General features: G+C 45.8%; 3 protein-coding genes and 1 long non-coding RNA gene across 4 annotated transcripts in view; 2 read left to right on the forward strand and 2 right to left on the reverse strand.

The window, feature by feature from the left end:
• Positions 1 to 42559: 42559 nt before the first annotated feature.
• Positions 42560 to 68983, reverse strand: LOC137094880 (carcinoembryonic antigen-related cell adhesion molecule 6-like). Its single transcript, XM_067460803.1, has 8 exons — positions 68953 to 68983; positions 59962 to 60330; positions 57402 to 57677; positions 54676 to 54942; positions 54075 to 54182; positions 50914 to 51011; positions 47592 to 47636; positions 42560 to 42670 (listed from the first exon to the last, which is right to left on the reverse strand). The coding sequence occupies exons 1-8, from the start codon at positions 68981 to 68983 to the stop codon at positions 42617 to 42619; spliced, it is 1248 nt and encodes a 415-aa protein (XP_067316904.1). The 3' UTR covers positions 42560 to 42616.
• Positions 68984 to 83018: 14035 nt separating this feature from the next.
• On the reverse strand, positions 83019 to 101018 carry LOC137094881 (carcinoembryonic antigen-related cell adhesion molecule 6-like). Its single transcript, XM_067460804.1, has 6 exons — positions 100906 to 101018; positions 98546 to 98908; positions 91722 to 91997; positions 87872 to 88138; positions 85762 to 85869; positions 83019 to 83149 (listed from the first exon to the last, which is right to left on the reverse strand). Exons 1-6 carry the CDS (start codon positions 100964 to 100966, stop codon positions 83019 to 83021), a joined length of 1206 nt encoding a protein of 401 aa, XP_067316905.1. The 5' UTR covers positions 100967 to 101018.
• Positions 101019 to 116445: 15427 nt separating this feature from the next.
• LOC137097987 (uncharacterized) lies at positions 116446 to 124339 on the forward strand. Its single transcript, XR_010910528.1, has 3 exons — positions 116446 to 116536; positions 117241 to 117285; positions 124276 to 124339. It is a non-coding gene; the product is annotated as an uncharacterized lncRNA (long non-coding RNA).
• Positions 124340 to 126758: 2419 nt separating this feature from the next.
• Positions 126759 to 144179, forward strand: part of LOC137094882 (guanylate-binding protein 1-like) — a 44400-nt gene continuing 26979 nt past the window's right edge. Inside the window, exons 1-3 of the mRNA XM_067460805.1 lie at positions 126759 to 126805; positions 133404 to 133627; positions 138231 to 138358. Of these exons, the coding sequence (XP_067316906.1) occupies positions 126759 to 126805; positions 133404 to 133627; positions 138231 to 138358 (399 nt within the window). The remainder of the gene's footprint in view (positions 126806 to 133403; positions 133628 to 138230; positions 138359 to 144179) is intronic.

Raw genomic sequence — 144179 nt, forward strand, 5'->3', positions numbered from 1 at the left:
GGCTTTAAAGGTCAATGCCAGCACTTTGAATTGAGCCCGGTAGCAAATCGGCAGCCAGTGGAGTTGGCGCAACAGGGGGGTTGTATGCGCCCTGCGTTCCGCTCCTGTTAGAATCATGGCTGCCGAGCGTTGGACTAGTTGAAGCTTCCGAGCCGTCTTCAAAGGCAACCCCACATAGAGAGCGTTGCAGTAGTCTATACGGGATGTAACCAGAGTGTGGACTACCGTGGCCAAGTCAGACTTCCCAAGGTACGGGCGCAGCTGGCGCACAAGCTTTAGCTGTGCAAATGCTCCCCTGATCACCGCCGTTCACTCCCATGCGGTGCTCCAAATTCAGGTGTTCAGCCAAACAGAAAATATTCACCTTCTCACAGACCACTACTGGAGATGATAGGCCATGCAATCTAGCTCCTTCCGCAACGACATCATGTTTGGCTGGATACTGGGCCCATAACCCTTGTCACAGGATGTGCTTGTATGTGAAGTGGTTTATAGTTTTCAAATCACAACTTCGCTGAACTTTTGGATAGTGTTGCACTCCAGAACAGAAACAATACCCTCTGACTTTGAAACATACTACACATTGAGTGAAAAACCAATCCTTTTTATTGAAGCTGAGTAAAATAGCCAGTAGAAAGAAATGCTTGTAAAAATAGGAAAATTTCAAAATGTAAAAGATCAGCAAAATGCAGTAATTCGAAGCAATGTCCACAAAATATATTAAAAACAATCCAAGGTAATATTTATCCAGACAGGAATCAAGAGGTTGCAAAGATAATCCAGAAGGTGCTAGACCACTGCAAAATGCTAAAAATCCCTATAAGAACAAGACCCCTTGAAAAGGATTTCCAAGGAACACGAACATGATTTCCAAATGATGCCTAATCTAACAGGCTTTCCCTTGAAGCAAACCTTATACCCCCAAGCCCAAAAATTGGTTTCGTTTCCCCCCGCTCTTGCCTCTTATCTGATGAAGCCTTTCGGAGTGACATAAACATTGAGTTTGTTGTCAATCCTGGCTGGACTCTAGCTGCCTTTTTTTTTTTTAGCGTCAGCAGAAGTTTTTGTGCAAGCTTGGAAGAAAACATGGACTCTGAAGTCATCTGGTTACAAAGCAGGTTCAATTTTACTTAAGAGCAATTCCAAACACATCCATTACAGTAAGCGAGCAGACATGAAGTACACAGTATGCAGGACAAAGGAAGTTGAAGTGTAAACAATACTGCAGCTGGTTCACTCCGACCTGGGCTGGCTTCAAACTCATGACCTTTCAGTTAGTAGTGATCACGCAGCTTGGGAGTGATCCTGGACTCATCGCTGAGCCTGGAACCCCAGGTATCAGCGGTGGCCGGGAGAGCTTTTGCGCAATTAAAACTTGTGCACCAGTTGCGCCCGTACCTCGGGAAGTCTGATCTGGCCACGGTGGTCCACGCTCTTGTCACATCCCGAATAGACTACTGCAACGCGCTCTACGTGGGGTTGCCCTTGAAGACTGTTCGGAACCTTCAACTAGTCCAACGAGCGGCAGCCAGATTGCTCACCGGAGCGTCATACAGGGAGCATACCACCCCCCTGTTATGCCAGCTCCACTGGCTGCCGATTCAGTTTCGAGCACAATTCAAGGTGCTGGTTTTGACCTATAAAACCCTGTACGGTTCCGGTCCAGCGTATCTGTCCGAACGTATCTCTCTCTACGTCCCACCCCGGACCTTGAGATCATCTGGGGGGGCCCTGCTCTCGACCCCACCACTCTCAGAAGTGAGGCTGGTGGGGATGAGGAGCAGGGCTTTCTCAGTGGTGGCTCCTCACCTGTGGAACTCACTCCCCGGGGAAATCAGGGCAGCATCATCCCTCCTCGCCTTTAGGAGGAGGGTGAAGACGTGGTTGTGGGACCAGGCCTTTGGGCACTCCAGCAATTAAAGCAGACATTCAGGCGAGTAAGACCAGCAGGACTGATGAAGTGGAACAGGAAACTAGAACTACGAATGAGCAAACGCTGACCATGTAAAAGGAGAAATTGGGTTTGTATGGGGTTTTTATTGATTTTATTGGTTTTATGGGAATAATGTATGAATTTATGTATGAATTGTTGTTAATTGATTTGATGTAATTTTGTGTACACTTGTTTTATGATGCAGGCATCAAATTGTGCCTTGCTACTGTAAGCCGCCCTGAGTCCCCTTTGGGGTGAGAAGGGTGGGGTAGAAGAACCCCAAATAAATAAATAATAAATAGTGATCTTAATGCAGCTGCGCCACAGTACAATCAGGATACACAAATCCACTTTCCTTGTACTTGGAAGCAATCAGAGCCATCATACAACATAGGCAGATACTCCCATTGAGTCACACAGGAGAGAGAAAGATGGATTCTTTCTTCCTCTTCATATAGCAACCTGCTGATAGGTTATCAGTAAGGGATACTAGCTGACGCAACCCCTTTGCAATGACATATAAACGTAATACATCTTTCCAGTCCAGTACTTACTTGGGTGTATGTATGGGTCAAAGGCTGTAGATGTTGTTTAGTCTCTGCTGGCTCCCAGGTCTAAAGGAAGAGATTGCAGAGTGATTCATAGGGCCAAACCTGTTCCTCTCCCTCCCACGCCATCCTCCCCTCCATCACTTCAGTCAGAATCTGTTACTATGGCAACAGAAAATCCACTTTTATTTTGCCCTGATCCCTGAGGTTCTCCCCTACATTCCTCTTTCCTTCCTTCCCCCTTTTCCTTTTCCTTCTTTCTTTCTCTCCTTTCTTCCTCCTCTACCTCTTTCCTTCCTTCCTTCCTTCCTTCCTTCTTTCCCTTTGTGCTTCCATCTTTCCCTCTTTCCTACTTTCCTTCCCTCCCTCTTTCTCTCCTTCTTTCCTTCCTTTCTTCGCTCTTTCCTTCCCTCCCTTTTTTCTTTCCTTCCCCCCTTTCCTCTCTACCTCTTTCTTTCCTTCCCTCTTTTTCTTTTCCTTCTTTCTTACTTTCCTTTCTTTTTTCCCTACCTCTTTCCTTCCTTTCTTCAATTTGTGCTTCTATCCTTCCTTCCCTCTTTCCTTCTTTCCCTCCCTCCCTCTTTCTCTCCTTCTTTCCCTCCTTCCTTTGCTCCCGCTTTCCTCCCCTCCTTTTTTTCTTTCCTTCTCTCCTTTCCTTCTCTACCTCTTTCTTTCCGTCTCCCTTTTCCTATTCCTTCTTTCTTTCTCTCCTTTCTTCCTTCTCTACTTCCTTCCTTCCTTCCTTCTCTCTTTGCTTCTATGCTTCCTTCTCCCTTTCCTCCCTTCTTTCTTTCCCTCCCTCTTTCTCTTCTTTCTTTTCTTTCTTTCTTTCTTTCTTTCTTTCTCCCCTTCCTTTCCTTTTTTTCTGTATCGTCATGTAGCTTTTTTGGGTTTTTAAGTCCTTTCCGCTGGTTTTTTTTTTTTTGGGGGGGGGAGGGTGTTATGAGTGATGGTCACCCGTTAGCCTGTTAGGGGTATAGTGTCGAAATTTCCATATTATACATTGCTTTTGCCTTCTCCTGCATTACTTCTGCCTTCAGTATCTTGGGGTCTCTGACATTCCCTCTCTCATTTTCCCCCAGTGAGCCCAGTATCCCAAAGTAAAGTCTAGTTTTCCCTAAGGGCAATGCCCACACTCTTATTGCTACCGACCGGTTTGGTACTTACTTGGATGCCAAATGGGGGCTTCTCCCTCCTCCAGACCCCAAGCTATTCAAAGGAAAGAAAGAAAGGAATTAAGAAATGAGCCCACCTTAACCATATCCCAATGGAATGCCTAGTTTTCTCTAAGGGCCATGCCCACATTCCTTTGCTATCAACTGGTTTGGTACTTACTTGGATGCCATATGAGGGCTTCTACTTTCTCCAGAAGCAAAGCTATTCCCAAGGAAGGAAAGAAAGGAATTAAGAGATGAGTCCACATTAACCATACTAGGAAGAAAACTTCATTTAACCAAACTAAAAGTAGATGTGTGTGTGTGTGTGTGTGTGTGTGTTGCATATAGATACCAGTGGAGGTACCCAGCATTGCCTGGGTTTGCATTGTGTAATGTTATTTATTAGTAAAATAATGGTTAGGGTTTTGATTGTAGGGATGGTTCTCACATCAGACTGAAACGCAAAGCAGTACTTTCTCTGTCCCTCAGGAATGGAGAACATTTCCCTGATTTAGCTCTCCTTGGAAACCCTCTAGTGACCTCTTGTGGTAACAGATATATATGGTTCATTATAGTGCACACTTTGTTATTGTAATAGCTATGATGGTGATACCCAAATATTGCTAAATAAATAAATATAAATATATGGAGATATTGTTAAAGATATAGAATACTCTGTGTTATTGTAATGCCAATTGTGTGTGTGTGTAGTATTATAATACACTCTATTATATAAATTCCAATGATCAATGGTAGATTAGAATCTATGTTTAATGATTAAATGTCTAATATTCGCATACACCATGTACTGTATTGTCGAAGGCTTACATGGCCGGAATCACTGGGTTGTTGTAGGTTTTTACGGGCTATATGGCCATGTTCTAGAGGCATTCTCTCCTGACGTTTCACCTCCATCTATGGCAAGCATCCTCAGAGGTAGTGAGGTCTGTTGGAACTAGGAAAAAGGGTTTATATATCTGTGGAATAATGACCAGGGTGGGACAAAGAACTCTTGTCTGTTGGAGCTAGGTGTGAATGTTTCAACTGACCACCTTGATTAGCATTTGATAGCCTGGAAGTGCCTGGAGCAATCTTTTGTTGAGAGGTGATTAGATGGCCTTGATTGTTTTCCCTGTGCTGTTTTGCTGTTGTAATTTTAGAGTTTTTTTAAATACTGGTAGCCAGATTTTGTTCATTTTCATGGTTTCCTCCTTTTCTGTTGAGATTGTCCACGTGCTTGTGGATTTCAGTGGCTTCTCTGTCTAGCCTGACACTGTGGTTGTGTGAGTGGTCCAGCATTTCTGTGTTCTCCAATAACATGCTGTGTCCAGGCTGGTTCCTCAGGTGCTCTGCTATGGCTGACTTCTCTGGTTGAAGGAGTCTGCAGGGCCTTTCATGTTCCTGGATTCGTGTTTGGGCAATGCTGCTGCGAATGGGGGTCTCTCTGGAGACTTGTCCACAACTGCATGGTATACGGTAGACTCCTGAAGAGGTGAGAGGATCCCTCTTTGCTGAACGTAGCATTTGTTGGATTTTCTTGGTTGGTCTGTATAGAATCATAGAATCAAAGAATCAAAGAGTTGGAAGAGACCTCATGGGCCATCCAGTCCAACCCCATTCTGCCAAGAAGCAGGAATATTGCATTCAAATCACCCCTGACAGATGGCCATCTAGCCTCTGTTTAAAAGCTTCCAAAGAAGGAGCCTCCACCACACTCCGGGGCAGAGAGTTCCACTGCTGAACGGCTCTCACAGTCAGGAAGTTCTTCCTCATGTTCAGATGGAATCTTCTCTCTTGTAGTTTGAAGCCGTTGTTCCGCGTCCTAGTCTCCAGGGAAGCAGAAAGGCAAAGAAGGTATTTAGTAGTTCTGCCTTTTCCCTATCCCCTGTCAGCATTGCCCCATCTTCTCCTCGAAGAGGCCCTATCACCTCCCTGTTTTTCCTTTTTCTACTGACATAAGAAAAGAATCCCTTTTTATTGTTTTTAATGTCCCTGGCGAGCCTGAGCTCGTTTTGTGCTTTAGCCTTGCGGACCTTTTCCCTACAGCTGTTGGCTATTTGTTTGAATTCTTCTTTGGTGATTTCTCCCTTTTTCCAGTTCTTGTGCATGTCTCTTTTGTATCTCAGCACAGTTAGAAGTTCTTTGGACATCCATTCTGGCTTCTTTGCACGTGTCCTATTTTTTCTTTTTGTTGGCACGGTTTGCAACTGCGCCTTAAGTATTTCACTCTTGAGAAACTCCCATCCATCCGTAACTCCCTTGTCTTTTAGTATCTGTGTCCACGGAATGCTGCTCAGTGTTTCCTGTAGATAGTTGGTATGTTTTGTTTCCTCATCAGCTTCCCTCTGTGGTCAGTGGTTCCCTTGATGTCTGGCAAGAACACTCTTCCTCTCGGTGGTCTTGCAGCTCTTCTGATGTCTGAGGTGGAGTATCCATTGGCCTGGAGAGCCCAGTTGAGGGGGTTCAGTCCATCTTGGAGGAGGTGGGCTTCGCAGATTCTTTTTGCACGGTCTGCCAAGGCTTTAATGGGGCTTCTTTGTTGACTTGGGTGATGGTTGGAGTATTTATGTAGATATCTATCTGTGTGTGTGGGTTTTCTGTAAACGGCGTGATGTCCCAATCAGGGACATCTAATCACCTCTCAACAAAAGATTGCTCCAGGCACTTCCAGGCTATCAAGGTGGTCAGTTGAAACATTCACACCTAGCTCCAGCAGACAAGAGTCCTTTGTCCAACCCTGGTCTTTCCACAGATATATAAACCCTTTTTCCTAGTTCCAACAGACCTCACTACCTCTGAGGATGCTTGCCATAGATGCAGGCGAAACATCAGGAGAGAATGCCTCTAGAACATGGCCATATAGCCCCAAAAAAAACCTAGAACAACACTAATATGTATGTGTTGAGTTATTATGTGGTGCCTCTTCTCTTTTTTTGTCATTGAAAGCATACACATTTTAATGTTCAACCGTGAATTTTAAATGTAATAATAAACGATAAACTTTGTTTATATTCCACCCTCTCTCCAACAAAAATAGCAAACATTCAATGCCAAACACATTCATAAAATATTTAAAAAATACAAAAACAAATCTCCAAAAGTCTGGCCAAAGTTTGGAACCTCAAACAATGGCTGAGACCAGATGAGAGAAGGATTAGCTTTTCCCTCTTGAGTTCCTCTCCCAAAAGATGCCGGATCCATTGGAAATAAAGAGCAAAAGGTTAAATTAATATTACCCTTCCGGTTGTTTGTTTGTCCGGTACGTAATGAGGCCGACGATTAAGACGGACCCGACGAGGCAGCCGATGAGGATGCCTGCCATGGTGCCCATGGTGATGACCTTCACCTCTGGTTGGGCCGGATCTGGAACTGGAGAAGTAGTGACCGCTGGGAACACAAGGAAACGCCATTAGGACTGCCTTAGGATGCTGGGACGTGTTGTCCACCCCTATTTCTTTCCTCAAGAACTCTGAGAACTTCTGGATACTCATCCGGGATGCCTTGCTGCCATAAGTCTCGGAAACTGAATGACTACAACTCCCATCATCCCCTTTCTAGATGTCAGACACAGAGGTCTGCGACCCAGAAGGGGTTTCTCTGATTGGCTGGACTTCACTTTGACCTTCTTCTTCTTCTTTACAATGTCTACATTAGGGCTGTGTGATGGATCGAAAAATATTTCATAGAATCCTAGAATCAAAGAGTTGGAAGAGACCTCATGGGCCATCCAGTCCAACCCCATTCTGCCAAGAAGCAGGAATATTGCATTCAAAGCACCCCTGACAGATGGCCATCCAGCCTCTGTTCAAAAGCTTCCAAAGAAGGAGCCTCCACCACACTCCGGGGAAGAGAGTTCCACTGCTGAACGGCTCTCACAGTCAGGAAGTTCTTCCTCATGTTCAGGTGGAATCTCCTCTCTTGTAGTTTGAAGCCATGGTTCCATAGAATCATAGAATCCTAGAGTTCAAAGAGACCTCATGGACTATCATCCAGTCCGATCCCATTCTGCCAAGAAGCAGGAACATTGCATTCAAAGCACCCCCGACAGATGGCCATCCAGCCTCTGTTTCAAAGCTTCCAAAGAAGGAGCTTCCACCACACTCCAGGGCAGAGAGTTCCACTGCTGAACGGCTCTCACAGTCAGGAAGTTCTTCCTCATGTTCAGACTGTGAGAGCCGTTCAGCAGTGGAATTCTCTGCCCCAGAGTGTTCAAAACGCATTACAAAGTTAGGGGGTATTTCTGCTGTTTTGGTATCTTTTCTGTGGCCCTGGAGATTAGGGTGCAATGGAGCAAAGGCTTTGAATTATAGGAAACAAAGGACATTTGACCTGAATCATAGAATCCTCGAATCCTAGAGTTGGAAGAGACCTCCTGGGCCATCCAGTCCAACCCCATTTGGCCAAGAAGCAGGAAAATCGCATTCAAAGCACCCCTGACAGATGGCCATCCAGCCTCTGCTTAAAAGCTTCCAAAGAAGGAGCCTCCACCACACTCCAGGGCAGAGAGTTCCACTGCTGAACGGCTCTCACAGTCAGGAAGTTCCTCCTCGTGTTATTATTATTATTTTTAGCCCACTTTCATAGAATCAAAGCGTTGGAAGAGACCTCCTGGGCCATCCAGTCCAACCCCATTCTGCCAAGAAGCAGGAATATTGCATTCAAAGCACCCCTGACAGATGGCCATCCAACCTCTGGTTAAAAGCTTCCAAAGAAGGAACCTCCACCACACTCTGGGGCAGAGAGTTCCACTGCTGAATGGCTCTCACAGTCAGGAAGTTCTTCCGCATGTTCAGATGGAATCTCCTCTCTTGTAGTTTGAAGCCATTCCTCCATTGCGTCCTAGTCTCCAGGGAAGCAGAAAACAAGCTTGCTCCCTCCTCCTCCCTGTGGCTTCCTCTCACATATTTATACATGGCTATAATATATACTCTCAGCCTCCTCTTCTTCAGGCTAAACATGCCCAGCTCCTTAAGCTGCTCCTCATAGGGCTTGTTCTCCAGACCCTTGATCATTTTAGTCGCCCTCCTCTGGACATGTTGCAGCTTGTCAATATCTCTCTTGAATTGTGGTGCCCAGAACTGGACACAATATTCCAGGTGTTGTCTATCCGAAGCAGAATAGAGGGGTAGCATGACTTCCTTAGATCTAGACACTATGCTCCTATTGATGCAGGCCAACATCCCATTGGCTTTTTTTGCTGCCACAGGACATTCCTGGCTCCTGTTTAACTTGTTGTCCACGAGGACTCCAAGATCTTTTTCACACGTACTGCTCTCGAGCCAGGCCTCATTGTCCCCCATTCTGTATCTTTGCGTTTCATTTTTTCTGCCTAAGTGGAGTATCTTGCATTTGTCCCTGTTGAACTTCATTTTGTTAGTTTTGGCCCATCATCTGTCTCATCTGTCAAGATCCCTTTGAATCCTGCTCCTGTCCTCTGGAGTCTTGGCTCTCCCTCCCAATCTGATGTCGTCTGCAAACTTGATGATCCTGCCTTGTGACCCTTCATCTAAGTCATTAATAAAGATGCTGAACAGGACCGGGCCCAGGACTGAAGAACCCTGCGGCACTCCGCTCGTCACTTCTTTCCAAGATGAAGAGGAAGCATTAATGAGCACCCTCTGGGTTCGTTCATTTAACCAATTCCAGATCCACCTCATCGAAGTTTTGCCTCGCCCACATTGGACTAGTTTCCTTGCCAGAAGTTCGTGGGGGACCTTGTCGAAGAAGGCCTTCCTGAAATCCAGGTACGCCACATCCACGGCATTCCCCGCATCTACCCAGCTTGTAACTCTATCGAAAAAAGAGATCAGCTGAGTCTGGAGTGAGAAGACGTCCTACGGAGGAAGGAACAAGCTTCCTTTCTGCTTCCCTGGAGACTAGGACGCAATGGAGCCATGGCTTCAAACTACAAGAGAGGAGATTCCATCTGAACACGAGGAAGAACATCAAGGGAACCACTGACCGCAGAGGGAAGCTGATGAGGAAACACAACATACAAACTATGTCCAGACCCACCAAGAAAATCCAACAAATGCTACGTTCAGCAAAGGACAAGAGGGATCCTCTCACTTCTGAAGGAGTCTAGAGGAGGGCGACTAAAATGATCAAGGGTCTGGAGAACAAGCCCTATGAGGAGCGGCTTAAGGAACTGGGCATGTTTAGTCTGAAGAAGAGAAGGCTGAGAGGAGATATGATGAGAGCCATGTATAAATATGTGAGAGGAAGCCACAGGGAGGAGGAGGGAGCAAGCTTGTTTTCTGCTTCCCTGGAGACTAGGACGCAAGGGAACAATGGCTTCAAACTACAAGAGAGGAGATTCCATCTGAACATGAGGAAGAACTTCCTGACTGTAAGAGCCGTTCAGCAGTGGAACTCTCTGCCCCAGAGTGTGGTGGAGGCTCCTTCTTTGGAAGCTTTTAAGCAGAGGCTGGATGGCCATCTGTCAGGGGTGATTTGAATGCAATATTCCTGCTTCTTGGCAGAATGGGGTTGGACTGGATGATGGCCCAGGAGGTCTCTTCCAACTCTTGGATTCTATGATTCTGTGATTCTAAGAAGAAGTCCCTCAGTTTAGCCATGTAGATGCCCCCCAAAACCCCAAACCTTTACTGTCTAACAGGATCCGCAGGAAGGTTTCTCCGATCTCTGTTTCCCCGGTGGTGTTCTTGATGATCCCGTAAATTCCCATGTCCTCGATGTCCAGCTCGGTGATACGCAAGGAGCAGTTCTCCCTGAGAAGCTGCCTCGTGTTATAGCTGTCTCCCGTTGTGATCTTATTGTCGGGCTTGATCTTGTGCAAGAAGATCGAAGTGGGTTCTCCACGGAAGCTCTTGAACCACAGGCAGGAGGTCACGTCCCGCCCAGTCATCTTCGGGACCATTGTAACGGACTCTCCAATCCTTGGGTACTCCGGGAGCAATTCAATGCCGATGGTGACATTTTTGGTGGCTTGTGAGTGAGTCACGAAGAAGCATGAACTCAAGACCTGGGCTGGTTGGAGAAACCAATGTTCAGTGTTATCCTTCTAGCACACTCATATCCCATTATCCACTCACACATACACACTAGGCTTGGGCGATCAAGAAAAAAATTGGTTCTAAACTCGTTTCGTTTCTAGGTTGCGCTAGCGTTTCGAAATTCTGAGGACTTCCGAAATTTAAGATTTTAAAATTTCGAAATTTCCGAAATTTCGTAAATTACGAATTGATTCGTTAATGGCAGACGTGATTGTGCAATATGCTAAAAAATCCTCCAAATGGGACAGGGGGAACCCCTGAAGCTTCCCTCTCCCTCTGTTGTTGACTGTTGGTGTGATAAAACACACAACAACTATATTATATTATATTATATTATATTATATTATATTATATTATATTATATTATTATTATATTATTATATTACATTTTTGTATATTATTTTATAATACTATTATATTATTGTATATTATATATTATTATTATTATTATATTATATTATATTATATTATTATATTGTATATTATATTATTATAATATATTATATTATATATATAATATATATTATATTATATTATACAATTATAATATAATATAATAATATAATATAATATATACAATACTATAATATAATAGTATTATAATAATATAATATATAATATATTATTATATTATTATAATATATTATTGTATATTATATATTATTATTATATTATATTATATTATATTATATTATTATTATATTATTATATTATATTGTTGTATATTATATTATATTATATTATACAATTATAATATAATATAATAATATAATATAATACATACAATACTATAATATAATAGTATTATAATAATATAATATATAATATATTATTATATTATTATAATATATTATTGTATATTATATATTATTATTATATTATATTATATTATATTATTATTATATTATTATAATACTATTATATTATAGTATTGTATATTATACAATTATAATATAATATAATAATATAATATATACAATACTATAATATAATAGTATTATAATAATATAATATAATATATATTATTATATTATTATAATATATTATTGTATATTATATATTATTATTATATTATATTATATTATATTATGGTATATTATATTATATTATATTATTATTATTATATTATATTATATTGTTGTATATTATATTATATTATATTATATTATATATATAATATATAATATAGTAATAAAATATATAATATAATAATATAATATAATATATATTATTATATTATTATAATATTATATATTATATTATATATGATATTATAGTATTGTATATTAGAGTGAGGCAAGAAGAAGCATGAGGAAAGAGGAATATTGTGTCTGGAATATTGTGTCCAATTCTGGGCACCACAATTCAAGAGAGATATTGACAAGCTGGAATGTGTCCAGAGGAGGGCGACTAAAATGATAAAAGGTCTGGGGAACAAGCCCTATGAGGAGCGGCTTAACGAGCTGGGCATGTTTAACATGAAGAAGAGAAGGCTGAGAGGAGATATGATGATAGCCATGTCTAAATATGTGAGAGGAAGCCACAGGGAGGAGGAGGGAGCAAGCTTGTGTTCTGCTTCCCTGGAGACTAGGACGCAATGGAACAATGGCTTCAAACTACAAGAGAGGAGATTCCATCTGAACACGAGGAAGAACTTCCTGACTGTGAGAGCCGCTCAGCAGTGGAACTCTCTGCCCCGGAGTGTGGTGGAGGCTCCTTCTTTGGAAGCTTTGAAACAGAGGCTGGATGGCCATCTGTCAGGGGTGATTTGAATGCAATATTCCTGCTTCTTGGCAGAATGGGGTTGGACTGGATGGCCCGTGAGGTCTCTTCCAACTCTTTGATTCTATGATTCTATGATTCTAGGAGGGAAGCAGCAGAGCAAAGGGACCGGAAGTGGGGTAAATGCGAGATTGTAAAACTTGCACCAGACATACGAAAATAATTACGAAATAATTACGAAATAATTACGAAATAATTACGAAATATTTACGAAATAATTACGAAATAATTACGAAATAATTACGAAATAATTACGAAATAATTACGAAAATTGGAAAAATTGTTTCGATTCTTAATTACTCCTCACACTATTCCTGCATGGTTCGATATGGGATCCGCCCCAGGAGGCTTATGGATCCGAATGGATTCCTGACGGCTCTTGGGGATTTTCCCGCCACCTCGGTAAGTGACCATGTCGAGGCCTTGGTCGCTCTCTGGAACGGGGAGATGACCAGGGCTATTGACATGATCGCTCCGGAACGTCCCCTCTCAAGTAGCCGAGCTAAACCAGCTCCTTGGTTTACTGAGGAGCTGGCAGTGATGAAGCGAAGGAAGAGGGAACTAGAGAGCGTGTGGCGTTCGGATCCGAGCGAGCCAAATCGAGCACGGTTTGTGTCCTTTCTAAGGGCATATGCCGCGGCAATAAAAGCCGCAAAGAAAACTTTCTTTGCGGCCACTATTGCGTCTGCAAAGAACCGTCCGGCGGAGTTGTTTCGGATTGTCAGAGGTCTTTTAACTCCCACCACTGCAGGTGGGAGCCCTGACAATTCGGTCACGCGCTGCGAAGCATTTGCTCGGTTCTTTGCAGACAAAGTCGCCTTGATCCGTTCTGGGCTGGACACCATGTTAAATGCAGTCTCTGAGGATGTGACACGAGCACCTGCTTGTCCTATTTTGATGGATTCTTTTCAGTTTGTGAAGCCCGAGAATGTGGACAAGATACTTGGAGGAATGAGGCCCACCACGTCCATCCTAGACCCCTGCCCATCCTGGCTTCTGAAGGAGGCCAGAGGGGGATTGGCTGAGTGGGTAACGGTGGTGGTTAATGCCTCCCTTCGGGAAGGCAAGATTCCAGCGAGCCTAAAACAGGCTATTATAAAACCGCTGTTGAAGAAACCATCACTGGACCCCACTAAATTGGACAACTTTCGGCCTGTTTCCAATCTCCCCTTTTTGGGCAAAGTCATGGAAAGCGTGGTGGCCTCACAACTCCAGGTATTCTTGAGAGACACGGATTATCTGGATTCGGCACAGTCTGGTTTCAGACCGGGACATGGAACCGAGACGGTCTTGGTCGCCTTAGTGGATGATCTGCGCCGGGAGCTAGACAGGGGGAGTGTGTCCCTGTTGGTGCTCCTGGACCTCTCAGCGGCCTTCGATACCGTCAACCACGGTATCCTTCTGGGGCGCCTTGCGGAAATGGGCCTCGGGGGCACTGTTCTGCAGTGGCTCCGGTCATTTCTGGAGGGCCGCACCCAGAAGGTGTTATTGGGGGACACCTGTTCAACACCACAGCCTTTGACCTGTCCCCCATGCTGTTTAACATCTACATGAAGCCGCTGGGTGAGATCATCCGGAGTTTCGGGGTGCGGTGTCATCTGTACGCAGATGATGTCCAACTCTGTCACTCCTTCCCACCTGCTACTAAGGAGGCCGTCGAGGTCCTGAACCGGTGCCTGGCCGCTGTAATGGTCTGGATGAGGGCGAACAAACTGAAATTAAATCCAGACAAGACAGAGGTACTCCTGGTCAGTCGCAAGGCCGAGCAGGGTATAGGGTTACAGCCTGTGCTGGATGGGGTCGCACTCCCCTTGAAGGCGCAGGTTCGCAGCTTGGGTGTGATCCTGGATTCATCGTTGAGCCTGGACCCCCAGGTTTCAGCGGTGACCAGGGGAGCATTTGCACAGCTTCGGCTCGTGCGCCAGCTGCGCCCGTACCTCGGGAAGTCTGACTTGGCCACGGTGGTACACGCTCTGGTCACATCCCGCCTTGACTACTGCAACGCTCTCTACGTGGGGCTGCCCTTGAAGACGGCCTGGAAGCTCCAGCTAGTCCAGCGCGCGGCAGCCATGTTACTAACAGGAGCGGGACGCAGGGAGCATACCACGCCCTTGTTGTTCCAGCTCCACTGGCTGCCGATCTGCTACCGGGCCCAATTCAAGGTGCTGGTGTTGGCCTACAAAGCCCTAAACGGTTCCGGCCCAAAATACCTTTCGGACCGCATCTCGGCCTACGAGCCCACGAGGGCCTTGAGATCGTCTGGGGAGGCCCTTCTCTCGATCCCGCCTGCCTCACAGGCACGCCTGGCGGGGACGAGAGAGAGGGCCTTCTCGGTGGTGGCCCCCCGGCTGTGGAACACCCTCCCGGTTGACATCAGACAGGCGCCCTCCCTTATGTCTTTCCGTAAGGGCCTAAAGACGTGGCTATTTGAGAAGGCATTTAACTGAGTGCTACATTAAGTGGTAATGACAACTGGAACGGAATATGGACTACGAGATGGGTTATGATTCTACGATGAGACGAAGCGGATTATTTAGTGTAATTATATTAGTGTGGTATTATTGATATGTTGATATTTCGTTATGGCTTATTGTAAATTGTCTTTTATATGTTGTACACCGCCGTGAGTCGCCCTAGGGCTGAGAACGGCGGTCAACAAATGCAGCAAATAAATAAATAAATAAATAAATCGTAAGCTAATTTAAATACGAATTAATAACGAATTACGAAATTAACTAACTGGATCACCCAAGCCTAATACACACATGCCATTTGCATTCCAAGTTGTAAAAGGGGTAGAACACGTACCCATATTTCATCACATAATAGTCACCCTTTTCATTAAAATAGAGTGCGACTATTATGCAAGGAGAAATGCACCCCATTGAACCCCATTGAACCCAATCTCTCACCTGCTAGGAAAAGGCTCAGCCAAGATGTCCCACAGACACTGCTCAGTGCCCACATGATGTCCCTAACAATGTGGGTGATGGGTCAAGCCTTGGGCATCTTGGGAGGGGTCTTCTCTGCCCGACTTGATGCCCGTGGGGACCCCTTGTTGGGTCAGGCAGGCCCGCCTTGCCCTCGCCAGCCTAGGATCCCACACTGACGGCCTCCCACCCTTCACAAGCCTTTATAGGAAGACATTGCAGAGCAAAGGACTCGGCCATTGTGAGGCGGGAAGATTCCTCTGAGGTGGGCATTCTCTCCATGGGGCTGGGTCTGCAGCCATGATGCGGGGTGGGGAGTGGTGGTCCCGGGTACCTCCTGTGTGCCCATTGCAGGAGAGGTCAGCTCCGGCTTTGGGTCTGGACTTCATAAGAGCTGTCCAGAGAAGGAAGGGAAGAAGGGAAGAAGGAGGAAAACAGGAAAGGAAATAAATAATACAGAATTGTTGTTGTGGTGGTCTTGTCTATAAAGCTATTGCCCTCCCAACCCTGCTCTATGCCTGCAAAACGTGGACTGTCTACAGGCATCACATGAAACTCCTGGAACGATTCCGTCAGCGCTGCCTCTGGAAAATCCTGCAAATCTCCTGGGAAGACAAGCGGACAAACATCAGCGTGCTGGAAGAAGCAAAGACCACCAGCATTGAAGTGATGGTCCTCTGCCACTTTCCGGAATGAAGCAGAGAGTGTTTGAGGACCGGGACATCTGTAGGGAGACCAAGGTGCTTGTTTATAAAGCTATTGTCCTCCCAACCCTGCTATATGCCTGTGAGACATGGACTGTCTACAGACGTCAACATTGACAGTGAAATATAACACCGCTTGAGCTCTGCAAGTGCAGCATTGTTCTGAATGAAGCAGAGAGCTTTTGAGGACCGGGACATCTGTAGGGAGACCAAGGTGCTTGTTTATAAAGCTATTGTCCTCCCAACCCTGCTCTATGCCTGCGAAACGTGGACTGTCTACAGACATCAACATTGACAGTGAAATATAACACCACTTGAGCTCTGCAAGTGCAGCATTTTTCTGAATGAAGCAGAGAGCTTTTGAGGACCGGGACATCCGTAGGGAGACCAAGGTGCTTGTTTATAAAGCTATTGTCCTCCCAACTCTGCTATATGCCTGTGAGACGTGGACTGTCTACAGACGTCAACATTGACAGTGAAATATAACACCGCTTGAGCTCTGCAAGTGCAGCATTTTTCTGAATGAAGCAGAGAGCTTTTGAGGACTGGGACATCCGTAGGGAGACCAAGGTGTTTGTTTATATTGTCCTCCCAACTCTGCTATATGCCTGTGAGACGTGGACTGTCTACAGACGTCAACATTGACAGTGAAATATAACACCGCTTGAGCTCTGCAAGTGCAGCATTGTTCTGAATGAAACAGAGAGCTTTTGAGGACCGGGACATCCGGAGGGAGACCAAGGGGCTTGTCTAGAAAGGTATTGTCCTCCCAACCCTGCTCTATGCCTGCGAAACGTGGACTGTCTACAGACGTCACATGCAACTCCTGGAACGATTCCATCAGCGCTGCCTCTGGAAAATCCTGACAATCTCTTGGGAAGACAAGCAGACAAACATCAGCATGCTGGAAGAAGCAAAGACCACCAGCATCGAAGCGATGGTCCTCCGCCATCAACTCCGCTGGACCGGCCATGTTGTCCGGATGCCTGACCACCGTCTCCCAAAGTAGCTGTTCTACTCCGAACTCAAGAATGGAAAACGAAATGTTGGTGGACAGGAAAAGAGATTGAAAGATGGGCTCAAAGTCAATCTTAAAACCTCTGGCATAGACACTGAGAACTGGGAAGCCCTGGCCCTTGACCGCTCCAGCTGGAGGTCAGCTGTGACCACCAGTGCTGCAGAATGGAGGGTGAAAGAGAGAAACGTGCCAAGAGGAAGGCGCGCCAAGCCAACCCCAACCAAGACCGCCTCCCACCTGGAAACCGATGTCCTCACTGTGGGAGAAGATGCAGGTCAAAAAGAGGGCTCCATAGTCACCTACGGACCCACCCCCAGGACACCGAACTTGGAGGACCATCATCCTCGGACTACGAGGGATCGCCTAAGTAAGTAAGTAAGGTCTTGGAAGCAGCTCAAGGCTTGGATGGGGATGGTACAAACCACAGGGCACTGATGCCCATTAAGGCAGCTTTTGCTGGCATTTGTTGCCCAGCCGCCGCATGCTGAAGCCAGCTCCAAACTGCATGGAAGGGTCAGTCTAGATGGGTCCGAAGTCCAACTCTTCAACCTCAAGTGTGGTGGGGCATCTCCCTTCCGGCCTCGCAGGTGTGGCTTTCCTCCCATCCACGTGAAGGCAATGGGCCTGGCTCTCGAAGGCTCCACCTTGCCCAGTTTGGAGGCAAAAGGAGCCGGACAAAAGACCCTCCACTCAAGACCAGTATGGAAACTGGGAGGGAAGGGGGTCTCGGACGCATGTGGGGGTCTCCTCAAAGATGGAAGGGCTGCTGGCAAGGATTCCTCCTCGCAGGTAAGAGGGATCAGAGCTGGAGAAGGGAGGAAGAGGGTCAAGGGAAGTCACCACGTGTTATTCTCAACCCTGCATTTTTGGGGATTGCAACTCCCATCATCCCCTACTTGGCCATGTTGCCTATGGATGCTGGGAACTGTAGTCCTATTTTTAAATGGCTGCATAACTGGAACTTGGGACCCAGGAAAGTCATTACTGAGCAACATATAGAGCAGAGCAACATATAGAGCAGACCTCACAACCTCTGAGGATGCTTGCCATAGATGAAGGTGAAACATCAGGAGAGAATGCCTCTAGACCAGTGTTTCTCAACCTGGGGGTCGGGACCCCTGTGGGGGTCACGAGGGGGTGTCAGAGGGGTCTCCAAAGACCATCAGAAAATATAGTATTTTCTGTTGGTCATGGGGGTTTCGTGTGGAAAGTTTGGTCCAATTCTATCGTTGGTGGGGTTCAGAATGCTATTTCATTGTGGGTGAACTATAAATCCCAACAACTACAGCTCCCAAATGGCAAGGTCTTATTTTCTCCAAACTCTACCAGTGTTCCCATTTGGGCATATTGACTATTTGTGCCAAGTTTGATCCAGATCCATCATTGCTTGAGTCCACAGTGTTCTCTGGATGTAGGTGAACTACAACTCCAAAATTCCAAGGTCAATTTGGCTCCACCACTTGAGGTTCTCCATCTTTGTTCTCCAGCCTTGTGGCTCATTTCAGGAGAGGGATTATTTCATTTTAGCAGGATGGAATATATATGAATTCCTGCATCAATAGAGAAGGTGAAAGACTTCATGTCATGGGTTTGGTGTCCACCAGACCTTCGCAGTGTTTTCTCTTGGTCATGGGAATTCTGTGTGCCATGTTTGATTCAATTCCATCATTGATGGAGTTCAGAAGGCTCTTTGATTTAAGCTGAACTATAAATCCCAGCAACTCCAGCATTACCAAATGACAAAATCAATCCCCCCCAACCCCACCAGTATTCAAATTTGGGGCGTATCGGGTATATTTGTGCCAAATTTGGTCCAGTGACTGGAAATACATCCTGCATATCAGATGTTTACATAACAATTCATAATAGTAGCAAAACTACAGTTATGAAGTAGCAACGAAAATAACGTTATGGTTGTGGGTCACCACGGCCTGAGGACTTGTACTAAGGGGTCGCGGGATTAGGAAGGTTGAGAACCACTGATATAGAGTAAGTAAAACTTTATTTATATCCTGCCCCAACTTTATTTATATTCTGCGGGGACTCACAACATGTCGCACAAATACAACAATAAAGAATACATTGTAGAAGGCTTTCATAGCCAGAATCACTGGGTTGTTGTTGTGAGTTTTCGGGGCTGTCCAGACATGTTCCAGCATCACTCTCTCCTGACGTTTCTCCTGCATCTCTGGCAGGTATCCTCAGGGAATGAGGGGAATGTTGGAAACTAGGAAAATGGGGTTTATATATCTGTGGAATAATATCCAGGGTGGGAGAAAGAACTCTTGTCTGTTGGAGGCAGGTGTGAATGTTGCAATTGGCCACCTTGAGTAGCATTTAATGGCCTAGAAGTTTCAACCACCATGTCAGACTACATGGAGAAGCCATTGAAACCCACAAGTATGTGGACAATTTCAATGGAAAAGAAGTAACAATGAAAATGAACACAATCTGGTTACCCATATTAAAATAAAATTGCAACTGCACAACAACAGAGAGGAAACAAACAAGGGCATCTAACCACCTCTCAACAAAAGATTGCTCCAGGCACTGCCAGGCAATCAAATGCTAATCAAGGTTGTCAACTGAAACATTCCCACCTAACTCCAGCAGACAAGAGTCCTTTGTCCCACCCTGGTCATTCCACAGATATAGTTCCAACAGACCTCACTACCTCTGAGGATGCTTGCCATAGATGAGGATGTTTGCCATCTAATCATCTCTCTACAAAAGTTTGCTCCAGGCACTACCAGGCAATCAAATTCTAATCAAGGTGGTAAGTTGAAACATTCACATCTAGCTCCAGCAGACAAGAGTCCTTTGTCCCACCCTGGTCATTATTCCACAGATATATAAACCCTTTTTGCTAGTTCCATCAGACCTCACTCCCTCTGAGGATGCTTGCCACAGATGCAGGCGAAACGTCAGGAGAGAATGCCTCTAGAACATGGCCATATAGCCCGAAAAAACCTACAACAACCCAGGGTTTGTATTTCTATGTGGAAAGATGACTGCAGACGCAGACTGCAGCCATGAAATCAGGAGACGCTTCCATCTTGGGAGGAGAGCAAGGACCCATCTCGCTAAAATAGTGAAGAGTAGAGACATCAGACTGTCAACCAAGATCCATTGCCTAGTCCAAGCCATGGTCTTCCCTGTAGTCACCTACGGATGTGAGAGATGGACCTCAGGGAAGGCTGAGCCAAGGAAGATCGATGCTTTTGAGCTGTGGTGTTGGAGGAAAGTTCTGAGAGGGCCTTGGACTGCGAGAAGATCCAACCAGTCCATCCTCCAGGAAAGAAAGCCCGACTGCTCACTGGAGGGAAGGAGACGAGAGGGAAAGCTGAAGTCCTTTGGCCACATCATGAGGAGACAGCAAAGCCTAGAGAAGGGAATGATGCTGGGGAAAGTGGAAGGGAAAAGGAAGAGGGGCCGATCAAGGACAAGGCGGATGGATGGCATCCTTGAAGTGACTGGACTGACCTTGAGGGAGCTGGGGGTGGTGATGACCAACAGGGAACTCTGGCCTAGGCTGGTCCAGGAGGTCACCAAGAGTTGGAAGCAACTGAATGTCCTTTGGCCACATCATGACAAGACAACAAAGCTTGGAGAAGACAATGATGGTGGGGAAAAAGGAAGGAAAAAGGAAGAGGGGCCGACCAAGGGCAAGATGGATGGATGGCATCCTTGAAGGGACTGGACTGACCTTGAGGGAGCTGGGGGTGGTGACGGCCGACAGGGAGCTCTGGCGTGGACTGGTCCATGAAGTCACAAAGAGTCGGAAATGACTGAACGAATGAACAACAAAGATGATGATGATTATGATTATGATTATTATTTTGCTTGCAGCATTGCCATCCCAGAAGAACATTCTAAAGGTCCACCTACTCTAGACTTACTCCATGAATAGTTTTGCAAATCCCTTAGCCATTTCTGCCAAAGAGTGATGTTACTTCACCAAACTACAACTCCCCGTAGCATTGAAGTATGGCAATTCAACTGCATTCATTCTTAGGCAGAAAAAAGGAAATGCAAAGAGACAGAATGGGGGACGATGAGGCTTGGCTCGAGAGCAGTATGTGTGGAAAAGATCTCGGAGTCTTTGTGGACAGGAAGTTAAACATGTGCCAGGAATGTGATGTGGCGGCAAAAAAAGCCAATGGGATTTTGGCCTGCATCAATAGGAGCCTAGTGTCTAGATCTAGGGAAGTCATGCTCCCCATGCTCTCTTCCGCCTTGGTTAGACCACACCTGGAATATTGTGTCCAATTCTGGGCACCACAATTGAAGAGAGATCTTGACAAGCTGGAATGTGTCCAGAGGAGGGCGACTAAAATGATCAAGGGTCTGGAGAACAAGTCCTATGAGGAGCGGCTTAAGGAGCTGGGCATGTTTAGCCTGAAGAAGAGAAGGCTGAGAGGAGACATGATAAGGGCCATGTATAAATATGTGAGAGGAAGCCACAGGGAGGAGGAGGGAGCAAGCTTCCTTTCTGCTTCCTTGGAGACTAGGACGCAATGGAACAATGGCTTCAAACTACAAGAGAGGAGATTCCATCTGAACATGAGGAAGAACTTCCTGACTGTGAGAGCCGTTCAGCAGTGGAACTCTCTGCCCCGGAGTGTGGTGGAGGCTCTTTCTTTGGAAGCTTTGAAGCAGAGGCTGGATGGCCATCTGTCAGGGGTGATTTGAATGCAATATTCCTGCTTCTTGGCAGAATGGGGTGGGACTGGATGGCCCAGGAGGTCTCTTCCAACTCTAGGATTCTAGGATTCTATGGATCTGTAATCTTTAAAAGGGGGATTTTTCTCAAACTGTTAAAAGGTTGGCCTTAGGCCTGGTTTGTAATTTTATTGAAGCTCCTCTTGCTTCTGTTTTTACGATGTTAGATGATTTTTATGGGATGGAGAGAAGGTAGGGCTGTGTGTACACACCGGTAGGAGTTACTCACCACCCGTGGCCTTCACAAAATTGCGGAGCGGAGCCGGAATGGAGGCAACGAGCCAAAATGGCCATTGAAGGCCATCTCCCCATCTGAGTGATATAACACAGAGTATAATGGGGGGTATAGATGGGATTGTACTTGCAAAACAAGAGGGGATTGCAACCATATCCCTCACTGTTTTCCAAGCCACACCATAGTCATATCCCATTATATTCCCCTGTAGAATCGTAAAATATATAGGTTATTGTAGGTTTATTCGGGCTATATGGCCATGTTCTAGAAGCACTCTCTCCTGACATTTCACCTGCATCTATGGCAAGCATCCTCAGAGGTAGTGAGGCCTGTTGGAACTAGGAAATGGGTTTATATATCTGTGGAATGACCAGGGTGGGCAAAGAACTCTTGTCTGTTGGAGCTAGGCACTAACAAGCCACACCAAATAACTGCCAGGCCATCAAAAGCTAATCAAGGTGGTCAGTTGAGAAATTCACACCTAGCTCCAGCAGACAAGAGTCCTTTGTCTAACCCTGGTCATTCCACAGATATATAAACCAATTTTCCTAGTTCCAACAGACCTCACTACCTCTGAGGATGCTTGCCATAGATGCAGGCAAAGTATCAGGAGAGAATGCCTCGAGAACATGGCCATATAGCCCAAAAAAACCCTACAACAACCCAGTGATTCTGGCCATAAAAGCCTTCGACAATACGTAAAATATATAATACTAGCCGTCCCCTGCTACGTGTTGCTGTGGCCCACATGGGGATTCTGTGTGGGAGGTTTGGCCCAATTCTATCATTGGTGGGGTTCAGAATGCTCTTTGATTGTAGGTGAACTATAAATCCCATCAACTACAACTCCCAAATGTCAAGATTCTATTTTCCCCAAACTCCACCAGTGTTCACATTTGGGCATATTGAGTATTCGTGTAGAGTTTGGTCCAGATCCATCATTGTTTGAGTTCACAGTGATCTCTGGATGTAGGTGAACTACAACTCCAAAACCAAAGGACACTGTCCACAAAACTCTTCCAGTATTTTCTGTTGGTTGTGTGCCAAGTTTGGTTCAATTCCATCATTGCTGGGGTTCAGAATGCTCTTTGATTGTAGGTGAACTATAAATCCCAGCAACTACAACTCCAAATGGCAAAATTCTATTTTCCCCAAACTCCACCAGTGTTCACATTTGGGCATATTGACTATTCCTGTAGAGTTTGGTCCAGATCCATCATTGTTTGAGTCCATAGTGATCTCTAGATGTAGGTGAAGTACAATTCCAAAATCAAAGAACACTGTCCACAAAACTCTTCCAGTATTTTCTGTTGGTTGTGGGAGAAGTGTGTGCCAAGTTTGGTTCAATTCCATCGTTGGTGGCGTTCAGAATACTCTTTGGTTTTAGGTGAACTATAAATCCCAGCAACTACAACTCCCAAATGACAAAATCATTTTTTTAGTGAAGGACATACATTGGGTTGTTAGGTGTATTGTGTCCAAATTTGGTGTCAATTCGTCCAGAGGTTTTTGAGTTCCCACAAACGAACATTTTATTTTTACTGGGTTGTTGTAATATTTTTCCGGGCTATATGGCCATGTTCTGGAGGCATTTTTTCTCCTGACGTTTCGCCTGCATCTATGGCAAGCATCCTCAGAGGTAATGAGGTCTGTTGGAAGTAGGAAAATGGGTTTATATATCTGTGGAATGACCAGGGTGAGTCAAAGAACTCTTGTCTGTTGGAGTCAGGTGTGAATGTTTCAGCTGATCACCTTGATTAGCATTCAATGGCTTGGAAGTGCCTGGGGAGAATCTATTGTTGAGAGTGATTTTATGTGCCTATTTGTTTCCCCTCTGTTGTTTTGCTGTTGTAATTTTTGAGTTTTTTAATACTGGGACCTTAGGGAAGGCTGAGCGAAGGAAGAGAGAGGCTTTTGAGCTGTGGTGCTGGAGGAAAGTGCTGAGAGTGCCTTGGACTGCGAGAAGATCCAACCAGTCCATCCTCCAGGAAAGAAAGCCCAACTGCTCACTGGAGGGAAAGATACAAGAGACAAAGTTGAAGTACTTTGGTCACATCATGAGGAGACAGGAAAGCCTAGAGAAGACAATGATGCTGGGGAAAGTGGAAGGCAAAAGGAAGAGGGGCCGACCAAGGGCAAGATGGATGGATGGCATCCTTGAAGTGACTGGACTGACCTTGAGGGAGCTGGGGGTGGTAACGGCCGACAGGGAGCTCTGGCGTGGGCTGGTCCATGAGGTCACGAAGAGTCGGAGATGACTGAACGAATGAACAACAACAAGCCAGAGTTTGTTCATTTTGTTCATTGTTCATTACATTTTTATTTATATAGACTAGCTTGGGGACCCGGCGTTGCCCGGGTTATTAGAGAAAGTGGGTAATGGCGGTTTTGTATGCCAAGTTTGGTCTTTATTGGTCTTTGGATAATGGCAGCATTATTTTCAGGAAGCGAGTGAAGGTACTTGAAGTCCCATCATCCATGGGCCATCCTCCTACAAACAGCAGCAGGATATAGAGTGGGTCATGGGGGCTCTGTGTGCCAAGTTTGGTCTTTATCAGTCATTAGATGAGGGTCGCAGTGGTGTCAGTAAGTGAGTGAAGTGCAAGTCCCATCATCCAAAGTCCATCCCCTTTCAAACTGCAGCAGGATGTAGAGTGGATCATGGGGGCTCTCTGTGCCAAGTGTGGTCTTGATTGGTCATTAGAAGAGGGTTGGAGCAATCTTTGGAAGGGAGTGGAGGTACTTGAAGTCCCATCATCCATGGTCTGTCGTCCTCCAAACTGCAGCAGTATGTAGAGTGGGTCATTGGAGCTCCATGTGGCAAGTTTAGTCTTGATTTGTCATTGGCGAGGGTCTCAGTGGTCTCAGGAAGTGAGCAAAGGTACTGTAAGTCCCATCATCCATCTCCAAATTTTTCCAAACAACACCAGGACGTAAAGTGGGTCATGAGAGGTCTATGTGCCAAGTTTGGTCTTGATCCATCATTGGATGAGGTTTGCAGATAGATAGATAGATAGCGTGTGCTGCTTTGACGTCCAGCAGATGGCGCTGTTTTGGGGAAAAGGCATATTTTTACCTGTCACAGGTGTGACATCTATAAAATAGTAGATATGTGAAAACATAAAAATGTGTGCCTATTTGAATGCTACGTTGTGTCAAAATTTCAAAGCAGTTGGTGAAGTATTTTGGGAGATTTAAGGTTTTGAACAAATGAAAAATTTATTCATATAGATTGTATTCCAAGTTATAGCCCAGTCATATCCCATGGGATTCCCCTTTATTCCCGTGTCGTATTCCAAGTTGACATTAATATGTACTTCCGTTCCCCTCCTTCTTTTGCAGCTTCCATCCCAATGATTTGTGGCCAGGACTTGCCCATCACGGTGCATCCCTCGAACCCGATCCCCATGGGCCAGGATGTCAAACTGTACTTCCAAATCTTTCCCAACATCTACCAAAAATGCCAGTGGTACCGAGGGACGAAGGTGATCCTGACCCAGGAGGGAATGCCGCCTTTCCTTTCCAAGTACGGAGAGGCCTACGACGGAAGGGAGGACGTGGGGATAGACTGCTCCCTCTCCATCCAAAGGGTCCGGAAAGGAGACGCTGGAAACTATACGGTGCTTATAGACCGAGGCGGGGTCTCACCTGAGAGTAGATATGTCATCCTCGTGGTCTCAGGTGAGCTTGGCTTTGGCTCAAGGGGTCATGACTGAAGGGACCCCAAAGGTCGTCTAGTCTAGCACCCTTCCATCAGGCAGGACACAACCAAATCCGTCCTGAATGATGCCCCTACCCGACCTCTATTGAAAAACTTCCAAAGGAGAGTCCCATCACCCTCCAAGGCAGTCCATAATCTACTAAAGGACTTCCAATAGATGTCCACCCAACCTCTGCCTAAAGATCTCCAAAGGAGAGTCCCATCACCCTCCAAGGCAGTCCATAATCTACTAAAGGACTTCCAATAGATGTCCACCCAACCTCTGCCTAAAGATCTCCAAAGGAGAGCCCCATCACCCTCCAAGGCAGTCCATAATCTACTCCAATTGAAAGGGACTCCAAGGCTGTGTGTTCCATTAGAGTTGGAAGGAACCTCAAAGGTCATGTAGTCCTATCCCCTTCCATCAGGCAGGAAGACACAACCAAAGTTCTCCTGAAAGCTAGCCATCCAACCTCTGCTGAATGACCTCCAAAGGAGAGTCCCATCACCCTCCAAGGCAGTCCATAATCTACTAAAGGACTTCCAATAGATGTCCACCCAACCTCTGCCTAAAGATCTCCAAAGGAGAGTCCCATCACCCTCCAAGGCAGTCCATAATCCACTACAAGTGAAAGGAACCCCTAAGGTCATCGAGTCCAACCCCTTTTCACCACTCCAGAAGACACAACCAAAGCACTCCCAACAGATGTCCACCCAACCTCTGCCTAAAGATCTCCAAAGGAGAGTCCCATCACCCTCCAAGGCAGTCCATAATCTACTTACGGACTTCCAATAGATGTCCACCCAACCTCTGCCTAAAGATCTCCAAAGGAGAATCCCATCACCCTCCAAGGCAGTCCATAATCTACTTCAATTGAAAGGGACCCCAAGGCTATGTGTTCCATTAGAGTTGGAAGGAATCTCAAACGTTATGTAGTCCTACCCCCTTCCATTAGGGAGGAAGACACAACCAAAGTTCTCCTGAAAGCTAGCCATCCAACCTCTGCTTAAAGACTTCCAAAGGAAAGTCCCATCACCCTCCAAGGCAGCCCATAAACCACTACAATTGAAAGGGACCCCAAGGCTATGTGTTCCATTAGAGTTGGAAGGAATCTCAAAGGTTATGTAGTCCTACCCTTTTCCATCAGGGAGGAAGACACAACCAAAGTTCTCCTGAAAGCCAGACATCCAACCTCTGCTTAAAGACCTCCAAAGGACAGTCCCATCACCCTCCAAGGCAGTCCATAATCTACTAAAGGACTTCCAATAGATGTCCACCCAACCTCTGCCTAAAGATCTCCAAAGGAGAGTCCCATCACCCTCCAAGGCAGTCCATAATCCACTATAAGTGAAAGGAACCCCTAAGGTCATCGAGTCCAACCCCTTTTCACCACTCCAGAAGACACAACCAAAGCACTCCCAACAGATGTCCACCCAACCTCTGCCTAAAGATCTCCAAAGGAGAGTCCCATCACCTTCCAAGGCAGTCCATAATCTACTAAAGGACTTCCAATAGATGTCCACCCAACCTCTGCCTAAAGATCTCCAAAGGAGAATCCCATCACCCTCCAAGGCAGTCCATAATCTACTAAAGGACTTCCAATAGATGTCCACCCAACCTCTGCCTAAAGATCTCCAAAGGAGAGTCCCATCACCCTCCAAGGCAGTCCATAATCTACTAAAGGACTTCCAATAGATGTCCACCCAATCTCTGCCTAAAGATCTCCAAAGGAGAGTCCCATCACCTTCCAAGGCAGTCCATAATCTACTAAAGGACTTCCAATAGATGTCCACCCAACCTCTGCCTAAAGATCTCCAAAGGAGAGTCCCATCACCTTCCAAGGCAGTCCATAATCTACTAAAGGACTTCCAATAGATGTCCACCCAACCTCTGCCTAAAGATCTCCAAAGGAGAGTCCCATCACCTTCCAAGGCAGTCCATAATCTACTAAAGGACTTCCAATAGATGTCCACCCAACCTCTGCCTAAAGATCTCCAAAGGAGAGTCCCATCACCTTCCAAGGCAGTCCATAATCTACTAAAGGACTTCCAATAGATGTCCACCCAATCTCTGCCTAAAGATCTCCAAAGGAGAGTCCCATCACCTTCCAAGGCAGTCCATAATCTACTAAAGGACTTCCAATAGATGTCCACCCAACCTCTGCCTAAAGATCTCCAAAGGAGAGTCCCATCACCTTCCAAGGCAGTCCATAATCTACTAAAGGACTTCCAATAGATGTCCACCCAATCTCTGCCTAAAGATCTCCAAAGGAGAGTCCCATCACCTTCCAAGGCAGTCCATAATCTACTAAAGGACTTCCAATAGATGTCCACCCAACCTCTGCCTAAAGATCTCCAAAGGAGAGTCCCATCACCTTCCAAGGCAGTCCATAATCTACTAAAGGACTTCCAATAGATGTCCACCCAATCTCTGCCTAAAGATCTCCAAAGGAGAGTCCCATCACCTTCCAAGGCAGTCCATAATCTACTAAAGGACTTCCAATAGATGTCCACCCAATCTCTGCCTAAAGATCTCCAAAGGAGAGTCCCATCACCCTCCAAGGCAGTCCATAATCCACTAATATTGAAAGGGACCCCAAAGATCATCTAGTCCAACCACTTTTTGCCACTCAGGAAGACACAACCAAAGCACTCCTAATAAATGTCCACCTAACATCTGCCTAAAGATCTCCAAAGGAGAGTCCCATCACCCTCCACGGCAGTCCATAATCTACTTCAATTGAAAGGGACCCCAAGGCTATGTGTTCCATTAGAGTTGGAAGGAATCTCAAACGTTATGTAGTCCTACCCCCTTCCATTAGGGAGGAAGACACAACCAAAGTTCTCCTGAAAGCTAGCCATCCAACCTCTGCTTAAAGACTTCCAAAGGAAAGTCCCATCACCCTCCAAGGCAGCCCATAAACCACTACAATTGAAAGGGACCCCAAGGTCATCTAGTCCAACCCCTTTACGCCACTCCGGAAGACACAACCAAAGCAACTCCTAACAGATGTCCACCCAATTCAGGAAACACAACCAAAGGTCTCCTGAACGCTAGCCATCCAACCTCTGCTTAAAGACCTCCAAAAGAGAGTCCCATCACCCTCCAAGGCAGTCCATAATCCACTACAAGTGAAAGGGATTCCAAAGGTCATCTAGTCCAACCCTTTTTGTCACCCAGGAAGACACAATCAAAGCACTCCTAAGAGATGTCTGCGCACCCTCTGCCTAAAGATCTCCAAAGGAGAGTCCCATCACCCTCCAAGGCAGTCCATAATCCACTACAATTGGAAGGGACCCCAAAGGTAATCTAGTCTAACCCCATTCCGCCACTCAGGAAGACACAACCAACGGATTCCCAGCAGATGTCCACCCAACCTCTGCCTAAATACTTCCAAAGAAGGAGAGTCCATCACTCTCCAAGGCTTTCTGCACCATTAGAGTTGGAAGGGACCTCAAAGGTCATCTAGTCCAACCCCCTTCATCACACAGGAAGATACAAAACTCTTCTGAAAAATGTCCACCCAACCTCTGCTTAAAGACTTCCAAAGCAGAGTCCCATCACCCTTCAAGGCAGTCCATTATCAACTACAATTGGAAGGGCCCCCAAAGGTCATCTAGTCCAACCCTCTTCCATCAGGCAGGAAGATACAACCAAAGCTCTCCTGAAAAAGGTCCATCCAATCCTCTGCTAAAGACTTCAGAGGAGACTCTAATCAATCATCAAGGTAGTCTATATTCCACTACAATTGGAAGGGACCTCAAGGGTCATCTGTCCAACCCTCTTCCACCATTCGAGAAACACAATCAAAGCATTCCCAACAGATGTTCACCCAAACTCTGTTTCCAGACCTCCAAAGAGGGAAGCACAGCCCTCCCCAATGGTAGCCTTTCCTTATGTTTTCCTTAGGACTTGGAATCCCTTGGTCCGTGGCCTACGCTGTCATTCCACAGATATATAAACCCATTTTCCTAGTTCCAACAGACCTCACAACCTCTGAGGATGCTTGCCATAGATGCAGGCGAAACGTCAGGAGAGAATGCCTCTAGACCAGTGTTTCTCAACCTGGGGGTCGGGACCCCTGGAGGGGTCACGAGGGGGTGTCAGAGGGGTCGCCAAAGACAATTAGAAAACACAGTATTTTCTGTCAGTCGTGGGGATTTTGTGTGGGAAGTTTGGCCCAATTCTATCATTGGTGGAGTTCAGAATGCTCTTTGATTATAGGTGAACTATAAATCCTAGCAACTAGAACTCCCAAATGTCAAGGTCTATCTTCCCCAAACCCCACTAGTGTCCACATTTGGGCATATTGAGTGTTCGTACCAAGTTTCGTCCAGATGCATCAGTGCTCTCTGGATGTGGGTAAACTACAACTCCAAAACCCAAGGTCAATGCCCACCAAACCCTTCTGGTATTTTCTGTTGGTCATGGGAGCTCTGTGTCCCAAGTTTGGTTCAATTCCATCATTGGTGGAGTTCAGGACGCCCTTTGATGCTGTAGGTGAACTATAAATCCGAGCAACTACAACTCCCAAATGATAAAATCAATCCTCAAGTTTGGTTCAATTCCATCATTGGTGGAGTTCAGAAAGCCCTTTGATACTGTAGGTGAACTATAAATCCGAGCAACTACAACTCCCAAAGGACAAAATCAATCCTCCCCTCAATCCCACCAGTATTCAAATTTGGGCGTATCAGGTATTTGTGCATACTTGGTCCTAACTTTCCCCGTTTCCTCTCTAGATCCAGAGACTCCTCCCTGGAATGAGGCTGCAAGCAATTTTAACAAAATAGTGATTATTGTGGTGGTCAGTTTCCTGTTTTTTCTGCTCATCGGAGTCGGGCTTCTGATTTTCTTCTGTGTCCGTGAGTACGCAAGGGACCCAGGAGGGTCACGTTCAGTGCAAGGCAGTCAATGGGAGTTGTAGCTTGGCAAGGCAGAGAAGGCTCATTACCTTTTTATTTTTATTTTCAATTTACATATTCATTAAAGGCGTCCGGCAAGGCTGCATCCTCTCACCCAACCTTTGTAACTTGTATGCAGAACACATCATGCGAGGATGTGCGGGGATTGATGAATGCAAGGCTGGGGTGGAAATGGCTGGAAGAAACATGAACAACCTCAGATATGCAGATGACACCGCTCTGATGGCCGAAAGCGAGGAGGAGCTGAGGAGCCTTCTAATCAACGTGAAAGAAGAAAGCGCAAAAGCCGGATTGCAGCTAAACGTCAAAAAAACCAAGATTATGGCAACAAGAATGATTGACAACTGGAAAATAGAGGGAGAAACCGTGGAGGCCGTGACAGACTTTGTATTTCTAGGTGCAAAGATGACTGCAGATGCAGACTGTGGCCAGGAAATCAGGAGATGCTTCCTTCTTGAGAGGAGAGCAAGGTCCAGTCTCGATAAAATAGTCAAGAGCAGAGACATCAGACTGGCAACCAAGATCCATTGCCTAGTCAAAGCCATGGTCTTCCCTGTAGTCACCTACGGATGTGAGAGCTGGACCTTCGGGAAGGCTGAGCGAAGGAAGAGAGATGCTTCTGAGCTGTGGTGTTGGAGGAAAGTGCTGAGAGTGCCTTGGACTGTGAGAAGATCCAACCAGTCCACCCTCCAGGAAAGAAAGCCCGGCTGCTCACTGGAGGGAAAGATACTAGAGACAAAGTTGAAGTACTTTGGCCACATCATGAGGAGACAGCAAAGCCTAGAGAAGGGAGTGATGCTGGGGAAAGTGGAAGGCAAAAGGAAGAGGGGCCGACCAAGGGCAAGATGGATGGATGGCAACCTTGAAGTGACTGGACTGACCTTGAGGGAGCTGGGGGTGGTAACGGCCGACAGGGAGCTCTGGCGTGGGCTGGTCCATGAGGTCACGAAGAGTCGGAGACGACTGAACGAATGAACAACAACAATTCATTAAAAACAGTGAAACAAATTGATATACATGTATATATGATGAAGGCTTGATGAAAATACATAATTCATATATTGGAAAATATATATTTGATGTAACCATATTAGGTGGTGCAGTGGGTTAAAACACTGAGCTGCTGAGCTTGTTGATCGAAAGGTCGCAGGTTCGATTCCGGGGAGCGGCGTGAGCTTCCGCTGTCAGCCCTAGCTGTTGCCAACCTAGCAGTTCGAAAACATGCAAATGTGAGTAGATCAATAGGTACCGCTCCTGCGGGAAGGTAACGGCACTCCATGCAGTCATGCCGGCCACATGACCTTGGAGGTGTCTACGGACAATGCTGGCTCTTCGGCTTAGAAATGGAGATGAGCACCACACCCCAGAGTCAGACATGACTGGACTTAATGTCACGGGACTACCTTTACCTTTAACCATATTAGAAATAGGAGTTAGAAAATATATAAGAGAAATGTATGTATGTATGCATGGCCTTCATAGAATCATAGAATCAAAGAGTTGGAGGAGACCTCCTGGGCCATCCTCCAGTCCAACCCCATTCTGCCAAGAAGCAGGAATATTGCATTCAAATCACCCCTGACAGATGGCCATCCAGCCTCTGTTTAAAAGCTTCCAAAGAAGGAGCCTCCACCACACTCTGGGGCAGAGAGTTCCACTGCTGAACGGCTCTCACAGTCAGGAAGTTCTTCCTCATGTTCAGGTGGAATCTCCTCTCTTGTAGTTTGAAGCCATTGTTCCATTGCGTCCTAGTCTCCAGGGAAGCAGAAAGGAAGCTTGCTCTCTCCTCTCTGTGGCTTCCTCTTCACTTCACTTGACTTCTTAAATGCTGCAAAATTAGAGAGGCCAGCATCTAGGAAAGGAATGTCTAGAGGCCTCTGGCATATTTCAAGAGGATCCATTTTGGTACCAGGCACCTTATCGTAAGACTAATGAGGTGGACATTAAGAGGTCTCAGGAAGACCTTATCTTAGGATGGATGGGGACTCTTGCTATCAGGTCCAGTAGACATTCTGGCGATGGTCCTCATTAATAGCCACTCTTCAGATAGGGATGCTAAGGAAGATTGACAAGGTGTTGAGTTTGAAAATATGCTATTGAAGTCAATGTAAAAGTAGAATTTTGTGACGCACATTGTGATGTCTGTATGATGCATGCATGATTATTTTACAAGGTATATAAATCAAGGATTTCCTTTGTTCTGCACCCTTCTTTCCTGGCTTACCAGGAGGGTCCATATCCGGTTGGTGCCAACTGAGAATAAGGCCATGCTTTTCAGTTCTCAGGATCTCTCTTTGTCTCTTTTCCTCAAACCTTCTCCATGCCACTTCATATATGTTTGCATGAGCCAATACAATACTTCCTAACATGTATACAATATTCGTGTTTGGTTATATCAGGCATGGGCTAACTTGGGGGCACATGCTAGTGTTTCCTGCTAAGAGGACTGGATGGATACCCAGTGATCGAAGGAAGGAAGGGAAGGAGGAAGGAAAGAGAGAAGAAAGGGAGGAAAGGAATGATGGAAAGAGAAAGAAGGAGAGAGGGGAAGAGGGAGGGCAGGGAAGGATAGAAGAAAGGAATGGAAAGAGGAAGGAAAAAGAGAAGGAAGGAAAGGCAAAACGGAAGGAAGGAAGGAGAAAGGGAGGAAAGAGGGAAGGAAGGATGAAAGGGAGGAGGGGAAGGATGGGAAGAGAAAGAGGGAGGAAAGAGGGAAGGGAAGAAAAACAATAGAGAAGGAAGGAAGGAAGGAAGGAAGGAAGGAAGGAAGGAAGGAAGGAAGGAAGGAAGGAAGGAGAAAGGGAAGGATGGGAAGAGAAAGAAGGAGAGAGGGAAAGAGGGAAAGAGGGAGGAGAGACAAAAGAGAAGGGGAGAGGGAGGGAAGGGAAGGGAAGGATAGAAGGAAGGAATGGAAAGAGGAAGGAAAAAGAGAAGGAAGGAAGGAAAGATAAAGGGGAAGGAAGGAGAAAGGGAGAGGAAAGAGGGAAGGAAGGAACGACAAAAGGGAGGAAGGGAAGGATGGGAAGAAAAAGAAGGAGAGAGGGAAAGGGAGGAAAGAGGGAAGGGAGGAAAGACAAAAGGGAAGGAAGGAAAGAAGGAAGGAGAAAGAGGGAGGAAAGAGGGAAGGAAGGAAGGACGAAAGGGAGGAAGGGAAGGATGGGGAGAGAAAGAAGGAGAGAGGGAAAGAGGGAGGAAAGAGGGAAGGGAGGAAAGACAAAAGAGAAGGGAGGGAGGGAAGGGAAGGATAGAAGGAATGAAAGAGGAAAGAAAAAGAGAAGGAAGGAAGGAAACGGGAAGAAAGGGAAGGAGGGAGGGAGGGAGGGAGGATGGAAGGACGGACTGACGGAAGGAAGGAAGGAAGGAAGGAAGGAAGGAGAAAGAGGGAGGAAAGAGGGAAAGAAGGACGAAAGGGAGGAAGGGAAGGATGGGAAGAGAAAGAGGGAGAGGGGGAAAGAGGGAGGAAAGAGGGAAGGGAGGAAAGACAAAGAGAAGGGCGGGAGAGTAGGGAAGGATAGAAGGAAGGAATGGAAAAGAGAAGGAAGGAAGGAAAGAAACGGGAAGGGAGGGAGGGAGGGAGGACGGAAGGAAGGAAGGAAGGAAGGAAGGAAGGAAGGAGAAAGAGGGAGGAAAGAGGGAAGGAAGGAAGGACGAAAGGGAGGAAAGGAAGGATGGGAAGAGAAAGAGGGAGAGAGGGAAAGAGGGAGGGAAGAGGGAGGGAAGGAAGGATGAAAGGGTGGAATTGAAGGAAGGAAGGGAAAGAGGAAGGCTCCCGGCGAAACAGCGAGTCTGCAATAAGCGAACTGCGAAGTAGTGAGGGAACACTGTAATTGGGATACGATATTTTTGAAACACTTTAGAAACGATTTGCGCTTCTCCCCTCATTTAGTCATTGGTATTGAAACATGTTGTTCATTGATTGCACAGGCCTACAATGTATGTCTCTCTCGCCCGCAGGTTTCCGAAGACTAAGGAATAACAGGCATGTCGTTGTCAGCACCTCATCCGCGCCTTTGCCCTCTGCGCCTCCGCCCTCCGCGCCTCCATCTTCTGCGCCTCCCCCTTATGAGAATGTGTGTCCTTTCGGACCCCCGGCACCATCGGTGAGTCACGCATGCTCTAGGAATTTCATGGTTCTCAAAGGCAACTCCAAAAGTTGCATCATTGAACGGAATCACTGGGTTGTTGTAGGTTTTTTCGGGCTATAGGGCCATGTTCTAGAGGCATTCTCTCCTGACGTTTCGCCTGCATCTGTAGCAAGCATCCTCAGAGGTTGTGAGGTCTGTTGGAACTAGGAAAATGGGTTTATATATCTGTGGAATTGCATTTTTATTTATATAGATATGTACGCACACATATACACATTTTAATATACTTTTCTCCATATTTCCAGACCTTACCATACAGAGTCCAGCCTGGAGAGGCAAACCAAGAGCAAAGGAATCCACAAGCTGCCTTCTTCTTGCCCTGAAAACTACAAATCCCATGTAAGCTGCCCTGAGTCCCCTCAGGGAGATAGTAGCAGGGTATAAATAATAATAATAATAATAATAATAATAATAATAATAGTTATTGTTATTGTTAGCAATAGACAACTGTTTGTATAGGTTCTTTCTTTGGCATATATATTTATACTCGCTATACCCGCCACGCGTTGCTGTGACCAACCTTACCTCTTTCTCTCCTTCTTTCCCTCCTTCCTTCGCTCCCTCTTTCCTTCCTTCCTTCCTTCCTTCCTTCCTTCCTTCCTTTTTCTTCTTTCCTTCTTCCTTCTCTATCTTTTTCCTTTCTCTTTCTCTTCTTCTTTCTCTCTTTGCGTGTGCACGTGCGATACGCCTCCCACAGCCAACCCAATAAGACACTCACACAAGATGTGGGGAAAACAATGGCCACAACTCATTTATTGATAACAGGACAAGGGGTTGGCAGCCAAGCATGGGTCCTGGATCATGATCGGGCAGCCCAATACTGCCCAATCCCGAACACATCAGGGGTGCCGCCGGCACAATACCAGGCAAACGCAACCTGGCACCCCTGGAACCACCGGGCGTCCCCCCCTAACCGCTAGGGGGGGGGGGGTACCAAACCAGATCCAGGGCCCATGCCCCACGCCAACACGGAGTTGTGACAATGGAGCATACCACAAACAGGTAACAGTAAACAGGTAACCATGACAGGAAAACACAACACAAGTAAACTGCCAAAGAAAACAAAAACTGATTGCAGGGTGGGTGGGGTGGATCAGCTGTTGCAGGCCGAGTGCCTGCCTGTGAGCCAGGGGCAGCCTTATAAAGGCTGCCCCCGGGAGGGTGAGGCCAGCTCAGGCCTCACCTGAGGTGGGCGTGGCCAGATGCCCCATTGGCCCCCTGCCCCACCGGCGGGAAACTTTCCCGCCATCCGAGGGGGCTTCTGGGAGGAAGAAGCCCCCCTCCGGCAAGAATGGCGGTGGGGAACGCCCAGCACCGCAACTTCTTTGGCCAGGTAAGTCTGGCCATGCCTTTTTCTTCCTTCTCTACCTCTTTCCTTCCTTCCTTCTCTCTTTCTCTACTTCTTTCCCTCCTTCCTTTGCACCTTCTCTTTCCTTCCTTCCTTCCCTTTTCTTCTTTCCTTCTTCCTTCGCTCCCTCCTTCCTTCCTTCCTTCCTTCCTTCCTTCCTTCCTTCCTTCCTTCCTTCCTTCCCTCCTTCCTTCCCTTTTCTTCTTTCCTTCTCTCCTTCCTTCTCTATCTTTTTCCTTTCTCTTTCTCTTCTTCTTTCTCTCTTTCTTCCTTCCTTCCCTCTTTCCTTCCTTCCTTCTCACTTTCTCTACTTATTTCCCTTCTTCATTTGCTCCCTCTTTCCCTCCTTCCTTCCCTTTTCTTCTTTCCTTCTTCCTCCTCTATCTTTTTCCTTTCTCTTTCTCTTCTTCTTTCTCTTTCTTCCTTCTCTACCTCTTTCCTTCCTTCCTTCTCTCTTTCTCTCCTTCTTTCCCTCCTTCCTTTGCACCTCCTCTTTCCTTCCTTCCTTCTCTCCTTCTTTCCCTCCTTCCTTTGCTCCCTCTTTCCTTCCTTCCCTTTTCTTCTTTCCTTCTCTATCTTTTTCCTTTCCTTTTCTCTTCTTCTTTCTCTCTTTTCTTCCTTCCTTACCTCTTTCCTTCCTTCCTTCTCTCTTTCTCTCCTTCTTTCCCTCCTTCCTTCACTCAATCTTTCCTTCCTTCCCTTTTCTTCTTTCCTTCTTCCTTCTCTATCTTTTTCCTTTTTTCTCTTCTTCTTTCTCTCTTTTCTTCCTTCTCTACCCCTTTCCTTCCTTCCTTCTCTCTTTCTCTACTTCTTTCCCTCCTTCCTTTGCACCTCCTCTTTCCTTCCTTCCTTCTCTTGTTTTCTTTCCTTCTCTCTTTCCTTCCTTCTCCACCTCTTTCCTTCCTTTCCCATTTTCCCTCCCTCTTTCTTTCCTTCCTTCCTTCTCTCTTTGCTTCCATGTTTCCTTCTCTCTTTCTTTCCTTCCTTCTCACAAAAAGGTCTTCTCACAAAAAGAGAGTCTTCAACCTCAGCAAGATGGAGTGGATGAGGGTTTGGAGGACATCCAACCCCAAATTGGGAAAGAAGTCGTCCAGGAATACCTGGCCGCTCTTAATGAGTCCAAGTCCCCTTTCAGGGCCAGATCAACTACACCCAAGAGTATTGAAGGAACTAGCGGAAGTCATTTCGGAACCATTGGCAACCATCTTTGAGAGTTCTTGGAGAACGGGAGAAGTTCCAGCAGATTGGAGGAGGGCCAATGTGGTCCCAATCTTCAAGGAGGGAAAAAAGGATGACCCAAACAACTACCGTCCGGTCAGCCTCACGTCGATACCAGGCAAGATTCTGGAAAAGATTGTGAAGGAAGTGGTCTGCAAACACTTAGAAACAAATGCGGTCATCGCTAATAGTCAACATGGATTTATCAAAAACAAGTCATGTCAGACTAATCTGATCTCTTTCTTCGATAGAGCTACAAGCTGGGTAGATGCGGGGAATGCCGTGGATGGAGCGTGTCTGGATTTCAGGAAGGCCTTCTTTGACAAGGTCCCCCATGACCTTCTGGCAAGGAAACTTGTCCAATGTGGGCTAGGCAAAACTACGGTGAGGTGGATCTGTAATTGGTTAAGTGGACGAACACAGAGAGTGCTCACGAATGCTTCCTCTTCATCTTGGAAAGAAGTGACAAGTGGAGTGCCGCAGGGTTCCGTCCTGGGCCCGGTCCTGTTCAACATCTTTATTAACGACTTAGATGAAGGGCTAGAAGGCAGGATCATCAAGTTTGCAGACGACACCAAATTGGGAGGGATAGCCAATAGTCCAGAGGACAGGAGCAGAATTCAAAACGATCTTGACAGATTAGAGAGATGGGCCAAAACTAACAAAATGAAGTTCAACAGCGACAAATGCAAGATACTCCACTTTGGCAGAAAAAACGAAATGCAAAGATACAGAATGGGTGACGCCTGGCTCGAGAGCAGTACGTGTGAAAAAGATCTTGGAGTCCTCGTGGACAACAAGTTAAACATGAGCCAGGAATGTGACGTGGCGGCAAAAAAAGCCAATGGGATTTTGGCATGCATCAAGAGGAGCCTAGTGTCTAGATCTAAGGAAGTAATGCTACCCCTCTATTCTGCTTTGGTTAGACCACACCTGGAATATTGTGTCCAATTCTGGGCGCCACAATTCAAGAGAGATATTGACAAGCTGGAATGTGTCCAGAGGAGGGCGACTAAAATGATCAAGGGTCTGGAGAACAAGCCCTATGAGGAGCGGCTTAGGGAACTGGGCATGTTTAGCCTGAAGAAGAGAAGGCTGAGAGGAGATATGATAGCCATGTATAAATATGTGAGAGGAAGCCACAGGGAGGAGGGAGCAAGCTTGTTTTCTGCTTCCTTGGAGACTAGGACGCGGAACAATGGCTTCAAACTACAAGAGAGGAGATTCCATCTGAACATTAGGAAGAACTTCCTGACTGTGAGAGCCGTTCAGCAGTGGAACTCTCTGCCCCGGAGTGTGGTGGAGGCTCCTTCTCTGGAAGCATTTAAATAGAGGCTGGATGGCCATCTGTCAGGGGTGATTTGAATGCAATATTCCTGCTTCTTGGCAGAATGGGGTTGGACTGGATGGCCCATGAGGTCTCTTCCAACTCTTTGATTCTATGATTCTATGATTCCTCTTTTCTCTCTCTCCTTCCTTCCCTCCCTCTTCCCTCCCCTTTTTTTTGTATCATCATTTAGCTTTTGGGGGGTTTTAAATCCTTTCTGCTGTTTTTTGGGGGGGGGGGTTGTGGGTGATGGTCACTTGTTGGTCTGTTAGGGGTGTAGTGTCCAAATTTGGTGTCAATTCGCCCAGTGGTTTTTGAATTATGTTAATCCCACAAATGAACATTATATTTTTATTTATATACTAGCCGTCCCCTGCCACGCGTTGCTGTGGCGCACATGGGGGCTCTGTGTGGGAGGTTTGGCCCAATTCTATCATTGGTGGGGTTCAGAATGCTTTGTGATTGTAGGTGAACTATAAATCCCAGCAGCAACAACTCCCAAATGTCAAGATTCTATTTTCCCCAAACTTCATCTGTGTTCATATTTGGGCATATTGAGTATTTTGTGCCAAGTTTGGTCCATATCCATCCTTGTTTGAGTACATCCAGTGCTCTCTGGATGTAGGTGAACTACAACTCCCAAATTCATGGCCCAATTCCATCGTTGGTGGGGTTCAGACTGCTTTGTGATTGTAGGTGAACTATAAATCCCAGCAACTACAACTCCCAAATGTCAAGATTCTATTTTCCCCAAACTCCACCAGTGTTCACATTTGGGCATATTGAATATTTGTGTAGGGTTTGGCCCCGATCCATCCTTGTTTGAGTCCACAGTGATCTCTGGATGTAGGTGAACTACAACTCCACAACCAACGGACACTGCCCACCAAACCCTTCCAGTATTTTTTTTTGTTGGTAATGGGAGAACTGTGTGCCAAGTTTGGTTCACTTCCATCATTGGTGGGGTTCAGAATGTTCTTTGATTGTAGGTGAACTATAAATCCCATCAAGTACAACTCCCAAATGACAAAATCAATTTTTTTTTAGTGAAGGACATACATTGGGTTGTTAGGTATCTTGTGTCCAAATTTGGTGTCAATTCGTCCAGTGGTTTCTGAGTTCTGTTAATCCCACAAACAAACATGGCATTTTTATATAGATACACACATACACATTTTAACATACTTTTCTCCATATTTCCAGACCTTACCATACAGAGTCCAGCCTGGAGAAGTGAACCAAGAGCAAAGGAATCCACAACCTGCCTTCTTTTTGCCTTGAAAACTACAAATCCCACTTTAAATATCAGGCAGGAAAGTGCAATGTATTGGTTAAAGTCCAGTACTTGTGGGGTCCGGGTTCGAGTTCTCTGCAGAACTACAAAGCCTATTGTCCAGACTTCCATCTTTCTCTTTTTCTCAGCCTGGCCTACCTCACAGGGCTGTTGTGTGCCTTGAGTCCATTGGGAGAAATGTGGGATAGAAATTAGAGAGTGAAGAGTAATAAACATGGGCTTTGCTTCTTCCATCGAGTCCTTCTGAAATAGGAACCAACGACGACCATTTCTAGGTTCTTGTGGGTTTTTTCGCGCTATAGGGCCATGTTCTAGAGGCATTTCTCTAGACTACCATTTCTATTGTGAATCTTTTTCACAACAACAGAGAGGGAACAAACAAGGACATCTAATCACCTCTCAGCAAAAGTTTGCTCTAGGCACTGTCAGGCCATTATATGCTAATCAAGGTGGTCAGTTGAAACATTCCCACCTAGCTCCAGCAGACAAGAGTTCTTTGTCCCACCCTGGTCCTTCCACAGATAGATAAACCCACTTTCCTAGTTCCAACAGACCTCACTACCTCTGAGGATGCTTACCATAGATGCAGGCGAAACGCCAGGAGAGAATGGCCCCATTTCTTGAGGTTGGCTCTGCAACTCGTGGTGCCAGAGCGCAGTCTGTTCAGCGCCCTCCAAGTCACCCAGTCTTCTGTGTTCCCAGGGGGCAGTCTCTCATTGGGTATCAGCCATTGGTTGAGGTTCTGGGTTTGAGCCTGCCACTTTTGGACTCTCGCTTGCTGAGGCGTTCCAGCGAGTGTCTCTGTAGATCTTAGAAAATTATGTCTGGATTTAAGTCGTTGATGTGCTGGCTGATACCCAAACAGGGGATGAGCTCTGCCTTGGTCCTTTCACTATTGGCTGCCACTTCATTGATACAAAGTTAACATAATCTAATCACCTCTCAACAAAGGATTACTCCGGGCACTGCCAGGCCATCAAATGCTAATCAAGGAGGTCAGTTGAAACATTCCCACCTACCTCCAGCAGACAAGAGTTCTTTGTCCCACCCTGGTCCTTCCACAGATAGATAAACCCACTTTCCTACTTCCAACAGACCTCACTACCTCTGAGGATGCTTGCCATAGATGCAGGCGAAACGTCAGGAGAGAATGCCTCTAGAACATGGCCATACAGCCCGGAAAAAAACCTACAACAACCCAATCTTTTTCACTGTTTTGAATGTCACCTTGGGACAAAGGTGCCATACAAAATCAATGTGTCAGTGTCGCCGAGGTGGTATATAAGTGTGATAAATAAGGATTACAAATGGTTGTGTGAATGCAATCAGCAGGTATGACAAGCTGGAATGTGTCCAGAGGAGGGCGACTAAAATGATCAAGGGTCTGGAGAACAAGCCCTATGAGGAGCGGCTTAGGGAACTGGGCATGTTTAGCCTGAAGAAGAGAAGGCTGAGAGGAGATATGATAGCCATGTATAAATATGTGAGAGGAAGCCACAGGGAGGAGGAGGGAGCAGATCAAGGGTCTGGAGAACAAGCCCTATGAGGAGCGGCTTAAGGAGCTGGGCATGTTTAGCCTGAAGAAGAGAAGGCTGAGAGGAGATATGATAGCCATGTATAAATATGTGAGAGGAAGCCACAGGGAGGAGGAGGGAGCAGATCAGGGGTCTGGAGAACAAGCCCTATGAGGAGCGGCTTAAGGAGCTGGGCATGTTTAGCCTGAAGAAGAGAAGGATGAGAGGAGATATGATAGCAATGTATACATATGTGAGAGGAAGTCACAGGGAGGAGGGAGCACGCTTCCTTTCCACTTCCCTGGAGACTAGGATGCAAGGGAACAATGGCTTCAAACTACAAGAGAGGAGATTCCATCTGAACATGAGGAAGAACTTCCTGACTGTGAGAGCCGTTCAGCAGTGGAACTCTCTGCCCCGGAGTGTGGTGGAGGCTCCTTCTTTGGAAGCTTTTAAGCAGAGGCTGGATGGCCATCTGTCAGGGGTGATTTGAATGCAATATTCCTGCTTCTTGGCAGAATGGGGTTGGACTGGATGGCCCAGGAGGTCTCTTCCAACTCTTTGATTCTAGGATTCTATGATTCTATGAAAGGCAGGATAAAAATGCAATCAACAGATATGACAAAGGTGGCATAGAAAGGAAATAAAAAAACTCGATTTACCCCAGGGAAACCTTGCTGATGTGCTGGCTTTTGGTCAGAAAGGTTTGGAAGGCACCCAACACCACATTTCTCCAGACAGAGCTGCCTTCAGGTGCATCTATCTTGTAGAAATAATGCAATTTAAAATGGCCGCGGATAGTGAGATCCAAGCCGCGGATATTGGAATCTAAGGCACAGATACCGAGTCCGATAAGCGGCAACCAGCACTGGCGATCAGCCGTCCTGAGAGCCCATGGACCTGGTGAGCAAGAAGAATCCGCAACAGTTCCAAGGGGTGTCAAACTGCATTCATTCTACAGTGTGGACACAGCCATAGTTAGGTGTTTTCAGTGGAGGGCGTTGAATCCATCTTGCAGTCGAAAGGGAGAACGGATGTCACCCAAATGGGAAGATCCACAGTTCAACTCAAAGTGGAAGAGGGAGCAATGGCTTGTCTGTCATTTGAGATGCTTGATCTCTTCATAGACATCCAGGGTTCTCTTTTGCAAGGACTGAAAAGACAACATGGAAGAAACCACACAATTATATACAACATGAAAACCAGGGCCATGGCTTCCATTTGAATTTACATGGCACAACAACATGGGATCTTGGGAATTGCAATTCAATGAGGCCCCTCCACTCATAGAATCATAGAATCATAGAATCCAAGAGTTGGAAGAGACCTCCTGGGCCATCCAGTCCAACCCCATTCTGCCAAGAAGCAGGAATATTGCATTCAAATCACCCCTGACAAATGGCCATCCAGCCTCTGTTTCAAAGCTTCCAAAGAAGGAGCCTCCACCACACTCCGGGAAGAGACCTCCTGGGCCATCATCCAGTCCAAGCACCCTTGACAGATGGCTACCCAGTCTCTTTTTTAAAAGTAGGAGCCTCCACCACACTCCGGGGCAGAGAGTTCCACTGCTGAACGACTCTCACAGTCAGGAAGTTCTTCCTTATGTTCAGATGGAATCTCCTCTCTTGTAGTTTGAAGCCATTGTTCCATTGCGTCCTAGTCTCCAGGGAAGCAGAAAACAAGCTTGCTCCCTCCTCCTCCCTGTGGCTTCCTCTCACATATTTATGGCTCTCATATCTCCTCTCAGCCTTCTCTTCTTCAGGCTAAACATGCCCAGCTCCTTAAGCCGCTCCTCATAGGGCTTGTTCTCCAGACCCTTGATCATTTGAGTCGCCCTCCTCTGGACACTTTCCAGCTTGTCAATATCTCTCTTGAATTGTGGTGCCCAGAATTGGACACAATATTCCAGATGTGGTCTAACCAAAGCAGAATAGAGGGGTAGCATTATTTCCTTAGATCTAGACACTAGGCTCCTATTGATGCAGGCCAAAATCCCATTGGCTTTTTTTGCCGCCACATCACATTGTTGGCTCATGTTTAACTTTGGTAAGGAAGGCTCAAAACTGTGGGAAACTACAACCACCATGATTCTATATAGCGTAAATGCAATATTTTGATATCAAACACAACACCCCCCCCCCCCCCTTGGATCTGTAGCACATCAAGTATGCCAAGAACACAAAGCCAAATGAAGCCCACCATCCAAGGGGCTGCTATGACTCTACTACGAGCCAGCAGCAGCAGCTTGTGAGACCCAAACCTCCCTACACAAACACACATATACATACACACATATATATCCCTTTTATACAGATACAGTGAAGACATCTGCCCTTGCGCTGTGCTTCTCTGCTGCTGAGTCTGCATGCCCAGTGTGGAACACATCTCACCACGCTCAAACAGTGGATGTGGCTCTTAATGAGACAGGCCGCATTATCACGGGGTGTCTGCGCCCTACACCACTGGAGAAATCACACTGCTTAGCCGGTATTGCACCACCTGACATCCGCCGGGAAGTAGCAGCCAATAGTGAAAGGACCAAAACAGAGACATCTCCAGCTCATCCCCTTTTTGGGTATCAGCCAGCACGCCAATGACTTAAATCAAGAAATAGTTTTCTAAGATCTACAGAGACACTCGCTGGAACACCCCAGCAAGCGAGAGTCCAAAAGTGGCAGGCTCAAACCCAGAACCTCAACCAATGGCTGATACCAAATGGGAGACTCCCTCCTGGGCACACAGAAGATGGGGCGACTTGGAAGGCACTGAACAGACTGCGCTCTGGCACCATGAGATGCAGAGCCAACCTTCAGAAATGGGGCCACAAAGTGGAATCCTCGACATGTGAGTGCGGAGAAGAGCAAAGCACTGACCACCTGCTGCAATGCAACCTGAGCCCTGCCACATGATGCACCATGGAGGACCTTCTTGCGGCAACACCAGAGGCACTCCAAGTGGCCAGATACTGGTCAAAGGACATTTAACCAACTACCAAACTCACAAGTTGTGTATTTTTCTGTTTGCTTTGTTCTGTTAGAAATGTAGTATAATGGACTGGTTGCTCTGACACAACAAATAAATAAAATCCCTTTTATTGTCTTTTATTAACTGCCCCATTGATGCTCTGATTTGAACCAGCGCAAATGCAAATGGGATCCGGAGCAGCGAATCTCTCCCTCAAGAGCCCCAATCCCTCCTTGATGAGACATATCTCTTTCCATATTGAATATTCCCTTCCTAGGCCAAATCTGTATAGCACATATTGCTGTCTAACACTCTTTACCCTGGCTTCTCCCTTGCCCTACACACACACACACACACAGAGAAACACATCTACCAAGTTGGGCATGATGTAAGACTGTAGGTTTTATATAGCAATATTAAATGATCACTCACAAGCCGGTTTTGCTTGGAAATGAATATATTACTTGTTTCTCTGCGACAAAGAAAGACACGACTGACTTTTCCCCACCACCACTTCCTTTTATACATCTTTCCTGCCCATCTCCCCCCTCTTCTCAGTTTCCTTATTAGAACTTGTTGCTTCACAAGTTCCAATACAAGGTTTCCAGCGCACTCTGCTGCCTTCAAAATGTCAAAGAGAGAAAACTGAGGCAGCCAGAATGATCCAGTCAGGATGTCATGGAGGGAATTTGTGATGTCTTCATGCCGTCAGAAATTGAGTCCTGACACACGAAGACCATTACCTTTGGATGACCTCCTGACCGGACAACTCTATCTCCAGAGCAGGTCACTCTTAGGCCAAAGGACCCACCACGACTTCATTTGCATCACTAACCATATCTGCTGACCGAGAGATGTGCATGTACGCAGGGACTAACTAGTAAAAGGAGAGGAAACATTCTAACAACGTCTTCTGTAAACGGTATCCTCTCCAACCTGGTCCAAATACACTGTGTCCCTTTTCTATTTTTTGCTATTTGATATATCTCTGCTTAATAAATATATGCAATTTCCCAAGACAAGAGGCACTGCTCAGCCTCTGCTTTGACCTAGAAGTGTCCCATTGCTCCTCAAGCCAGAGGTGCAGCATGGATTATTTCATGGATCAACGGTTCTACTATCTTTTTTTTTTCATGTCAGGAGTGTCTTGAGAAACTGCAAGTCGCTTCTGGTATGAGAGAATTGGCCATCTGCAAGGTCATTGCCCAGGGGATGCCCAGATGTTTTAATGTTTTGCCATTCTTGTGGAAAGCTTATCTCATATCCCCACATGAGGAGCTGGAGCTGACAGAGGGAGCTCATTTGCACTCTCCCCAGATTCAAACCTGCGACCTGTCAGTCTTCACTTCTGCAGGCACAAGGCTTTAACCCCTTGCGCCATCAGTTCTACCGATGGGCTGATGATTTCCCATCCGATATCTCTTCAGGTGGGACCTGAGACATCATCCACACAGGACGTTGGACAAGGAAACTATGATCACCTTGACATCTCGATAGACATCTTAGAACCTTCCCTTTGTCTGTCCTGTCTAGGAATGGACTTGAGGACTCACAGGTCCCATTGTCCCCAGTAACCTGGACTTTATTTCTACATAACTACATCATCTCCATGCCCAGACTCACATTGTATTTGAAATTATGGCCTAAACTCCCCAGATATGGGCATCACTTCTTTGGGGGCACAAAGAAACACATCAAGCACATGATTGGTGGCCTCTGAGCTTTCCCACCTGGGAAGGAGGGAATCCCCAGCCACATCAACAGGGTCAACACCATTCCCAGAGTGAGCTGGATTGAGCCTGCCCGCTGACCAATCAAAAGCGGAGGCAGCTCTGGCCGGCTCCCTGTGCCCAGCCAATTACAGATAGTGGAGGGAGACTTCAACAATGTTAATGTACGGATCTTTTACAATGGTGGTTCTCAACCTTCCTAATGCCGTGACCCCTTAATACATTTCCTCATGTTGTGGTGACCCCCAACCATAAATTTATTTTCGTTGCTACTTCACAACTGTAATTTTGCTATTATTATGAATGATCATGTAAATATTTGACATGCAGGATGTGTTTTCATTCATTGGACCAAATTTGGCACAAATACCCAATATGCCCAAATTTGAATGCTGTTGTGGTTGATGGGGCAGTTGATTTTGTCATTTGGGAGTTTTATTTGCAGGGATTTATAGATCACCTATAATCAAAGAGCATTCTGAACTCCATCAACAATGGAATTGAACCAAACCTGGCACACAGAACTCCCAGGACCAACAGAAAATATTGGAAGATGTTGGTGGGCATTAAGCTTGAGTCTGGGAGTTGTAGTTCATCTACATCCAGAGAGCACTGTGGACTCAAACAATGGCAGACCTAGACCAAGCTTGGCAGGAATACTCAATATGCTGAAATGTGAACACTGGTGGAGTTTGGGGAAACTAGACCTTGACATTTGGAAGTTGTAGTTGCTGGGATTTCTAGTTCACCTAAAATCAGAGAGCATTCTGAACCCCAACAACGATAGAATTGTGCCAAACTTTACACAGAACACTCATGAGCAACAGAAAATACTGTGTTTTCTGATGGTCTTTGGTGATCCCTCTGACACCCCTTCGTGACCCCCCCCAGGGGTCCCGACCCCCAGGTTTACACACTCCAATATAGGTATGCTTGTACATTTGGGCATCCATTGCTGTACAATGTATCCCTTCTGTAGATTGTATATTAAAGCCTCTGTCATTTGCCTTTATTGGTGAGTCTTAATTTCTTCTGGGAACTTTGGCGGTTTGCTGGCTTCACCAGGCACGGACTCTCCGTATCCGCGGTCCTTAGAATTCTAAATATTGACTTCACTTTGAATCTATTTCCTTCTCTTGCAAAGAGACAGTAACCAAGGACCAATTGCATGTGAAATCCTAGAATCATAGAGTTTGAAGAGATCTCCAAGTGATATCCATCATGTCCAACCCCATTCTCTCATAAAGGAAGATAACATCCAAACCCTCCTGACAGAGGACCATGCAGCCTCTACTTAAACCCTTCCACAAACTTCAAGACTTGAATGCAATGCATGTTTTTTGAACCCACTAAAGATGTTGAACCCTCCCTTGTGCTCACCTCATATGTATGGCTGCTCGAGTCAGAAGGACTTCCCAGATTCTCCTGTTTCAAAGAAAGCACACAACATTTGACATTTACCCACTGGCAAAGTCCCTAAATTGGCTCCAAATCCTGACCCCTGTTGAGTGCATCTAGAATGAATGACCCCAGCTGCATTTGGAAAAAAGTGAAATATTAATTGGGTTGTTGTAGGGGGGTTTTTTGGGCTATATGACCATATTCTAGAGCAATGGTTCTCAACCTTCCTAATTCTGCGATCCCTTGATACAGTTCCTCATGCTGTGGTGACCCCCAACCCTAAATTATTATTTTTTCTACTGGTAGGGTTGAGGGGGGATTGATTTTGACATTTGGGATTTATAGTTCACCTACAATCAAAAAGCACTCTGAATTCCACCAATCTTGGAATTGAACCAAACGTGGCACACAGAACCTCCATGACCAACAGAAAATACTGGAAGGGTTTGGTGGACATTGACCTTGAGTTTGGGAATTGTAGTTCACCTACATCCAGAGAGCACTGTGGACTCAAACAACGATGGATCTGGACCAAACTATGCCCACATGCCAACACAGGTGAAATTTGGGGAAAATAGACTAGACATTTAAGAGTGTCGTTGCTGGGATTTATTGTTCACCTATAATCAAAAAGCATTCTGAACTCGGAAACACGTGGAATTGAACCAAGCTTGGCACACAGAGCTCCCATGCCCAACAGAAAATACTGGAAGGGTTTAGTGGACATTGACCTTGAGTTTGGGAGTTGTAGTTCACCTACATCCAGAGAGCACTGCGGAATCAAACAATGATGGATCTGGACCAAACTTGGCACGAATACTCAATATGCCCACATGTGAACACTGGTGGAATTTGGGGAAAATAGACTTGACATTTGGGAGTTGTAGCTGCTGGGATTTATAGTTCAACTACAACCAAAGAGCACTCTGAACCCACCAATGGTAGAATTGGGCCAAACTTCCCACACAGAGATCCCCATGACCAACAGAAAATATTGCGTTTTCTGTTGGTCTTCGGCGACCCCTCTGACACCCCCTGGCGACCCCCCCAGGGGTCCCGACCCCCAGGTTGAGAAACGCTGTTCTAGAGGCATTCTCTCCTGACGTTTCGCCTGCATCTATGGCAAGCATCCTCAGAGGTAGTGAGGTAGTGAGATGTTAATTAGTGAATTAACAAATTATTCTTCAGTCTGAGAGCAACCCAAGCCTAAATTCTCTCTGGAAGCTGAAATGGCTTAAAGAAGCTGTCATACTTTGGACGTATCATTAAAGAAAATGGTAAAGTTCCATAAAATAGAAGGAAAGGAGGAAAACACTATTCCAGGTGGAGAGACCCAAGGGTCACCATGGTTTGAGCTTTGGATGATGGCTCTGGAGAGCTGGGTTGAAATCTCCGTTCAACCACGGAAACCCATTGAGTGACCATTGAGATGGGATGGGATACTAGGTAATCTCAGGACTCTTGACCTGAATTGATTTGAAGACTCAACCAAGGAAGCCTCAACGGTCCCCTTGGCATTGCAAGGGCTGAGTAGGATAGTTCAGGATTTGGGGATCTCTGATTCGTGGAGGCCCCATACATTATATTAATAAAATAATAATAAAGCTTTATTTATATACCTTCAGGGACTCAGGACGGTTTCCACAAACATGAAACATACAGAGTAGCCATTAAAATATAAATATAACCTGCTAACCAAATCCTATGCATTTAAAGAACCCGATTCCATAATCCATTGTACAAGATGAGTTACCAAACACCCCACTTATATGTGGGCCAGGACAGGTTGAAAGGGCTGGTCAGGGTTCCTATGTAAATAAAGAAAGCCAGGGAACAAGTAGAGTGCCTGGAGTGGACCTGCTTTCTGGCCAGGGTAGGGCCTGGGACTACTTCTTCCAGGAGCTTCTGGCAACTTTGAAGAGGAAGGTCTTGGCCAGGAACCAGTGCCACAATGTGGAGGAGGAACGAGGGAATGGACAATGTGATGGTTGGGCCTTAACTGGAGGCCAGGGGCACCAGGCCTGGGACTAGTCCTTATCAAAGGTCCTTTGGGCCTGGGGCTGCTTCTTCCAGGACCTTCTGGCAATTTTGAAGAAGAAGGTCTTGGCCAGGAACCAGTTTCACAATGTGGAGGAGGAACGAGGGAACGGACAATGTGATGGTTGGGCCTTAACTGGAGACCAGGGGAATCAGGCCTGGGACTAGTCCTTATCAAAGGTCCTTAGGGCCTGGGGCTACTTCTTCCAGGACCTTCTGGCAATTTTAAAGAGGAAGGTCTTGACCAGGAACCAGTGTCACAACGTGAAGGAAGAACGAGGGAATGGACAATGTGATGGTTGGGCCTTAACTGGAGACCAGGGGCATCAGGCCTGGGACTAGTCGTTATCAAAGGTCCTTAGGGCCTGGGGCTTCTTCTTCCAGGACCTTCTGGCAATTTTGAAGAAGAAGGTCTTGGCCAGCAACCAGTGCCACAATGTGGAGGAGGAATGAGGGAACAGACATGGTGCTGGTTGGGCCTTAACTGGAGGCCAGGGGCATCAGGCCTGGGACTAGTCCTTATCAAAGATCCTTAGGGCCTGCGACTACTTCTTCCAGGACCTTCTGGCAATTTTGAAGAGGAAGTTCTTGGCCAGAAGCCAATGTCACAATGTGGAAGAAGAACAAGGGAATGGTCAATGTGATGGTTGGGCCTTAACTGGAGGCCAGGGGCATCAGGCCTGGGACTAGTCCTTATCAAAGGTCCTTTGGGCCTGGGGCTACTTCTGGCAGTTTTGAAGAGGAAGGTGTTGGCCAGAAGCCAGTGTCACAACATGGAGGAGGAACAAGGGAACAGAGAAGGTGCTGGTTGGGCCTTAACTAGAGTCCTTACCAAAAGCTTGATGAAACCACCAGGTCTTCAAGTCCTTCCAAAAAGAGGAGAGTGATGGGACCTGTGTTAGTTCCCTAGGGAGGGCGTTCCAGTGGTGAGGGGCCACCACCAAGAAAGCCCTCTCCCCCATCCTCACTTTTTGCTTGAGACGGTGGTGGGAGCAAGAGGAGGGCATCCCTGGTAGATCTTAGATTTTGTGCTGGTCCATAATGAGAGAAACATTTGAGGAGATAGGCGGGGCCCAAACCATAGAGGACTTATAGGTCATAACCCACACCTTCAATTGGACCCGGCAACTAATTGGCAGCCAGTGAAGCTGTTTTATTAGGGGCGTTGAGCACTCCCTATAATTAGCTCGTTAGGAGCCTGGCTTCTGCCCGTTGTACTAGTTGGAACTTCCGGCAAAAAGGAAGGAGAAGGAGCTTGGCTCACCCCAATGTTCCTCTGTCCTGGACGAGAGACATTTTCATAGGCTGGAGGTCCAGATTGGATGGGGTCTGAGGTTGGTTTCTTTCTCTGAGGGCGGATCCCTGCAGGAAAGGAAAGAAAGCAAGGAATCAAGACTTGGTAGGAAACCCTGATTTGGATTTGTCAGGCTACAGCTCCCATCATCATCACCCATTGTCCATCCTGATGGCAATAAGGTCTTTATTTGGATGCTCTTTGGCACAAGGACTTATAATAGTGAAATGGCAAGGAGAAGGTTTGAGGAAAAAAGACAAAGAGAGTTCCTGAGGTCTGAAAAAGCATGGTTTATTCTCGGTTGGCATCAACCGGATATGGACCCTGCTGGTAGTCCAGAGACAGGGTACCAAACAAAGAAAAGCCTTGGTTTATATACCCTTTATAATAATATGCATGCATCATACAGGCATCACAATGTGCATCACAAAATTCTACTTTTACATTGACTTCAATGGCATATTTTAACTTCAACACCTGTCAATCTTCATTTAAGCATCTTTATCTAATGAGGACCATGTGCCAGAGTGTCTACTAGGCTACTGATAGCAAGAGCTTCCATCCATCTTGAGATAAGTCCTTCCTGAAGCCTCTTGATGGCCAGCTCATTAACCTTACAATAAGCTTCGCTTGGTACCAAAATGGAAAGAGTCTCTTGAAATTTGCCAGAGGCCTCTTGACATTCCTTTCCTAGACCTTGGCCTCTCTTGAGGCATCTAATTTTGCAGCTTTTAAGAAGCCAAGTGAAGTGAAGTTAATGCATACATACATCCTTTATATTTTCTAATTCCTATTTCTAATGTGGTTACATCAAATACATATCTTCCAATATGTGTATTATGTATTTCCATCATGCCTTCATCAATAGCAGAAGCCAGTTGGTGGAACTAATGCTCTGTCCAGGCATGGCTAACTTCTTATCCAAAATCTGTTTTCTGCCAACCTTTACTCACATCACAACTCTTCTTTATCCCTTTCAGATACTTCAGGTTGAAGAGGCTTCAATCCACGCCTTCCCCAACAGCCTCTCTTTCAGCAATTCCTCCCCTTTGTCCTTCCAGCCTTCCTTCAGAGTTCTCCCATCATCCTCCCAGCCATTTTCAGCATTTTCTCTTATCAAGGCAGTCATGGAATCATAGAATCCTAGAGTTTGAAGAGACCTCCTGGGCCATCATCCAGTCCAACCCCATTCTGTCAAGAAACAGGAATATTGCAGTCAAAGCACCCCTGACAGATGGCCATCCAGCCTCTGTTTCAAAGCCTCCAATGAAGGCTTTGAAAGCCTCTGTTTCAAAGCCTCCACCACACTCTGGAGCAGAGAGTTCCACTGCTGAATGGCTCCCTCAGTCAGGAAGTTTATTTATTATTTATTTATTTTATATATTTATATCCCAGCATTCTCTCCAAAAAGGGGACTCAGTGCGGCCTCACATGAGCACCAGAGGATGCTAACAGCATAAATACCATAAAAATTACAATTCACAATAAAATCATTTTAAAACATTGTACAACATCATCAGTAAAATTTAACAATAAATTAATAGATTAACGTGCCAGTAAAACCAAGTCAAGCCACGAGAATCCATGTCGCAAAATCCAAATTTCCTTTTCCTATTGCCGCTGGCCTCTAATCAAATGCCTGGCCCCAGAGCCAGGTCTTCAGTTGTCTTCTAAAGGACAGGAGGGAGGTGGCCAACCTGAAGCCCTTAGGGAGAGAGTTCCACAGACGGGGGGCCACTGCTGAGAAGGCCCTGTCTTTCGTCCCTACCAACCACATTTGCCACGGTAGTCCACGCTCTGGTTATATCCCGTATGGACTACTGCAATGCTCTCTACGTGGGGTTGCCTCTGAAGACTGCTCGGAAGCTTCAAATGGTCCAACAATCGGCAGCCAGGATACTAACAGGAGGGCACTCAGGGAGCATACCACTCCTCTGTTGCGCCAGCTCCACTGGCTGCCAATTTGCTACTGGGCACAATTCAAAGTGCTGGCTTTAGCCTTTAAAGCCCTAAACGGTTCTGGCCCGACCTATCTGTCCGAACGCATCTCCTCCTATTAACCAGTTAGGACATTAAGATTGTCTGGGGAGGCCCTGCTCTCGGTCCTGCTGGCTTCACAAGCACGCCTGACGGGGACGAGAGACAGGGTCTTCTCAGTGGTGGCCCCCCGGCTGTGGAACGCCCTTCCTACAGAGATCAGATCGGCCCCCTCCTTATTGGCATTCTGGAAGAGAGTGAAGACCTGGCTCTTCAAACAGGCTTTTAACTAAGCAGTGCAATTGATTGATTACTGGAATATGGATTAATGGACAACGAGATCGGATGCTGATTCTATTGATGAGACATGATGGATTGTTATTTTGCTGTATTGTTGTATTGATGTTTTGATGTTAATTAATTGATATTACTGTTTTAAATGACTAATGATTTTGTGTTGTTGATACTGGTTGTTAACCGCTCTGAGTCGCCTGAGGGCTGAGAAGAGCGGTATACAAGTGAAGTAAGTAAGTAAATAAATAAATAAATAAATTTGCAAGAGTGGTGGGATCGAGAGCAAGGCCTCTCCTGATGATCTTAAGATTCGTGATGGTTCACAGCAGGAGATATGTTCCGACAGGTAATCTGGGCCAGAACCGTTTAGGACTTTAAATGTTAAAACTAGCACTGAATTGTGCCCAGAAGCTAATTGACAGCCAGTGGAGATGGCGCAACAGAGGAGTGGTGTGCTCCCTGTACGCAGCTTCAGTTAACATGCCGGCCGTTGACCACTAAACTAATTGGAGCTTCTGAGAAGTTTTTAAAGGCAACCCCACGCAGAGACCGTTGCAGCAGTCTATTTGGGATGTAACCAGAGCGTGCACCACTATGGCCAAGTCAGACTTCCCAAGGTATGGGCGCAGCTGGCACACAAGCTTTAATTGTGCAAAAGTTCTCCCAGCCAACGCCGAGACCTGGGGTTCCAGGTGGTGCCGTCCATCCTGGCTTCTCTATCCTGCCCATATTGTCCCTATCAAATCGTCTTTCAAATAGCGTCCTCCATGGATATGTAGCTATTGGTATAGTTGTATGTCTCCCCTCCCCCCAGATTGGTAAAGAAACACAGGAATTCTGGGAAGTTCCCAAAGTCTTACGGAGAAAGAAATAAAGCAGGCCTCCAACCAGGCCCAATCCCAATGCCAAGCTCACGATCACGATCCCAGCAATGGCTCCAGGTCCAAGTCCCAATCTTTCAAGAAGATCTGCCAAAGAAAAGCATAGAAAAGGATTGCATTTGGGGTAATTTGCTAGCATCGTGGGTCAGGATGCTCAAGATGAGGTTTTCCAACCTTGTCACATACCTTCCCATTTTGTCTGCATTGCAACATGTCACATCAAAAAGAAGGGAGAACACTGCAAAGCATTCCACTTCAAAAAGAAGGGAGAAGATTGAAAAATGTTGCACTTCAAAAAGAAGTGGGGGGGACGGGGACATTTCTCTTTGAAAAGAATGGAGAAACCTACCGCAAATGGGTCTAGCCCTATTCCCACCCCTCCAGAACCCAGCCATTGGGTTTGAATGGCATTCCAATGTTTCCAATGTGGATGCCATGTATGACCACAGCAGCAAGACTGCCATAGGCATCAAGATGGAAGGATTTAAGATTACCTTCCATGATGGAACTGATAGAGTGAGCTGAAATGGACAAAATATTTGGCCTAAGCCTTCACTGGTCACCAGTTTTGGACACTCACCCTTTTGCAATTTAATGGTGATGGTGGCACTGCCCGTCTTGTTGGTTCTCTTGTTGGAAGCCTGGCACGTGTAATTTCCTGCATCTTCCCAGGTCACTGGGCCAATGCTGTAGGTTGATTCAGTCACATTCATATCAGTATAATTGAAAAACCACTGAAACTGTGCTGGAGGGTTGGAGTTGGCAATGCATGAAAGGTTCAGATGGGAACAGAGTCCCATTGTGACCTCTACCAGATGCGAGTTGAGGTGAATGTCATCAGGCCCATCTGGAAAAGAAAAGGGAGAAGGATCAGGTCTGAATGCCATATGTATTTCAAATCAATACTCAATGCCTTTAGTGAAAGATATGTTGGGACATTTGTCAAAGGGAAGGATCGTCACAAAACTGGATCTAAGGGAAGCTTATTTTCAGGTGGGGATAAAAAAAGGGATGAATGGAAGACGGCATTGAAGGACTTGAGATCCAATCAGGACAGTCTCCACATTGGAAGCCGTGCAAATGTAGTTCCTGGTGTTATTTAAAGCTGGATTAAAGAATTGCAACTTGTTCATTTGGTTGTTAGAAGGCCGAGTGTAGTTTGCACTTGGGTTGGAGTCCGCATTTCAAGAGAGACTGGGGACGGAGCCCATTGTGTACATTGGTTTACTGGGATGAATCATGAGATCATTGCGCCCTACAGGGATGGATGCAGGAAAGGCAGGCCTTGGGTCTTGGAAAGAGAGCTATATAAACCAAAAATACAAAATGCACCAAGGAATGGCTTGGTGCTCACTTTTGTTTTGGGCAACCCAAGAGCATAGAATCATAGAATCATAGAATCAAAGAGTTGGAAGAGACCTCATGGGCCATCCAGTCCAACCCCATTCTGCCAAGAAGCAGGAATATTGCATTCAAATCACCCCTGACAGATGGCCATCCAGCCTCTGTTTAAAAGCTTCCAAAGAAGGAGCCTCCACCACACTCCAGGGCAGAGAGTTCCACTGCTGAACGGCTCTCACAGTCAGGAAGTTCTTCCTCATGTTCAGATGGAATCTCCTCTCTTGTAGTTTGAAGCCATTGTTCCATTGCGTCCTAGTCTCCAGGGAAGCAGAAAACAAGCTTGCTCCCTCCTCCTCCCTGTGGCTTCCTCTCACATATTTATACATGGCTCTCATCATATCTCCTCTCATCCTTCTCTTCTTCAGGCTAAACATGCCCAGCTCCTTAAGTCGCTCCTCATAGGGCTTGTTCTCCAGACCTTTTATCATTTTAGTCGCTCTCCTCTGGACACATTCCAGCTTGTCAATATCTCTCTTGAATTGTGGTGCCCAGAACTGGACACAATATTCCAGATATGGTCTAACCAAAACAGAATAGAGGGGTAGCATGACTTCCTTAGATCTAGACACTATGCTCCAGCATGATTTGCCTCCTTTACATTCAAAGACTTAAATGATCCAGGATCTGGAGAACAAGCCCTATGAGGAGCAGCTGAAAGAGCTGGGCAGGTTTAGCCTGAAGAATGCTGAGAGGAGACATGATAGCCATGTATAACTATGTGAGGGGAAGTCACAGGGAGGAGGAGGGAGCAAGCTTGTGTTCTGCTTCCCTGGAGACTAGGACGCAAGGGAGGAATGGCTTCAAACTACAAGAGAGGAGATTCCACCTGAACATGAGGAAGAACTTCCTGACTGTGAGAGCCGTTCAGCAGTGGAACTCTCTGCCCCAGAGTGTAGTGGAGGCTCCTACTTTTTAAAAAGAGACTGGATGGCCATCTGTCGAGGGTGCTTTGAATGCGATTTTCCTTCTTTTTGGCAGAAGGGGGTTGGACTGGATGATGGCCCATGAGGTCTCTTCCAACTCTAGGATTCTAGGATTCTAAGTGTCCATTGACCAAGCACGGAGCAGCCCTTTGGGGGGATTCAAAGGATCTTCTCCATAAGTGCTTTACAAAGAATTACAAATTGAAGCTTCCGAGCAGGCAGCCAGGAGAGCTGACGTAACATGGGAGTTGTATGCTCCCTGTATGCCGCCCCAGTTATTAACCTGGCTGCCCCAGGCATGTAGCCGGGGGGGGGGGGGGGCTCGAGGAACTTCAGCCCCCTCCCCCCCGAAATTCTCATGGTGGTCCGCGAGAAGGCCTTACTGGTGCATTATTTAAACCAGGCATGGGGAACCTTCGGCCCTCCAGGTGTGGTGGACTTCAACTCCCACAATTCCTTGAGGCCAAGGTAAGCCTTTGGGGCGAATGCCGAGCCTCAAGGAATTGTGGGAGTTGAAGTCCACCACACCTGGAGGGCCGAAGGTTCCTGACCCCTGATTTAAACTGTTATGTTTATTCATATCATGATCTGATCCCCATACTCAATATATCCCATATGCATGGGGGTATTGGGGTAACAATACAAAAGACCCTCTTTCACTCAGACTCAGCCCCCCCCCCCAAAACAAACTCAGCCCCCCCCCCCCCGAATCAAAAATCAAGGCTACGGGCCTGTGGCTGCCTCTCGTTGGACTATTTGAAGCTTCTGAGCAGTCTTCAAAGGCAACCCCACGTAGAGTGCATGGCAGTAGTCTATCCTAGATGTAACGAGAGCGTGGACCACCATGGCCAAGAGTGGTCCCTGGTCAAAGTGGTCCCTGGTCACAAAAAGGTTGGGAACCACTGCCTTAAGGATTACTCTTTTTTCTAAAAGACTTGACTCTTTATCCCTTCTTTCCCTCAAAGTAGAAAGCCAGACTTACAGAAAACTTCGAGTGTCTGGCTGTCTTTGCTACTAGAAAGGCTGTTGTTGACCAAGCAGGTGTAGACGCCCAAGTCTTGCCGGAGTGTCGTGTTGAACGTTAAGACGCGGCTATCGTTGCTCAAAGAGACACGATCATCGCTTTCCAAGATCCGGTCCCCTTTGAACCAGAAGAAGGAGACCTCGCTGCCCTTTGCGGCACTGCAAGTCAGGGTCGTGACGTCGCCTTCCAGGATCTCACTGGGAGTACTGGTGATGGAGACTCCGCTAACTGGTTCTGTAGAGAAAGAAAAAGGGGACAAAGTTAGGTAGGTACTAGGCTTGGTTGATCCAAAAAAAAAAAAAAGGTTCAAAACTCGTTTCGGATGTAGGGTGCGCTGGCGATTCGATTTTGAAATGAAAATCTGAATTTTTTTCCGATTTTTTTTTTTGAAATGTCAGAAATCCGAATTGCTTCGTTAATGGAAGGTGCCTCTCCCTCCCCTGTTTTTCCAGCTGATTTTAACATTTTTCCGCGTCCTAGTCTCCAAGGAAGCAGAAAACAAGCTTGCTCCCTCCTCCTCCCTGTGGCTTCCTCTCACATATTTATACACGGCTATCATGTCTCCTCTCAGCCTTCTCTTCTTCAGGCTAAACATGCCCAGTTCCTTAAGCCGCTCCTCATAGGGCTTGTTTTCCAGACCATTGATCATTTTAGTCACCCTCCTCTGGACATATTCCAGCTTGTCAATATCTCTGTTGAATTGTGGTGCCCAGAATTGGACACAATATTCCAGGTAAAGTGGTCTAACCAAAGCAGAATAGAGCGTGGGGAGCATGACTTCCTTAGATCTAGACACTAGGCTCCTATTGATGCAGGCCAAAATCCCATTGGCTTTTTTTGCCGCCACATCACATTCCTGGCTCATGTTTAACTTGTTGTCCACAAGGACTCCAAGATCTTTTTCACACGTACTGCTCTCGAGCCAGGCGTCCCCCATTCTGTATCTTTGCATTTCGTTTTTCCTGCCTAAGTGGAGTCTCTTGCATTTATCACCGTTGAACTTCATTTTGTTAGTTTTGGCCCATCATCTCTCTAACCTGTCAAGATCCCTTTGACTCCTGCTCCTGTCCTCTGGAGTCTTGGCTCTCCCTCCCAATTTGGTGTCGTCTGCAAACTTGATGATCCTGCCTTCTAGCCCTTCATCTAAGTCATTAATGAAGATCCTGATCAGGACCGGGCCCAGGATGGGCCTCTGCGCCCCTGGCAAAAAAAAAAAGTGTTCTGCGACCGCTTACTTCGCGTAATGGATGAGCCGCCTCTGGAGATTGGCCAGCCTCTCAACCCTCTCTCAGCCAAGGAGAGGACTGTTTCTGAGACTCCATGTGGGGAGGGGAGAGCAAGCGTGCTTGGCGCATGGCAGCATGCTGCGCATGTGCAGGTGAGGGAGAATGTGCAAGGCTGGAGGGAGGCTCATGCCAGCAAGTACCTTCAAGGTGTAGGGCTTCTGTGTGAGAAGTTTGGCCCAGTTCTATTATTAGTGGGGTTCAGAATGATCTTTGATTGTAGGTAAACTATAAATCCCAGCAACTACAACTCCTAAATGTCAAGGTCTATTTTCCCCAAATTCCACCAGTGTTCGTATTTGGCCATATTGAGTATTCGTGCCAAGTTTGGTCCAGATCTGTCTCTGTTTGAGTCCACAGTGCTCTCTGGATGTAGGTGAACTACAACTCCAAAACTCAAGGTCAATGCCCACCAAACCCTTCCTGTATTTTCTATTGGTCGTGAAAGTTCTGTGTAGGAAGTTTGGCCCAGTTCTATTATTAGTGGGGTTCAGAATGATCTTTGATTGTAGGTAAACTATAAATCCCAGCAACTACAACTCCTAAATGTCAAGGTCTATTTTCCCCAAATTCCACCAGTGTTAACATTTGGCCATATTGAGTATTCATGCCAAGTTTGGTCCAGATCTGTCTGTTTGAGTCCGCAGTGCTCTATGGATGTAGGTGAACTACAACTCCAAAACTTCCAGTATTTTCTGTTGGCCACGGGAGTTCTCTGTGCCAAGTTTGGTTCAATTCCATCGTTGGTCAAGTTCAGAATGCTCTTAGATTGGGCGTATCAGGTACTTGTGCCAAATTTGGTCCAGTGAATGAAAATACATCCTGCATATCAGATATTTAAATTATAATTCATTACAGTATCAAAATTACAGTTATGAAGTAGCAGTGTAAATAATTTTATGGTTGGGAGTCACCACCACATGAGGAACTGGATTAAGTGGTCACAGCATTAGGAAGGTTGAGAAACACTGCCTTAAAGTGAATTGATTCCATGTATCATGTGGACATTCATTCACTCCCCAACAGATTCATTTGGCCCCTCTCTAGGCCCAGGGAGGACTATTTTAGCTCCACTTCTGAGAGGCAAAGGACAAGGGTAGAAGGATCAGGAGCCTCTTTTGGGAGGAAATGCATTTTAGGAGAGGAAGGGACTCCTTTCAGTTGTCCATCTCCACATTCAGGTAGGAAGGCTTCAGAAAGAAAGACAGGGTGCCTGAAGAACCCCTGAAACGTACCTGAGACAAGGAGTTCCACTTCCCCTTTTAGAGTTTCGACAGTACTGTCTAGTAAGAACAGATAGGTTCCAGAGTAGTTTCCTGCTAAATTTGTGATGTGAAGGGAGCAGTTGGAGTCTATAGTCTCTCGCCCAGTGTAGTTCGCTCCTGGTCTCTGTGTAGGAGGTGAAGAGATGTAGTAGACAAGGATGGTGTTTGCAAGAGCATCTCCCCCTCGGAACCAACGGCAGGACACAGTGCTTGCAGGGATGCTTGCGGGGATGAGGCTGACGTCTCCTCCTTCAATTGGCTTCGATGGGCGCACCGAGATAGTGGTGGTTGTCCCACTTTGGGCACCGGTCAACAAGAAGCACCAACTTAGGACTGAGACTGTAGTGAGAAAACAAGAGAGGGAGAGAAGGGACAAAACATGAATTCAAAGCAAAAAGGCCATGGACCCCAGCGGATGTGGCCACCATCTCAAAGCAGCTTCTGGGTCTCTGAAATAGATTCTCAAATAACACAGATATCTATAAATGAATTGTAAATATGTAATTGTCCTATTATAATGAACTTAAGTAACTTTCATAGTACATACAGGACACACTTTGGTAGAGCAACAAACACAATAGATAAGATTTACAAAATAACTACATAGGTCAAATAGATCAATTTCAGTATGTCCACAAGGTTTTCAACGAAACAATTTTTCCAATTTTCGTAATTATTTTGTAATGCTGGACCACTCTCACAACCACCATGTCAGGCTACAGGAGATAAGACATTGAGATCCACAAGAAGCACGTGGACAATTTCAACAGAAAGGAGGAAGCCATGAAAATGAACAAAATCTGGCTACCAGTATTAAAAAAAACTCTAAAATTAGAATAGCACAACAACAGAGAGGAAACAAACAAGGACATCTAATCACTAGGCTTGGGTGATCCAGTTCGTTAATTTCGTAATTCGTTATTAATTTGTATTTAAATTAGCTTACGATCCAATATCGAGCCATGCAGGAATAGTGTGAGGAGTAATTAAGAATTGAAACAATTTTTCCAATTTTCGTAATTATTTCGTAATTATTTTGTAATTATTTTTGTATGTCTGGTGCAAGTTTTACAATCTCGCATTTACCCCACTTCCGGTCCCTTTGCTCTGCTGCTTCCCTCCTCTTTCCTCAGGCTTCTTCTTGCCTCACTCTAATATTGTTGTTGTTGTTGTTCATTCGTTCAGTCGTCTCCGACTCTTTGTGACCTCATGGACCAGCCCACGCCAGAGCTCCCTGTCGGCCGTCACCACCCCCAGCTCCCTCAAGGTCAGTCCAGTCCTTTCAAGGATGCCATCCATCCATCTTGTCCTTGGTCGGCCCCTCTTCCTTTTGCCTTCCACTTTCCCCAGCATAATTGTCTTCTCTAGGCTTTCCTGTCTCCTCATGATGTGACCAAAGGACTTCAACTTTGTCTCTAGTATCTTTCCCTCCAGTGAGCAGTCGGGCTTTATTTCCTCACTCTAATATACAATACTATAATATCATAAATAATATAATATATAATAATATTATATTATATTATATTATATTATTATAATACTATTATATTATAGTATTGTATATTATATTACTATATTATTATATTATAATTGTATAATATAATATATATAATATATTATAATATATTATATTATAATATAAAGTAATATAATATAATATAATAATATACAATAACATAATATGATATAATATAATAATATTATAATAATATAATATAATATAATATAATATAATAATATATTATAATAATATAATATACAATAATATAATATAATATTATAATATTATAAACCGCATTGAGTCGCCTGTTAAGGGCTGAAAAATGCGGTATAAAAATGAAGCAAATAAATATAATATAATAATATATAATATAATATTATTTATTTATTTATTTATTTATTTTCTGCATTTGTTGACCGCCGTTCTCAGCCCTAGGGCGACTCACGGCGGTGTACAACATATAAAACCACATTTACAATAAGCAATAATCACTAATACACAATAATAAATTACACTAAATAATCCGCTCTGTCTTATCGTAGAATCATAACCAAGCTCGTAAACCATATTCCGTTCCAGTTGCCATTACCAGTAAATGTAGCGCTCAGTTAAATGCCTTCTCAAATAGCCATGTCTTTAGGCCCTTACGGAAAGACATAAGGGAGGGCGCCTGTCTGATGTCTACAGGGAGGGTGTTCCACAGCCGGGGGGCCACCACCGAGAAGGCCCTCTCTCTCGTCCCCGCCAGACGTGCCTGTGAGGCAGGCGGGATCGAGAGAAGGGCCTCCCCGGACGATCTCAAGGCCCTCGTGGGCTCATAGGCCGAGATGCGGTCCGCAAGGTATTATAATAATTATAATAATATAATATACAACAATATAATATAATAATATTATAATAATATAATATAATATAATATAATATAATATAGTTGTTGTTTGTTTTATCACACCAACAGTCAACAACAGAGGGAGAGGGAAGCTTCAGAAGTTCCCCCTCTCCCATTTGGAGGTTTTTTTTTAGCATATTGCGCAATCGCGTCCGCCATTAACGAATCAATTCGTAATTTACGAAATTTCGGAAATTTCGAAATTTTGAAATCTTAAATTTCGGAAGTCCTCAGAATTTAGAAACACTAGCGCAACCTAGAAACGAAATGAGTTTAGAACCAAATTTTTTTCTTGATCGCCCAAGCCTAGAATATAGTTCACGTTGAATATATCAAACTTAGAAACAATTCATATTGTGTTCAGCAAACTTGGGAATACACCACCGTGTTCCATACACTTGGGAATATAGTTCACGTAGAATACATCAAACTTGGAAACAATTCGTGTTGTGTTCAGCAAACTTGGGAATGCACAACAAGGTTCCCCGGGTGTTTTATGTCCTTGTTTCAAGAGTAGATTCTCTTCATCAGGCTTCTTCAATACAGTGTAACTTGCTTCTGCCTTCCATTCGCGATTGGAGTGTATTGAAGTCTCTCGACAGAGCCAATGGTGTTATCAATTTTGTAAAAACCACAGAAGTGACTATGATATTTGATTGAATGAAATAACCCCCAGGAAGCCTGATGAAGAGAATCTACTCTTGAAACAAGGACACAAAAATCATAGAATCATAGAATCCTAGAGTTGGATGAGACCTCATGGGCCATCATCCAGTCCAACCCCATTCTGCCAAGAAGCAGGAATATTGCATTCAAATCACCCCTGACAGATGGCCACCCAGCCTCTGTTTCAAAGCTCCCAAAGAAGGAGCCTCCACCACACTCCCTCCGGGGCAGAGAGTTCCACTGCTGAACGGCTCTCACCGTCAGGAAGTTCTTCCTCATGTTCAGATGGAATCTCCTCTCTTGTAGTTTGAAGCCATTGTCCCATTGCGTCCTAGTCTCCAAGGAAGCAGAAAGGAAGCTTGCTCCCTCCTCCTCCCTGTGGCTTCCTCTCACATATTTATACATGGCTATCATATCTCCTCTCATCCTTCTCTTCTTCAGGCTAAACATGCCCAGCTCCTTAAACTGCTCCTCATAGGGCTTGTTCTCCAGACCCTTGATCCTTTGAGTCGCCCTCTTCCTCTGGACACATTCCAGCTTAGAGTCAATATCTCTCTTGAATTGTGGTGCCCAGAATTGGACACAATACTCCAGGTAAAGTGGTCTAAGCAAAGCGGAATAGAGCATGCCTTCCCTAGATTTAGACACTAGGCTCCTCTTGATACAGGCCAAAATCCCATTGGCTTTTTTTTCTCTGAAATCCACCCCAAAAGTCATTGGGTCCCGTCTCCCCCCCCCCCCCCCCGCCTCCTTTTGCTTTTCAGAAAATGGGGATCCAGCCATTGCAATGTCCAGATTACACTACGTAACACAATTTTTGTTCCAGGGTTATATGTTTCATTTCTGAATTGGTTCTATCACAAAAACATGGGAAAAGTCTAAAACACTGTCAAAACATTGCTTTTGCGGGACATCCTGAACATGAGGAAGAACTTCTTGACTGTGGGAGAGAGCTGTTCAGCAGTGGAAGGGCCTTCTGATAGTAACTCCAGAGGCACTCCAAATGGCCAGCTACTGGACATTTAAATGCCAAAGGAATGATAGAATCATAGAATCCAAGAGTTGGAAGAGACCTCATGGGCCATCCAGTCCAACCCCGTTCTGCCAAGAAGCAGGAATATTGCATTCAAATCACCCCTGACAGATGGCCATCCAGCCTCTGCTTCAAAGCTCCCAAAGAAGAAGCCTCCACCACACTCCGGGGCAGAGAGTTCCACTGCTGAACGGCTCTCACAGTCAGGAAGTGTTTCCTCATGGAACATTTAATCAACTACAAAGTTTACAAAGTTTGGGTTGTTGTAGGTTTTTTCGGGCTATATGGCCATGGTCTAGAGGCATTCTCTCCTGACGTTTGCCTGCATGTATGGCAAGCATCCTCAGAGGTAGTGAGGCCTGTTGGAACTAGGAAAAAGGGTTTATATATCTGTGGAATGACCAGGGTGGGACAAAGGACTCTTGTCTTTTGGCGCTAGGGGGTGAATGTTTCAACTTACCACCTTGATTAGCATATAATGGCCTGACAATGCCTGGAGCAAACTTTTGTTGAGAGGTGATTAGTAGGCTTGGCCGATCAAGAAAAAAATTGGTTCTAAACTCATTTCGTTTCTGCGGTGCACTAGTGTTTAGAAATTCTGAGGACTTCCGAAATTTAAGATTTCCAAATTTCGAAATTTCCGAAATTTCGTAAATTACGAATCGATTCGTTAATGGCGGACGCAATTGCGCAATATCCTAAAAAAAACCTCCAAACGGGACAGGGGAAACTTCTGAAGCTTCCCTCTCCCTCTGTTGTTGACTGTTGGTGTGATAAAACAAACAACTATACTATACTATACTATACTATACTATACTATATTATATTATATTATATTATAATATTATTATATTACATATTATTATATTATATATATTATATTATAATATATTATTTTATATTATACAATTATAATATAATAATATAGTAATATAATATATAATATAATAATATAATATAATATAATATACAATACTATAATATAATAGTATTATAATAATATAATATAATATAATATAATATATTATTATAATATTATTATATTATATATTATATGATAGTATTGTCTATTAGAGTGAGGCAAGAAGAAGCATGAGGAAAGAGGAAGGAAGCAGCAGAGCAAAGGGACCGGAAGTGGGGTAAATGTGAGATTGTAAAACTTGCATCAGACATACGGAAATAATTACAAAATAATTACGAAATAATTACGAAAATTGGAAAAATTGTTTCGATTCTTAATTACTCCTCACACTATTCCTGCATGGCTCGATATTGGATCGTAAGCTAATTTAAATACGAATTAATAACGAATTACAAAATTAACGAACTGGATCACCCAAGCCTAGTGATTAGATGTCCTTGTTTGTTTCCTCTCTGTTGTTGTGCTATTCTAATTTTAGAGTTTTTTTTAATACTGGTAGCCAGATTTTGTTCATTTTCATGGCTTCCTCCTTTCTGTTGAAATTGTCCACATGCTTCTTGTGGATCTCAATGTCTTATCTCCTGTAGCCTGACATGGTGGTTGTGAGAGTGGACCAGCATTTGCAAACATTGCTTTGTTTGTTTGCTTGTTTGTTTTCAATGCAATACAACTGTTTGGTTTGCTCCTGACACGATAAATAAATAAGTAGCAGTCGCACTCTCTGCCCTGGAGTGTGGTGGAGGCTCCTTCTCCTTCCTTCTCTGGTGGTCTTGAAGCAGAGGCTGGATGGCCATCTGTTGGGAGGGCTTGGGTAGAAAGGAGATTCCATCTGAACATTAGGAAGAACTTCCTGAATGTGAGAGCTGTTCAGCAGTGGAACTCTCTGCCCTGGAGTGTGGTGGAGGCTCCTTCTTTGGGGCCTTTGAAACAGAGGCTGGATGGCCATCTGTTGGCAGGGCTTGGATAGAAAGGAGATTCCGTCTGAACATGAGGAAGAACTTCCTGACTGTGAGAGCTGTTCAGCAGTGGAACTCTCTGCCCCGGAGTGTGGTGGAGGCTCCTTCTCCTTCCTTCTCTGGTGGTCTTGAAGCAGAGGCTGGATGGCCATCTGTTGGGAGGGCTTGGATAGATTCCGTCTGAACATGAGGAAGAACTTCCTGACTGTGAGAGCTGTTCAGCAGTGGAACTCTCTGCCCGGGAGTGTGGTGGAGGCTCCTTCTTTGGGGCCTTTGAAACAGAGGCTGGATGGCCATCTGTTGGGAGGGCTTGGATAGAAAGGAGATTCCATCTGAACATTAGGAAGAACTTTTTGACTGTGAGGGCTGTTCAGCAGTGGAACTCTCTGCCCTGGAGTGTGGTGGAAGCTCCTTCTTTGGGGGCTTTGAAGCAGGGGCTGGATGGCCATCTGTCAGGAGGGCTTGGATAGAAAGGAGATTCCGTCTGAAATTAGAAAGAAGTTTCTGGCTGGATAGCCATCTTTTGGGAGGGCTTGGATAGAAAGGAGATTCCGTCTTAACATTAGGAAGAACTTTCTGACTGTGAGTTCTGTTCAGCAGTAGAACTCTCTGCCCTGGAGTGTGGTGGAGGCGCCTTCTTTGGGGCCTTTGAAACAGAGGTTGGATGGCCATCTGTTGGGAGTGCTTTGAAGGTGATTTTCCTGCTTCTTGGCAGAATGGGGTTGGACTGGATGATGGCCCACCAGGTCTCTTCCAACTCTAGGATTCTCTGATCCTATGTTCCTGCGGCACATTTTGCTCTAGTTTTCCAATGAGTATCTCATCGTAGAGTCTCTACCCATTCAACCTAGTTTGTGGCAGCCACAAAAACAACGTTTCTGAAGTAAAACAGCTGCTTTCAAGGCAAGGGCTGGACAGTTGAACAGGAAAGAACGTGATGAGGAAACACAACATGCAAACTATCTCCAGACCCACCAAGAAAATCCAGCCAATGCTATGGACAAGAGCAAAGGACAAGAGGGATCCTCTCACTTCTGCAGGACTCTACTGTGTACCATGCAGCTGTGGACAAGAAGTCTCCAGAGGGACCACCAAACACAGCAGCATTGCCCAGACACGCATCAAGGAACATGGAAGGCACTGCAGACTACGTCAACCAGAGAAGTCAGCCATAGCAGAGTACCTGAGGAACCAACCTGGACATAGCATATCATTTGAGAACGCAGAAATGCTGGACCACACCAACAACCACCATGTCAGGCAACACATTGAAATCCATAGGCATGTGGACAATGTCAACAGAAAGGAGGAAACCATGAAAATGAACAAAATCTGGCTACCAGTATTAAAAAAACTCTAAAATTACAACAGCAAAACAACAGAGAGGAAACAACCAGGCACGTCTAATCACCTCTCAACAAAAGATTGCTCCAGGCACTGCCAGGCCATCAAATGATAATCAAGGTGGTCAGTTTAAACATTCCCACCTAGCTCCAGCAGACAAGAGTCCTTTGTCCCACCCTGGTCATTCCACAGATATATAAACCCACTTTCCTAGTTCCAACAGACCCCACTACCTCTGAGGATGCTTGCCATAGATGGAGGTGAAACGTCAGGAGAGAATGCATCTAGAACATGGCCATGTTCTAGAGTAACTTGGGGCTATGTCTGTTCTTGTTTTTATTGTATTTTAAAGTTAATTGTATTGTTTTAATCTACTGCTGTAAACTGCTCCGAACCAAATTGGGAGTAGCGGTATATTTTATTTATTTATTTATTTATTTAGCAGTTTTGTATCCCGGTCTTCTCACCTCCGTTCGAGGGACTCAGGCCGGTTTCCAGCATCAATATTACAGACAGTCAGTAAGACATCATATTCTAAATCACACTAAAACATTAAAATAGCAAAATACAGTCATATGATTACAGTGGTCAATCATCATCAAAAACCATTATTCGCCGTCATCCATCCATATCACAGGATCATGGCTCATTCTTCGAATGCCAATCCCCAAAGCCAAGTTTTCACGTGTTTCCTGAACGTCAAGATAGAAGGGGCAGTTCTGATCTCCAGTGGAAGGGAGTTCCAGAGTCGAGGGGCCACCACCGAGAAGGCCCTGTCTCTCGTCCCCACCAGCTGCGGCTGTTAGGCGGGTGGGATCGAGAGCAGCGCCCCTCCAGACAATCTTAGCAATCTTGATGGTTCATAGGGGAGGATACGTTCGGACAGGTAAACTGGGCCGGAGTCGTTTAGGGCTTTATGGGTTAAAGACCAAGTAGCAACAGTCAGAACTGACCACGGAACAGGAGACGGGTTCCAGATTGGGAAAGGCGTCCGGCAAGGCTGCATCCTCTCACCCAACCTCTTTAACTTGTATGCAGAACACATCATGCAAGGATGTGCGGGGCTTGAGGAATGCAAAGCTGGGGTGGAAATGGCTGGAAGAAACATTCACAACCTCAGATATGCAAACGACACCACTCTGATGGCCGAAAGCGAGGAGGAGCTGAGGAGCCTTCTAATCAAGGTGAAAGAAGAAAGCGCAAAAGCCGGGTTGCAGCTAAACATCCAAAAAACCAAGATTATGGCAACAAGAATGACTGACAACTGGGAAATAGAGGGAGAAAATGTGGAGGCCGTGACAGACTTTGTATTTCTAGGTGGGAAGATGAGTGCAGATGCAGACTGTGGCCAGGAAATCAGGAGACGCTTCCTTCTTGGGAGGAGAGCAAGGTCCAGTCTTGATTAAAGAGTCAAGAGTAGAGACATCAGACTGGCAACCAAGATCCATTGCCTAGTCCAAGCCATGGTATTTCCTGTTGTCACCTACGGATGTGAGAGCGGGACCTTCGGGAAGGCTGAGCGAAGGAAGAGAGAGGCTTTTGAGCTGTGGTGCTGGAGGAAAGTGCTGAGAGTGCCTTGGACTGCGAGAAGATCCAACCAGTCCATCCTCCAGGAAAGAAAGCCCGACTTCTCATTGGAGGGAAGGATACCAGAGACCAAGCGGAAGTTCTTTGGCCACATCATGAAGAGACAGCAAAGCCAAGAGAAGGGAATGATGCTGGGGAAAGTGGAAGGCAAAAGGAAGAGGGGCCGACCAAGGGCAAGGTGGGTGGATGGCATCCTTGAAGTGACTGGACTGACCTTGAAGGAGCTGGGGGTGGTGACGGCCGACAGGGAGCTCTGGCGTGGGCTGGTCCATGAGGTCACGAAGAGTTGGAGACGACTGAACGAATGAACAACAAGGTTAAGACCAGCACTTTGAATTGTGCTCGGAAGCTGATTGGCAGCCAGTGGAGCTGGCGCAACAGAGGAGTACTATGATCCCTGTACCCCACTCCCATTAGTAACCTGGCTGCCGCACGTTGGACTAATTGAAGCTTCCGTGCAGTCTTCAGAGGCAACCCCACGTAGAGAGTGTTGCAGTAATCTAAATAGGATGTAACCAAAGTGTGGACCACCGTGGCCAAGTCATACAAAGTCAAATAAATAAAATAAAATAAAATATGTACAGACCCACCAAGAAAATCCAACCAATGCTCCATTCAGCAGAGGACAAGAGGGATAAAATATATAAAATAAATAAAATATAGCCTGAAAAAACCTACAACAACCCAGGAAAGAACACTTTCGAAACAGGAACAGATGTTGTTTCCCAAATTGTGTTACATGATGTGATTGATCCCAATGAGCCCGTATTGGAGTCCAAGCCCATTCGGATCAGAGTCTGTAGAGACCAGTTCAGAATTATCCCCCTGTCCTCTGCTCCATGGAACTCAACTGCAAACAACCAAGTAAGTGAGGTTTCTATACCTGTGGAATGCTGTCCAGGGCGGAGAAAGAACTCTTGTCTGCTTGAGGTCTGTGTGAATGGCAAATTGCAACCTTCACACCTGCCTCCAACAGACAAGAGTTCAATGTATTGTCAAAGGCTTTCATGGCCGGAATCACTGGGTTGTTGTAGGTTTTTTCGGGCTATAAGGCCATGTTCTAGAGGCATTTTCTCCTGACGTTTCGCCTGCATCTATGGCAAGCATCCTCAGAGGTAGTGAGGTGTGTTGGAAGTAGGAAACAGGGTTTATATATCTGTGGAATTACCAGGGTGGGACAAAGGTCTCTTGTCTGCTGGAGCTAGGTGTGAATGTATTGTCGAAGGCTTTCATGGCCGGAATCACTGGGTTGTTTTACGTTTTTTCGGGCTATATGGCCATGTTATAGAAGAATTCTCTCCTGACGTTTCGCCTGCATCTATGGCAAGCATCCTCAGAGGTAGTGAGGTCTGTTGGAACTAGGAAAATGGGCAATTTCAACAGAAAGGAGGAAAGCATGAACATGAACAAAATCTGGCTACTGGTGTTGAAAAAAACTCTAAAATTACAAGAGCAAAACAACAGAGAGGAAACAATCAGGGACATCTAACCACCTCTCAACTAAAGATTGCCCCAGGCACTAACAAGCCACACCAAACAACTGCTAGGCCATCAAATGCTAATCCAGGTGGTCAGTTGAAACATTCACCCCTATCTCCAACAGACAAGAGTTCTTAGTCCCACCCTGGTCATTCCACAGATATATAAACCCATTTTTCCTACTTCCAACACACCTCACTACCTCTGAGGATGCTTGCCATAGATGCAGGCGAAACATCAGGAGAAAATGCCTCTAGAACATGGCCATATACCCCGAAAAAACTTACAACAACCCAGACAAGAGTTCTTTCTCCCACCCTGGACAATATTCCATGGATCATTCCACATAAACCTCACTTACTTGGTTTCCAACAGAACTCACAACCTCTGGGGATGCCTGCCATAGATGTGGGTGAAACGTCAGGAGAGAATGCTTCTAGAACATGGCAAGACAGCACGGAAAACTCACAGCAATCCAGTGATTCCAGCCATGAAAGCTTCAACAACACATGGTGGGTGAATGCTCTGAAATCTGCAACACAGGTTACGTCTGGTACCAAACTTTTCAGAGCATGGACACTCCACTTGTAGTTGAACTCAAGCCAATTGAGAGCAGAGTTTGCAGAGATTATTCCCCTGCCCCCTGCTCCAAGGAACTCACCTGCAAACAGCAAATTCTTCCCATTGGTTTGTTTTCGGGGGCAACGTATTATCCTAGCCATCTCCAAATCCTTTCTCTCTGCCGGGCCGCCAAATGACATGTCATGTTTCTTCTCTCTGACTCTGAACTAGAAACAGAAACTCGCAGGGAAATCCATTCGCTGGTGACGTCTCTTCTCAGAATTGTGTTTTCCCCGGACTTCCTCCAAACGGAACTTCCCCTTTTTTAACATTCAGAAAGTGTTTATTTATCTGGCAACCGTAACAAGAAAACCTAGTCATTCTAGGCCAGTGATTCTCAACCTGGGGGTCGCGACCACTCAGGGGGTCGCGAGGGGTGTCAGAGGGGTCGCCAAGGACCAACAGAAAACACAGTATTTTCTATTGGTTATGGAGATTCCATGTGGGAAGTTTGAGCCAATTCTGTCATTGGTGTTCAGAATGTTCTTTGATTGTAGTGAACTATAAATTCCAGCAACTACAACTCCCAAATGTCAAGGTCTATTTCCCCCTAACTCCACCAGTGTTCACATTTCGGCATATTGAGTATTCGTACCAAGTTTTGGCCCAGATCCATCATTGTTTGAGCCCACAGTGCTCTCTGGATATAGGTGAACTACAACTCCCAAACTCAAGGTCAATGCCCACCAAACCCTTCTAGTGTTTTCTGTTGGTCCTGGGAATTCTCTGTGCCAAGTTTGGTTCAATGCCATCGTTGGCGGAGTTCAGAATGTTCTTTGACTGTAGGTGAACTATAAATTCCAGCAACTACAACTCGCATATGTCAAGGTCTATTTTCCCCAAACTCCATCTGTGTTTACATTTGGGCATATTGAGTATTCGTGCCAAGTTTTGGCCCAGATCCATCATTGTTTGAGCCCACAGTGCTCTCTGGATATAGGTGAACTACAACTCCCAAACTCAAGGTCAATGCCCACCAAACCCTTCTAGTGTTTTCTGTTGGTCCTGGGAATTCTCTGTGCCAAGTTTGGTTCAATGCCACAGTTGGTGGAATTCAGAATGCTCTTTCATTATAGGTGAACTATAAATCCCAGCAACTACAACTCCCAAATTACAAGTTGGCGGAGTTCAGAATGTTCTTTGATTATAGTGAACTATAAATTCCAGCAACTACAACTCCCAAATGTCAAGGTCTATTTCCCCGTAACTCCACCAGTGTTCACATTTGGGGATATTGAGTATTCATGCCAAGTTTTGGCCCAGATCCATCATTGTTTGAACCCACAGTGCTTTCTGGATATAGGTGAACTACAACTCCCAGCAACTACAACTCCCAAATTACAAAACCAATCCTACCCCAATCCCACTAGCATTTACATGTTGTTGCATTGGGTATTTGTGCCCAGTTTGGTCCAGTGAATAAAATACATCCTGCATATGTGATGTTTACATTATGATTCATAACAGTAGCAAAATCACAGTTATGAAGCAGCAACGAAAACAACGTTATGGTTGGGGGTCACCACCACATGAGGGACTGGATTCAGGGTTCGCGGCATTAGGAAGGTTGAGAACCACTGATCTAAGCTGATGATCATCAGTATTTTAGACTGAATCTTAAATTAATTAAAATGTTTACAATATTAACAGTACTTAAAGCAGGGCTGGGCTGTTGCGATGAAGATGAATGCACACACTCACAAACACGGAAGCCTTTTGCCTTTGACCAAGTCATTGACTTTTACAGAGTTTATTAAAAAAAAACACATATACATACAGAGTCCAAATGTTCTCTTTGAGACACAAGCCTTGTGTAACTCTGGGTTGTTGTAGGTTTTTTGGGGCTATATGGTCATGTTCTAGAGGCATTCTCTCCTGACGTTTCGCCTGCATCTATGGCAAGCATCCTCAGAAGTAGTGAGGTCTGTTGGAACTACGAAAAGGGGTTTATATATCTGTGGAATGACCAGGATGGGACAAAGGACTCTTGTCTGTTGGAGCTAGGTGGGAATGTTCCATCCTGGGCCCGGTCCTGCTCAGGGTCTTCATTCATGACTGAGATGAAGGGATGGAAGGCAGGATCATCAAGTTTGCAGACGACACCAAATTGGGAGGGAAAGCCAAGACTCCAGAGGACAGGAGCAGGACTCAAAGGGATCTTGACAGATTAGAGAGATGAATGGCCAAAACTAACACAATGAAGTTCAACAGGGAGAAATGCAAGAGACTCCACTTTGGCAGGAAAAATGAAATGCAAAGATACAGAATGGGGGACGATGAGGCCTGGCTCGAGAGCAGTACGTATGGAAAAGATCTTGGAGTCCTCGTGGACAGGAAGTTAAACATGAGCCAGGAATGTGATGTGGCGGCAAAAAAAAGCCAATGGGATTTTGTCCTGCATCAAGAGGAGCCTAGTGTCTAGATCTAGGGAAGTCATGCTCCCCACACTCTATTCCGCTTTGGTTAGACCACACCTGGAATATTGTGTCCTATTCTGGGCACCACAATTGAAGAGAGATATTGACAAGCTGGAATGTGTCCAGAGGAGGGCGACTCAAATGATCAAGGGTCTGGAGAACAAGCCCTATGAGGAGCGGCTTAAGGAGCCGGGCATGTTTAGCCTGAAGAAGAGAAGGATGAGAGGAGACATAGAATCATAGAATCCTAGAATCAAAGAGTTGGAAGAGACCTCATGGGCCATCCAGTCCAACCCCATTCTGCCAAGAAGCAGGAATGTTGCATTCAAATCACCCCTGACAAATGGCCATCCAGCCTCTGCTTAAAAGCTTCCAAAGAAGGAGCCTCCACCACACTCTGGGGCAGAGAGTTCCACTGCTGAACGGCTCTCACAGTCAGGAAGTTCTTCCTAATGTTCAGATGGAATCTCCTCTCTTGTAGTTTGAAGCCATTGTTCCATTGTGTCCTAGTCTCCAGGGAAGCAGAAAGGAAGCTTGCTCCCTCCTCCTCCCTGTGGCTTCCTCTCACATATTTATACATGGCTATCATATCTCCTCTCAGCCTTCTCTTCTTCAGGCTAAACATGCCCAGTTCCCTAAGCCGCTCCTCATAGGGCTTGTTCTCCAGACCCTTGATCATTTTAGTTGCCCTCCTCTGGACACATTCCAGCTTAGAGTCAATATCTCTCTTGAATTGTGGTGCCCAGAATTGGACACAATATTCCAGGTGTGGTCTAACCAAAGCAGAATAGAGCATGGGGAGCATGACTTCCTTAGATCTAGACACTAGGCTCCTCTTGATGCAGGCCAAAATCCCATTGGCTTTTTTTGCCGCCACATCACATTCCTGGCTCATGTTCACCTTCCTCCCCACGAGGACTCCAAGATCTTTTTCACACGTAGTGCTCTCGAGCCAGGCATTGTCCCCCATTCTGTATCTTTGCATTTCATTTTTTCTGCCAAAGTGGAGTATCTTGCATTTGTCACTGTTGAACATGATAGCCATGTATAAGTATGTGAGAGGAAGCCACAGGGAGGAGGGAGCAAGCTTGTTTTCTGCTTCCTTGGAGACTAGGACGCAAGGGAACAATGGCTTCAAACTACAAGAAAGGAGATTCCATCTGAACATGAGGAAGAACTTCCTGACTGTGAGAGCCGTTCAGCAGTGGAACTCTCTGCCAGGAGTGTGGTGGAGGCTCCTTCTTTGGAGGCTTTTAAGCAGAGGCTGGATGGCCATCTGTCAGGGGTGATTTGAATGCAATATTCCTGCTTCTTGGCAGAATGGGGTTGGACTGGGTGGCCCAGGAGGTCTCTTCCAACTCTTTGATTCTATGACGCTCATCTCCAACCTTCACCGCAACGCCAGTTGATGAGCTGTTGATGATTGGCACAGCTCGTTCGCTTCTGTTGTCTTCCTGCTACACTGCAGTGATACCAACTTATCCCGTGAAAATTCCAAATGAGAGCTAGGTACTTGAGTCAGATGGGAGGTGCATCTACACAATTGAATTAATGCAGTTTGATTCCACTTTCACTGACATGGCTCCATGCTCTGGAATCCTGGGAGCTGAAATCTCTTTGGCAGAGAAGTCAAAAGAACTTGCAAAACCACAACTCCCGGGATGCCACAGTCTTGAGCCACAGCAGTTCAAGGGGTGTCAAACTGATGCAGAGCATCTACCCCCCCAAGTATTTGTAGTTCGCCAAGGGCCGGACAATGCTTCCTGACCCAGCACACAAAACTGGGTTCCTATTTCCTCTCTGTGAATTCTCTGGCTGGTGCACTGGACCCTGGCCCCTGATCAGGGAAATGTAGTTCTCCAAAGGACATTGCCCCACTCTCCACCACTTGCAGATTCCTTGCGGACCTTTCTGCCTTCTCTGATTGACTTGGTGCCCTAGCATCACGGACTTCCTCCATGAACTCCAAAAGCCAAGCTGCTTGGGAAGCATGGCCCCCGCCTGTGGGTGCATGCCCTTGTTGCAAAGGATCATACCTCAGGAACTCTGCTGCTTATCTCTATCAATTGCTGTGGTTTTCTAATAAACTTTACTGGGATGGGGATGGGATGGGGACCCTTTTTATGAAATCTATGAGCTTATGAAGGTTTATGAAGAATGTATATGAACTATATGATATGAAATGAAATGTACCCTCACCCCTTTCCTTGCATTTCCCCTCTTGAACTTTGCCCTACAAAAGAATATGTGACCGGGGGATTACAGTTAAGGAAATCCAATTTCCTTGGAAGAAGCTCCATTCATATTGACATTGCATGGATAAATACTGGCAAATCTATGGCTTTGTTTTTCAGAGTTCAGACAAACAAAGGCCAGAGATTTTGTCAGCCAAAAGCCCGGAAAACAGACTGATTAAATCAATCATGGTGTTTGTGCACGCTCCCCTGTGACAAAGGACCTCTTCGCCTGCAGGGTTGAGATCCAGACACCACCCATAGCCACCCTTTCTGCCTATACACATCTTTTATCAGGACCCAGGAAATCCCTTGTCCCCCCCATCCGCCTCCCTGCCGTGAAGAGACAAAAGGTGTTCCATCAGCTGGCAGTCGCCTCCCAGGCATTCCGCCCCTCTGCGCTGTCAAACTAGAGCCCGCCTCCTGGCCGCTGATTGGACAATCTCTGGAGGCGCTCCGAGGGCTCTGATTGGCCCTCTGGAGGCAACAGCGGCCGGCGATTGGAGGGAGGGTGGGACCAGCGGCCAAGCCTCCTCCCAGCTGTTCCGGAGCCGGCCAATCAGGACAGAGGGAACTGACAGGAGGCGGGCGGGGGATTCAAACCAGGATTTCTTTGTTCTACCTGTATAAATATGCCTGAAATTCACTGTACTGTATGCTTACTTGAGGATTCATCCCTGTAACGCATCCTTTTCAGCTGAATCGTTAAATAAACGCTTCGGTCGCTGGGTACCTCTTCAGCCTCTGGCGAGATTAATTCTTAATATTTTTGCGTCTTATTGAATTGGCATCCGCTGGCCGCTCGCCAAGGTCAGGACCCCATTCACGGTCCTTTTAGGGACTCTCTTCGCTGGGAGAACCCCCAAAAAGAGCTCGATATCAAAACTGCATTCATTCTACAGTGTAGTTAGGTATTGTCAATGGGTGTTGAATCGGTTTGCAGTCAAAAAGGAGAAGGGATGTCACCCAAATGGGAAGGTCCACAGTCCAATCCAAAGTAGAAGAGGAAACGGTGCTTGATCTGTCATTTGAGATGCTTGATCTCTTCATAGACATCCAGGGCTCTCTTTTGCAAGGGCTGAAAAGACAACAAAAAGAAACCAAACAATTATACACAACAGAGGGTGGATGGCCATCTGTCAGGGGTGCTTTGAATGCAATATTCCTGCTTCTTGGCAGAATGGGGTTGGACTGGATGATGGCCCATGAGGTCTCTTCCAACTCTTGGATTCTGGGATCCTATGAAAACCTGGGCCATGGCTTCCATTTGAATTTTCATGGCACAGTGCTATGGGATCCTGGGAATTGTAGTTCAATGAGGCAGCTCCACTACTTGATGGAGAAGGCTCAAGACTGTGGGAAACTACAAGTCTCTATATAAATAACGTAATGTTCGTTTGTGGGATTAACAGAACTCAAAAACCACTGGACGAATTGACACCAAATTTGGACACCTAACAACCCAATGTATGTCCTTCAGTCAAAAAAATTGATTTTGTCATTTGATGGGCATTGACCTTGAGTTTGGGAGTTGTAGTTCACCTATATCCAGAGAGCACAGTGGACTCATGCAATGGTGGATCTGGACCAAACTTGGCACAAATACTCAACATGCCCAAATGTGAACACTGGTGGAGTCTGGGGAAAATAGATCTTGACATTTGGGAGTTGTAGTTGCTGGGATTTATAGTTCACCTTCAATCAAAGAGCATTCTGAACTCCACCAACAATGGAATTGAGCCAAACTTGGCACACAGAACTCCCAGGACCAACAGAAAATACTGGAAGATGTTGGTGGGCATTAACCTTGAGTTTGGGAGTTGTAGTTCACCTACATCCAGAGAGCACTGTGGACTCAAACAATGACAGACCTAGACCAAACTTGGCAGGAATACTCAATATGCTTCCATTTGAATTTTCATGGCACAATGCTATGGGATCCTGGGAATTGTAGTTCAATGAGGCAGCTCCACTACTTGGTGGAGAAGGCTCAAGACTGTGGGAAACTACAACTCTCTATATAAATAAAAATGTAATGTTCGTTTGTGGGATTAACAGAACTCAAAAACCACTGGACGAATTGACACCAAATTTGGACACCTAACAACCCAATGTATGTCCTTCACTCAAAAAAAAAATGATTTTGTCATTTGGGAGTTGTAGTTGCTGGGATTTATAGTTCATCTACAATCAAAGAGCATTCTGAACTCCACCAACAATGGAATTGAACCAGACTTGGCACACAGAACTCCCAGGACCAACAGAAAATACTGGAAGATGTTGGTGGGCATTAACCTTGAGTTTGGGAGTTGTAGTTCACCTACATCCAGAGAGCACTGTGGACTCAAACAATGACAGACCTAGACCAAACTTGGCAGGAATACTCAATATGCTTCCATTTGAATTTTCATGGCACAATGCTATGGGATCCTGGGAATTGTAGTTCAATGAGGCAGCTCCACTACTTGGTGGAGAAGGCTCAAGACTGTGGGAAACTACAACTCTCTATATAAATAAAAATGTAATGTTTGTTTGTGGGATTAACAGAACTCAAAAACCACTGGACGAATTGACACCAAATTTGGACACCTAACAACCCAATGTATGTCCTTCACTCAAAAAAAAATGATTTTGTCATTTGGGAGTTGTAGTTGCTCGGATTTATAGTTCACCTACAATCAAAAAGCATTCTGAACCCCACCAACTATTGAAATGAACCAAACTTGGCACACAAACTCCAATGATCAATAGAAAATACTGGAAGGCTGTGGTGGGCATTAACCTTGAGTTTGGGAGTTGTAGTTCATCTACATCCAGAGAGCACTATGGACTCAAACAATGACAGACCTAGACCAAACTTGGCAGGAATACTCAATATGCTGAAATGTGAACACTGGTGGAGTTTGGGGAAACTAGACCTTGACATTTGGAAGTTGTCGTTGCTGGGATTTCTAGTTCACCTACAATCAGAGAGCATTCTGAACCCCAGCAACAATAGAATTGTGCCAAACTTTCCACACAGAACACTCATGAGCAACAGAAAATACTGTGTTTTCTGATAGTCTTTGGTGACCCCTCTGACACCGCTTGGTGACCCCCCCCCCCCGGGGTCACGACCCCCAGGTTGAGAAACACTGTTTTACACACTCCAATATGGGTATGCCTGTACATTTGGGCATCCATTGCTGTACAATGTATCCCTTCTGTAGATTGTATATTAAAGCCTCTGTCATTTGCCTTTATTGGTGAGTCTTAACTTCTTCTGAGAACTTTGGCGGTTTGCCGGCCTCACCAGGCACGGACTCTCCGTATCCGCGGTCCTTAGAATTCTACATATTGACTTCACTTTGAATCTGTTTCCTGCTCTTACAAAGAGACAGTAACCAAGGGCCAAGTGGACTTGAAATCTTAGAATCATAAGAGTTTGAAGCAATCTCCAAGTGCCATCCATCCTGTCATAAGGGAAGACACCATCTAAACCCTCCTGACAGAGGACCATGCAGTGTCTACTTAAACTCTTCCACAAGCCTCAAGTCTTGAATGCAAATCTAGCACTGTTACTGTGGATTTTTCAAACAAATGCATGTCTGTTGAACCCACCAAAGATGTTGAACCCTCCCTTCTTCTCACCTCATATGTATGGCTTCTCGGGTCGGAAGGACTTCCTGGATTCTCCTGTTTCTGCCAGGGGTGATTTGAATGCAATATTCCTGCTTCTTGGCAGAATGGGGTTGGACTGGATGGCCCAGGAGGTCTCTTCCAACTCTTTGATTCTAGGATTCTATGATTCTTCTGGGAACTTTGGTGGTTCGCTGGCCTCACCAGGCACGGACTCTCCGTATCCGCAGTCCTTAGAATTCTAAATATCGACTTCACTGTGAATCTATTTCCTTCTCTTGCAAAGTAACCAAGGCCAAGTGGACTTGAAATCCTAGAATCATACCGTTTGAAGCCATCTCCAAATGCCATCCATCCTTTTCAACCCCATTCTGTCATAAAGGAAGACACCATCCAAGCCCTCCCAACAGAGGACCATCCAACTCTTCCACACACTTCACGCCTCGCATACAAATCCAACACTGTTATTGTGGAATTTTAAAACATGCATGTTTTTTGAACCCACCAAAGATGTTGAACCCTCCCTTCTGCTCACCTGATATGTATGGCTGCTCGGGTCGGAAGGACTTCCTGGATTCTCCTGTTTCAAAGAAAGAAAAATTGACTTTTATCCACTGGCAAAGTCCCTAAATTGGTTCCAAATCCTGATTCCTGTTGAGTGCATGTAGAATGAATGATCCCAGCTGCATTTGGAAAAAGTGAGATGTTAATTGGTGAATTAACAAATTAGTCGTCGGACTGAGAGCAAACGAAGCCCGAACTCTCTCCCTAGAACAGTGGTTCTCAACCTGGGGGTCGGGACCCCTGGAGGGGTCACGAGAGGGTGTCAGAGGGGTCGCCAAAGACCATCACAGAAAGTATTTTCTGTTGGTCATGGGAGTTCTGTGTGGAAAGTTTAGCTTAATTCTATCATTGGTGGGATTTAGAATACTCTTTGATTGTAGGTGAACTATAAATCCCAGCAACTACAACTCCCAAATGAAAAGGTCTATTTTCCCTGAACTTCACCAATGTTCACATTTGGGCATATTGAATATTCGTGCCAAGTTTGATCTAGATCCATCATTGTTTGCGTCCACAGTGCTCTCTGGATGTAGGCGAACTACAACTCCCAAACTCAAGGTCAATGCCCACCAAACCCTTCCAGTATTTTCCATTGGTCATGGGTGTTCTGTGTGCCAAGTTTGGTCCAATTCCATTGTTGGTAGAGTTCAGAATGCTCTTTGAATGTAGGTGAACTATAAATCCCAGCAACTACAACTCCCAAATGACAAAATCAATCCTCCCATCCCAACCCCATCAGTATTCAGATTTGGGCATATTGGGTATTTGTGCCAAATTTGGTCCAGTGAATGAGAATGCATCCTGCATATCAGATATTCACATAACAATTCATAACAGTAGCAAAATTACATTTATGAAGTAGCAATGAAAATAATGTAATGGTTGGGGGTCACCACAACATGAGGAATTGTATTAAGGGGTCGCGGCATTAGGAACGCTGAGAACCCCTGCCCTAGAAGATGAAATGGCTCAATGAAGCTGCCATACTTTGGACGTATCATTAAAGAAAATGATAAAGTTCCTTAAAGTAGAAGGAAAGGAGAAAAACACTATTCCAGGTGGAGAGACCCAAGTGGCACCGTGGTTTGAACCTTGGATGATGGCTCTGAAGATCTGGGATGAAATCCCCATTCAACCACAGAAACCCATTGAGTGACCTTAGGAGAGGGGGTGGGATACCAGGTGATCTTGGGTCTCTTGACCTGAATTGATTTGAAGACTCAACTAAGATTGAAGTTGAACATGAACCCCCCCCCCCCCCTTAAGAGATAGTAACTTATAGTTTTGCTAAAGGCAAGGACGCCAAGCTGGATAATAAGGATTAAGCCTTGGTCAGTTTGGTGTGTATCATTTAATCAAGGCTTTATGCCCTATTTTCATATGTTTACTAAGGCTGGGCAACCACGGAAAAATTTGTTTCTAAACTCGATTCGTTTTTAGGGGGTTTTTGCGTTTCGTTTTTTAAAAGAATTCCGAAATTTTTCTTTAAAAAAGTTCGAAATATACGAAATTTCAGAAATTACGAAACAATTACAAATCGATTCGTTAATGGCGGACGCGATCGCGCAATACGCTAAAAAAACCTTCAAATGGGACAGGGGGAACTTCTGAAGCTTCCCTCTCCCTCTGTTGTTGACTGTTGGTGTGATAATTTATTTTTTTTATCACTGATAAAATAAACAACAACTATAAAACTTGCACCAGACATACGGAAATAATTACGAAACGATTTTGAAACGATTTCGAAACAATTACAAAACAATTACGAAATGAATTGAAAAATTCATTTCGATTTTTAGTTGCTTCTGAATGGTTCAATATCGGATCGTAAGCTAATTTAAATACGAATCAATAACGAATTACGAAATTAACGAACGAAACTGCCCAGCCCTAATGTTTACAGCAGAAAGTAACAATTTATTACTGAAAATCATGCCACAAAAGTATTTGACTTTTCCCACCTGAGGCACACCTGGGCTCCTGAGGGTCCCCCATCTCACAAACAAGGGACTCTCTTTCCCCCTCATGGAGATATTTCCCTTTATGGACCTTCCTATGAATAATATGAACTATGGACACTGGGGGAAGGTAGTTGGGTTTACTCTCTGTGTTATGATTTCTATATTTTCATATTTTCTCCTGTATTTCTATATTTCCCTTCATGTATTTGACCTTGCCCTGACCCTTTTGCCCCCTTCTCCTCTCCTTGGGGGAAATCTACAAGGAAGCTGCCCTGGCTCTGGAAAAGCAATCAGCGATCATGAAAAGACTCTGATCTTTGGACATTCTTTGCATGGACAATAATCAAGGAAATCCTTTTGACTTCGGAGTTGGGCCACCATTAGGATTTCCGTTTGGCAGACTTTTTAATCATATAACAATGGGGGGGGGGGGATATGACCTTAGGAAAGTCCTCTTTTCCTCCAAGCCGTTTTTCTTTCAAATCTTCCCACTAAGGACATTCACAAAAGTTCCCCCTTTGTGCCCTATCTGATTGTAAGAGGAAAACCCGGATTAAGCCATCAATGCTTATCACAGACCCATCTCAGGACAATAAAGTGACTTCTCTGGAAGGCCGATCCCCAGCCTCAATAAGCCTAAGGACATTAAAACTCCATAATCCACTCCAGAATGCATTGTCCCTCCCTACATCCCGCCTCCCTCCCTTCTGATTCGCTGGAGCGTTGAGGCAGCAGGAGCCTCCTGATAGGCTCTGGCACCCCGTGAAAGCCCTGTGATTGGCCCTGATGCATGCGGGACGGCCAAGCCTCCTCCCAGCTGTTTGCGCGTCAGCCAATCCCCTTCGAGGGGGGAGTGGGAATTTTGAAACTCACAACTCTGTATTTTCTATAAAAATGGCCTTTACTTCTGTAACCACATGCTCTGCTTGGCGAACGATTGCCACTCTGCAACCTTTGCAGCTGAATCGCTAATAAACCTTGGTGGCCCTTCCTTCCACTTGGTGAGACCTTTTATTGGGAAAAATCAGGGATTGGGTGCTTCTCTCTGTCTTGTCAGGGTAACGAACTCTTTAAAGAGTCTGATTGGTCTCTGCCTCCTGGCAAAGACCCCTAAATTCCTGCTCTATAGCACGATAGCCTCAACGTTTCCCTTGGCTTTGCAAGGGCTGAGTAGGCTAGGCCAGGATTTGGGGCTCCCTGATTTGTAGAGGTCCATACATTGAAACGAATGTAAATCATGAAAAGGAAGGAGAAGGAGCTGGGCTCACCTCAATTGTCCTCTGTCCTGGGCGAGAGACATTTTCATAGGCTGGAGGTCCAGACTGGATGGGGTCTGAGGTGGGTTTCTTTCTCTGAGGGCGGATCCCTGCAGGAAAGGAAAGGAAAACAAGGAATCGAAACTTGGTAAGAAAACCTGATTTGGGCTTGTCAGGCTACAGCTCCCATCATCCCCACCCATTGTCCATCCTGATGGCAATAAGGTATTTATTTGGATGCTCTTTGGCACAAGGACATTGTAACAGCAGAAACCAGTTGGTGGAACTAGTGCTCTGTCCAGCCCGGCTAACTTCTCATCCAGAACCTTCTATTTTATTCCAACTGTTACTCACATCGGAACTGTTCTTAGTCCCTTTGAGATACTTCTGTTTTTGAGATACTTCATAGTTGAAGAGGCTCCAACCCACTCCTTCTCCAACAGCCTCTCTTTCAACAATTCTGTGAGAGCCGTTCAGCAGTGGAACTCTCTGCCCCGGAGTGTGGTGGAGGCTCCTTCTTTGGAAGCTTTTAACCAGAGGCTGGATGACCATCTGTCAGGAGAGATTTGAATGCAATATTCCTGCTTCTTGACAGAATGGGGTTGGACTGGATGGCTCATGAGGTCTCTTCCAACTCTTTGATTCTATGATTCTAATTCTTCCCCTTTGTCCTTCCAGCCTTCCTCCACAGTTCTCCCATCATCCTCCCAGCCATTTTCAGCATTTCCCCTTATCAAGACCACCCATCCTGGCTTCCCTATCCTAATGTCATGTATTATGTTCTGCAGTTGATGGTGGTTGGTGAGGGAAGGGTTAATGTAAGTCTTAGTTCTAAAGGGTTGAGTAATCTGTAAGTAAGAGTTCATGTGTGAAAGCTATTAATGAAGGTTTCAGGAGAAGAGACAAAGAGAGGTCCGGAGGTCTCAAAAGCACGGATTTTATTTCCAGCTGGGGCCCTGGAGTGGACTATGTCCAAAAGCATCCAGAGCCCCGATATAGGTGCTGACTATGCCTTTTATAGCCTCCAAATTCAGGCAAACAAAGAACATGGAATGTATAGATAACAATCCCCCCTCTTCAGCCCCTCTCTTGCTGTGCCTGGACAGCAGCTTGGGTTTCTTATACAGAGAGAACTTGATTTTTCTATACATTTCAGTGCTTTTAAAGTACATATAATCTATATATTAAAAAAATGCTCTGTGCGTAATGAGTTCCTTGAAAACAAAAGAACCAATGAACGAAATCACACCAAATTTGGCAACAAAACGTCTCACAACACAAGGAGTGACCATCACTCAAAACATTATGATTTTGTCATTTGGGAGTTGTAGTTGCTGGAATTTATAGTTCACTTATAATCAAAGGGCATTTTGAACTCCACCAACGGTGGAATTGAACCAAACTTGGCACACAGGACTCTGGAAGGGTTTGGTGGCATTGACCTTGAGTTTTGGAGTTGTAGTTCACCTACATCTAGAGAGCACTGTGGACTCAAAAAATGATGGATCTGGACCAAACTTGGCACAAATACTCAATATGCCCAAATATAAACACAGATGGAGTTTGGGGAAAATAGACATTTGGGAGTTGTAGTCACTGGGATTTATAGTTCACCTACAATCAAGGAGCATTCTGAACCCCACCAACAACAGAATTGGGGCAAACTTACCACGCAGAACCCCCCCCCCCCCCATGACTTTTCAGGTTGAGAAATGCCTTAAGGCCATCCAGTCCAACTCCCTTCACCAGGGCAAAAAAAAAAAAATCAAAGCCCTCCTGACAAAGTGCCATCCAACCATTCACACACACACATGTATATGACAGATGCAGTATCAAAGATTTGAAAGGAACCCTTAAAGGAGGACAATTATATGTTGCATGTTCCAGCGTAAGCAAAGCAGATACTCTCCACATCAACACTGACAAAGAAACAGCAAGAAATACTGTTTACCCACAAGTATAAAGACATTACATATATTAGAAACCAATACTTTCTCATTATTTTATTTTCCAGATCACCAGACTGGGTCACAGCAACGTGTGGCAGGGGACTGCTAGTTTATACATAAATAAATATCTATTTTTCCAATATCTCCTCATCATGAAGGGTGGAGATACGCAATAGATAGGCTGCAGCTGGGTGTTTCTGGATATAAGGACCTAGCCTTGGAACTGATCTTCGGGAGAAAAGTATTTGTCTTATTTTGGTGGTAGATGCTGCTGGTTTTCCCCCAGGTTTGTGGATTTTTGGTTTTCTGATCTGTCTCCTGTCCCCTTGGAACCTTGAATCTTTGGACTGGCTTTGGACTACGATATAGCCCTTGATCCCTGGACTTCGCTCAATGAACTTTTGGCATTTGACCACTGGACTGGACCCTTTGACTACCGTGTAGCGTTTGCTATCAGTTTTTGTTTTGTATTCTGTGGCTGAGTGCTATCTTTATGTTTTATATTTTGGACTATGAAACAGCCAGAAAGTAAGTGCTCCTTTAATTAAACTGCTTGATACAGACTGGGTATTTGTTTGGTTCATCTCTACCTGAATAAGGCAGAGCCCTGACATTGGGACATCTGCCCAGACTGTCCCTGCCAAGTCTAATAAAAGGCATCCTCCATGGATATGTTGGTATAGTTGTATGTCTCCCCCCCCCCCCCCCCACACACACACACACTCCCAGATTGGTAAGGATACAGGAATTCTGGGAAGTTCCCAAAGTCTTACTGAGAAAGAAATAAAGCAGGCCTCCAACCAGGCCCAATCCCAATGCCAAACTCGCAATCACGATCCCAGCAATGGCTCTAGGTCCAAGTCCCAATCCTTCAAGAAGATCTGCCAATAAAGCACATGTTTAATTCAGCAGGACTGTTGTGTTCAATAGAAAAGGAACACACTTGGGGTGGCTCCAGATGCTCAAGATGAGATTTTCCAACCTTGTCACAATCCATTTTGTTTGGATTGCAACATGTCACATCAAAAAGAAGGGAGAACCCTGCAAAGCATTACACCTCAAAAAGAAGGGAGATAATTGCAAAATGTTGCACTTCAAAAAGAAGAGGGGTGACATTTCTCTGTGAGAAGAAGGGAGAAACCTACCGCAAATGGGTCCAGCCCTATTCCCACCCCTCCAGAACTCAGCCATTGGGTTTGAATGTCATTCCTATGTCTCCAATGTGGATGCCATGTATGACCACAGCAACAAGACTGCCATAGGCATCAAGATTAAGATTACCTTCCACGATGGAACGGATCGAGTGAGCCTAAGGGCTGAGAACAGCGGTATACAAATAAAGTAAATAAATAATTAATAAATAAATAAAATGGGTCCAGCCCTATTCCCACCCCTCCAGAAATCAGCCATTGGGTTTCAATGGCATTCCAATGTCTGCAACCTGGATGCCATGTGTGTTGGTACCAGAAGCTCAAATTTCCTTTCTTTGCATGGTTAATTGCTTGTGTTTGATTTGGCCATGCCTTTTGCAGCTGGGTGGTTCCTTTTAGGCTGCAGTTATGGGGCCTGCCACCTGCCTATCATCATTATGTCCTTTAGTTCTGCCCCTTGCCCCAGGGTTCAGGAAGGAAAAGGAGCCATTTTAGCTCAGTCTTATAGTTGAAAGCTTAGCTACAGGACGTGAATCAGCTTCACCTGTAGAGAAGCTTCGTTTCTTACTAAATTCCGGGGGGAAACGGTTCCAAAGGACTCCAGCTGGAGAATCTACACAGAGACTTTGGCTTGGTAAGGACCTCTCGTGGCAGCCATAACGCAAATTGGAACCAGGTGTAGGGCCCCATGCCAGCAAAGCCTAAATACAGATTGCCCAAGGAGGGGTTAAAAAGGATTTTCCTCTTAAAGAAAAGCAACAGTTAAAGAAACAGTTCACGAAGCCATTTGCCTGTCCCTTGTGGACAAAATTAAGAAAGCCACCAGTTGATTCAAAGCCTTTAAGTATTTGTTTGACTTGTTGAAGATCTGAGAAGTATTTGATGGTTTTGTTGAATACTAGGGCTGGGCGGTTTCGTTTCGTTAATTCGTAATTCGTTAATAATTCGTTAATTTTTTCAATTACAAAACGATAACGAACCATTCTGGAGCAATTATTAAAAAAAACGAATTTTCAAAAACGTTTTGTAAATGCTTCGTATTTCGATATTGTATTCGTTTCGTTATTGTTTTGAGGTCGTTTTGTTATTATTTCCGCATGTCTGGGCCAGTTTTATGGTTTAATTAGTGAAAAAAAAATTATAATATCACACCAAGTCAACAACAGAGGGAGAGGGAAGCTTCAGAAGTTTTTGGAGGTTTTTTAGCATATTTCGCGGTCGCGTCCGCCATTAACGAATCGATTTGTTATTGTTTCGGAAATCGATTCGTTAATTTTTTACCATTTACGAAATTTCGTAAATATCGAACTTTTTAAAAGGAAAATTTTGTAATTATTTTAAATATCGAAACAAAAAAAAACCCCCAAATACAAATCGATTTTAGAAACAAATTTTTCCGTTGTTACCCAGGCCTATTGAATACCTAAGCAATAATAAAGGACTTTGTTGAACTTTTCAAGCTTCTAAAGACTTTTATATTGGAAAATCCTTACAGCCTCTCAGCTGAGGCACCCAGCTTCCCACTGGGCACAGAGCACGTCCTGTTCAAAAGCCAATTGCTATAGGCCCAGTGCGTGACAGCACACTATGTATGACCACAGCAGCAAGACTGCCGTAGGCATCAAGATGGAAGGGTTTGAGATTACCTTCCATGATGGAACTGATAGAGTGAGCTGAAATGGACAAAGCATTTGGCCTAAGCCTTCACTGGTCACCAGTTTTGGACACTCACTCTTTTGCAATTTTATGGTGATGGTGGCAGTGCCCGTCTTGTTGGTTCTCTTGTTGGAAGCCTGGCATGTGTAATTTCCTGCATCTTCCCAGGTCGCTGGGCCAATGCTGTAGCTCCATTTGGTCACATTCATAATACTATAATTGAAAAACCACTGAAACTGTGCTGGAGGGTTGGAGTCAGCAATGCACGAAAGGTTCAGATAGGAACCAAGTCCCATTGTGACCTCTACCGGATGCGAGTTGAGGTGAACGTCATCAGGCCCATCTGGAAAAGAAAAGGGAGAAGGATCAGAGCACTGAGGTGGATTCGTTTTGAGAGGAAAAAGGACTGGAGATGAGATCAGGACAGTATCCACATTGAGAAGCCGTGCAAATGTAGTTCCTGGTGCTATTTAAAGCCAGATTAAAGAATTGCAACTTGCTCTTCTGGTTGAGCATTTGGCTGTTAGAATGCCAAGTAGAGTTTGCACTTGGGTTGGAGTCCGCATTGCAGGAGAGACTGGGGATGGAGCCCATTGTGTATACTGGCTTATTGGGATGGATGCAGGAAAGGCAGGTCTTGGGCCTTGGAAAGGGAGTTATATAAGCCACAAAAGGCAAAATGCGCCAAGGGATGGGTTCAAAGACTCAAATGATCAAGGGTCTGGAGAACAAGCCCTATGAGGAGCAGCTTCATGGTCTGGGCATGTTTAGCCTGAAGGCTGAGAGGAGACGTGATCTCCATGTACAAATCTGTGAGAGGAAGCCACAAGGAGGAGGGAGCAAGCTTCCTTTCTGCTTCCCTGGAGACTGGGACGCAATGGAGCCATGGCTTCAAACTACAGGAAAGGAGATTCCACCAGAACATGATGAAGAACTTACTGACTATGAGAGCTGTTCAGCAGTGGAACTCTCTGACCCGGAGTGTGGTGGAGGGAGGCTCCTTCTTTGGAAGCTTTCAAACAGAGGCTGGATGGCCATCTGTCGGGGGTGCTTTGAATACAATTTTCCTGCTTCTTGGCAGAATAGTGTTGGACTGGATGGCCCATGAGGTCTCTTCCAACTCTTGGATTCTAGGATTCTAGGTGTCCACTGAGCAAGCACAGAGCAGCCCTTTGGGGGATTCCAAGGATCTTCTCCATAAGCACTTTTCAAAGAATTACAAATTGAAGCTAATTTTTAATACATTTAAATCTCAGGTGCAAAAGAGATTGGCTGTTTATTTATCATATTTGTCTTCTTCTTTCTCTTCCCCAAGGAGACAAAAAGCAGCAACTGCAAGGGCAAGGCCTCCCAAAACGAAAACTCTGGAGAGAAGCAAGGATGGTTCTCAGCAGCTGAAAATCCTTGAGTGACACTTTCATTTTGATCTGGAAGTCATTAGCTAGGCAGCACGATAGAGAATGTTTGTGTAGGCAATGCCAACCTTACCATTGGCCTACTTATAGTAATCCTATGAGAGGATTATTGCTTGAGGCTTGTAATGGGCATTTGAACATCTCTGGCCATGAATGAAAAGCCTTACCATCACACGGCATTGTTCCAAACTCACTCCAAACCCATTTCCAACTCATTTTGAAGCAGCAAATTTCAGAAATTTTGCTCCTGAATGTGACCAAGACATGAACCAGCAGTTGTTTACCTATGGAAGTGGTGCCCAACCTATGGACCTTGGCCCACTGGTGGGCAATGAGACCTAAAAAAGGTCCTTCAGAAGGAGAGAAGGAAGGAAGGAAGGAAGGAAGGAAGGAAGGAAGGAAGGAAGGAAGGAAGGAAGGAAGGAAGGAGATGCCAGCACTTTCTTGGCCTTCTCCCGGGTTAGGGCTGAGAAGACTCACCCAGTGGCACACACGAGGGGATGAGAGAGAGAAGGAGACAGAGAGAAGGACAGAAGGAAAGAAGGAAGGCTGGTAGGCAGGCAGGCAGGCCGTTATACTCGCCAGCGCTTTCTCAGCCTTGGGAGGCTTTGCAGACGAGGGTGAAAGAATGAGAGTCCCCCCAAAGTAACCATCCACCATCACCATCACCACCGCCACTTCCACCGCCATCACCGCCATCACCGCCATCACCGCCATCACCGCCATCACCGCCATCACCGCCATCACCGCCATCACCGCCATCACCATCACCATCACCACCATCACCATCACCATCACCATCACCACCATCACCATCACCATCACCATCACCACCACCACCATCAACATCAACATCAACACCATCACCACCATCAACATCAACATCAACACCATCACCACCATCACCATCACCATTATCTCCTATTGCCAAACGCAAGAGTCGTAATTGGAAAGCAGCCCTTTCTAAGACCCTGTTTAGTCCCCCAAAGTCATTATTATTCTTAAAACTGTTGACAGTTTCTTGGTATCTTAGTTTTTAGGCCTGTTCCTGGGGTTAGTTGAGGGTGCTAATTCAGAAAATTGCATTGGATAGACCACATCAGCTCTAGATTATTAAATATGGTTTTCTGTGGGCAAGCGGATGGTGAGTACTGGATGGCATATGTTCTGTATCAAAAACTAGAACTGATGTGGTCTGTCCAATGAATCTAAAGTGGACCAAAAAAACCTGATTTGTTACCCTTTTGGTACTAACGTTGGTGAGTGATCCCTGGTCAAAGTAGTCCCTGGTCAAAAACAGATTGGGAACCACTGACCTAAAGATTACCTTTCTTTTTAAAAGATCTGACTCTGATGTCGAGCACCCCCCCCCCCCCAAAAAAAATAAGGGATAGTGACTTAGAGTTCTCTAAGGACAAGGGCAGCATTGGGCCAGCAGGAGTGCAGGGCTCCTGGGATCCTTCCTGAAAGTCTCTTATGAACCGAGGGACAATACTTTTGTGGATTTATCATTTGATTCTTACGGATTTGCCATTTACTATGAACTCTTTTCTGTCCCCTGCATGGATTTCCCTCCTCCTGACCTTTGTTTCCCCTCAAACCCATGAAGAAATCCCACCAGAAAACAGCTATTGAGCTGCAAATCATTCAGAATGTTTATCAATCATTTCACATCTGCATGGAACAATAGCCATTTATGGTTTCCTTTGTCTTGCCCTCAGAGTTGGTCCAGTGAGATGAGGAAGTCTATTTGGAATACGGACATTATGACTGATTTACAAAGGGCAGCGTTGATCCCCCCCCCCCCCCCGAGGTCCGCTGCCCTGATCCTGTTTGTTTCCCTCACCAAAACCCCTCAAAGGACAATAAGCTGCATCGGCTGGAGACATTTTTCCTTTGTTTCGCTGAGCACATGGCCAGTTTCCATTGACCCATTCATGAACTCTCTTTGTGTTCTGTCGTCCCGCCTCCCCTCTTCTGATTCGCTGGCCGGCGGTGACGGGAGCCCTCCCCCTTGGATCCAGCACATCCCTGAAGCTCCCTGATTGGTCCAGGAGCCCAGGGGATGGGAGGCTCCTCCCCACCTGCTCGCCCTGCTGCCCAATCACAGCGGGGAACGTCAGAGGAGCCGGGGCGGGAAGTTTGAACTCTGGGTTTTCAAAAATTGTATAAATATGCCTGCATCACTGTGCTCCGGCATGCTCCTACAATGCATCCGATTGCAGCTGAATCGCTAATAAAACACCTCGGTCGCTGAAACTTCTTCCACTTTGGTGAGGATTTATTATTTTTAATATTTTTATCGCTGAAATTGGCTTTGCTGGCCTCACCAAGGTTCCAGGATTCTCTTTGGTGCAGTCCTCAGGGATCTCCTCGGCTGGGGAGACCCTCCTAAAAGCAGCTCGATATCAACTCTCTATGCCTTCTTTCAAAAGCTACCACCTTAACCCCTCCGGGCTCACATTTCCCATTCCCATTTCATTTTCCCTAAAAGTAGAAAACCAGACTTACAGAAAACTTCGAGTGTGTGGCTGTCTTTGCTACTAGAAACACTGTTGTTGACCAAGCAGGTGTAGACGCCCAAGTCTTGCCAGAGTGTCCTGTTGAACGTTAAGACGCTGCTATCGTTGCTCAAAGAGATGTGATCCTTGTTTCCCAAGATTTCGTCCCCTTTGAACCAGAAGAAGGAGACATCGCTGCCCTTTGCGGCACTGCAAGTCAGGGTCGTGGCGACACCTTCCAGGATCTCACTGGGAGTACTGGTGATGGAGACTCCGCTAACTGGTTCTGCGGAGAAAGAAAAAGGGGACAAAGTTGGGTAGGTACCTCTGTTCGCAAATAAAAGCACAAGATCTGCAAATGCATGGCTCTCATGCACCGAATATGCATGCTTAGAAAAACTGCCCAAAGCATGGGAGGAAACAAATGCCTATTAGACTTGAAAATCAAGTGCTATATTTGCAGGAAATCTTATGCTGGCAAATGAAAGATTATGCTGAGGTCAAAGCACTTAGTTGCCAAGCTGATCTTTCCTGGAACAGTTTGGATCTTATCAGCAACCACTGCTTCCTGGTCCCTTGTATCATCAGTTTCTTTTTCTTTCTCTCTTCCTCTCCCCACCCTTCTTGCAAAATTTGTAGAAAGGAGACCTGTATTTATTTATTTATCGTGTCATCAGCAACCAGACATTTGTATTACATTTTTAACAAAAACAAACAAGCAGACAGACAAAACACAAATTTTGCAAGCTTGGTAGTTGATTAAATGTCCTTTGACCAGTACCTGGCCCCTTGGAGTGCCTCTGGTGTTGCTGCAAGAAGGTCCTCCCTTGTCCATCATGTGGCTGGGCTCAGGGTGCATTGCAGCAGGTGGTCAGTGGTTTGCTCTTCTCCGCACTCGCATGCCGAGGATTCCACCCTGTAGCCCCATTTCTGAAGGTTGGCTCTGCATCTGGTGGTGCCAGAGCGCAGTCTGTTCAGCGTCTTCCAAGTCGCCCCATCTTCTGTGTGCCCAGGGGGGAGTCTCTCATCTGGTATCAGCCATGGGTTGAGGTTCTGCATTTGGGCCTGCCACTTTTGGACTCTCGCTTTCTGGGGTGTTCCAGCGAGTGTCTCTGTAGATCTTAGAAAACTAGTTCTTGATTTAAGTCGTTGACATGCTGGCTGATACCCAAACCTTGGTCCTTTCACTATTGGCTGCCCCTTCCCGGCAGATGTCAGGTGGTGCGATACCGGCTAAGCAGTGTAATTTCTCCAGTGGTGTAGGGTGCAGACACTCCGTGATAATGCAGCATGTCTCGTTAAGAGCCACATCCACTGTTTTAGCATGGTGAGATTTGTTCCACACTGGGCATGCATACTCAGCAGCAGAGTAGCACAGCGCAAGGGCAGATGTCTTCACTGTGTCTGGTTGTGATCCCCAGGTTGTGCCAGTCAGCTTTCGTATGATATTGTTTCTAGCGCCCACTTTTTGCTTGATGTTCAGACAGTGCTTCTTGTAGGTCAGAGCACGGTCCAGAGTGACTCCCAGGTATTTGGGTGTGTTGCAATGCTCCAGTGGGATTCCTTCCCAGGTAATAATCCTCAGAGCTCGGGATGCTTGTCTGTTCTTAAGATGAAAGGCACATGTCTGTGTTTTAGATGGAATATCAAGCTGGTTTTCCCTGTAATAGGCAGTAAGAGCACCTAGAGCTTCGGAGAGCTTCTGTTCAACCGTCTCCAAGCTCCCTACATGAGCAGTGATGGCACGATCATCAGCATAGATGAAACTCTCTGTTCCTTCTGGCAGTGGCTGGTCATTTGTGTAGATGTTGAACATGGATGGAGCAAGCATGCTCCCCTGAGGCAGGCTGTTCTTCTGTTTCCGCCATTTACTTCTCTGGCCCTGGAACTCAACAAAGAAGCTCCTGTTTTGTAGCAGGTTTCCTATGAGGCAGATGAGATGGTAGTCCTCAGGAGGAGGAGGTCTCCACTAATTGCACAGGAAATGTACTGTTTTCTCCCTCATTTGGGACATTCATTTGCCCTCTCTCTAGGCCAGGGGTCCTCAAACTACAGCCCGCGGGCCACTTCCAGCCCGCCAAGGGAAATCATCTGGCCCGCAGAGGAGGAGGCCTCCCCCACAGTGCTGCTCCTCTTGACTGGCTCATGCTACCCATCAGGCCCGATGGGCAGTGTGAGCCAGGCAAGGGATGGTGCCCTGCATGGCCCATCCTCACACAAAGCTCCATGCCTGGCGAGAGGCTTCACACAAGGACAGGCTGCACGGTTCTTCTCCTCTCACCTGGCTCACACTACCCGTCACCCAATGGGCAGTGTGAGCCAGGCAAGGGAGGATGCCCTGCATGACCTATCTCCACACGAAGCCCCTTGCCAGTCCTGACCGGTGGTGAGATCCATGCAAGGGGCTTCACGCAAGGCCAGGCCGCACAATGCAGCTTTCGTTGCTTGCCAGCCTTCCCAACGGATCCAGGCTCGGATCCCTCCAACCAATCACTGATATAAATTTTCTGTTCATCGTGGGAGTTCTGTGTGCCATATTTGGTTCAATTCCATTATTGGTGGAGTTCAGAATGTATTGTCGAAGGTTTTCATGGCTGGAATCACTAGGTTCTTGTAGGTTTTTTCGGGCTATAGGGCCATGTTCTAGAGGCATTTCTCCTGACATTTCGCCTGCATCTATGGCAAGCATCCTCAGAGGTAGTGAGGTCTGTTGGAAATAGGACAATGGGTTTATATATCTGTGAAATGACTGGGGGGGGGGGCAAAGAGCTCTTCTCTGCTAGAGCTAGGTGTGAATGTTTCAGCTGACCACCTTCATTAGCATTTGAAGGCTTGGCTGAGCCTGGGAAAATGTTCTGTTGAGAGGTGTTAAGATGTGCCTGGTTGTTTCCTCTCTGCTGTTTTGCTGTAGTAATTTTAGAATTTTTTTAATACTGGTAGCCAGATTTCGTTCATTTTCATGGTCTCCTCCTTTCTGTTGAAAGAACACAGAAATGCTGGACCACTCCAACAACCACCATGTCGGGCTACACAGAGAAGCCATTGAAATCCAGAAGCATGTGGACAATTTCAACAGAAAGGAAGAAACCATGAAAATGAACAAAATCTGGCTACCAGTATTAAAAAACTCTAAAATTACAACAGCAAAACAGCAGAGAGGAAACAACCAGGCACATATTAACACCTCTCAACAGAACATTTTCCCAGGCTCAGCCAGGCCTCCAAATGCTAATGAAGGTGGTCAGCTGAAACATTCACACCTAGCTCCAGCAGAGAAGAGCTCTTTGCCCCACCCCAGCCATTCCACAGATATATAAACCCATTGTCCTAATTCCAACAGACCTCACTACCTCTGAGGATGCTTGCCATAGATGCAGGTGAAACGTCAGGAGAAATGCCTCTAGAACATGGCCCTATAGCCTGAAAAAACCTACAAGAACCTGGAGTTCTGAATGCTCTTTGATTGTAGGTTATAAAGGAGGGTAAAACTGCTGCCACCAAATTTGTGAGGAAAGCCGGGCAATGATCAACATCAGCTTAGGAGCTAGTTTATAAAGGGACTATTAATTACAGAAGGCTTTATTCATTTGATAGCGTAGCGTTTACTGTCCCTGGCTTGACTTTACTTCTTATGCAGGCTGTTTGACTTAAGAGAAACTGTATCAGGCAAGGCTTGAGGAGAACAGTAACAAGTTTATTTTAACAGGAGTATAACATGTTCAATTGTTTCTTCACAAGAGGCACGAACCTTGATTGGTTACATTAGTAAGGTTTCAATACCCCACACCTGGAATATTGTGTCCAATTCTGGGCACCACAATTCAAGAGAGATATTGACAAGCTGGAATGTGTCCAGAGGAGGGCGACTAAAATGATAAAAGGTCTGGAGAACAAGCCCTATGAGGAGCGGCTTGAGGAGCTGGGCATGTTTAGCCTGAAGATGAGAAGGATGAGAGGGGATATGATAGCCATGTATAAATATGTGAGAGGAAGCCACAGGGAGGAGGGAGTAAGCTTGTTTTCTGCTTCCCTGGAGACTAGGATGCGGAACAATGGCTTCAAACTACAAGAGAGGAGATTCCACCTGAACATGAGGAAGAACTTTCTGACTGTGAGAGCCGTTCAGCAGTGGAACTCTGCCCCGGTAGGGAGTGTGGTGGAGGCTCCTTCTTTGGAAGCTTTTAAACAGAGGCTGGATGGCCATCTGTCAGGGGTGCTTTGAATGCAATATTCCTGCTTCTTGGCAGAATGGGGTTGGACTGGATGATGGCCCAGGAGGTCTCTTCCAACTCTTTGATTCTATGATTCATGAGTAACTTTAGGTACAGACTTCAAGAGGTTTCTATAAGCAGATGTATCTCTTCTGGACAACTGTCCCAAGAAAACAAATAAGCCAAAAGGCCTATTCAACAGAATTGGCTCCCAGCCAAACCTTGATTCTTAACCCAGAATCAATAACCCCCTGTAGCTTTATCACTACCGGGTCCTTTCCTGTAACCCCTTTGGTCACAAATTAATTCCCTGAATCTCCACCCAGAGATTCAGTCTTCCCTGTAGCTCACCAGCTACAGACTGCCACTTTCAAAAAGCTGTGCCGTGAAGTGACAGTTGGCTCCGCCCCCGTTGCTATGGCAACTCAGCTCAAGCCACCAGCCACCATCTCTAACAAAATATAATCCTACATACTTACCATTTATTAACCCATAACCATAAGAATCAAATTTACACATCGTCACATAGGTGAACTATACATCCCAGTAACTACAACTCGCATATGTCAAGGTCTCTTTTCCCCCAAAGAGCGCCTCAAGAGGACCCCTGGGCAAAATCAACTATACTGCAAAGGCTTACTTTGCGTAATGGGTTGAGCCACCCCTGGAGCCAAGCGAGGGAGGTTGCCCTATGTGGCCTATCCTCACGCGAAGCCCCTCGCCACTTTTGCCGCTTGCCAGTCCTGACCGGTGGTGAGAGCCATGCAAGGGGCTTCACGCAAGGCCAGGCCACACAGTGCAGCTTTTGTTGCTTGCCAGCCTTCCCAACAGATCCAGGCCTGGACCACTCCAGGATGATTTTCGATTTCAGGTAAACTATACATCCCACAGGGCTCCACAAAAAGGAGGAAACTATGAAAATGAAAAAAATCTGGCTACCAATATTAAAAAACCCTCTAAAACTACAACAGCACAACAACAGAGAGCAAACAATCAAGGACATCTAATCACCTCTCAACAAAAGATTACCCCAGGCACTGCCAGGCCATCAAATGCTCAGCAAGGAGGTCAGTTGAAACATTCACTCCTGGCTCCAACAGACAAGAGTCCTTTGTCTCACCCTGGTCATTCTACAGATACATAAACCTTTTTTCCTAGTTCCAACAGACCCCACTACCTCTGAGGATGCTTGCCATAGATGCAGGCAAAATGTCAGGAGAAAATGCCTCTAGAACATGGCCCTATAGCCTGAAAAAACCAACAACAACCCAGTGATTCCGGCCATGAAAGCCTTCGACAATACAATAATAATATTAATAGAGTAAAAAGTAATTAAAAATAATACTAATAACAGGATAAAATAATAAATAAATAACCTTGACTCGAGTATAAGCCGAGGGGGGCTCTTTCAGCCTAAAAAAGGGGCTGAAAAACTAGGCTTATACTCGAGTATATACAGTCATTAGAAATAAATATTTCACAATGTATAATTACATATTGTTTTTATGATGAATCACTATGCTTTATGTTAAGTTTGCATCAATGAAAATACATCCTGCAAATCAGATATTTACATTACGATTCATAACAGTAGCAAAATAAGATATGTGCAGTGTGCATAGGAATTTGATGATAGATTGGGTTGTTGTAGGTTTTTTCGGGCTATATGGCCATGTTCTAGAGGCATTCTCTCCTGACGTTTCGCCTGCATCTATGGCAAGCATCCTCAGAGGTAGTGAGGTCTGTTGGAATTAGGACAATGGGTTTATATATCTGTGGAATGACTGGGGTGGGGCAAAGAGCTCTCTGCTGAAGCTAGGTGTGAATGTTTCAGCTGACCACCTTCATTAGCATTTGAAGGCCTGTTGGAACTAGGAAAAAGGGTTTATATATCTGTGGAATGACCAGGGTGGGACAAAGGACTCTTGCCTGCTGGAGCCAGGTATGAATGTTTCAACTGACCACCTTGATTAGCATTTGATGGCCTGGCAGTGCCTGGAGCAATCCTTTGTTGAGAGGTGATTAGATGTGCCTGGTTGTTTCCTCTCTGCTGTTTTGCTGTTGTAATTTTAGAGTTTTTTTTAATACTGGTAGCCAGATTTTGTTCATTTTTATGGTTTCCTCCTTTCTGTTGAAATTGTCCATATGAAACTGTCCAAAGGATTGCTCCAGGCACTGCCAGGCCATCAAATGCTAATCAAGGTGTCTACCGTATACCAAGCCACTGTGGACAAGTCTACATAAGGACCACCAAACACAGCATTGCCCAGACACGCATCGAGGAACATGAAAAGCACTGCAGAGGACTTCAACCAGAGAAGTCAGCCATAGCAGAACACCTGAGGAACCAACCTGGACACAGCATATTATTGGAGAACACAGAAGTGCTGGACCACACCAACAACCACCATGTCAGACTACACAGAGAAGCCATTGACATCCACAAGAAGCAGGTGGACAATTTCCACAAAAAGGAGGAAACTATGAAAATGAAAAAAATCTGGCTACCAATATTTTGGGAGGAAATGCATTTTGGGAGAGGAAGGGACTCCTTTCACTTCTCCATCTCCACATCCAGGGAGGAAGGCTGCAGGAAGAAAGGAAGGACCCATCCAGAACATACCCGAGACGAGGAGTTCCACTTCTCCTTTTATGGTTTCGTTAGCACTCTCTGCTAAAAACCTATAGGTTCCAGAGAAGCTTCCTGGTAAATTCATCACGCGAAGGGAGCACTTGAAGTCCAACGACTCTTGCCCAGTGTACTTCGCTCCTGCTTTCTGTGTAGATGGAAAGATGTAGATCAGGATGGTGTTTGCAGGAGCATCTTCCCCTCGGAACCAACGACAGGTAGTAGGGTTTGCAGGGATGCGTGCGGGAGTGAGGCAGACGTCTCCTCCTTCAATCGGCTTTGATGGGTCCACCGAGATTGTGGTTGTCGTCCCACTTTGGACTTCAGTCAACAAGAAACACCAACTTAGGACGGAGACTATAGTGAGAAAACAAGAGAGGGAGAAGGGTCAAAACATGAATTCAATGCAAAAAGGCCATGGACCCCAGCAAATGTAGTTACCATATCAAATTTATTTACATTTATTTACAGTATTTATATTCCGCCCTTCTCACCCCACAGGGGACTCAGGGCAGATTACAATGTAAACATATATGCAGGGGCGGCTCGTCCATTACGCGAAGTAAGCAGTCGCAGAACACTTTTTTTTTGCCAGGGGTGCAGAGGTGCCTCTGTAAATGCCCCTCGACCGCCACTTGAGGAGCTCCCCCTCAGCTCACAACAGCCCTTGCAGTCCGGGGGGAGACCCGGCTTTCTTGCCTCACTGCCGGGTGATCCTCTTCCCAAAGGGGCCGGGCCCTTGAGCCTCGCCTCGCCCCTCTCGTTCCTGCTCCACCCGGCCACCGGAGAGCCAGTGCTCAATCATTCTCCTCATTCGATGCCTTCCCCATGACCGGCTCCCTTTCCCGATCCCCCGGCGCTCCACCCGCCTCCTCTCCTCTCCCCAATCCGTGGGTGGACCAAGGGGCGGAGCCGCCATGCCTGGCCTGCTTCGGGTCCGGAGGCGTGCCTGAAGACCCCAGTGTGCGCACCAAAAGTCGCCTCTTCTCCTGACTTTCTCTTCAGCCATTGGGACCAAGAGAGAGAGAGAGAGAGAGACCCTCCAGCTGGAGGTATCTCCCACCTCCGCTCCCTCCTTTGTTTTTGCGCCTAACTTCAGGAAAGGTGGGCATCTCCACCCCCCCACTCTCTCTCTCTCTCTCTCTCTCAGCCATTGGAACCAAGAGAGAGAGAGAGAGAGAGAGAGAGACCCTCTGGCTAGAGGTATCTTCCACCTCCGCTCCCTCCATTGTTTTTGCGCCTACCTTCAGGAAGGGTGGGCATCTCCACCTCTCTCTCTCTCTCTCTCTCTCTCTCTCTCTCGGTCCCAATGGCTGAGGAGAACGTCAAGAGAAGAGGTGACTTTTGGTGCACATGCCGGGGTCTCATGCCTCATGCAAGCTGCCCCGAGTCCCCATTGGGGAGATGGTGGTGGGTTATTAAATAAAGTTTATTACATTATTATTATTATTATTATTATTATTATTATTTATTTCAAAGTTTTATATACCGACCTCACCTCTTTTGAGGGACTCAGACCAGTTTCCAACCATAAAATCACATACAATCGGTAAAACAACATAGTTCATATTACAATAACACATTAAAACAACAAATATATTCAACTACAATGGTCAGTCGTCATACTAAAATCGGTTATACGTCATCTTCCATCCATATCTTAGGGTGTTGTCTCACTTATCGAATGCCTGTCTCCATAACCACGTCTTCATCTGTTTCCTAAATGTCAGGATAGAAGGGGTGGTTCTGATCTCCAGTGGGAGAGAGTTCCAGAGTCACGGGGCCACCACCAAGAAGGCCCTGTCCCTCGTCCCCACCAGACGCGCTTGTGAGGCCGGTGGGACCGAGAGCAGGGCTTCTCCAGATGATCTTAATCATAGAGTCATATAATGAAAGAGTTGGAAGAGACCTCATGGGCCATCCAGTCCAACCCCCTGCCAAGAAGCAGGAATAATCTTGATGGTTCATAGGGGAGAATACGTTCAGAGAGGTAAACAGGGCCGGAGTCGTTTAGGGCTTTGTAGGTGAACACCAGCACTTTGAATTGTGCTCGGAAGCTAATTGGCAGCCAGTGGAGCTGGTGTAACAGCGGAGTGGTGTGCTCCCTGCACCCATCACCCGTTAGTAGTCTGGCTGCCGAGCGTTGGACTAGCTGCAGCTTCCGGGCAGTCTTCAGAGGCAACCCCACATAGAGAGCGTTGCAGCAGTCTAAACGCGATGTAACCAAAGCGTGGACCACCGTGGCCAAGTCAGACTTTCCAAGGTACGGGCACAGCTGGCGTACAAGCTTATTATTATTATTATTATTATTATTATTATTATTACTCCCCTGTCTCCTGCTCCAAGGAACTCACCTGCAAGCAGCAGACTCTTCCCATTGCTTTGCTTTTCAAGGCAACTTATTTTCCCGGCCATCTCCAAATCCTTACTCTCTGCTGGGCCTCCGAATGGTGTCTCGTGCGCCTTCTCTCCGACTCTGAACCCACAACAGGAACTCACAGGGAAAGCCATTTGCAGGTGACGTCTCTTCTCAGAGTTCTCTTTTTCCCTGGACTTCCTCCAAATGGAACTTCCTTTTTGGCTTTTTTGGCCTCCTCTGACGTAACCTTAAAGGTGCGCCTAAACTGCCGAATTAATGCAGCGGAACTGTCATGATTGCCTGACCATCACGGAGGATGTTGCTTTACACGGCCTTTAGCCTTCTCTGTCCAGACAGTACCAAACGACATCTCCCAGGAATACATACCAGCTTCAAATAGTTTCAAACTGCATTATTTATTTATTTCTCATGTCAGGGCAGCCAGTCAAATATATTACATTTCTAATAGAACAAAGCAAACAAACAGAAAAAGTACAAAATGTGTGAGTTTGGTAGTTGATTAAATGTCCTTTGACCAGTATCTGGCCCCTTGGGGTGCTTCTGGTGTTGCTGCAAGAAGGTCCTCCCTTGTGCATGTGACAGGGCTCAGGTTACATTGCAGCAGGTGGTCAGTGGTTTGCTCTTCTCCGCACTCGCATGTTGTGGATTCCACTTTGTGGCCCCATTTCTTGAGGTTGGCTCTGCATCTCGTGGTGCCAGAGCGCAGTCTGTTCAGCGCCTTCCAAGTCGCCCCGTCTTCTGTGTGCCCAGGGGGAGTCTCTCATTTGGTATCAGCCATTGGTTGATGTTCTGGGTTTGAGCCTGCCACTTTTGGACTCTCGCTTGCTGAGGTGTTCCAGTGAGTGTCTCTGTAGATCTTAGAAAACTATGTCTGGATTTAAGTCATTGACGTGCTGGCTGATACCCAAACAGGGGATGAGCTGGAGATGTCTCTGCCTTGGTCCTTTCGCTTTTGGCTGCTACGTCCCGGTGGATGTCAAGTGGTGCAATACCGGCTAAGCAGTGTAATTTCTCCAGTGGTGTAGGGTGCAGACACCCCGTGATAATGCGGCATGTCTCAATAAGAGCCACATCCACTGTTTGAGCGTGGTGAAATATGTTCCACACTGGGCATGCATACTCGGCAGCAGAGTAGCATAGCGCAAGGGCAGATGTCTTCACTGTATCTGGTTGTGATCCCCAGGTTGTGCCAGTCAGCTTTCGTATGATATTGTTTCTACCACCTTGGTGATATGTATTTATTGCATTTCAATCATGACTTTGTGATACCGGTTGATTGCATTCACATGACAATTGTTAATATTTATTTATCAGACATATTTGCCGCCTTGGCGACATTGGCTCATTGCATTTGTATGCCACCTTAAGTTGGCTTCCAAAACAGTAATCAAAAATCACAATAGAAAAGATAGGACTCAATGGTCAGACCTCACAACCTCTGAGCATGCTTGCCATAGATGCAGGTGAAATGTCAGGGGAGAGAATGCTTCTAGAACATGGCCATATAGCCCAAAAAACCTACAAGAATCCAGTGATTCCAGCCATGAAAGCATTCGACAACACATAGAATCCTAGAATCAAAGAGTTGGAAGAGACCTCATGGGCCGCCATCCAGTCCAACCCCATTCTGCCAAGAAGCAGGAATATTGCATCCAAATCACCCCTGGCAGATGGCCATCCCACCTCTGTCTAAAAGCTTCCAAAGAAGGAGCCTCCACCACACTCCGGGGCAGAGAGTTCCACTGCTGAACGGCTCTCACAGTAGAATCAAAGAGTTGGAAGACACCTAATGGGCCATCCAGTCCAACCCCCTTCTGCCAAGGAGCAGGAATGTTGCATTCAAATCACCCCTGACAGATGGCCATCCAGCCTCTGTTTCAAAGCCTCCAAAGAAGGAGCCTCCACCACACTCCGGGGCAGAGAGTTCCACTGCTGAACGGCTCTCACAGTCAGGAAGTTCTTCCTCATGTTCAGATGGAATCTCCTCTCTTGTAGTTTGAAGCCACTGTTCCCTTGCGTCCTAGTCTCCAAGGAAGCAGAAAACAAGCTTGCTCCCTCCTCCTCCCTGTAGCTTCTTTTCACATATTTATACATGGCTATCATATCTCCTCTCAGCCTTCTCTTCTTCAGGCTAAACATGCCCAGCTCCTTAAACCGCTCCTCATAGGGCTTGTTCTCCAGGTCCTTGATCATTTTAGTCGCCCTCCTCTGGACACATTCCAGCTTGCCTATATCTCTCTTGAATTGTGGTGCCCAGAATTGGACACAATATTCCAGATGTGGTCTAACCAAAGCGGAATAGAGCATGGGGAGCATGACTTCCCTAGATGTAGACACTAGGCTCCTCTTGATGCAGGCCAAAATCCCATTGGCTTTTTTTGCCGCCACATCACATTGTTGGCTCATGTTTAAGTTGTTGTCCACGAGGACCCCAAGATCTTTTTCACATGTCCTGCTCTCGAGCCAGGCCTCATTGTCCCCCATTCTGTCTCTTTGCATTTCATTTTTCCTGCGTAAGTGGAGTCTCTTGCATTTGTCCCCGCTGAAATTCATTTTGTTAGTTTTGGCCCATCATCTCTCTAATCTGTCAAGATTGTTTTGAATCCTGCTCCTGTCCTCTGGAGTATTGGCTCTCCCTCCCAATTTGCTGTCATCTGCAAAACTGAGGATCATGCCTTCTAGTCTTTCATCTAAGTCATAAATGGAGATCCTGAGCAGGACTGGGCCTAGAAGGGAACTCTGCTTGTGGCACTCAACTTGTCACTTCTTTCCAGGATGAAGAGGAAGCCTTGGGGAGAATCACCCTCTAGGTTCGTCCATTTAACCAATTCCTGATCCACCTCACCGTAGTTTTGCCTCGCCCACATTGGACTAGTTTCCTTGCCAGAAGGTCGTGGGGGACCTTGTCAAAGAAGGCCTTCCTGAAATCCAGACACGCTCCATCCACGGCATTCCCCGCATCTACCCAGCTTGTAACTCTATCCATAAAAGAGATCAGATGAGTCTGGCATGACTTGTTTTTGATCAATCCATGTTGACTCTTAGCGATGACTGCATTTGTTTCTAAGTGTTTGCAGACCACTTCCTTGACAATCTTTTCCAGAATCTTGCCTGGTATCGACGTGAGGCTGACCGGACATTGGTCATTGTTTGGGTCATCCTTTTTTCCCTTCTTGAAGATTGGGACCACATTGGCCCTCCTCCAAGAACTTTGTTGAACTTATTTTAAGCCTCTACAGAACTTTGTGTTGGGAAACCTAAGGGGCCCTTTAGCTGAGGCATCCCCAGCGTCCCGCTGGGCATACAGAAAGCACGTCCTGCAGATAGACATTGCCACAGGACCAGCATGCGACAGCACACTAGCAGTTTGAAAACATGCAAATGTGAGCAGAGGCAGCCCTAGGTAATTTTCAACGGTAAGCAAACAGTATTTTGCCCCCCCCCCCCAACCAATCATTGATATATATTTTCTGTTTGTAGTGGGAGTTCTGTATGCCATATTTGGTTCAATTCCATCACTGGTGGAGTTCAGAATGCTCTTTGATTGTAGGTGAACTATACATCCCAGTAACTACACTTGCCGCACTTGCTCCCTTGCCTGGCCCGCTTTGGGTCCGGAGGCGTGCCTGAAGACCCCAGCGTGTGCACCAAAAGTCACCTCTTCTCCTGATTTCTCTTCAGCCATTGGGACCGAAAGAAAGAGAGAGAGAGAGAGGTGGAGATGCCCACCTTTCCTGAAGGAAGGCGCAAAAACAAAGGAGGGGGTGGAGGTGGGAGATACCTCCAGCTGGAGGGGCTCTCTCTCTCTCTCTCTCTCTCTCTCTCTCTCTCTTGGTCCCAATGGCTGAAGAGAAAGTCAGGAGAAGAGGCGACTTTTGGTGCGCACGCTGGGGTCTTCAGACACGCCTCTGGACCCGAAGCGTGCCAGGCATGGCGGCTCCGTCCCTTGGCCCACCCGTGGATTGGGGAGAGAAGAGGAGACGGGTGGAGCACCGGGGGATCAGGAAAGGGAGCCGGTCATGGGGAAGGGATCAAACGCAGAGAACGATTGAGTGCCGGCTCTGCTCGCGCACCCGGTGGCCGGGTGGAACAGGAACGAGAGGCGCTAGGTGAGGCTCAAGGGCTCGGCCCCTTTGGGAAGAGGATCGCCCGGCAGCGAGGCAAGAAAGCCGAGGCTCCCCCCGGACTGCTAGGGCTGTTGTGAGCTGAGGGCGCACTCCTCAAGTGGCGGTCGAGGGGCATTTACAGAGGAGCCTCTGCCCCCCTGGCAAAAAAAAGTGTTCTGCAACCGCTTACTTCGCGTAATGGACGAGCCACCCCTGAATGTGAGTAGATCAATCTGGCAGGAAGGTAAGGGCGCGCCATTCACATAACCTTGGAGGTGTCTACGGACAATGCCGGCTCTTCAGCCTAGCAATGGAGATGAGCACCAGAGTCCCAGAGTTGGACACCAGTGGACTTAATGTCAGGGGAAAATCTTTACTTTTACCTTTTACCTGTTGTTGGGACAGAGAAAGCTAAAGGCCATGCAACACGATGTCCTCCGTGCTTGCACAGAATTGTGTCATGACAGGAAGTTTCTTTTGGAAGGAAGTGCAGGAAAAAACAGAACTCTGAGAAAAGACATCATCAGCAAACAGCGTTCCTTGTGAGTTCCTCTTGCCAATTCAGAGTCGGAGAGAAGGCGCAAGAGACATCATTCAGAGGCCCAGCAGAAAGAAAGGATTTGGAGATGGCTGGGAAAATAAGTTGCCTTAAAACGCAAAGCAATGGGAGGAGCCTGCTGTTCGCAGGTGAGTTCCTTGGAGCAGGAAACAGGGGAGTAATCTCGGTAAACGCTGGTCTAAACTGGTGCGAGTTCAAATACAAGTTGAGTGTCCATTCTCTGAAAAAGCTTGGCACCAGAAATAATCTGTGTTGTAGATTTCGGGGCATTTAAGCACCATGTGTTGTCGAAGGCTTTCATGCCCGGAATCACTGGGTTGCTGTCTGGGGACATCTTTTGTTGAGAGGTGATTAGCTGGCTCTGATTGTTTCTTGCCTGGAGTTCCCCTGTTTTTGAGTGTTGGTCTTTATTTACTGCGATGTTTTTAGAGTTTTTTTTAATACTTGTAGCCAGATTTTGTTCATTTTCATGCTTTTTTCCCTTCCTGTTGAAATTGTCCACGTGCTTGTGGATTTCAGGCGTCCCCCATTCTGTATCTTTGCATTCCACTTTGGCAGAAAAAATGAAATGCAAAGATACAGAATGGGGGACGATGCCTGGCTCGAGAGCAGTACGTGTGAAAAAGATCTTGGAGTCCTTGTGGACAACAAGTTAAACATGAGCCAGGAATGTGATGTGGCGGCAAAAAAAGCCAATGGGATTTTGGCCTGCATCAATAGGAGCATAGTGTCTAGATCTAAGGAAGTCATGCTCCCCATGCTCTATTCCGCTTTGGTTAGACCACATCTGGAATATTGTGTCCAATTCTGGGCACCACAATTCAAGAGAGATATTGACAAGCTGGAATGTGTCCAGAGGAGGGCCACTAAAATGATCAAGGGTCTGGAGAACAAGCCCTATGAGGAGCGGCTTAGGGAACTGGGCATGTTTAGCCTGAAGAAGAGAAGGCTGAGAGGAGATATGATAGCCATGTATAAATATGTGAGAGGAAGCCACAGGGAGGAGGAGGGAGCAAGCTTGTTTTCTGCTTCCTTGGAGACTAGGACGCGGAACAATGGCTTCAAACTACAAGAGAGGAGATTCCATCTGAACATGAGGAAGAACTTCCTGACTGTGAGAGCCGTTCAGCAGTGGAACTCTCTGCCCCGGAATGTGGTGGAGGCTCCTTCTTTGGAAGCTTTTAAGCAGAGGCTGGATGGCCATCTGTCAGGGATGATTTGAATGCAATATTCCTGCTTCTTGGCAGAATGGGGTTGGACTGGATGAAGGCCCATGAGGTCTCTTCCAACTCTTTGATTCTATGATTCTATGATTCAGTGGCTTCTCTGTGTGGTCTGACATGGAAAAGATATAAAAGATAGTAACAAGGACAAGGACGCCAGACTGGATAATAAGAGTTAAGTCTTGGTCAATTTGCCAAGGCACTAACAAAAACAACAAGGACACTTCCCATGTTAGATAGTGCGCACATCTAATCAAGGTTTTATGCCCTATGCTTCATATATAGAAGAAGGTAGCACATTGATTACTGAGAAAACACCGCCCTTTACACTTATGCGCTCTCTTGAACTTTTATGGGACTCTGGTGGGAGGAATAAGTGGGTATTTTTTCTGTATCATGATTTCTATATTTGTATATTTCTCCCTGTGTATCTGACCTTTTCCTGACTGTTCTGTCGCCGCTGGAGCTGGAATTGAGTGCTTTTAAGAGAGGATGTCCAGTCTCGATAAGATAGTCAAGAGTAGAGACATCAGACTGGCAACCAAGATCCATCGCCTAGTCCAAGCCATGGCATTCCCTGGAGTCACCTACGGATGTGAGAGCTGGACCTTCGGGAAGGCTGAGCCAAGGAAGAGAGATGCTTTTGAGCTTTGGTGTTGGAGGAAAGTGCTGAGAGTGCCTTGGACTGCGAGAAGATCCCACCAGTCCATCCTCCAGGAAATCAAGCCCGGCTGCTCATTGGAGGGAAGGAGACTAGAGACCAAGTGGAAGTCCTTTGAATGCCACATCATGAGGAGACAGCAAAGCCTACAGAAGACAATGATGCTGAGGAAAGTGGAAAGCAAAAGGAAGAGGGGCCGACCAAGGGCAAGGTGGGTGGATGGCATCCTTGAAGTGACTGGACTGACCATGAAGGAGCTGGGGGTGGTGACGGTCGACAGGGAGCTCTGGCGTGGGCTGGTCCATGAGGTCACGAAGAGTCCTCATGAGGTCACGAAGAGTCCTCATGGAGACGACTGAACGAATGAACAACAACAAGAGAGGATGTAAGGCTTGCATCCAGCGGGAAGCCAGGGGGGCCCGAGAAGGAACCCTTTAGAGAAATTTCCCTTATTAAACAGGCTTTAGGAGGCTTAAGCTTAAATATAACAGTCTTTTATTGATGAAAAAACAGGAATTGAAATCAGATGTCTCAAACTTGTCCACAGGGAACAGGCACTATCTTCTAAAACTTTGTTCAACAGAAAATTCCCCTTTATAGCTTCTCCCAGGCTGCTGTGAACCTCAACCTGACTGATTTGAGTCTGCTACTGGCTGAACTGCGTCTCAGAACCGAGCAAACGTACCAACAGGCCTGAAATCACTTAGCTGAAGATTTGATGAAGAGCTGTTATTCCCTCCGGAAGTCCTTGACACCGAAATACAACACCACCTGAGCTCTGCGAGTGCAGCATTTTCTCGAATGAAGCAGAGAGTGTTTGAGGACCAGGATGTCCGTAGGTGCTTGTTTATAAAGCTATTGTCCTCCCAAACCTGCTCTATGCCTGTGAGATTTGGAATGTCTACAGACGTCAACATTGACAGTGAAAGTGAAGCAAAGGCCACTATTTTTATTTATTTTATTTACTGTCCTTGTATACCGCCATTTCTCAGCCTAACTGGCGACTCAACGCAGTTTACAACAGAATATACAGTACACAGTATACAATTAAAACTGTAAAAAACATAATACACAATATTTCACATAAATCACAATCCAATACATCTCCTAACTAAAATCGTGGTCCAATTGCATCATCCATATTACCAATCCGTAGTCGACACATTCATTGCACCGAATTAACCAAATGCCTGCTTGAACATCCAAGTTTTTAGTCTTCTTCGGAATACCATCAGCGAGGAGGCTGATCTTACCTCCATGGGAAGGGCGTTCCAGAGCCGAGGGGCCACCACAGAAAAGGCCCTGTCTCTCGTCCCCGCCAGCCGCACCTGTGAAGCAGGCGGGATAGAGAGCAAGGCCTCCCCAGAAGATCTTAGGGTCCTGGTGGGCTGATAGGCCGAGATACGTTCGGATAGGTAGGTTGGGCCAGAACCGTTTAGGGTTTTAAAGGCCAACGCCAGCACTTTGAATTGAGCCCGGTAGCAAATCGGCAGCTAGTGGAGCTGGTTCAGCAAAGGAGTTGTGCGTTCCCTGCGCTCCGCTCCAGTTAGTATCATGGCTGCCGACCGTTGGACTAATTGGAGCTTCCGAGCCGTCTTCAAAGGCAACCCCACGTAGAGAGCGTTGCAGTAGTCTAAACGGGATCTAACCAGAGCGTGGACTACCGTGGCCAAGTCAGACTTCCCAAGGCACGGGCGCAGTTGGCGCACGAGTTTTAACTGTGCGAATGCTCCCCTGGTCACCGCCGAAACCTGGGGTTCCAGGCTCAGCGATGAATCCAGGGTCACACCCAAACTGCGAACCTGCGTCTTCAGGGGGAGTGCGACCCCATCCAACACAGGCTGTAACCCTAGTGATGGTCCTCCGCCATCAACTCCGCTGGACCGGCCATGTTGTTCAGATGCCCGACCACCGTCTCCCAAAGCAGTTGTTCTATTCCGAACTCAAGAATGGAAAATGGAACGTTGGTGGACAGGAAAAGAGATTTAAAGATGAGCTCAAAGCCAAGCTTAAAATCTCTGGAATAGACACTGAGAACTGGGAAGCCCTGGCCCTTGAGCGCTCCAGCTTGAGGTCAGCTGTGACCAGCAGTGCTGCAGAATTTGAAGAGGCACGAATGGAGGGCGAAAGAGAGAAACATGCCAAGAGGAAGGCACGTCAAGCCAACCCCGACTGGGACTGCCTTCCACCTGGAAACCAATGCCCTCATTGCGGGTGTTCTGTCACGCACTGGGACTATAGCAGTTGGCTTTTGAACAGGACGTGCTCTCTGTGCCCAGCGGGAAGCCAGGGTGCCTCAAGTGTGAGGCCCTAAGGATTTTCCTATACAGAGTCTTTAGAAGCTTGAAAGGTTTAACAAAGTTCTTTATTATTATTATTATTGCTTAGGTCTTCAACAAATTAAACAAATGCTTCTCAGATCTTCAACAGGTCAAACAAATACTTCAAGGCTTTGAATCAACTGGTGGCTTTCTTAATCTCGTCCACAAGGGACAGGCAACTGGCTTCATGAACTGTTTCTTTTCTTTAACAAGGAAAACCCTTTTCAACCCCTACTTGGGCAATCTACTTTCTAAACTTTGCTGGTGTGGGCTCTACTCCCGGCTCCAAATTGCTTCTTGGGTCCCGAGTAGACCTACCAGTCAAGACCTTGTAGATTTTCCAGCTGGAGTCCTTTTGGATTTTCTCCACGAATGATTTGAATCTATATCTTTAACCCCAACAAGGGTTGTGCTGTAAAACTTTTTCCTTTGAAGCTTTAGGGCTGTTTCCCCCGGTAGTTGTGAGAAACGAAGCTTCTCTACAGGTAGAGCTGATTCACATCCTGTAGCTAAGCTTCCAACTGTAAGACTGAGCTAAAATGGCTCCCTTTCCTTCCTAAACCCTGGGGAAAGGGGCGGAGCTAAAAAACCAACGATGATAGGCAGGTGGATGCAAACCAATGGAAGCCACCTTATTGCAAAATGCATGGAACATTGGAATACATGCAAACACTCAAAGAAAGAAAAGGAAGTTGGAGCTCCTGGTACAGCCGTACCAGCACACTTGGCATTGTACTAAATGTCCTTTGACCAGAAGTTCTGGTGCCTTGGTGTCATTGTGAGAAGGTGCTCCATTGTGCATGTGGCAGGGAACAGACTGCATTGAAGTAGATGGTTTGCAGTTTGCCCTTCTCCGCACTCACATGTCGTGGACTCCACTTTGTGGCCTCTCGTGGTGCCAGAGCGCAGCCTGTCCAATGCCTTTTAAGCACAGCGGGAGAAGATGGAGGTCAAGAATTGGGCTCCACAGTTGCCTACGGACCCACCAGAACACTGATCCTGGAAGACTATCCTACTTGGCCAACGAGGGATCACCTAAGTAAGTAAGTAAGACTTTTGGGATGTATTACAGAGACCCAGAAGATGGTAGCCACATTTGCTGGGTATCCTTCAGTGGTTTTTTGCCTTGAGTTGATGTTCTCTCTCTCTTTCTCTCTCTTGTTTTCTCAGTCCTAAGTTGGTGCTTCTTGTTGACCAGAGCCCTAAGTGAGATGACAACCACTATCTTGGTGGACCCATCAAACCCAATTGAAGGAGAAACCGTCAGCCTAATCCCTAAACCTGAAGTTGTCCCTGCAAAGCCTATGAACTGCCGTTGGTACCGAGGGGGAGATGCTCCTGAAAACACCATCCTTACCTCCTTATATCCATTTAGTTCATGGAGAAGAGGACAGGCCTACACTGATCGAGAGATCATGGACATCAAGTGCTCCCTTCACATCACCAATTTAGCAAGAAAACACTCTGGAACCTATCTGTTCTTCCTAGAGGGTGCTGTCCAAACTCTAAAAGGGGAAGTGAACATTGTGGTCTCAGGTACGTTTCAGGTGTTCTTCAGATGTCCTTCCTTTCTTTCTTCAGCCTTCCTCCCTGGATGTGGACATGGAGAACTTCAAGGAGTCCCTTCCTCTCCCAAGATGCTTTTCCTCCCAAAAGAGGCTCCTGATCTTTCTATCCTCGTCCTTTGGCTCTTAGAAGTGGAACTAAAAGAGTCCTCCCTGGGCCTAGAGCAGTGTTTCCCAACCTTCTGAATGCCATGACCCCTTAACACAGATCCTCATGTTGTGGTGACACCCAACCACCACATTGTTTTCATTGCCACTTCACAACTGTAGTTTTGCTACTGGTATGAATTGCAATGTAAACATCAGATATGCAGGTATGTTTCTTCATTCACTGGACCACATTTGGCACAGATACCCGATACGCCCAAATTTGAATACTGGTGGGGTTGACGTTGTCATTTGGGAGTTGTAGTTGATGGGATTTATAGTTCGCCTGCAATCAAAGAGCATTCTGAGCCCCACCAGAGGAAGGGTTTGGTGTGCATTGATCTTGAGCTTTTGGACTTGTAGTTCACCTACATCCAGAGAGCACGGTGGACTCAAACAATGATAGGTCTGGACCAAACTTGGCACAGATACTCAACATGCCCAAACATGAACACTGGTGGAGTTTAGGGAAAATAGACCTTGACATTTTGGAGTTGTAGTAGCTGGGATTTATAGTTAACCTACAATCAAAGAGCATTCTGAACTCCACCAAGGATAGAATTGAACTAAATTTGGCACATAGAATTCCCATAACAACCAACAGAAAATACTGGGAGGGTTTGGTGGCCATTGACCTTGGGTTCTGGAGTTGTAGTTCACCTACGTCCAGAGAGCATAGTGGACTCAAACAATGATAGCTCTGGAGCAAATGTGGCACAAATACTCAATATGCTCAACAATATGCAAACAATGTATTGTTGAAGGCTTTCATGGCTGGAATCACTAGGTTCTTGTGGGTTTTTTCGGGCTATAGAGCCATGTTTTAGAGGCATTTCTCCTGACGTTTCGCCTGCATCTATGGCAAGCATCCTCAGAGGTAGTGAGGTCTGTTGGAATTAGGACAAGGGGTTTATATATCTGTGGAATGGCTGGGGTGGGGCAAAGAGCTCTTCCCTGCTGCAGTTAGGTGCAAACAAACTTGCTCCCTTCTCCCTAAGACTTCATCTCACATATGGCTATCATGTCTCCTCTCAGCCTTCTCTTCTTCAGGCTAAACATGCCCAACTCTTTAAGCCGCTCCTCATAGAGCTTGTTCTCCAGACCCTTGATCATTTTAGTTGCCATCCTCTGGGCACATTCCAGCTTAGAGTCAACATCTCCCTTCAATTGTGGTGCCCAGAATTTGACACAATATTCCAGGTGTGGTCTGACAAAGATAGAAGAGAGTATGGGGAGCATGACTTCCCTAGATCTAGACACTAGGCTCCTCTTGATGCAGGCCAAAATCCCATTGGCATTTTTTTGCAGTCAATGGGATGTTGACCTGCATCAATAGGAGCCTAGTGTCTAGATCCAGGGAAGTCATGCTCCCCATGCTCTATTCTGCTTCGGTTAGACCACACCTGGAATATTGTGTCCAATTCTGGGCACCACAGTTCAAGAGAGATGTTGACACGCTGGAATGTGTCCAGAGGAGGGCGACTAAAATGATCAAGGGTCTGGAGAACAAGCCCTATGAGGAGCGGCTTAAGGAGCTGGGCATGTTTAGCCTGAAGAAGAGAAGGCTGAAAGGAGACATGATAGCCATGGATAAATATGTGATAGGAAGCCACAGGGAGGAGGAGGGAGCAAGCTTCCTTTCTGCTTCCCTGGAGGCTAGGACGCAATGGGACAATGGCTTCAAACTACAAGAGAGGAGATTCCATCTGAACATGAGGAAGAACTTCCTGACTGTGAGAGCCATTCAGCAGTGGAACTCTCTGCCCCGGAGTGTGGTGGAGGCTCCTTCTTTGGAGGCTTTTAAACAGAGGCTAGATGGCCATCTGTCAGGGGTACTTTGGATACAATATTCCTGCTTCTTGGCAGAATGGGGTTGGACTGGATGATGGCCCAGGAGGTCTCTTCCAACTCTTGGATTCTATGATTCTATGAAGGGCAGCAGGGAAGGGCTCAGGAATTGGAGGGCGAAGAGGAATCGGACGATGAGGTTTTGCAAGTGCCCACAGTGTCCAAAACTGGTGACCAGCAGAGACTAGCACCGCTTTCTCTCCACTTTCACCATGAAGCCTGATATCATGGGAAGGGCTCCATGGTGAAAGGGGAGGAGCTGTGATGTAGAACGGGATAATCAGTGCTTCTGATAAGATCGTAAGGCCAAACGCATTGTCCGTTTCTGCTTCATGAAAGATAGCCTTAAATCCTTCCATCTTGGTGTATACGACAGTCTTGCTGCTGTGGTCCTATATGGCATCCACATTGGAGGCACCTTCCATCTTGGTGCATACGACAGTCTTGCTGCTGTGGTCCTATATGGCATCCACGTTGGAGGCACCTTCCATCTTGGTGCATACGGCAGTCTTGCTGCTGTGGTCCTATATGGCATCCACGTTGGAGACACCTTCCATCTTGGTGCATACGGCAGTCTTGCTGCTGTGGTCCTATATGGCATACACGTTGGAGACACCTTCCATCTTGGTGCATACGGCAGTCTTGCTGCTGTGGTCCTATATGGCATCCACGTTGGAGACACCTTCCATCTTGGTGCATACGGCAGTCTTGCTGCTGTGGTCCTATATGGCATCCACGTTGGAGACACCTTCCATCTTGGTGCATACGGCAGTCTTGCTGCTGTGGTCCTATATGGCATCCACGTTGGAGACACCTTCCATCTTGGTGCATACGGCAGTCTTGCTGCTGTGGTCCTATATGGCATCCACATTGGAGACACCTTCCATCTTGGTGCATACGGCAGTCTTGCTGCTGTGGTCCTATATGGCATCCACGTTGGAGACACTTTCCATCTTGGTGCATACGGCAGTCTTGCTGCTGTGGTCCTATATGGCATGCACGTTGGAGGCACCTTCCATCTTGGTGCATACGGCAGTCTTGCTGCTGTGGTCCTATATGGCATCCACGTTGGAGACACCTTCCATCTTGGTGCATACGGCAGTCTTGCTGCTGTGGTCCTATATGGCATGCACGTTGGAGACACCTTCCATCTTGGTGCATACAGCAGTCTTGCTGCTGTGGTCCTATATGGCATCCACGTTGGAGACACCTTCCATCTTGGTGCATACGGCAGTCTTGCTGCTGTAGTCCTATATGGCATCCACGTTGGAGACACCTTCCATCTTGGTGCATACGGCAGTCCTGCTGCTGTGGTCCTATATGGCATCCACGTTGGAGACGTTGGAATGACATTAGGAAACAATGACTGATTTCTGGAGAGGTGAGAATAGGGCTGGACCCATTTGAGGTGGGTTTCCCTCTTCTTTTTGAGATACAATACTTTGCAGTATTCTCCCTTCTTTATGATGTGAAATTTTTGCAATTCAGACAAAATGGGAAGGTATCTGACAAGGTTGGAAAAACCCATCTTGAGGATCCCAACCCACAATGTTAGCAGATTGGCCCAAATGTGATCCTGATGAATCCTGATGACAGATTTGATGAATTAAACATATGCTTTTTTTAAGCAGCTCGTCCTCCTCCCAGTGAAATTGAAGCAACAGGACATTCAACTGGACTCATTGCTGGGATCATGGTCATCATCGTGAGCTTGGCATTGGGATTGGCCCTGATTGGAGGCCTGCTTTATCTCGTTCTACGTAAGACTTCATGAACTTCCCAGAATTCCTGTGTTTCCTTACCAGTCTGGGGGGGGGGGGGGGAGACATACAACAATACTAATGAATCTGGGTTGTTGTAGGTTTCCAAGAGAGGAGATTCCATCTGAATATGAGGAAGAACTTCCTGACTGTGAGAGCCATTCAGCAGTGGAACTCTCTGCCCCAGAGTGTAGTGGAGGCTCCTTCTTTGGAAGCTTTTTAAACAGAGGCAGGATGGTGATTTGAATGCAATATTCCTGCTTCTTGGCAGAATGGGGTTGGACTGGATGGCCCAGGAGGTCTCTTCCAACTCTTTGATTCTATGATTCCAGGCTATATGGCCATGTTCTAGAGGCATTTTCTCCTGACGTTTCGCCTGCATCTATGGCAAGCATCCTCAGAGGTAGTGAGTTCTGTTAGAAGTAGGAAAATGGGTTTATATATCTGTGGAATGACCAGGGTGGGACAAAGGGCTTTTGTCTGCTGTAGCTGGGTGTGAATGTTTCAACTGACCACCTTGACTAGCATTTAATGGCTTGGAAATGCCTGGGGGAAACTCTTGTAGAGAGGTGATTTGATGTGCCTGATTGTTTATTCTCTGTTGTTTTGCTGTTGTAATTTTTCAGTTCTTCAAAAGGGAGGAATTGTTGAAAGAGAGGCTGTTGGGGAAGGAGTGGGTTGAAGCCTCTTCAACCTGAAGTATCTCAAAGGGATAAAGAACAGCTGCCATGTGGCATAAAACAGAAGGTTTTGGATGAGAAGTTAGCCAGGCTCAGACAGAGCACTAGTTCCACCTACTGGCTCCTGTTATTATAATGTCCTTGTGCCAAAGAGCACCAAAATAAAGACCTTATTGGATTGTTGTAGGTTTTTTTGGGCTATATGGCCATGTTCTAGAAGCATTCTCTCCTGACATTTCGCCTGCATCTGTGCCAAGCATCCTCAGAGATAGTCAGGTCTGTTGGAACTAGGAAAAGGGGTGGAATGACCAGGGTAGGACAAAGGACTCTTGTCTGCTGGAGCTAGGTATGAATGTTTCCACTGACCACTTTGATTAGCATTTGATGGCCAGGCAGTGCCTGGGGCAGTCTTTTGTTGAGAGGTGATTAGATGTCCCTGATTGTTTCCTCTCTGTTGTTGTGCTGTTGTAATTTTAGAGTTTTATTTTAATACTGGTAGCCAGATTTTGTTCATCTTCATGGTTTCCTCCTTTCTGTTGAAAGACCTTATTGCCATCAGGATGGACAATGGGTGGGAATGATGGGAGATGTAGCCAAATCAGGGTTTCCTACCAAGTTTTGATTCTTTGCTTTCTTTCCATTCTTGCAGGGATAAAGCAACCAATCTCAGACTCCACCCCGTCTGGACCTCCAACCTATGAAAATGTACCTCATCCAGGACAGAGGAACATTGAGGTGAGCCCAGCTCCTTCGGCTTCCTCTTTGCTATTTACATTCATTTCAATGTATGGGGCCTCCACGAATCAGAGATGGCCAATCAACATACACATAGTAGGTAAAGGTAGTCCCCTGACATTAAGTCCAGTCGTGTCTGACTCTGGGACTTTGGTGCTCATCTCCATTTCTAAGCCGAAGAGCCAGCGTTGTCTGTAGACACCTCCAAGGTCATGTGGTCAGCATGACTGCATGGAGCGCCGTTACCTTCCCGCTGGAGCGGTACCTATTGATCTACTCACATTTGCATGTTTTCGAACTGCTAGGTTGGCAGAAGCTAGGACTGACAGCGGAAGCTCACGCTGCTCCCCGGAATCGAACCTGCGACCTTTCGATCAACAAGCTCAGCAGCTCAGTGCTTTAACCCACTGCATTAGTATGCAGGCTAATAATTGTATACATTAACAAACAGTTAGTAGAGGCTTGGAAGGTTGCTATTTGCAACAGCTTCATTGAGCCATTTCGCTTTCTAAGGAGAGTTCAGGCTTGGTTTCCTCTCAGACCGAAGACTAATTTGTTAATTCACCAATTAACATCTCACTTTTTTCCAAATGCAGCTGGGATCATCCATTCTAGATGCACTCAACAGGGGTCAGGATTTGGGGCCAATTTAGAGACTTTGCCAGTGGGTAAATGTCAAATGTTGTGTTCTTTCTTTGGAACAGGAGAATCCGGGAAGTTCTTCCGACCCGAGCAGCCATACATATCAGGTGAGCAGAAGGGAGGGTTCAACATCTTTGGTGGGTTCAAAAAACATGCATTTTTCAAAAGTCCACAATAACAGTGTTGGGTTTGTATGCGAGGCGTGAGTGGAAGAGTTGGATGGTCCTCTATCGGGAGGGCTTGGATGGTGTCTTCCTTTATGACAGAATGGGGTTGAAAAGGATGGATGGCACTTGGAGATGGCTTCAAACGCTATGATTCTAGGATTTCAAGTCCACTTGGCCCTTGGTTACTGTCTCTTTGCAAGAGCAGAAAATAGTTTCATAGTGAAGTCGATATTTAGAATTCTAAGGACCGCGGATACGGAGAGTCCGTGCCTGGCGAGGCTAGCGAACCACCGAAGTTCCCAGAAGAATCATAGAATCTTAGAATCCTAGAATCGTAGAGTTGGAAGAGACCTCCTGGGCCATCCAGTCCAACCCCATTCTGCCAAGAAGCAGGAATATTGCATTCAAATCACCCCCGACAGATGGCCATCCAGCCTCTGTTTAAAAGCTTCCAAAGAAGGAGCCTCCACCACACTCCGGGGCAGAGAGTTCCACTGCTGAACGGCTCTCACTGTCAGGAAGTTCTTCCTCATGTTCAGAAGTTAAGACTCACCAATGAAGGCAAATGACAGAGGCTTTAATATAAAATCTGCAGAAGGGGTGAAATGTACAGCAATGGATGCCCAAATGTACAAGCATATCCACACTGGAGTGTGTAACTGATCCATGCATTAACATTGTCTGAATTTGATTCCCCCCCCCCCCCACATCCCTAATTGGCTGGGCACAGGGAGCCAGCCAGCACTGCCTCCACTCCTGATTGGTTGGGGGTCAAACTCAAGCCAGCTCACTCTGGGAATGGCATTGACCCTGATGATGGAGCTGGGGATTTCCTCCTTCATGGGTGGGAAAGCCCAGAGGCTTTCTTTGTGCCCCCAAAGAAGAGATGCCCATATTTGGGGAGTTGAGGTCATAGTTTCAAATACAATGGGTGTCCAGGCATGGAGATAATGGGGTTATGTAGAAGTAAAGTCCAGGATGTCGGGGACAATGGGTGCTGTGAGTCCCCAAGCACATTCCTAGACAGGACAGACCAAGGGAAGGTTCCAAGATGTCTCTCAAGATGTCAGGGTGATCATAGTTTCCTTAAGCACCTCTGGCTGAAGGCGCAATGGGGCATTCCAGCCATGTTGTCCCTGCCTTAGGTCAAAACAGAGGCTGAGCAGTGCCTCTTGTCTTGGGAAATGAAATCTATTTCATAAGCAGAGATATATAAATAATCCCCAGAGGGTGATGCCCATATTTGCGGAGTTGAGGTCATAGTTTCAAACACAATGGGAGTCCAGGCATGGAGATGATGGGGTTATGTAGAAGTAAAGTCCAGGATGCCGGGGACAATGGGTGCTGCGAGTCCCCAAGTCCATTCCTAGACAGGATAGATCAAGGAAAGGTTCCAAGATGTCTATTGAGATGTCAGGGTGATCATAGTTTCCTTAAGCACCTCTGGCTGAAGGCGCAATGGGGCATTCCAGCCATGTTGTCCCTACCTTAGGTCAAAACAGAGGCTGAGCAGTGCCTTTTGTCTTGAGAAATGAAATCTATTTCATAAGCAGAGATATATAAATAAAAGCCAGCTCACTCTGGGATTGATACTGACCCTGGTGACGCAGCTGGGGATCCCCTTCTTCCGGACTGGAAAGCCCAGAAGCCAACAATCAGCCGCTGTGCATGTTCCTTTGGGTGGAGAGGAATCCCCAGAAGGTGGTGCTGAAGCCAACGCAGACTTTAGGGGGTCAACTCCAAGGAGAGATGACCCTTAGTTCCCACCAAAGAGGGAACGCTACCTTGGCAAGCCTTCAGGGAAGCCTGATTCCAGCAATTTTATTGATATTAATAATTGAAGTGAGACTCTTGCCAAGGCGAAGAAGGGGCACCGAGGTGTCTTTATTAGCGATTCAGCTGAGATCGGATGCATTGCAGGAATAGTTCCACTACAAGCATACCAATACAAGAGTTACAGGCATTTTTATAGGCAAAATACAGGTTTGAAAGTTTCAAAACTCCCTCCCTCTTTGGCTCCTTAGCAAATCAGGGAGAGGGAGGCAGGACGGAAGAGGGGCATTGTTTTGTCCAGCAAAGGTTGATTTCATTAAGAAAGGTTTTCCTGCCTTAGATCTGATAAGGTGTGTCTTCTGATGGATTTTGAGAAGGGAACAAACAGGGACCCCTGGGGTCAGCCTTGCCGCTTTGTGATTCAAAGTGTCCAAAGAAATTTCCTTTGCCTGCCAGACAAAGAGCAAACAAGAGGATGTTTCAGCTTGCTATTGTAAAATGGTTGATGATTTGGTTGGTTTCGAGGAAGCTTGGCTCTCCCTCAGGCATTGTAACAGTCCTTGGTCCCATTTTCTAGGGCAAAAGTTGGGGGGGGGGGGGGCAAGACAAAGGTCAAGCAATATTTCATAGCAAGATACATACATTCAAATCATAAGCATTTCATAGCAACAAAACCCCATCTTTGTCCCACATCCCAAGTATATTTAATAAGAGGATTAATTTTCATGAAGAAGCCTGAAGTCCAATGTTTTAAAAGGTCTTTGAGGAAAGTTCATGAGGGAGAGAGTATGTACTGAAGTCCAAGGCATGCAGGCAGAGAGTCCATGATCATTGGGAAGGCTGGCAGATGAAACCCCAGCTGTGCTGCAACTGAGTCACACTTTGGTCCTTGGGAAACTACAACTCTCACAAAAGGGCAGAAGTCCCAAGATCCAGGCGTTTCCCAAAAGCCTCGTGGGGTCCTGGTTGTTGTCAGTGCCTTGGCAATGTGACCAAGACTTAACCCTTGTTGTGTAGTCTGTGATATCAAGCTCTTTTTGGGGGGCTTTCCCAGCGAGGAAGGCCCCAGAAGACCGCAAAGGGGGTCTTTGACCTTGGTGAGCTGCCAGCAAAAGCCAATCCAAAGCGCAAAATATTAAGAATTAATCCCACCAGAGGCTGAAGAGGTATCCAGCGACCGAAGCGTTTATTTCTGCGATTCAGCTGAAAAGGATGCGTTACAGGGATATTTCCACCATAAGCATACAGTACAGTGATTTTCAGGCATATTTATACAGGCAAAACAAAGGAAACCCGGTTTGAAAATCCCGCCCGCCTTCTGTCAGTTTGCTCGGCCCTGATTGGCTGGCCCTGGAACAGCTGGGAGGAGGTTTGGCCGCTGGTCCCGCCTCTCCTCCAATCGCCAGGCGCTGTCGCCTCCAGGGGGCCAATCAGAGCTTCCATAGCGCCTCCGAGAATTGTCCAATCAGCGGCCAGGAGGCGGGACAAGGCTTGACAGCTCAGAGGGGGCGGAATGCTTGGGAGGCGTTCCGCCAGCTGATTGAGAGCCTTTGTTCTAGAACGGCAGGGTGGCAGACAGGAGAAACAAAGGATTTCCTGATTTCTGATTGCAGATGTGTATAGACATGAAAAGGGGGCTATTGATGGTATTCGGATCTCAACTCTGCAGACAAGGGGATCCTTAATCGCAAAGGAGCTTACACAAATACCATGATTGATTTAATCAGTCCGTTTTCCGGGTGTTGGTTGACCCATCTCTGGCTTATTCGTCTGACTCTGAAAACAAACCTTGAGATAATGGCCAACCCTGATCCATGCAAAATGTCAATATGAATAGGGTTATTCTGAGGAAATGGGATTTCCTCAGCTATATCCTCAGGCCCGGCATGGGGTCTGGTCCTGCTCTCTGTGGGATCCTCCTGTGCCATCTGGGTTCCACACAGGAAACCCATCGTTCACCTCACCCAGGGAGTTGTCCTCAGCGGCAGGAGTGGATTATGGGTCCCACAGTTCGATCTGGGTCTCTTCACTGTGCAGAGGGGACCCCTGGACCTCGACGCCCCCCTCATTTTTAAGGCAGTTAATGGGATAATTTAGACATACACATACATGCGCTCAGGGAAAGGGGAGGGAGGAAGGGCCAGGAAGGAAAAGAGCATCAGAGGGACTGCGTGTGTGAGAGAGAGACTTAACCATAGATGTGGGTGAAATGTCAGGAGGGAATGCTCCTGGAACATCCCTTCCTTAGGTTTTAGGAGAAGGAGGTAAGAGGGAGCAGCAGGATTTCTCTGGGAGATAGAGGAAAGAATTCACAGAATACTGGCTTCTTAGAAGATGGGAGGGGAGGGAGAAGAGAGGGAGAGAGAGAGAGAGAGAGAGAGAGAAAGGATGGGTTCCAGAGACATTTCACAAGCACATGGAACTCTTTGGTGAGGTCTGGTTCTTAGAGAGAAAAGGGGAAAAGCAGAGAGAGAGAGAGAGAGAGAGAGAGAGAGAGAGACCCAGCAAACTTTATTTGGCAAAAGGAAACAGGAGTAGGAAAAAAGGTCCCCCCCCTACACCTCCCTTTGTTTGCAAGAGGAGAGAGGGAGGAGGGGTTTGAAAGCAAAAAGGGGGAGTTGGAGAGTAAAGAGAAAACAAAGGAAAGGCAGGGACATTGGTGACTGCCCCTGAAAAATGGGTTTTGTAGTTGCACAGAAGAGAAGGGGAGAAGAAGAGAGCTCTTGGGTCAGGGAAACCAGGCGAGAGAGAGAGACTTTTGCAAGGCAGCCGAGTCACATCAGTGGCAGGGTCTCTCCTGGTGAGGAGAGACATTGTTTATTATAAATAAACAGGCATTGATGATTCAGCTTTAGAAAGGAAGGGATGTAGTAGCTTGGTGAAGAAGGGAATGAGCAATGCCTCCCTTTTCCATCTGAAGGAAGGAAAAAGGTGGCACAGGAGAAAGCAGGAGAGGAGGAGAGCAAAAAATTTCCCTAGTGCGTTCCCTCAAGGGGCAGGAGGGAAAAAAATAATAGAAGGAGCATATAAATGCAGACATATCATACATGGGGAATAGGGAAATGGGGGGTTGGAAAGGGAAGGAAGGAGTCAGGGAGATTGGGTAAAGGGAAATGGGGATGGGATGGTAGGGGAACAAGCAGTTTTTTTCAAGGAGAGGGAAAAGGGTCTGGAGGGGGTTTCCTGGGGGTTGGGGCTTTGTTACCTTCCCCTTGCATGGTAGGAGTTGGCCACAACTACCCCCCTTCCACCTCCCTCCGGCACATGGCAAAAGACATGAGGCGTAGGCGTGCTCGGTCCACCTGGCCCCCCCACAGCGATCCGACTGCCGTGAGGGGCCACGAGGCTCCACCTTCCAAGGGCCTGGTGGGCCACTTCTTCATGCAGTTTTACCATACTGGCCTGCGTCAACGACGCAACCCTGTTCCATTCCGCCAGTGCTCTTCCTAAAGGTGTATCTGATGGAACGGGACGTTTGATCCTGGAAGAACAGACGCCTATCTCTCAACTACCAGCCCCACAGACCAGTGGTTAATCAGGGAAGCCCCCCCAACCGTAAGGCAGGCCAGAACCTGAAAGGTGCCTGGATAGGAGAGCTCGGGGCGATCAGCACTTGACAGCTAGGTGGTCCCAAAAGGGGAGGACTCCCTTTCCCACGTAGCCCCCGCCAAGTCCGCAAAAGCGAGCTGAATTGCAATTCCGGGCCTCAAACGCCTAGGTGTTCGCTGCCCCCCGCCAGGAATTTGTTACCGAGATCTAGAGAATCCCTCCCCAGTGGGCCGACTCCGAAGCTGGTTCGGAAAGCCTAGAATCTCCTCCCACCTGACGATCACAAAAGGGCAGCCCACGGTTGCTTCTCTTACCCGTCCGGACGTTTTCCTTTCCCCCTTCCGCGTCAGTCACTCCTCTTCCAGGAAGTCCTTGGATCAAGGCTTCCCTGGCGCTCCTTTGTGCCGAAACTCTAGGTCAGAGCTTGGGAGGAAGTGGCTGTGGGAGAATTTGTAGTTTTGTCAAGAAGGAGAGTCCAAATTAAGAGAGGCGCCTCTTTTCCCAAGCCGTTCCTCCTTTGCTGCTGGCCCAAAGAATCAGACCAAGGCGCCTGCTTGAAAATTTAGGCTATAATTTAGTCTGGGCCTCAAGCAGGGTCCCTTCGTGGTAAAGCCAAATGATATCAAGCTCTTTTTGGGGGGCTTTCCCAGCGAGGAAGGCCCCAGAAGACCGCAAAGGGGGTCTTTGACCTTGGTGAGCTGCCAGCAAAAGCCAATCCAAAGCGCAAAATATTAAGAATTAATCCCACCAGAGGCTGAAGAGGTATCCAGCGACCGAAGCGTTTATTTCTGCGATTCAGCTGAAAAGGATGCGTTACAGGGATATTTCCACCATAAGCATACAGTACAGTGATTTTCAGGCATATTTATACAGGCAAAACAAAGGAAACCCGGTTTGAAAATCCCGCCCGCCTTCTGTCAGTTTGCTCGGCCCTGATTGGCTGGCCCTGGAACAGCTGGGAGGAGGCTTGGCCGCTGGTCCCGCCTCTCCTCCAATCGCCAGGCACTGTCGCCTCCAGGGGGCCAATCAGAGCTTCCATAGCGCCTCCGAGAATTGTCCAATCAGCGGCCAGGAGGCGGGACAAGGCTTGACAGCTCAGAGGGGGCGGAATGCTTGGGAGGCGTTCCGCCAGCTGATTGAGAGCCTTTGTTCTAGAACGGCAGGGTGGCAGACAGGAGAAACAAAGGATTTCCTGATTTCTGATTGCAGATGTGTATAGACATGAAAAGGGGGCTATTGATGGTATTTCTGGTGCCCTTGCCCTTTGCAGAACTATAAGTTACTATCCCTTACTTTGGGGGGGGGGGTGCTCGACATCATTAGTTGTAGTTTCCCACGGTCTTCAGCCTTCCTTACCAGATTGGAGGGGCCTCGTTGAACTGCAACTCCCAGGATCCCATAGCGTTGTGCCATGAAAGTTCAAATGGAATCATAGAATCATAGAATCAAAGAGTTGGAAAAGACCTCCTGGGCCATCCGGTCCAACCCCATTCTGCCAAGAAGCAGGAATATTGCACTCAAATCACCCCTGACAGATGGCCATCCAGCCATGGCCCTGGTTTTCATGTTGTATATAATTGTGTGGTTTCTTCTATGTTGTCTTTTCAGTCCTTGCAAAAGAGAACCCTGGATGTCTATGAAGAGATCAAGCATCTCAAATGACAGATCAAACCATCGCTCCCTCTTCTACTTTGAGTGTGGATTTTCCCATTCAGGTAACATCCGTTCTCCCTTGACTGCAAGACGGATTCAATGCCCTCCACTGAAAACACCTAATTATGGGTATGTCCACACCATAGGATGAATGCAGTTTGACACCCCTTGGACTATGTATTGTCAAAGGCTTTCATGGCCGGAATCACTGGGTTGTTGTAGGTTTTTTCGGGCTATATGGCCATGGTCTGGAGGCATTCTCTCCTGACGTTTCGCCTGCATCTATGGCAAGCATCCTCAGAGGTAGTGAGGTCTGTTGGAACTAGGAAAAAGGGTTTATATATCTGTGGAATGACCAGGGTGGGACAAAGGACTCTTATCTGCTGGACCTAGGTGGGAATGTTTCAACTGACCACCTTGATTGAATCAAGGAACATGAAAGGCACTGCAGACTACTTCAACCAGAGAAGTCAGCCAGAGCAGAGCACCTGAAGAACCAACCTGGACACAGCATATTATTTGAGAACACAGAAATGCTGGACCACACCAACAACCACCATGTCAGACTACACAGAGAAGCCATTGAAATCCACAAGCATGTGGACAATTTCAACAGAAAGGAGGAAACCATGAGAATGAACAAGATCTGGCTACTAGTATTAAAAAACTCTAAAATTACAACAGCACAACAAGAGAGGAAACAAACAAGGACATCTAATCACCTCTCAACAAAAGTTTGCTCCAGGCACTGCCAGGCAATCAAATGCTAATCAAGGTGGTCAGTTGAAACATTCACACCTAGCTCCAGCAGACAAGAGTCCTTTGTCCCACCCTGGTCATTCCACAGATATATAAACCCATTTTCCTATTTCCAACAGACCTCACTACCGCTGAGGATGCTTGCCATAGATGCAGGCGAAACATCAGGAGAAAATGCCTCTAGACCATGGCCATATAGCCCGAAAAAATCTACAACAACCCACCCCTTGGACTGCTTGCGGCTCAAGGCTATGGCATCCTAGAAGTTGTGGTTTTGCAAGTTCTTTTGCCTTCTCTGCCAAAGAGTGCCAGACTTCAGTTTCCAGGATTCCAAAGCACGGAGCCAAGGCAGTTAAGGTGGTATCAAACTGCAGTCCTTCTATGGTGTTAGATACACCTCCTAGCTTCTCTTCTATGTATTTGTATTTTGCAGTGTGTGCAAAATGATGACAATCGATATCTCTTCTGTGGGAAGGTAACAGCGCTCCATGTTGTCATGCTGGCCTCATGCCTAGGAGGTGCCTATGGACAACGCCGGCTCTTCAGCTTAGAAATGGAGATGAGCACACACACGCACACCCTCAAGAGTCCAACTCGACTAGACTTCATGTCGGGGAAAATCTTTACCTTTATCTTTTACTGCTACTATATCCCTTATTAATATCTTGTTGAAGCTGTTTGCAATTTATAATGTAGATTTCAAAGTATGTATGTATGTATGTTTAAAACACAGTAGCTATATTCCTAGTGTAATGTATTCCTGTATGTTGTAAGGTAACAACATTCCTAGAGAGGTCATAAATCAAGTGTATAGAACAAATGGAGGCAGCATCGTACGTCATACGTCACTCTGGAATGCAAGAGGTGTGGACTAGTACTGATAACAGTTTGTGTGTTCCCAATGTTACACTCGGACAGTAAAGAAGCAAGCTTACAATGTGTTAAGTAGCTTCTGATGTATATAGCTGTAAAATAAAGTAGTTTATAGCCTAAGGTGGCTGTGATTGATCTGTTCCTGCTTTGCTGTGCTGTCGATACCACTGACATATCTCATCCGTATCCAGGCCCTGCTTACCCTGCCAGCTCTGTTAACATCTTTGATAATAATCAACATTCCCTAAGGAATTTTGTCAGTTCTGGGAAACTGATGCTTCTGTTTGATGCTTTGCTCTATGTTGATATAATTTATCATGCCGCATTATCACAGGATGTCTGCACCCGACACCACTGGAGAAATTACACTGCTTAGCCGGGATTGCACCACCTGACATCCACCGGGAAGTGGCAGCCAATAGTGAAAGGACCAAGGCAGAGACATCTCCAGCTCATCCCCTTTTTGGGTATCAGCCAGCACATCAACGACTTAAATCTAGAAATAGTTTTCTAAGATCTACAGAGACACTCGTTGGAACAGCAAGCAAGCGAGAGTCCAAAAGTGGCAGGCTCAAACCCAGAACCTCAATCCATGGCTGATACCAAATGAGAGACTCCCCCCTGGGCTCACAGAAGACTGGGCGACTTGGAAGGCGCTAAACAGACTGCGCTCTGGCACCACGAGATGGAGAGCCAACCTTCAGAAATGGGGCCACAAAGTGGAATCCACGACATGCGAGTGTGGAGAAGAGCAAACCACTGACCACCTGCTGCAATGCAACCTGAGCCCTGCCACATGATACACCATGGAGGACCTTCTTGCAGCAACACCAGAGGCACTCCAAGGGGCCAGGTACTGCTCAAAAGACATGTAATCAACTACCAAGCTTGCAAACTTTGTGTTTTGTCTGTCTGTCTGTTTGCTTGTTTGTTTTGTTAAAAATGTAATATAACTGTCTGGTTGCTCCTGACACGATAAATAAACTATGCGGATCTTTGTTGCCAGTGTGATGTCTCTACTCTTTACTATTTTATCGAGGCTGGACATTGCTCTCCTCCCAAGAAGGAAGCGTCTTCTGATTTCCTGGCCACAGTCTGCGTCTGCACTCATCTTTGCGCCTAGAAATACAAACCCTGTCACGGCCTCCATGTTTTCTCCCTCTATTTCCCAGCTGTCAATCATTCTTGTTGCCATCATCTTGGTTTTTTTTATGTTTAGCTGCAACTCAGCTTTTGTGCTTTCTTCTTTCACCTTGGTTAGAAGGCTCCTCAGCTCCTCCTCGCTTTCGGCCATCAAAATGGTATCATCTGCATATCATAGAATCCTAGAATCCAAGAGTTGGAAGAGACCTCCTGGGCCATCTTCCAGTCCAACCCCATTCTGCCAAGAAGCAGGAATATTGCATTCAAATCACCCCTGACAGATGGCCATCCAGCCTCTGTTTAAAAGCTTCCAAAGAAGGAGCCTCCACCACACTCCAGGGCAGAGAGTTCCACTGCTGAACGGCTCTCACAGTCAGGAAGTTCTTCCTCATGTTCAGATGGAATCTCCTTTCTTGTAGTTTGAAGCCATATCTAAGGTTGTTAATGTTTCTTCCAGCAATCTTAACCCCAGCCTTGCATTCGTCGAGCCCTGCACATCACATGATGTGTTCTACATACAAGTTGAATAGGTTGGGGGAAAGTATACAACTCTGCCATACGCCTTTCCCAATCTTGAACCCATCTGCTGTTCTGTGGTCAGTTCTGACTGTGGCTCCTTGGTCCTTGTACAGATTCCTGAGGAGAGAGGGAAGGGGGCTTGGGATGCCCATCCCTCCAAGAACTTGCCACCATTTATGATGATCCACACAGTCAAAGGCTTTAAAAGAGTCAATGAAGCAGAAATAGAGGTTTTTCTGAAACTCCCTGCCTTTCTCCATTCTCCAGCATCCGGATATTGGCAATCTGGTCTCTGGTTCCTCTGCCTTTTCTAAACCCAGGTTGTCCATCTGGCCACTCTCTCTCCATGTCTTGCTGGAGTCTTCCTTATCAACTTGACAACTTGACAACTTCTAGATGTCAAGCTATAATTTGTTTTTATATGTTGGGTTATTATTTTTGGCTATTATATGTGTGTATTTGTTGTTATGTATTGGTTGTTGCGTTCAGACATTGAATGTTTGCCTTTTTTGTGATTGGAATCCATCCTGATTCCTTTCGGGGAGATAGGGCAGAATATAAATAAATTATTATGATTATTTTACTGACACAAAAGCACCGTACATCACAGCAAACGAGATCTCTCTGCTGGATTTCGTATGACAAAATCACAAGTCAAACCCTTTCCAAGCGTCTAGGACTGTGTGATGTATTTTTGAGTGATGCATGGAGATCCAAGACAGGTGACCTTTTTTGCTGTTGACAGATCGTGATTTTGTCAATGTTTATTGTTTCCAAATGCCGGCTGAGATCTTTTGGCATGGCACCCAGTGTGCCCATGACCACTGGGACTACCTGGACTGGTTGATGCCCTCAGAGCCTTTGCAGTTCGATTTTGAGGTCCTGAGAACAGCTGAGTTTTTCCTGTTGTTTTCCCTCAATGAGACCGTCACCTGGAATGGTGACATCAATCATCCAAACATTTTCCTTTTCCACAATCGTGATGTCTACCCTAGCTAGTAAAATTAACATAAAAATGGCTACTCTAAGTTTGGCTGATATCCGAACAGAGGGTGGGCCGGAGATGTCACAGCCTTTTTCTTTTCATTACTGGATGCTACTTCTGGTCGGATGTCAGGTGGGGCAATACCAGCTAAACAGTATAACTTCTCCAGTGGTGTAGGGTGTAGGCACCCCGTGATAATGCGACATGTCTCATTAAGAGCCATATCCACTGTTTTAGCATGGTGAGATGTGTTCCACACTGGGCATGCATACTCAGCAGCAGAATAGCAAAGCGCAAGTGCAGATGTCTTTACTGTGTCTGGTTGTGATCCCAGGTTGTGCCAGTCTGCTTTTGTATGATATTGTTTCTAGCACCCACTTTTTGCTTGATATTCAGGCAATGCTTCTTGTAGGTCAGAGCACGGTCCAAGAGTGACTCCCAGGTGTTTGGATGTGCTGCAATGCTTTGGCATTCAGTGGGATTCCTTCCCAGGTCATCCTAAGAGCTCGAGATGCTTGTCTCTTCTTGAGGTGAAAAGTGTCACTGGCATCGGCCGCACAGCAAGGCAGGAAACACACTCAATCACAGCCGGCTTAGGCTATAAACTACTTTATTTTACAACTATATACATTAGGAACCTACTTAACTCTAAGCACATCGTAAATCTGCTTCTACACCGCCCGATGGTCACATCGCGAACACATGAGCTGCTGTTATCAGTACTAGTCCACACCTCCTGCATTCCAGAGTAACGTATGACACACGACACACAATGCTGCATCCATTTGCTCTATACACTTGATTTATGACCTCTCTAGGAATGCCGCTCCCTCCATGGTTCAGTTAGCTCTTTCCACACAGGAATACACTATAGCACATAGCTACTGCATTTTAAACATACATACTTTGAAATCTGCATTATACATTGCAAACAGTTCCAACAAAAAGCACATGTCTGCATTTTTTATGGATTAGGAATCTGCTCGTTTCCTCTGTAATAGGCAGTAAGAGCACCTAAAGCAGTGTTCCTCAACGTGGGGGTTGGGACCCCTGGAGGGGTCATGAAGGGGTGTCAGAGGGGTCGTCAATGACCATCAGAAAACACAGTATTTGCTGTAGGTCATGTGGGTTCTGTGTGGGAAGTTTTACCCAATTCTATCATTAGTGGGGTGAACTATACATCCCAAAACTACTAAATCCCCAAACTCCACCATTATTCACATTTGGGCATATTGAGTATCCATGCACAGTTTGGTCCAGATCCATCATTGTTTGAGTCCGCAGTGCTCTCTGGATGTAGGTGAACTACAACTCCAAAACTCAAGGTCAATGCCCACCAAACCTTCCCAGTATTTTCTGTTGGTCAGGGGAGGTCTGTGTGCCAAGTTTGTTTCAATGCTATCGTTGGTGGAGTTCAGAATGCTTTTTGATTGTACATGAATTAAAATACATCCTGCATATCAGATATGCACATTACAATTCATAACAGCAGCACAATTACAGTTATGTAGCAACAAAATAATGTTATGGTTGGGGGTCACCACACCACAAGGAACTGTATTAAGGGGTCGCGGCATTAGGAAGGTTGAGAAACACTGACCTAAAGCTTCAGAAAGCTTCTGTTCAACCATGTCAAAGCTCACTGCATGAAGGTACAAGTGTAAAAGCATAATCATAGGCTTGGGCGATCAAGGAAAAATTTGGTTCTAAACTCGTTTCGTTTATAGGGAGCACTGGTGTTTCGGTTTTTTTTTACTTACAAAATTTCCAATTTCAAAAATTCAAAATTTACAAAATTTTGTTAATTACGAATCGATTCATTAATGAGGTGGGCGTGGCCTCACCGGCTCCTCCTGGAGGCCACGCCCACCTCATCCCCCTGTCACCCATCGCTCTTTGCAGGCAGCAAGGGCAGGGGAAATGTAAGATTTCTAAAGCAATCTTACAGTTCCCCTGCCCTTGCTGCCTGCAAAGGGCAATGGATGGCTGGGGGGCGTGGCCTCGCCGGCTCCTCCTGGAGGCCACGCCCACCTTGCAAAGCCGGCCTCGCAAAGCCAGCGGATGCAAAGAGGGAGGAGGTGGGGTGGGAAACAGCTGTTCCTCAAGGTCACGCCCCCTGCTTCTAATTACGATTCACTGGCGGATCGTAAGGAAGATGGCGGACACAACCTTCGATATGGGCAAAACACTTCCAGGTTGCTGAAACACGTCAATATCGCTTCTAATTATTAAAAAATAACGAAATTAAAACGAATAACGAAAATAACGACTTGGATCGCCCAAGCCTAATAATCAGGTGTTTTTATACACAAGAACTCTCATGCATTAACATGGTTACATTTTGAAAACTCCCTCCCTTCCCTTGATTGGCCAGCGCAGAGAAGCCAGCCGGTGTCCACAAAGGCACCATCAAGGCAAAGTCCCGTGAAACATGGAAAAGTCCTGAAACCATGAACATGAAAACATGAAAACTGTAAGATAATCCAGGCAAACAAATGCAAGCCCCTTGGCGAAGATGAGAAGTTGCTCTGACACAGGATTGCTCTCAGACATCCTGTTTAATGCCCTTTACAAACATGAAGGTGTTTGGTTCTTGTGGGTTTTTTCGGGCTATGGAGCCATGTTCTAGAGGCATTTCTCCTGACGTTTCGCCTGCATCTATGGCAAGCATCCTCAGAGGTTGTGAGGTCTGTTGGAATTAGGACAATGGGTTTATATATCTGTGGAATGGCTGGGGTGGGGCAAAGAGCTCTTGTCTGCTGGAGCTAGGTGTGAATGTTTCAGCTGATCACCTTGATTAGCATTTGAAGGCCTGCCTGAGCCTGGGAAAATCTGTTGCTGGGAGGTGTTAATCTGTGCCTGGTTTTTTCCTCTCTGTTGTTTAGCTGTTATAATTTTAGAGTTTTTTAATACTGGTAGCCAGATTTTGTTCATTTTCATTTAAAAAACTCTAAAAAATCTCACATTGTTGGCTCATGTTTAACTTGTTGTCCATGAGGACTCCAAGATCTTTTTCACATGTCCTTAAAAATTATTATTATTATTATTATTATTATTAAACTTTATTTGTATCCCGCTAGCATCTCCTGAAGGACTCGATGCAGCTTACATAGGCCAAGGCCTCAAAACACAACACAACAATACAACGCCTAAAGCAAATTAAAAACAGTTACGCAATATTAACAAGGAGCAATAAACAATACATCAAGACACTATAAAACTGGGCTGGGCCAGAGTAATGGGTACAAGATTAAAAGTGCTGATGTGGCAGGAGGTATACGAGGATTATAGGGCAAGTGCAATGTGCGGTGTGCAGCGATCTTAGTTCTATTAAAGTGCTTCTGGGACTTGGTATTGGAGATTCCTAATCTGGGAAGGCACATCAGAACAGCCAGGTCTTCGAGTTCTTTCTAAAGACTGCCAATGTAGGGGCCTGTCTAAGATCTTTAGGGAGGGTGCTCCAGAGTCGGGGGGCCACCATGGAAAAGGCCCTGTCTCGTGTCCCCACCAAGCGCGCCTGCAACGCAGGCGGAATCACAAGCAGGGCCTCTCCGGATGAACGAAGTGCGCGCGTGGGTTCATAAACGGAGATGCGGTCACGCAGGTAGGCTGGTCCCAAACCGTTCAGGGCTTTGTAGGTGAGCACCTGCACCTTGAATTGGGCTCTGAAAATAAACGGCAGCCAGTGGAGCTCCTTGAACAGGAGGGTTGACCTCTCTCTGTAAGGGGCCCCAGTTAACATCCTGGCTGCTGCCCGTTGGACCAGTTGGAATTTCCGAGCCGTTTTCAAGGGCAACCCCACGTAGAGCGCATTGCAGTAGTCCAATCTAGAGGTGACCAAGGCATGGACCACCCCGGCCAGGTCAGCCTTTGCGAGGTACGGTCGCAGCTGGTGCACGAGTCTCAGAGGCTTTCTTAGAAACAGAGCTGTTTACTGTAAAAACCTGTGCAGGAAAGAAAACTAAGAGCAGGAAGCAAGGCCAACATAAAAATGGGCGTGGAGCAGCAGCCCATAAAAGGCTTTGATGTTGGAAGCAGAAGAGCTGTGAGCTGCTTCAAGAGCCTCTCTGTCGACAAGGCAGAGCGGTCTGGGTGCCACGGGCAAACCACCAAGTGCCCAGCCCCTTCGTAGAGGGAACTAGGGCCATCTGTTTAAGAAGAAGGTAGGTGAGACCCAGAGGCGGCCCTAGGTAATTTTCAATGGCAAGCAAACAGTATTTTGCCCCCCCCCCCCCCACCAATCACTGATATGTATTTTCTGTTTGTCGTGGGAGTTCTGTGTGCCATATTTGTTCAATTCCATCATTGGTGGAGTTCAGAATGCTCTTTGATTGTAGGTGAACTATACATCCCAGTAACTACAACTCGCATATGTCAAGGTCTATTTCCCCCCAAGAGCGCCTCAAGAGCACCCCTGGGCAAAATCAACTATACTGCGAATGCTTACTTTGCGTAATGGGTTGAGCCGCCCCTGGTGAGACCCATCCCAGCACTTGCTGACTTAGGTGGACGGGGAGCTCAGCAGCTTGTCTTCATATGGCATTGGGACTGCAATGTCCAGCAGCCCTCTTCCTGGCAGAGTCATCAACCAGGGGGACTCAATGCTCCCATCTGTTTGTTAAGGGGAGGATCTGGCTTTGAGGTCTGGATGCCAGAAATGAAAGAGAAAAGATAGACATATTTAATTTCCAAGCAGGTACTGCCAGCTGCGTGGGAGGTGGTTGTGGCTCCTGGGTCTTCATTCCAGAGACCAGAAGAGTCTCTGCTGCCAGCCCGGTAGGACATGACCCCCTTCCTCTTGTAGGTCCCTCACCCTCAGCCAGCTCTTCCTCAGCCTTTCTTTGCCAAGTGCTATGGAGGCCCCAATGTGCCTGATAGAGAGCAATGACGGAGAGGAGCTTCGGATCAACCGGGAGGCCCTGCAGATTCTGCAGCGCATCCGTCATCCGGTGGTGGTGGTGTCCATCGTGGGGCTCTACCGGACGGGCAAGTCCTACCTCATGAACCGCCTGGCCGGGAAGAGAACAGGTGAGGAAATGGGGTAGGAGGTCTTCACAGGGTGCCCTTGTGGCCCCTTGGTCCCCTTGGCATCGAGGTGCCCAGTGCTCCTCCTGTGCCTTCGTCAGAATTTAAGACACAACTACAGACCTCGTTTTTCCTGCAGTCAATTTTAACCGGCATTTTACACATATGTATTTCTTGTATGTATTTTAATTGTGCTTTGTTTTACCTCACTGTTTCAACAGTGTTGTAACTTGCCTCGAGTTACAAGGAGGGTTGTGTAATACATGAAAAGTACCATATATGCTCCAGTACAAGCCGAGTTTTTCAGCCCTTTTTTTAGACAGAAAAAGCTCCCCTCAGCTTATACTCAAGTCAAAGTTATTTATTATTTTATTCTGTTATTATTATTATATTTATTACTTCACTCTATTATTATTATTACATTTAAAATATTTTACTCCATTATTATATTGATTATTTTACTCTATTATTGTTATTATTACATTTCCATTATTTTACTCTATTATTATCACTATTACATTTTTTATTTTACTCATTTATTATTATTATTATTATTATTATTATTATTACATTTATTATTTTACTCTATTATTATCACTATTACATTTTTTATTTTACTCATTTATTATTATTATTATTATTATTATTACATTTATTATTTTACTCTATTATTATCACTATTACATTTTTTATTTTACTCATTTATTATTATTATTATTATTATTACATTTATTATTTTACTCTATTATTATCACTATTACATTTTTTATTTTACTCATTTATTATTATTATTATTATTATTACATTTATTATTTTACTCATTTATTATTATTATTATTATTATTATTACATTTCCATTATTTTACTCTATTATTATCACTATTACATTTTTTATTTTACTCATTTATTATTATTATTATTATTGTTATTATTATTACATTTCCATTATTTTACTCTATTATTATCACTATTACATTTTTTATTTTACTCATTTATTATTATTATTATTATTATTATTATTACATTTCCATTATTTTACTCTATTATTATCACTATTACATTTTTTATTTTACTCATTTATTATTATTATTATTATTATTATTATTATTATTATTACATTTCCATTATTTTACTCTATTATTATCACTATTACATTTTTTATTTTACTCATTTATTATTATTATTATTATTACATTTATTATTTTACTCATTTATTATTATTATTATTATTATTATTATTATTATTATTACATTTACATTATTTTACTCTATTATTATCACTATTACATTTTTTATTTTACTCATTTATTATTATTATTATTATTATTATTACATTTTTTATTTTACTCATTTATTATTATTATTATTATTACATTTCCATTATTTTACTCTATTATTATCACTATTACATTTTTTATTTTACTCATTTATTATTATTATTATTATTATTATTATTATTACATTTCCATTATTTTACTCTATTATTATCACTATTACATTTTTTATTTTACTCATTTATTATTATTATTATTATTACATTTTTTATTTTACTCATTTATTATTATTATTATTATTATTATTACATTTCCATTATTTTACTCTATTATTATCACTATTACATTTTTTATTTTACTCATTTATTATTATTATTATTATTATTATTATTATTATTATTATTACATTTCCATTATTTTACTCTATTATTATTGGAAGGATACGTAAGCACATTGACATTGAAGAAGGTCAGAATAACAGTTTAATCAGAATTGGACCATCTTATCTTAAATTACAATGTTATGTAAATATTCAAAAACATTTAGCCTACAGATGCCTCAGTTAATGCAATTTTATTGCCATCTATTTTCATTTTGAAATATACCAATAGCTGCTGCATTTCCCACCCTCGGCTTAGACTTGAGTCGATACGTTTTCCCAGTTTTTTGTGGTAAAAGTCACTATTTAACATTATTTAATCTTGAAGAATCCCCCGTTCCTGGTTTGAAGGTGTTGCATTGTTCCCTCGCTACTTCGCGGTTCGCTTCTTGCGGACTCGCTGTTTCGCGTTTTTTTAAAAAAATGAATTTAAAATATTTATTTATCATTTATTTCGTGCATTTCTACCCCGCCCTTCTCAACCCCCAAGGGGGGATTCAGGGCGGCTTACAAAGGCACAATTCGATGCCAGCATAAACATAACAATGGATAAAACATGTAAACAGCAATTATAACAATTAAGACAGTCAGTTTATACATCAAAATCAATAAAAACAATCTAATGCTCAGCGTTCGCCATCTCAGAGTCCGCAAATTCATTCCACATTGTCAAGTACTCTCAATTGTGGTCATCATTGTCCTTATCTAACCGCCAGATTGCCCGAAAGCCTGGTCCCACAACCATGTTTTTAATTTCCTTCTGAAAGAGAGGAAGGATGTCGATGACCTAATTTCCCTGGGGAGTGAATTCCACAGGTGAGGGGCCACCACTGAAAAGGCCCTGCTCCTCGTCCCCACCAATCTCACTTGTGATAGAGGTGGGATCGAGAGCAGGGCCTCCTCAGATGATCTCAAACTCTGGGGTGAGACGTAGAGGGAGATGCGTTCGGACAGATACGCTGGACCGGAGCCGTATAGGGTTTTGTAGGTAAAAACCAGCACTTTGAATTGTGCTCGGAACTGGATCGGCAGCCAGTGGAGCTGACATAACAGAGGGGTGGTATGCTCCCTGTATGATGCTCCGGTGAGTAATCTGACTGCTGCCCACAGGACTAATTGAAGTTTCCGAACAGTCTTCAAATACAGTACTGAGGGAAGTAGTGAGGAAACACTGGAGGAGGAAGGAGAGGCAGATTGATGGATGGATCTCTGTGTAGGCTCAGCTTCCTCAACATCTTCACCCTCTTCCTCCTTGGTGTGGCCTGGATCCAGCCCGAGCGGAAAGCCTGGGTTGGTGGCAGCAGTAGCAGTGTAGGCTCAGCCTCCTTGCCCTCTTTATCTTCTCCTCCTCCTCAGCACTGCCACGCAGGCTGGGTGCGAGCTTGAGGTGGAGGGAAAGCAGCATCCAGTCAATGGCCAATCCCAGCTTGAGATCATTGCCGGCCGGAGAGAAATCTCTCTCCCTCTCCTCTCTTTTTCTCTTTTTTGCCCACGCCTGGAAGGAACAGTGGGTGCGTGCTCCAAAGAGAGAGACTGATTGATTGAGAGAGGAGGGTGGATGGGGGGCATACGTATACGTATGTATACTGTACATATACCGTATAGCATCCCTACTTTGCGGATTTTCATTTATTGCAGGTGGTCCTGGAAAGCAACCCCCGCGATAAGTGAGAGAACACAGTATTTCCTGTTTAACTAAAAGGATTTGTTCTACTCCAGAAACTTTGTTTTTGTTGCTACTGCAAACTAGTTTGAATTGTTTGAGACCCAATGATGAGCTACTCCTCTCGACCTCCGAAGAGGGACTCAGGCCGGCTAACAGCAGAGGGTTAAAATACAATAAGATAAACCACAGTAAACATCATAATACAATAGTACAAAAATATATTAAAATACAATTATACAACTTACAAAAGTCAGTTCATTAGAATAAATCATAAATTTATCGCCATCTGCCCGTGTGGTCAGTAGGCCTGGGTAACAACGGAAAAATTTGTTTCTAAAATCAATTCGTTTTTTGGGGTTTTTTGCGTTTCGATATTTAAAATATTTCCGAAATTTTAATTTTAAAAAGTTCGATATTTACGAAATTTCGTAAATGTAAAAAAATTACAAAACAATAACGAATCGATTTCTGAAACAATAACGAATCGATTCGTTAATGGCGGACGCGACCGCGCAATACGCTAAAAAACCTCCAAATGGGACAGGGGGAACTTCTGAAGCTTAATTAAACCAAAAACAACTATAAAAACCCTTAGAAAACCAAAAACAACTATAAAACTTGCCCCAGACATGCGGAAATAATAACGAAATGACCTCAAAACGATAACGAAACGAATACAATAACGAAATACAAAACATTTACGAAACGATTTAAAAATTCGTTTTTTTAAAAAATTGATCCAGACTGGTTCGTTATTGTTTCGTAATTGGAAAATTAACGAATTTTTTAACGAATTACGAAATTAACGAATGAAACCGCCCAGCCCTAGTGGTCAGCAGTCATTGACTCAATCATCATTCTGCAAATGCAGTATTCCAAAGCCATGTTTTTACCAGCTTTCTAAAAATCAGGAGAGAAGGGACAGATCTAATCTCCATCAGGAGGGAGTTCCAGAGCCGAGGGGCCACCACCGAGAAGGCCCTGTCCCTCATTCCCACCAATCGCGATTGCGAAAGAGGTGGGACCGAGAGCAGGGCCCCTCCAGAAGATCTTAGTAACTAGAGCTGAATATGCTACAGGATGATGTCCCTCATGCAAAAGCAAAGTTTTTGCAGTTGAACAAACTTTTCCCATGTTTTGGTGGTAGAATCAATTAGGAAATCATGACATTTATAACCCAGGAACAAAAATCATAGTGTTACATCTTGTAAAGTTGTTGTAGTAAGCCTTGCCCTGTATGGAGGGGAACCCTCCTTTTGTCTCTCGCCAATCTTCCTTCTGGCACAGGTTTCTCCCTGGGGTGTGAGATGCAGGCCAACACCAAGGGCATCTGGATGTGGTGCCTCCCGTATCCGGATCGGAAGGACCAGACTCTGGTGCTGCTGGACACGGAGGGCCTGGGCGACGTGGATAAGGTGGTCATGGAGGGGGGGCTGCGGGGAGTGTATGTGTGTGCTTTGAACCCTCTTGGAAACTACTGGCCACCAAGATCTGGCTCCCTGTGAGGAGGTCCTCAGGTAGACCCCAGCCCCTTAATGGGAGTTGTGTCAACACTGGCAAACTCCTTGCAGGAATCGCTTCGCTCTTGATTGACAGCAGGTCTCTTTTATTACTATTATTAAACTTTATTTGTACCCCGCTAGCATCTCCCGAAGGACTCGGTGCGGCTTCAAAGGCCAAGGCCTCAGCATAACAACAACAAACAATAACAATGCAAGCAAATTAAAAACGTAAGCAATAACAGAAACAAAACATTACATTATTACACAATAAAACCAGGGCCGGGCCAAGGATGGGTACAGGTTAAAAGTGTTGGGTGTGTGAGGTGGTATGTTGGAGTTCTGAGCAAGTGCAATGTGCCATGTGCCATGCATCAATAGGAGCATAGTGTCTAGATCTAAGGAAGTAATGCTCCCCATGCTCTATTCTGCTTTGGTTAGACCACTTTACCTGGAATATTGTGTCCAATTCTGGGCACCACAATTCAAGAGAGATATTGACTCTAAGCTGGAATGTGTCCAGAGGAGGGCGACTCAAATGATCAAGGGTCTGGAGAACAAGCCCTATGAGGAGCGGCTTAGGGAACTGGGCATGTTTAGCCTGAAGAAGAGAAGGCTGAGAGGAGATATGATAGCCATGTATAAATATGTGAGAGGAAGCCACAGGGAGGAGGAGGGAGCAAGCTTCCTTTCTGCTTCCTTGGAGACTAGGACGCAATGGAACAATGGCTTCAAACTACAAGAGAGGAGATTCCATCTGAACATTAGGAAGAACTTCCTGACTGTGAGAGCCGTTCAGCAGTGGAACTCTGTTGTTGACTGTTGGTGTGATAATTATATTTTTTTTCACTGATAAAACAAGCAACAACTATAAAACTTGCACCAGACATGCGGAAATAATAACGAAACGATTTCAAAACAATTTCGAAACAATTACGAAACAATTACGAAACAAATTAAAAAATTCGTTTCGATTTTTAGTTGCTCCTGAATGGTTCAATATCGCTTCGTTATCAAAAAAAATAACGAATTAATAATGAATTACGAAATTAACGAATGAAACCGCCCAGCCCTAGTAGTATGCTCCCTGTATCCCACTTGTGTTAGTATTCTGGCTGCCGCCCGCTGGACCAGTTGGAGCTTCCAGGCAGTCTTCAGAGGCAACCCCACGTAGAGAGCATTGCAGTAATCTAAACAGGATGTAACCAAAGCATGGACCACCGTGGCCAAGTCAGACTTCCCAAGGTACGGCCGCATAACACCAAAACATCAAAACACCAAAATGCCAAAACTTCTTTCCCTAAGCACAAAGCCAAGGACCAGATCTCTGTTTTCCATACAGCAGAACCTGACTTCCTGCACAAAATCTAAGACCCCAAAAGTGGACTTCTTCCAAAGTGACCAGAACTATGCTTTCCCATAGCATATCTGTCACTCTCCTTAGGTACACTATCTCTCTCCTTCCCATGGAGCAGAGCATGGCGGATGAACCAGACTCCTCAGGTCTGCCACACTTTGAGTATTATTAGACCGAGTCTTTTATAGGAATATTCTGCTGATGTCATCCCAAAGTTGTAAATGAATGATAGACGTCTTCCATCCTGGCTCCATCTCAGTTTCCTGGCCAGATGTTGATCTTCTTGATTGGTGTTGATCTGATGTTGACTTCCTTCTTAACATAAGGAAGGTTGCAACCATTTCTGTTATCACTGTCCCATTCTTATCAGAGATTACTTTTCAGATCTCATTAGCAGGTTTTATCCACATTCCAGTAAGCAGGTAGTTACTCATTCCAGGCCTTAATGTTATACTGATGTTTCCAAAATTATTAACTTCAACCACACATCCTTCCATTCATTCCCACGCATCATATTAAATTCATATTTGTCAAATCTGCACATTGAATTTCTTGTGACACACATACAGTACAACATAAGTCAAAATGAACCAGCTGTTAAAAAGTTTCCAATCCAGATCCAATACCTGCATCACCCCTACAGTTTACCTCAATCAACTTTAAATGTGCAATTCTCAGCTGTGTTGCTTTAAATAGGAAAAGGACTGTTCTATATGTTATTTTAGCAATACAAATGTAGTTTTAATATACGGATCCCAATGTGTTTTTTTTAAAATAATGTATGGCCCAGGAGATTGGTTTCTCTCTTTCTTGTACAAGTCACAACTAAACAGTACATATGCAATATCTTCTACCTCTACCTGGGCACCACAATTCAAGAGAGATATTGAAAAGCTGGAATGTGTCCAGAGGAGGGCGACTAAAATGATCAAGGGTCTGGAGAACAAGCCCTATGAGGAGTGGCTTAGGGAACTGGGCATGTTTAGCCTGAAGAAGAGAAGGCTGAGAGGAGATATGATAGCCATGTATAAATATGTGAGAGGAAGCCACAGGGAGGAGGGAGCAAGCTTGTTTTCTGCTTCCTTGGAGACTAGGACGCAATGGAACAATGGCTTCAAACTACAAGAGAGGAGATTCCATCTGAACATTAGGAAGAACTTCCTGACTGTGAGAGCCGTTCAGCAGTGGAACTCTCTGCCCTGGAGTGTGGTGTAGGCTCCTTCTTTGGAGGCTTTTAAGCAGAGGCTGGATGGCCATCTGTCAGGGGTGATTTGAATGCAATATTCCTGCTTCTTGGCGGGGGGTTGGACTGGATGGCCCATGAGGTCTCTTCCAACTCTTTGATTCTATGATTCTATGATTCTATGATTCATGCCCCACAGATTAAAAAAAAAAGTTCATTCTATGGAATTTGGTTAAACCTTCTATGTTTGACCATTGTATCCAGCTGTTCAAATCTAGTTCTGGTAAATACCCTTCTGGGGTATTTAGACATTTCTGTCTTTAGATATTGGAAAAGTATGTTGAAAATGACTTAGCTGTTTCAATGAGCCAGCGTTAATGAGGGTGGCAATGTCTTTCTGGGCTTCTATAACCAGTATTCTGTAGCAAATAGATCATCGGAGTTGCGGAGTTCTGCAGCATCTGCAGCAAATAGATCATCGGAGTTGTTCCGGGTCGTTGGGGAACTCCTTCAGCCACCTGTGGTGGAGGAGATTTTTGACGACCCAGCAATGCGGTGTTGCGATTTTGCACACCATTTTGCAGACAAAGTCGCTCAGATACGCCTTGAGCTCGACTCCAATTTCATCACAGTGCCAGGGGAGGTGACTGAGGCATCTGCTTATCCGATTTTGTGGGATTCTTTTAGGCTTGTTCTTCCTGACACCGTGGAGGAGGTCCTTGGGGCTGTGAGGGCAATCACGTCGACTCTGGACCGTTGCGCATCTTGGCTAATTAAATCGGCCAGGGAGGGGTTGGTTGATTGGTTTGTGTTGATCATTAATGCATCGTTGGAGCAGGCCGGTTTTCCATCTCACCTGAAACAAGCTGTGGTTCGTCCACTCCTCAAAAAGGCTTCCCTTGACTCCACGGTGCTGAACAATTACAGACCGATCTCCAATCTCCCTTTCTTGGGCAAGGTGCTAGAGCGGGTGGTTGCCTCCCAGCTCCAGGGCTTTTTGGATGACATCAACTACCTAGATCGGTCACAGTCTGGTTTCAGGCCTGGTCACGGTACCGAGACAGCCTTGGTCGCCTTGGTGGATGACCTCCGTAGAGAGCTGGACAGGGGGAGTGTGACCTTGTTGGTTCTCTTGGACATCTCAGCGGCTTTCGATACCATCGATCATGGTCTCCTTCTGGGTCGTCTCTCTGGGATGAGTCTCGGGGGCATGGTTTCGTCGTGGCTCCGATCCTTCCTGGAGGGTCGATCCCAGATGGTGAAGCTGGGAGACGCCTGCTCGGACCCCTGGCCTTTGACCTGTGGGGTCCCGCAAGGCTCTATTCTGTCTCCCATGCTTTTCAACATCTACATGAAACCGCTGGGAGAGGTCATCTGGAGTTTTGGAGTTAGGTGCCATCTCTACGCAGATGACATGCAACTCTACTACTCTTTTCCACCTAATTCCAAGGAGGCCTCTCGGGTGCTGGACGAGTGCCTGGCCACTGTGTCTATCTGGATGAGGACGAACAAGCTGAAGATCAATCCTGACAAGACAGAGGTCCTCCTGGTTGATCGCAAACCGGATCGGGATATAGGGTGGCAACCTGTGCTGGACGGGGTGACACTCCCCCTGAAGCCACAGGTCCGCAGTTTGGGAGTCCTCTTGGATTCAACACTTACGCTTGAGGCTCAGGCATCGGCGGTGTCTGGGAGGGCTTTCACACAATTGAGACTCGTGCGCCAGCTGCGACCGTACCTCGCAAAGGCTGATTTGGCCAGGGTGGTCCATGCCTTGGTCACCTCCAGATTGGACTACTGTAATGCGCTCTACATGGGGCTGCCCTTGAAAACGGCTCGGAAGTTCCAACTGGTCCAACGGGCAGCAGCCAGGATGTTAACCGGGGCTCATTACAGAGAGAGGTCAACCCTCCTGTTCAAGGAGCTCCACTGGCTGCTGTTTATCTTCCGAGCCCAATTTAAGGTGCAGGTGCTTACCTACAAAGCCCTGAACGGTTTGGGACCAGCCTACCTGCGTGACCGCATCTCCATCTACGAACCCACGCGCTCACTTCGTTCATCCGGAGAGGCCCTGCTCATGATTCCGCCTGCGTCGCAAGCGCATTTGGTGGGGACGCGAGACAGGGCCTTTTCTGTGGTGGCCCCCCGACTCTGGAACACCCTCCCCAAAAATCTTAGACAGGCCCCACATTGGCAGTCTTCAGAAAGAACTTGAAGACCTGGCTGTTCCGATGTGCCTTTCCCGATTAGGAAATCTCCAATACCAAGTCCCAGAAGCACTTTAGTAGAACTAGATTGCTGCACATCGCACACTGCACTTGCCCTATAAGCCTTATATACCACCTGTCACATCAGCACTTTTACCTTGTACCCATTACTCTGGCCCAGCCCAGTTTTATTGTGTCTTAGTGTATTGTTTATGGCTTGTTGTTTATATTGCTTTAATTGTTTTAATTTGCTTAGGTGTTGTATTGTTATGTTGTGTGTTGAGGCCTTGGCCTATGTAAGCTGCATCGAGTCCTTCGGGAGATGCTAGCAGGGTACAAATAAAGTTTAATAATAATAATAATAATAATAATAATAATATTCGCTGTGCTACCATTTTTGAATCTAGTTCTCCTATTTATTTTATTTATTTATTTCCCTATATTTATACCTCGCTTAGGGCAGCCTCACAAACACCATACGGCAGTGTTCCTCGACCTGGGGGTCGGGACCCCTGAGGGGGTCACAAGGGGGTGTCCAGAGGGGTCGCCAAAGACCATCAGGAAACAGTATTTTCTATTGGTCATGTGGGTTCTGTATGGGAAGGTTGGCCCAATTCTATTGTTGGTGAGGTTCCAGAATGCTCTTTGATTGTAAGTGAACTAAAATCCCAGTGACTACAACTCCCAAATATCAAGTTCTATTTCCCCCAAACTCCCATCAGAGTTTACATTTGGGCATATTGAGTATTTCTGCCAAGTTTGATCCAGATCCATAATTGTTTGAGTCCACAGTGCTCTCTGGATGTCGGTGAACTACAACTCCAAACTCAAGGTCAGTGTCCACCGAACCCTTCCAGTATGTTCTGTTGGTCATGGGAGTTCTGTGTGCCAAGTTTGGTTTCAAGTCTATTGTTAGTGGAGTTCAGAATGCTCTTGATTGCAGGTGAACTATAAATCCCAGCAAGTCTAACTCCCAAATTACAAAATTAA

The sequence above is a fragment of the Anolis sagrei genome, chromosome X (genome assembly GCF_037176765.1).
Source record: "Anolis sagrei isolate rAnoSag1 chromosome X, rAnoSag1.mat, whole genome shotgun sequence".
NCBI lineage: Eukaryota > Metazoa > Chordata > Lepidosauria > Squamata > Dactyloidae > Anolis > Anolis sagrei.

Bases quoted from the DNA above. Each gene is read 5' to 3' on its own strand.
- LOC137094880 (XM_067460803.1), bottom strand. From the start codon at position 68,983: ATGTGGCCAAAGAACTTCCGCTTGGTCTCTG. The intron at 60,331-68,952 runs GTATCCTTCCCT...TTCTCACTACAG, and splicing joins GAACTTCCGCTTGGTCTCTG to TCTCAGTCCTAAGTTGGTGC. The intron at 57,678-59,961 runs GTACGTTTCAGG...CTTTCTCTACAG, and splicing joins AGTGGAACTCCTTGTCTCAG to AACCAGTTAGCGGAGTCTCC.
- LOC137094881 (XM_067460804.1), bottom strand. From the start codon at position 100,966: ATGGCCGGGAAAATAAGTTGCCTTGAAAAGCAAAGCAATGGGAAGAGT. The intron at 98,909-100,905 runs GTGAGTTCCTTG...TTCTCACTATAG, and splicing joins GAAGAGTCTGCTGCTTGCAG to TCTCCGTCCTAAGTTGGTGT. The intron at 91,998-98,545 runs GTATGTTCTGGA...CTTTCTCCGCAG, and splicing joins AGTGGAACTCCTCGTCTCGG to AACCAGTTAGCGGAGTCTCC.